Below are 124,610 nucleotides of genomic sequence, written 5' to 3' on the forward strand. Positions count from 1 at the left end.
CACCAGCCTAGCCAGATGGAAACTCCCCAAGGGTAATTCTAAGGACTGTATAAGACTCCTGGGGCGGATCATCCCACACTTTGCTGCAGAAAGGAATAAATGCTATTAAGTCAAAGCCTCACCAGGAAGTGATTGGACTATCAGGCACTTCCAGATGAGGTTTCTGTCCTATATCATTCATGGAATTTTACACCATCTTCCACTTGTAACCATCCCCCCCCCCCCCGATTTCCATTTCAAATCTGTTCTAAAGGAAACTACACCATAATTCCACAATTATGTAAGCATCTCATGGCGAGGGAGTGCAAAATCAGCATTCTTGGGTCACCATCCTTCTGCTGAGAAAGGAAAGTTAAGAGTGTGAGTTTATTATGGTAATTTTCATCGAATATGTTGATTGCCAAGAAAAAGACAGATTATTAATCTTTTCATAAATAACTATGAATACCACAAATGACTGTGAGCTAACCAGTGATGCCTGAGGTTTTGTATGTTAAAAAATTGATGAGACATGGTGTATATGACCTTAAAGCTAAACACTTTTGTGTGGGGTTTTTTTGGTTGTATATTTATTTATTTACTCACTTACTTATTTATCGTGTCAGGCGCAAGCCAAGCAGTTTTATTGTATTTTTAAACAAACAAACAAACAAAAAACAAAACACAAAGTTTGCAAGCTTGGTAGTTGATTAAATGTCCTTTGACCAGTAGCTGGCCACTTGGAGTGCCTCTGGTGTTACTATAAGAAGGTCCTCCATTGTGCATGTAGCAGGGCTCAGGTTGCATTGCAGCAGGTGGTCTGTAGTTTGCTCTTCTCCACACTCGCAATTCGTGGATTCCACTTTGTGGCCCCATTTCTGAAGGTTGGCTCTGCATCTCGTGATACCAGAGCCCAGTCTGTTCAGCACCTTCCAAGTCGCCCAGTTTCAGTGTGCCCAGAAGGGAGTCTCTCATTTGGTATCAGCCACTGATTGAAGTTCTGGGTTTGAGCCTGCCACTTTTGGACTCTCGCTTGCTGAGGTGTTCCAGTTAGTGTCTCTGTAGATCTTAGAAAACTATTTCTTGATTTAAGTCATTGACGTGCTGGCTGATACCCAAATAGGGGATGAGCTGGAGATGTCACTGCCTTGGTCCTTTCACTACTGGCTGCTACTTCCCAGCGGATGTCAGGTGGGGCAATACCGGCTAAACAGTGTAATTTCTCCAGTGGTGTAGGGCGCAGACACCCCGTGATAATGTGGCATGTCTCATTAAGAGCCACATCTACTGTTTTAGTGTGGTGAGATGTGTTCCACATTGGGCATGCATACTCAGCAGCAGAGTAGCAAAGCAAAGTAGTTGCATATGCTGCATGGTAGTGTGCTTGTCTACACCAGGGGTCCTCAAACTAAGGCCCAGGGGCTGGATACGGCCCTCCAAAGTAATTTACCTGGCCCTCACTCAGGGTCAACCTAAGTCTGAAATTACTTGAAAACACACAACAACAACAACAACAACAATCCTATCTCATCAGCCAAAAGCTGGCTCACACTTCCCATTGAAAAACTAAGTTTATATTTGTTAAAATTGTTCTTCATTTTAATTATTGTATTGTTTTTAAGTGTTTTTTGCAGTGTGCATAGAAATTCATTCAAATTATAATTCAGTCCTCCAACAGTTTGAGGGACCGTGACCTGGCCCTCTGTTTAAAAAGTTTGAGGACCCCGGTATACATTTATACATGCTATATACTGATAATTTTGTATATGCATACATACATGCAAAAAGTACCCAACTGTTAATATAGTGTCTCTAGTTTCCAGTTATGTCTAAATGCACATAAATACTTACCTTGTGTTAGGCTCCCTGAATGTCAGTGGGAAGAGAGCCTCTGGCACAGCTGAACAAGAGTGGGAGTGAATTTGGCACGTCTCTATTTCCTATGTCCTAAGCTCAGCCAAATGCACCCAGCGGCTCTGAGATGCTGCTTGACCCACCCTCTGTACCAAGACAGAGGCTTAACTCTTGCTAAACCTTAACTCTACTGGCCGGAGGAGTCAGAACACTGAAATAAATTAGATGTACAATAATGAATATCTGACATTGATGCCAACTTGAGTCCTTATTTATAGCAATTATTGTGTGCCCCAACAGACTACTTATAATGTAGAATAATAATAATAATAATAATAATAATAATAATAATAATACTTTATTGATATACCGCTCTATCTCCCCAGGAGGGCTCAAAACAGTTTCCAGGCGACAACATCAAAACACACAGAGTCACAACATGAACAAAAAATAACAGTAACATCAACATAAGCATGGAATTACCCAACAACACATAAATATTAAACAAAAAAATCCCGCCTGCTCTTCATGTCTATTTGTTAGGGCATGGAAAAGGAATGGGTCAGGACAATTAAACAGGCTGGGTCACGACTGATACAAATTGAAATAAGATGGACCGGCATTTAGGTACAGTACTGTAATAGGTAAGCGAAAAAGCAGGGAAGGGCTATTTCTTCTTGGCAGTGGCCCCCCGTCTGTGGAACTCCCTCCCTAAGGACATCAGGTTGGCCACCTCCCTCCTGTCCTTTAGAAGACAACTGAAGACTTGGCTTTGGGACCAGGCGTTCAACTAGTGGACAGCGGCAATTGGAAAGGAACTTTAGGACATCAGCGACATTGGATTTACCTGACTTGGTCTTGGTTTTAATTGGCATGTTTATTGTTTAATGATCTGTGAATGAATTTGTATTTTTAAATGATTTTTACGGTTTTAACGGTAATCTTTGTTGTTATATGCTGACAGCATCACATGATGCTTATGTGAGGCCGCCCTGAGTCCCCCTGTGGTCTCAGGAAGTGAGTGAAGGTATTGTAAGTCCCATCATCCATGGTCCGTCCTCCTCCAAACAGCACCAGGATGTAGAGTGGATCATGGGGGCTCTGTGTGCCAAGTTTGGTCTTGATCAGTCGTTGGATGAGGGTCACAGCGGTCTCAGAAAGTGAGTGATGGTACTGCAAGTCCCATCATCCATGGTTCATCCACCTCCAAACTACAGTAGGATGTAGAGTGGGTCTTGTGGGCTCTGTGTGCCAAGTTTGGTCTGTACTGGTAATTTTCTGACACAGCCTCAGGCCTTTTCCTTTCCTCTCTTTGTCACCTCAGAATCTTGGAATTTTGAGGCTGGCCAATCAGAGACCATATGCAAATTGTACCACAGTGGTAGCCAATCAGAACACTGCCACATACACCTCCCTCCCGTCCTCCCTCCACATACAAACACTGACTTTTATTATGTACATAGATAGATGAAGCTCAAAAGGCACAAATACCTGAAAGGCACCAGATTCTGTCTGATCTTGGAAATTACACAGGATTAACTCTGGTTGGTACTTGATTGGGAGACCACAAATGAAAATCAGTGTCTGTAGGTTCTATTTCAGAGGAAGGGATTGCCAGAACCACCTCTGAGTATTCCTTGCCTGAGAAAACCTTATAAAATTCATAGGACTGCCATAAGTTAACCAACAACTTCCACATGCACACACTCATAAAGCTCACTTGTCTCTCAAATGACTTCCGCTGCTGTCCAGAACCCTGATATCAGATGAAAAACAATTTGTTCAGCTGATCCTATGGCATGTTTCCAGGGAGGTGCAGAGAGACATGATAATTGCAAAGCAGAGGGACCCATAAAACCAGAGGAATAATCTTCCTAGGAAATGCTTTTCTTTCATCATTCCTTTCCAAGCCAAGTGCTCTGACTGGATCAATGCTCCCAAGGCACAGAGACTTCAGTGTAGCTTGGCCAGGGCAACATAACAAGGATTAGTCACTTCTTACCATTCTTTTAACAGATACTCCGTGCAGTTTTGAAAATGCCAAGCAAGGATGGGATTTTCACAAGCGAGAGTTGAAAACAGATGTGACGCAGAAGATCCATGAGAGGATTTTGGAATGTTTTTTTCCTGTTTGAAAGCAGCTACGCAGAAGCCGGATTGCAAACGAAACAGCAATGCAGAGAGGCGGCAATGTATGTGGTTCTTCTCCATGGTATTGTCTGGACTGAAAAGTGTTTTTGGAAGAGGGGTTTTTTTTAATTGTGCAGCCATCCTGCCTCAAACACAGAATTTTATGGGGGAGACAGCAAGTAAGCATTGTCTTTCATTTGGAAATAGAGGTGTGAAGGCCTAAAACCTACCACCATCACCACCCCACCCAAAAAAAACAAAACCTAGGAGGGAAGGGTTGTTTTTCCTGAAATGTTTTTTCACTACAATCCAAAACTCTTTTTGTAATCCATCCACTTTTCCCCAGAAATTTGGTCTTTTAATTTTTTTATTAATATTTTATCAATAACGGAGAAAACAGAACAAGTTGCACATTTTCTCCTCTCTGGAGCTGTCCATCTACATTTTATGTTGTCTTCTCCAAAGCTGTCATAAGACCCCTAATGAGGGCAAAACCAGGGGCTTTCGTCTATATATATTAAAATGCTCTGTTCGTTTTGAGTGGCATCATAACTCAAAATCCGGTGGACGAATTGCCACCAAATTTGGCCACAAGACACCTACTGACCCAAGGAGTGATCATCACAGGATGTGTTTTCATTCACTGGACCAAATTTGGCACAAATACCCAATATGCCTGACCTTGAATACTGCTGAGATTTGATTTTATCAATGCAATTGAACTGAACTTAGCACACAGCACTCCCATAACCAATAGAAAACACTAGAAGGGTTTGGTGGGCATTGACCTTGAGTTTGGGAGTTTTAGTTCACCTATATCCAAAGAGCACTGTGGACGCAAACAATGAAGGATCTTCACCAAATTGGCACAAATACTCCATATGCCCAAATACAAACACTAGTGGAGTTTGGGGGAAATAGACCTTGACATTTGGGAGTTGTAGTTACTGGGATTTATATTTCACCTACTTATGTTTTGGAGTTGTAGTTCACCTACATCTAGAGAGCACTGTGGACTCAAACAATGATGGATCTGGACCAAACTTGGCACAAGCACTCTATACACCCAAATATGAACACAGATGGAGTTTGGGGGGAAATACACCTTGACATTTGGGAGTTGTAGTCACTGGGATTCACAGTTCACCTACAATCAAAGAGTGTTCTGAACCCCACGAATGACAGAATTGGGGCAAACTTCGCACACAGAACCCCCATGACCAACAGAAAATACTTAAGACCATCCAATCCAACTCCCTTCATCAGGGCAAGAAAACGTAATCAAAGTCCTCCTGACAAAGAGCCATCCAGCCATAGATATAAATGGATAGATGGATGGATGGATAGATAGATAGATATGATTCACGCACACACAGATATAGTATCATAGATTTGAAAGGGACACTTAAAGAAGGACAATGATATCTTGCAGGTTCCAGGGTGGGCAAACCAGACACTCTCTACATCAACACTGACATAGACCTTGAGTTTGGGGGTTGTAGTTCACCTATATCCAGAGAGCATTGTGGACTCAAACAATGAAGGATCTACACCAAATTGGCATGAATACTCCCAAATATGGACACTGGTGGAGTTTGGGGGAAATAGACCTTGACATTTGGGAGTTGTGGTTACTGGGATTTATAGTTCACCTACAATCAAATAGCATTCTGAATCCCACCAACAATAGAATTGGGCCAAACATCCCACACAGAACCCCCCTGGTCAACACAGAAAATACTGTGTTTTCCGGTGGTCTTTTATGACCCCTTTGACCCTTCCGACACCCCCTCACAACCTCCCAGGGGTTCCAACCCCAGATTGAGAAACACTGCCTTAAGGCCATCCAGTCCAACTCCCTTCACCAGAGCAAGAAAACATAATCAAAACCCTCCTGACAAAGAGCCATCCAGCCATAGATATAGATAGATATGATTCACACACTCACATATACATGTATATGACAGATTTGTAGATTTGTATCATAGATTTGTAAGGGACCCCTAAAGAAGGACAATTATATGTTACATCTTCCAGAGTAGGCAAACTAGACTACTCTGGATATAGGTGAACTACAACTCCAAAACTCAAGGTCAATGCCCACTACATTAACACTGACAAAGAAACAAGAAATACTGTCTACCCACAAGCATTAAAGAAATTATATAAATTAGAAATCAATGCTTTTTCATTACTTTATTTTCTAGATCACCAGACTGGGCCACAGCAACGCGTCGCAGGGGACAGCTAGTAGCACTATGATTCCACTTTAACTGGTGTGGCAATATGCTATGGAATTTTGGACTTTGTAGTTTAGTAAAGCACTACAGGTCTCTAGAATAGGCCTCTAAATAGTTTTCTTTAGTGTGATAATTATATACCTCCCAACTGTCCCATTTTAGTAGAGTCATTTTAATCTCGCATTCCACCTTTTCAGCGGCTTTAAAAATGTTTGTTTTTCTCTCCTCCTTCCACTTTATTTCTTTGTCAGCTTATTTCAGTTGCTGCCATTCTGTTTCTAAGTGCAAAAATAGTTTTCACTCAATTACTCAACAGTGGAAAGAGAAGGGACAGAATCTTTCCCTTCCCAGAGATGTTGCTTGGTTTTATTCTATGTGGAGTTTCAAGGCAGGAAAAGTAAATGGAGGAGGCAAAAGAATGGTTTATCCCAAGGCAGTGTTTTTTGCACCAATCTTTAAAAAATATTTTTTACTAACGATCAGCCACAACCAACACTCACAAAGAGCTTTATATATGCTGATGACCTCAACCTAACAACACAAGCAAAAAACTTTGAAACAGCTGAAATCCAACTTACTAATGCCTTTAAAGATCTCTCCAGCTACTACAAAGATAACCAGCTGAAGCCTAACCCTGCCAAAACACAAGTGTGTGCTTTCCACCTATGCAACCGTGAAGCCAACAGGAAATTGAAAGTCACCTGGGAAGTCAAGAGCTTGACCACTGTTTTCATCCTAAATATCTCAGTGTCACCTTAGATCGAACACTAGCATATAGGAAACACTGCTTGAACACCAAGCACAAAGTAGCTGCACGCAATAACATCCTGCGGAAACTTACTGGCAGCACATGGGGTGCAGATCCAAAATTAATAAGAACATCAGCCCTAGCCTTGTCTTATCAACTGCCGGGTATACCTGCCCTGTTTGGAATAGGTCTGCCCATGCAAAGCAGGTGAACATAGCAAGAATAATCACAGGATGTCTTAAACCTACACCTGTTGATAAACTCTACAACAGTGGTTCTCAGCCTGGGGTCCCCAGATGTTTTTGGCCTTCAATTCCCAGTGTCAGCTGGTAAACAGGCTGGGATTTCTGGGAGCTGTAGGCCAAAAACATCTAGGGACCTCAGGTTGAGAACCACTGCTCTACAAGCTAGCTGGCCTTGCCCCGCCCTCCACTGCTCTACAAGCTAGCTGGTCTCCCCCCCCCCCCCCCCGCCTCTTCCCAGTAGACTCAATTCAAGGAAAAACTTCATGAGAACCACCACTCCTCTTGGTGTCCCCCCAGCAACAGCAAGGGTATCCCTCTGGGTAGCTAGACCAGGAAATCCCAACTGGATTGCCCCCCCCCCCCACGAGGGTCTTCCTCCAGGGGCAAACCAAGAATGGCCAACTTGGAAGTCCCTGAACAGACTCAGAAGTGGAGTGGGCAGATCAAAAGACAACCTGGAAAAATGTCACCACCTGAAAGAATCCCACACCTTGTGTGACTGTGGAGCAGAACAGACAACTCTGCATCTGTATGCTTGTCCACTATGCCCTGCCTCATGTACAGAGGAAGAATTGTTGGAGGCTACAGACGATGCCGTTGCTGTTGCCCGTTTCTGGTCAAAAAATATTTAGCCACCTGCGCTCCTTCTATTTTTATCCATTTTATACTAATTTAGGCAATGCTTTTGATACGAAATAATAATAATAATAATAATAATAATAATAATAATAATAATCTGTGAAATGCAGGAAAATGTGTAATAATTAAATGTGAAAAGGTATAGTATTTTGTCTTTTGTGGACTCACAGATTTGGAAAATGGCACCAGGGTGGTGTTGAATAGGGTTAAAGCTCACTGAAGGCCCACTGTTTCGAGAGAAACCAGATCCTCTGAAACTGTTTTAAAGTGAACTAACACAAAAAATAAAAAATAAAATGTAGGAATCTCCCTAGACATTTTAAAATTAGTCTGGAACACAGGACTACACCAAGCAAGTACATTCCATCTGAAAACCACACTCTCCCACTTTCTGTTCTGCTTTAATAACATTCACATGTGGCGCAAAGAGGGAAGCTCTAAATGCTATTTTTGGTAAGTTGCCCCTGCTCTATCTCTCTCCTGCTGCACAGTCCTGCTCTTAAGCTGGTATACATTTGCAGTTCATAGAAGATCCAGTAACTTCAGAAACGGAGGAAATACTGACACTAAATACACTTTGCAGGCAAATATGTGCAAATATTTTCAACAAAATGCTGACCTTTTCAAAAACAGGATGCCAAAGAAATAGGAAAGAGGTGTGGTGAAAGACAGAATCTTCCCCCACATTTTTTTAATTGAGTGGGGCAAAGAAAGACTCGCAGAAATTGGATTCAGTGGTTCCTCCACCAACTCATTCAAATAACTGACAATATATTCCCAAAGGGCTTTACCATCCAGCACTGGCAAACACCATAAGTCATCTCGTACACAAAATACATGCTATTTGGGGGATTCAGAGAGTTGTAATCCAAAAGAGTACTTTTCCCAAGCTTTGCAATTAAGGGGAACAATTAACAAACCAAGCGTGGCCCTTTGGAATGGGCCAAAAGCAAGTAATGTGCATTTTCTATCTCTCTAGATGTTGTCAGTGGCTCACCCACACTACCTCCTCCCTGCAGAGTGTAATTCGGACTTTGAACATGGAGGTTCCACAGAGCTATCATTATGTCTAATAGTGGTTGATACACTTGTCCTCCACACTCCAAATATTGTTCACAGCTTCCCTGGCATCACTGGGAAGGAACTGGCGAGTGGGAGTTTCCACATATGCAAAATAATACAAAAACATACAATATAAAACAAAAACATAGGTATAAACTGTTAACACAACAGATACATTAAAATCTATTTAAAACCACTGTTACTTTTCTAAGGGGTCTGGGGGCTTGTGGAACTGGGCCTCCAGGCGTTATCTCGGGCTAGTCCCGAAGAACGTCTGGACACCCACCCCAGAAAGCTCACGCAGATTCTCCTGGAATAAAGGTGTCTGGATCTGTACTAAGGCATCTGGATCTGGACTTTTTAAAATGCAGATTCTCCTGGAATAAAGGCGTCTGGATCTGGACTAAGTTATCTGAGGGCCCTTCTACACATCCATATAACCCCAGAATATCAAGGCAGAAAATCCCACAATATCTGCTTTGAACTGGGGTATCTGAGTCCACACTGCCATATACCCCAGTTCAAAGCAAACAATGTGGGATTTTATTCATCTGTGTGGAAGGGGACTCGGATGTGGGATTTTCTGCCTTGATATCCTGGGATACAGGGATGTATGGAAGGACCCTGTGTAGTAAAAGTATGATAGCTGGGACAAAGTGGTAGTGCTACACTGATTCCGCAACAGTGGTTGTGAATAAGGAACACGTATGTGACCACGTCGTCGAGAGAGCAGGGGCCGTGAGAGACGCAGGCGGGACAGAGTTGGCAAGATAGTTCGTAGGAACGGAAGACGAGCCCAACGTGGGTCAGAAAGGGGGGGGGCAGAAAGGGGGGGGCAATAAACAGGGAAGCATTACATCACTGTTATCTGTGCCCTACCTGCATTAACTGAGTTCATTGGTATCCTGCCGCCAAATTGTGCTGAGTTCCGTGGTATCCTGCTGCTGGATTGTGCTATCAGTGTTGGCGAAGCAGCATTGCGGAATCAGTGTTGCGCTACCAGCACTCAGTCCCAGCTATCATACTTTTACTCCCTGTGTTATCTGAGAGCCCTTCCACACAATCATATAACCCAAAATATCAAAGACGAAAATCTTTCAGTATCTCCTTTGAATAGGGTGTGGACTCCGTTCACAGCAGATATTGTGGGATTTTCTGCCATGGTATTTTGCGTTATATGGCTACTAGCCGTCCCCTGCCAAGCATTGCTGTGGCCCAGTCTGGTGATCTGGAAAATAAAGTAATGAGAAAGTGTTGGTTTCTAATATATGTAATTTCTTTATGCTTTTGGGTAAACAGTATTTTTTGCTGGTTTTTTGTCAACTCCCAAATGACAAAAAAAATTTTTTTTGAGTGAAGGACATACATTGGGTTGTTAGGTGTCTTGTGTCCAAATTTGGTGTCAATTCATCCAGTGGTTTTTCAGTTATGTTAATCCCACAAATGGACATTACATTTTTATTTATATAGAAGACTAGCCATCCCCTGCCACACGTTGCGGTGGCCCAGTCTGTTGATATGGAAAATAAAGTAATGAGAAAGTGTTGGTTTCTAATATATGTAATGTCTTTATGCTTGTGGATGAACAGTATTTCTTGCTTTTTCTTTGTCAGTGTTGATGTGGAGAGTGTCCGGTTTGCCTACTCTGGAATATGCAACATATCAATGTCCTTCTTTAGGGGTTCCTTTCAAATCTTTGACACTGCATCTGTTATATACATATGTGTGTGTGTGTGAATGGCTGGATGGCCCTTTGTCAGGAGAGCTCTGATTATGTTTTCTTGCCCTGGTGAAGGGAGTTGGACTGGATGGCCTTAAGGCAGCATTTCTGGGAAGTCAAGACCCCGAGGGGGGGCGGTCAGAAGGGGTCACCAAAAACCACCAGAAAACACAGTATTTTCTGTTGGCCATGAGGGTTCTGTGTGGGAAGTTTGCCCCAATTCTGTCATTGGTAGGCTTCAGAATGCTCCTTGATTGTAAGTGAACTATACATCCCAGTGTATAGTTCAAATCCCAAATGTCAAGGTCTATTTCCTCCAAACTCCATCTGTGTTCATATTTGGGCATATGGCATATTCGTGCCAAGTTTGGGCCAGATCCATCATTGTTTGAGTCCACAGTGCTCTCTAGATGTAGGTGAACTACAACTCCAAAACTGAAGTTCAATGCCCACCAAACCCTTCTAGTATTTTCTGTTGGTCATGGGAGTCCTGAATCCCAGTGACTAAAACTCCCAAATGTCAAGGTCCATTTCCTCCAAACGCCATCTGTGTTCATATTTGGGTGTATTGAGTGCTTGTGCCAAGTTTGGTCCAGATCCATCATTGTTTGAGTCCACAGTCAGAGGTGGCCCTAGGTAATTTTCAATGGTAAGCAAACAGTACCCCCCCCCCCCAAATGAATCACTGATATATATTTTCTGTTCGTCGTGGGAGTTCTGTGTGCCATATTTGGTTCAATTCCATCATTGGTGGAGTTCAGAATGCTCTTTGATTTTAGGTGAACTATACATCCCACTAACTACAATTTGCATATGTCAAGGTCTATTTTCCCCCAAGAGCGCCTCAAGAGCACCCCTGGGCAAAACCAACTATACTGCGAATGCTTACTTTGCGTAATGGTTGAGCTGCCCCTGTCCACAGTGCTGTCTGGATGGAGGTGAACTACAACTCCCAAACTCAAAGTCAATGCCCACCAAACCCTTCCAGTGTTTTCTGTTGCTCTTGGGAGTCCTGTGTGCCAAGTTTGGTTAAATTCCATCATTGGTTTAGTTCAGAATGCTCTTTGATTGTAGATGAACTATAAATCCCAGCAACTAGAACTCTTAAATGACAAAATCATATATATATATTTTTGAGGGAAGGACATACATTTGGTTGTTAGGTGTCGTGTGTCCAAATTTGGTGTCAATTCCCCCAGTGGTTTTTGAGTTATGTTAATCCCACAAACGAACATTATATTTTTATTTATATAGACTAGCTGCACTCACCACGCGTTGCTATGGCCAACCTTCCCTCCCTCTTTGTCTCCTTCCTTCCTTCCCTTTTTCTTTCCCTTCTTCTTCCTTCTCTGTTTCTTTTCTCACTTCCTTTGCTCTTTGGATCCATCCTTCCTTGTCTCTTCCTTTCCTTCCCTCTTTCTCTTTTGTTCCTTCTCTCCTTCCTTCCCTCTTTCACTTTTTCATTTCCTTCTCTCTTTCCTTCCTTCCTTCTCTACCTTTCTTTCTTTCCTTCTCTCCTTCTTTCTCATTTCTGTGTGTGTTTTGCGTGTGCATATGTGTCTGTATATATGTGGTTTTGCGCATGCGTTTTCATGTATTTTTTTAGTTTTTTGGCTTTTTAAGTCTCTTCTTTATTTTTCTGAGTGATAGTCACTCATTGGCTTGATGTGTCTTGTCTCCAAATTTCGTGTCAATTCACTCAGTAGTTTTTGAGTTGTTAATCCCACAAACTAACAGAATCATAGTTGGAAGAAACCTCATGGGTCATCCAGTCCAACCCCCTGCCAAGAAGCAGGAATATTGCATTCAAAGCACCCCTGACAGATGGCCATCCAGCCTCTCCTTAAAAGCTTCCAAAAAAGGAGCCTTCACCACACTCCGGGGCAGAGAGTTCCACTGCTGAACGGCTCTCACAGTCACATTACATTTTTATTTCCATAGATGTGGAAAGGCCCTAGGTTAACTAGTCAAACTAAACCACTGTGTCGCGAAATGATGCAGGCCTCCAAGTGTGGAAATGTTTGGGAAGCTCCCCTCCCCTCGCCTTTCAGCGAATCCCAAAGTGCCCATAAGCTTCCAGTTTCCCGCGCGCGCCCCCGCTTTCCTGCTTCCCGCTGAGGGAAGAGGCCTCACGCGGCGCCGTGGTTACAAGGCGCCTTTGCGGCCTGCAGGCCCTTTCGGAGGCGTTTGGGGCAAAGGGCGGGAAGCAGCGCCTTTCCCCGCGTTCCCTCCCTCAGGCCTCGGGGCGCAGGCGACACCGCCCTCCCCCCCCCATCCCCCTTTCGCTCCGGAAAAGGGCGTCTCCTGACTAGGCCGCGCCCTCCCTCCCTCCGCTCCCTGGCGGGGGCGAGGCCAAGCGAGCAGGCGCGGCGGGACTGAGGCGCTTCAGCCGCTCCTGAGGAGAAGAGAGAGAGACACACACACACAGAGACGCAGAGTGGGAGAAGGAGAGAGAAGCTTGCTCGTTGGGCTCCGGATGCCGTTTCCCGGCGGGTTGTGGTGGCTGCTGTGCTGCAGGCAAGGCTTCACGTTGCTGCGGCGGGACTATGGCGAGGCGGGCAAGGAGGACGACGAGGTGGTGGCGGCGGAGGAGTCCTTCGAGCTGCGGAGCCCCGTCGGAGAGGTGAGGGGACAACAAGGCCCTGAAACTATCACCATTGGGCAAAGGTTCTCCACAAGTGATAGGTCCTGAACCATGGCTCCCTCTTGTCACCCACAAAGGAGAATATTTTCTTTCCCCAATTGGCAGAAGTTTCTTTCCGTTTTCTTCTTACATCAGGACGTTTTCCACTGTGAATTAGCAAGAAGTTTTCAGCCAAGTACAAGTTATTGTCGAAGGCTTTCGTGTCAGGAATCACTGGTTTGTTGTAGGTTTTTCGGGCTATATGGCCACGTTCTAGAAGCATTCTCTCCTGACGTTTCGCCTGCATCTATGGCAAGCATCCTCAGAGGTTGTGAGGTCTCACAACCTCTGAGGATGCTTGCCATAGATTCAGGCGAAACGTCAGGAGAGAATGCTTCTAGAACATGGCTCACAACCTCTGTGGATGCTTGCCATAGATTCAGGCGAAATGTCAGGAGAGAATGCTTCTAGAACATGGCTCACAACCTCTGTGGATGCTTGCCATAGATGAAGGCGAAACGTCAGGAGGGAATGTATTGTCGAAGGCTTTCATGGCTGCAATCACTAGGTTCTTTTGGGTCTTTTTCAGGCCATGTTCTAGAGGCATTTTCTCCTGATGTTTCGCCTGCATCTATGGCAAGCATCCTCAGAGGTTGTGAGGTCTGTTGGAATTAGAAAAATGGGTTTATATATCTGTGAAATGACTGGGGTGGGGCAAAGGGCTCTTCTCTGCTGGAGCTAGGTGTGAATGTTTTAACTGACCACCTTCATTAGCATTGAAAGGCCTGGCTGAGCCTGGGGGGATCTTTTGTTGAGGAAACAACCAGGCACATCTTAACACCTCTCAACAAAACGTCAGGAGAAAATGCCTCTAGAACATGGCCATATAGCCCAAAAAAACTCACAAGAACCTCGTCAGGAGATAATACTTCTAGAACATGACTCACAACTTCTGTGGATGCTTGCCATAGATGCAGGCGAAACGTCAGGAGAGAATGCTTCTAGAACATGGCTCACAACCTCTGAGGATGCTTGCCATAGATGCAGGTGAAACGTCAGGAGAGAATGCTTGTAGAACATGGCTCACAACTTCTGAGGATGCTTGCCATAGATGCTGGCAAAACATCAGGAGAGAATGCTTTTAGAATATGGCTCACAACCTCTGAAGATGTTTGCCATAGATGCAGGCGAAACGTCAGGAAGGAATGCTTCTAGAACATGGCTCACAACCTCTGAGGATGCTTGCCATAGATGAAGGCGAAACGTCAGGAGGGAATGCTTCTAGAACATGGCTCACAACCTCTGAGGATGCTTGCCATAGATGCAGGCAAAATGTCAGGATGGAATGCTTCTAGAACATGGCTCACAACCTCTGAGGATGCTTGCCATAGATGAAGGCGAAACGTCAGGAAGGAATGCTTCTAGAACATGGCTCACAACCTCTGAGGATGCTTGCCATAGATGCAGGCAAAATGTCAGGATGGAATGCTTCTAGAACATGGCTCACAACCTCTGAGGATGCTTGTCGTAGATGCAGGCGAAACATCAGGAGGGAATGCTTCTAGAACATGGCTCACAACCTCTGAGGATTGTTGCCGTAGATGCAGGCGAAACGTCAGGAGAGAATGCTTCTAGACCATGGCCATATAGCCCGAAAAACCTACAACAACCCAAGCACAAGTTGTTCTGGTGGTGCTCTGTTTTTTTGGTGTCTGTTGAAGACTTTACTATTTCAGGGATGCTGTGAGTTTTCTGGGCTGTAAGGCCATGTTCCAGAAGCATTCTTTCCTGACGTTTCACCCACATCTATGACAGGCCTCCTCAAAAGTTGCCCTCTCAACCTCAGAGGATGGGCCCTTTCACACAGCCAGAATATCAAGGCAGAAACTCCCACAATATCTTCTTTGAACTGGGTTATCTGAGTCCACACTCAGATAATGTGAGATTTTCTGCGTTGATATTCTAGGATATAGGGCTGTGTGGAAGAGCCCGATGCCTGCCATAGTTGTGGGTGAAACGTCAGGAGAGAATGCTCCTGGAACATTTATTTATTTATTTATAGCATTTATATTCCGCCCTTCTCACCCTGAAGGGGATTCAGGGCGGAGCACAACATATGAATGGCAAACATTCAATGCCGAAACATACTAGACATACATGTACAAAAGCATTCAGATCACTTATCTTGACGTTAAAGTCCTCTAATTAAAACTGTCTCAACAACCATATCGAATTTGGTTGGCATACTAAGGGTTCCTATCACTGCCTCATTGCACAATCCCAAAGGCTCGGTCCCACAGCCACGTTTTTATCATCCTTCTAAAGGACAAGAGGGAGGGGGCTGACCTGATCTCATTAGGAAGGGAGTTCCATAGCCGAGGGGCAATCACTGAGAAGGCCCTGACTCTCATCCCCGCCAAACGTGCCTGTGATGGTGGCGGGACCGAGAGCAGGGCCTCCCCAGAAGATCATAATCTCCATAGTGGTTCATAGGGGAAGATGCGTTCGGACAGGTAAATTGCATCAGGACCATTTAGGGCCATACAGCCTGGAAAACTCACAGCAACCTAGTGATTCCAGCCATTAAAGTTTCTCAACCTGTGGGTTGGGACCCCTGGAGGGGTCGCAGCAGGATTGGTCATGGGCGTTCTGTGTGGGAAGTTTGGTCTTATTCTATCGTTGACAGGGTTCAGAATGCTCTTTGATTGTAGGTGAACTATAAATCCTAGCAACTACAACTCCCAAATGTCTATTTTCCCCAAACTCCACCAGTGTTCACTTTTGGGCATATTGAGTATTCCTGCCTATTTGGTCCAGATCCATCATTGCTTGAGTCCACAGTGCTCTCTGGATGTAAGTGAACTACAACTCCGAAACTCAAGTTCAGTGCCCACCAAACCCTTCCAGTATTTTCTGTTGGTTGTGAGAGTTCTGTCTGACACGTTTGGTTCAATTCCATCGTTGGTGGAGTTCAGAATGCTCTTCAATTGTAGGTTAACTACAAATCTCAGTAACTACAACTTGCAAATGACAAAATCAATCCCTCTCCCCAACCCCACCAGTATTCAAATTTGGGTGTATTGTGTATTTGTTCCAAAATTCCGTCCCTGTGAGTGAAAATACATCCTGTATATCAGATATTTACATTATGATTCATAACAGTAGCAAAATTACAGTTGTGAAGTAGCAACAAAAATAATGTTATGGTTGGGGGTCACCACAACATGAAAACCTGTATTAAGGGGTTGCGGCATTAGGAAGGTTGAGAAACACTGCATTAAAGCTTTTGAAAACTTCTATTACATTTTCTCATTGCACAAATGGTTAAGCAACCAATGCACCAAGCTGCTGATGACCACTTTAACCTCCAACTTCTCTCCAAGTACCACACAGTACTTACAGCAGGCATGGGCAAACTTCAGCCCTCCAAGTGTTTGGACTTCAGCTCCCACAATTCCTCACAGCCTACTGCTTTGAAGTCCAAAACATCTGGAGAGCTGAAGTTTGCCCATGATCCCAGGTTTATTTCTTTGAATTGGATTATATGAGTCTACACTGTCAGATAATCTGGGCTAAAAAGAAAACCTGGGATCAGATCCTGGGATATAGGCCCTGTCTGGAAGAGCCTCAAGATGCCTCTTCTTATCCACAGGAAATACTTATCCTGGCAATGGAGTCTGTGGATTTTGCACTAAATGAGCTTTCATTTGGTCATCAGAAACAGTCTTGTTCCACAAAGTCCAAACTCTAACAATGATACAGGCCCCTTCTACACAGCTGAATAAAATACCATATTTTTGCCTTGAACTGGAATACATGGCAGTGTGGACTCAAATAACACAGTTCAAAGCAGATAATGTGGGATTTTCTGCCTTGATATTCTGGGGTATATGGTTGCGTGGAAGGGCCCACAGTTTCTTCTCTTTGCTCCTATTCCATTGTTTGTTTGGCAGGGCTTGGATTAGATGAACCAGTGGTAGACACCTTCGTTTCCACAGTCCATTTCCCCTCCCTCTTCTGTCCCATCCCTTAGGCTTTGCCTGCCAGCTGCCACATTTTGGCAGCATCCACTTTAGTTACCAGCTATTACTGCTATTGCAATGTAAATTGGTAGAAAGGTATGTAATGATAGTGTGAATAATCAAAATTGTGTTGAGATAGTGCTTGTAGTTCTGGAGGAACTCAAACTTTTGCTTCTCATAGGCTTGGCATGGGAATTAGGTTAACCAGTTAAAAGTCATGAGTAAACCAGGTTTTCTTTTTACCTGAAAAAAATTGGGGGTAGTTGGCTACAGGCTCTGCCCTCAGTGTGGAATTTCGATGTCCAGAAAGGGAGAAGCAGAAGGAGGAAGCAGCAGCAGCAGTGCCTCTTTCCCCTCAGAGTGAGGTAGCTTGGCTTGTTGAAGGAGGAACAACCAGTCTCTCCTTTCGAGGCTTTCCAGTTGGGGTTTGGGCCTCCAAGTTGTACTGGGCCCGACCTGCACTCTTTACCTGCACCTTGAAATAACTTTGTGGCCCTTGCAGAAGGAAGACATAATTGGTACCCATTTTTCTGCCCTCATAGAATCAGAATAATAATAGGCCCTTCCACGCAGTCATATAACCCAGAATATCAAGGCAGAAAATCCCACAATATCTGCTTTGAACTGGGTTATCTGGGCCCCTTCCACACAGCGGAATGAAATCCCACATTATCTGCTTTGAATTGGGTTATATGGCAGTGTGGACTCTGATAACCCAGTTCAAAGCAGATATTGTGGGATTTTCTACCTTGATATTCTGGAATATAGGGCTATCCGGAAGGGCCTTGAGCCCACACTTCCATATATTCCAGCTCAAAGCAGATATTGTGGGATTTTCTGCCTTGATATTCTGGGCTATATGGCTGTGTGAAAGGGCCTATTATTATTCTGATTCTATGAGAGCAGAAAAAAAGGGTGCCAATGATGTAGCAGGAATAAAAAGTAGCAGGCCTAAAAATTAACAAGAAAAAGACGGTGATATTAACAAAAAAAAATAAAGAAAAAAGATGAACTTTCAAAATTAACTGAATTCCAAATAATGGAGAAAATACAATATTTGGGAGAAGAGGCTTCTTAGGGCCCTTCCACAGAGCCCTATATCTCAGAATCGCAAGGCAGAAAATCCCACAATATCTGCTTTGAACTGGTTTGTCTGAGTCCACACTCAGATAATGTGGGATTTTCTGACTTTATATTCTGGAATATAGGGCTGTGTGGTAGGGCTCCAAGTTCAAAACAGATATTGTGAATATCCGTCCTGATATTCTGGGTTATGTGATTGCATGAAAGGGCCCCTAGTTGTAAGAAAGTTCAAATAGGAATGGTGTTTGATTGATTGAACCAAATGGAAGCCTCAAAGGAGGGAGAAAAGTTCAAACAGGACCCAAGAAGTCCAAATGGTATTTGATAGATTGATCTGTCATCAGGAAACTATGGGGAAAATGCTTAAATTATTGTGATAAACTTCCCTCAGTCTAGACACTAGACTAGACTTCTTTTGATGTAGCCCAGAATCCCATTGGCTTTTTATGCTGGTGCATCACACTGTTGGCTCATGTTCAACTTGTTGTCCTCGAAGACTCCCAAGTTCTTTCTCACATTGTTGAGCCAGGTATCACCCATTTTATATCTTCGCATTTCATTTTTTTCTGCCAAAATGTAGTATCTTATATTTGTCCTTGTTGAAATTCATTTTGTTAGTTTTGGCCCATCTCTCTAATCTGTTACAGTAATTTTGAATTCTGATCCTGTCCCCTCATTGAAGTCCTTTTCTTTCTGGCAATATATGTTCCTTCTAGCAAGCATGGGCCAACCACAACCCTCCAGGTGTTTTGGACAAAATATTCCTAAAAGACACATTTCTGGGTTTTTCTTCACGTTATTAGTAATCTGTCCACATTTGTCTTCCATTGTTGTTGTTGTTGTTATTATTATTATTATGTTTATTTGTGTCCCGCTTTTTCTCTCCATATGGAGACTCAAAGCGGCTTACAACTAAAAGCGTTGCAGTACAACTTAAAATATTCTAATATACAAGTATTAAAACAATATAAACATCATTAAAAGCATATAAAATCACAGCAGCCCCTGACGATCTTAAAAATCTTCTTCTTTTAAAAGCCTGCCTGAATAAAAAGGTTTTAATCTGCCGCCAGAAGGACAGCAGGGAGAGGGCCATTCTGGCTTCTCTGGGCAGGGAGTTCCAAAGTTGATCTCGTTCCTACCAACCAAGCTCGAGATGGAAGAGGGACTGAGAGAAGGGCCTCTCCTGAAAATCTCAAGGGCAGGTTCTTACAAGGGGATGTGGTTGGCCAAATAGTCTGGACCTGAACCATCTATTCAAATGCCAGTCTCTATTTTTTTTTTAAAAAAAAAAAAACTTCATTATTTCCTATCATTAGATTACTTGGCTATTTGAATATATTCTAATAACTTTTCTCTCCAGTCCTTTTTTAGATAGTTCTTTTTCACCTTTCCATGATTTTGCTATTGTCCATCTAGTAGCAACAAAACCATCTTGATAAATTTCCTTTGCTAATTCTCCCTAAATATTCCTAAAAGGCACACTTCTGGATTTCTCTTAACTTTCTTAGTAGTCATTTTGTTTATTTCCCTAATCATATTTTTAGAAAAATCTTGCCCTATCCTGAAGGTCCACCAAATGTGGAAGTGTCTTTCTGCATCTTGCACTGCCAGCATTCCCCAGCTGGGTTTTATCCATTTTGGCTATTGTCTCTGGCATTATATAACATCTACAAAACATCTTATACATATTTTCTCTGATGGAGCCAGCTATTGAGAATTTAAATCCACTTTTCCAAAGATGCTCCCAATTCTCCAGATTTATTTATTTAAAATAAATAAATTGACAGTCTCATGATAAAACATTAAACATTATTAAACACATCACATAACATCATATATCACACAAGGACATAGCCGTTGTCCGTAAACAGTCTTGGGTCAGCACTTTTGTCACTGGAGTACACACCTCCTTAATTGGGAAGTTTAGTCTCACAACCTTGTCTCCCTGCAAATAACTTGCTCCTATTCTTATCTCATTCAGGTGTTTTCACATTTTATCCTGCACATGTGGCCTGCCCACTGTCACTGTGATTGTGTTTATCGTAATGTTATTTTGTTACTGTATGTGATATATATATCTATCTATATAATGTAATTTTAATGCTGTTGCTTGTTGCTTATGCTTTGGTTTTATCATGCTGTAATATGTTGTCCGGGCTTGGCCTCATGTAAGCCGCCCCGAGTCCCCGTTGGGGAGATGGTGGCAGGGTATAAATAAAGATGATGATGATGATGATGATGATTATTATTATTATTGCATTTTCAGCTTTCACTTTAACGTTAAATATTCCTATGATGGGATGATCAGTAATTTTCCTTACATCTTTAATCCAGGAGATCATAGTGATTTTATTCAGTGTCTTCTAGATTGTATTCTAGTGTATGTTTATATAATCTAGAAACTAAACCCTTATTCCCCTTCTCAAGAAACTTTCCAACATCGTTTTCTATTAGGAAATTTTAAACTTTAACGTATTTCGTAAATCGATCATGCCACTGATGATAACAGAACCAGTCACTTATCCCTATCTCATCTCTCAGTTTTAATTTCCATTGGTCTTTTCGTTTAGTTAGATATTCCCTGTAAGTTCTCATTTTCTCATTTGATGTTGGCCTAAGTACTACTTCCAACCAATTCCCACAATTCCTAACAGTCGGTATTTGAAGTCCAAAACACCTCGAGGGTGAAAGTTGGCCCATGCCTGCCTTATAGTAACCAGGAAGGTGAAGAGAGTTAAGGGGTTTTGTGTTTCATCTGACTTGGTTACTCTTCTTGAAGATGATGGTTTTAATTTGGAATTGAGGATACAGAAGGAAGACAACAGAGGCATCTCTTCTGCCCTCACCAAAGTCCTTTTCTTTGTGGCAATTTACTTTTCTTCTATTCGGAAGGCGAAGAGAGTTAAGGGGTTTTGTGTTTCATCTGACTTGGTTCCTCTTCCTGAAGAGAAAGGCTATATTTTGGAAGGGGTGGTATATATAAGGAAAAAATAGAGGCATCCCTTCTGCCCTCAGTCCTTTTCTTTCTGGAAGTTTGCCTTCCCTATACAGACCAGCTATGAATTTGTATTTCTCTGACTTGGCTTCTCTTCCCGAAGAAGGATGTACTGTATCTACTGGAGTTTAAGGTACCATAGAATCTAAAGCATACCTGAACACTGGATTAATTGAATTTTTTAAAAATTAAACATATTCGGACCAGAGAAACACAACGGAAAATACTGACCAAATGGTATAGAACCCCACTTAAAATTAGCCCATATAGCTAAATCATTGTCACAACTATGTTGGCACAAATGCAGCGAAATTGGCTCTTTTATCCATGTGTGGTGGGTGTGATAAGATACAAGAATGTTATAATACAATAAAGAAAGAGATGAAAGAACTAATAGGGCAAAAAGTAGAGCTGAATAAAAGGGATTTTTAAATTCAGAAAATCAATGGCAAGAGCAGCACTAACAAATGGACATATATATAAAACATATGATAGAAGTGGCTCAAGCAACCGTAGCTTTGGGCTGGAATGAGCTGGAAAAATTGTAATTAAAAATGGCTTGAATATTTAGCAGATATATGGTCAAGGATTATATTTTTGAAAGGAGGATGATACACAACAGGCTGTTGTAAGAAGAACTTGGACTCGAAATGGGGAACTCTGATAGCTAGAGTAAAAGGGGAAAGGAAATATAAAGAACTGAATCATAGTCTTGTCACAATTGATCAAGTAAAATAATGCTCCAATTGAAGATATAACTGTTTCCAGCAGGTGGGGGGGGGGGCAAAGGAGGAAGGCGGGGAGGGGAGGGGGAAAAACCTGCTGGACACAAGTGATTGACAAGTGTGGAATTGAGATTGGTAAGGTTAAGTAAATAAGACACATTATATTGAGTGAAAATGTAAGTGGATTTTCATCATTGAGATTTGTATTACTCTACTTGTGTTCACAATTAAAAATAAAATAATAATAATTTTTTAAAAGAGAATCTAAGGTACACTTCCATTTTTAAAACCCTGAAACCAAAAAAGTGCTGGCAATTGTGATGCACAGCAGCAGAAAATGCATTCTTTGTAATTCAGCCAAATAAATGTGTGTATTACTATTGCTGCTTGCTTTGTATTCCTTCTTCAAAATCAAAGGAGTTAGAGTACCAAAGCTTCCAACAATTAAAAAGAAAACTTTGGGATGTGTCTATGCTGTAGAACAGTGGTTCTCAACCTGGGGTCCCCAGATGTTTTTGGCCTACAACTCCCAGAAATCCCAGCCAGTTTACTAGCTGTTAGGATTTCTGGGAGTTGAAGGCCAAAAACATCTGGGGACCCCAGGTTGAGAACCACTGCTGTAGAATGAATCCACTTTAATTGCCTTGGTTCAATGCTATGGAGGCATGGGGGCAGTAGTTTTCCAAGATCTTGAGCCTTCTCTGCCAAATAATGCTGCTGCCTCACCAAACTGCAAATCCCATGATTGCATAGCACTAGGGATGGCGTCCTTCAAACAGAAGCTCTTGAAGCAGCTTCTCTTTTTGCTTTGGCTCAGCACTAAGAGTACCATATTACGTGAATCTAATGTGCATTCTAATTTTGGCAAGGTAATGTAGACCAAAAAAGTGAACACTAGACTAGAGTAAATAGGGTGTTTTGGAAGGGGACTATAGAAGAAAGAAGTAGAGGCATCTCTTCTGCCTTCATCTAAGTCACTTCCTTACTGGAAACTTCCCTTCTCTATAGGGACAGGAAGTAAATGAATTTGTAGTTATTTCTCATCCGATTTGGGTCCTCTTCCTGAAGAGAATGATTGCATTTGGGGGACATGCAGGAAGAAGAAAAAAAGCATCCCTTCTGCCTTCACCGAAGTCCTTGTCTTTCTGGAAATTTACCTTTCCTACAGGGACAGGAAGGTGGATGAAGGTGGTTAAGGGGTTTGTATTACAACATTTGGTATTTGTTGGTGGTCTCCCATCCAAATATTAATCAGGGCTGACTCTGCTTAGATGGGATGTTGTGCCTTTGGGATATTGCTTCAGGGACACTTTGATGCTATTTGGCTGTCATGCAACTTGTAGACTGGCCCTGTTAATGGTCCATTGCTTGTGTGTTTTATTCTTTCTATCCTGTACTTCACCCATTGGCACAACCATTCGAAAATCAATCCAGGCTGCCTCATCGTATTTCTGTGAAAAAATGTGTCCAGATAGGTAGAATTAATTAAACCATTGGATTTTTCTGGCAAGATGAATGCAGGGCAGGAGTGTTTCCTCCTAATTATAATACTTATATAATGCCATAGCCATGAATTATGCAGGTTGAGCTGTTGTCTTGGCTGTTTTAACACTCCTCTCTCTAAAACTCATTTCTTTTTAATTGTGGATAGAAGCAAGTAGAAGCCAAGCTTGGAGGGTGAAGGAGAGCCAGGCTATTTCTTTGTTGACGTGAATCCAAGGTTGCACGACCTGCTTGTCAGAGAGCTCACAAAAGCTGCATCAACACTGTAGAATTAATGCAATTGGACACCACTTTAATTCTAATAGCTGAATTCTATGGAATCCTGGGATTTGTAGTTTGGTGAGGCACAAGCATTCTTTGACCAAGAAGACTAAACAGCTTGTAAAACTACAACCTCAATAATTCCATACCATTGAGCTTTGGCAGTTAATGTGGTGTCATATTTCACTAATTCTACAGTATGGATGCACCAAAGATGACATAGAGAAGCCCTTCAAGTATTTCTGTGTCTTAGCTGTCCACTAATGGGGACCACATCAACATAGGGTTTTCTCAAGCATGAAATATTCAGAGATTGTTTCTTCCATCCCTTCCTCTGAAATATAACCTCCAGCACCTGGTATTTGCTGGTCATCTCCCATCCAAGTATTAACCAGACTAAGCTAAGCAGGGGCTTCCAAAATTGGGCATGATCTGGTGACTTTAGGGCGTTTAGTTCTCCTATCCATCCAACTCATCTGCCATTCTGGAAGTCCAAAAAAAGCAGAAGAGAGCCCGTGTTTCTTGCTTCTCCATGCCCCTCTCATTGTGGTCATATTTTTTCAGGAGGAGGAGCCAAGTCAGCTGAGAAATGAAATACAAATTCCTTGACTTCCTTCATTAACTTTCCAGTCCCTATGGGGAAGATAAGTTTCCAGAAAAAAAATGTTGGCCGTCTTGTCTTAATGTGAGGGCTGGGTTCTCAAAGACCTGAGCTGTTGCTCTGATGCTATAAGCAGGTGCCAATTGATTTTTAGGAATCTGGAATTAACGATTCTGGGAGAGAAGAAAAACCCTCAAATTAATAACCTTCCCATGTGTCTGAGTTCTGGATAATTTTTGTGATGGCATTATTTCTTGGCACAGGTGAAAATCCAAGCCACGGGGGAGCTGGGTTAGGCCTGTATGGCCTTATAATCCAAGTGGAAGGAGAGGCCTCACTCCAGAAGGTCAGAATTAGGAGGAAGCACAACCTAATTCGAACCACAAACTCAGTGAATTGGGAGAATTTGGTCAGCCTTAAAACCCCTGACTACTTCAAAAAGCTTGGTTTTTAACCCAGAGCTGGAAGTGCTGAGGGAAAACACTCACTCAGTCATACATTTGTCCTTTTTGCACACACACGCAACACTCCTTTCTGTTGCTGAGTGTTTCTTTCATGCTTCTTTAGTCAGAAAGGCAGGCCCTGTCAAGAGGAACGAGACGGGACATGTTGAGGGAGTGCATCACTGCTGGCTGGCAAGAACTGGTATTGAGGTCTTTCAGTTTTTTGTCTCTTCGAACTCCACAGGAGAGGAAGAGTTACCCCTCGCTTTGGGGGAAGGCAGGGTGGGATCTGAATTTTGACTGCTCAAAACTATTTTAAAAGGGAGAGGGCTAAATATTCTCAAGCAAGGTCATTATTAATTTTGCCATTTTGCAGGGCAGATTGCTTTTTTACCCATTATCATTCAAACATTCTCATATATGTGTGTCTCTCATAAGCAGAAGTACTTAAACATTTATTTATTTATTTACAACATTTATATGCCGCCCTTCTCACCTCGAAGGGGACTCAGAGTGCCTTACAAGATATATATCCATACAATATATTAAATTATTAATATAGTACAATATCAGTATTCTATATAACTATATTGTACTACACGATTATATTGTAATATTATTAGTAATATAAAATATATAATTATAATATTATTAGTAGTATTATATTGTATTACATTATAATATTATAAATATTATATGTTATTACATTATAATATTATAAATATTATATTTATATACAATATATTATATTATATTAATATTATATTATTAGTAAAGCACAAACCTCAATCCATGGGTGATACCAGATGAGAGACTCCCCCCTGGGCACACAGAAGACTGGGTGACTTGGAAGGCGCTGAACAGACTGCGCTCTGGCACCACGAGATGCAGAGCCAATCTTAAGAAATGGGGCTACAGGGTGGAATCCACGGCATGTGAGTGCGGAGAAGAACAAACCACTGACCACCTGCTGCAATGCACCCTGAGCCCTGCCACATGCACAATGGAGGACCTTCTTGCAGCAACACCAGAGGCACTCCAAGTGGCCAGATACTGGTCAAAGGACATTTAACCAACTACCAAGTTTGCAAAATCTGTGGGTTTTTTTAATCTGTTGTTTGTTTTGTTCTGTTAGAAATGTAATACAATGGTATGGTTTCTGATGACACGATAAATATAGTAAAGCACCGGGGGACAATAATAAATAAGAAACTTTATTTATACCCCGCCACCATCTCCCCAGTGGGGACTTGGGGCGGCTAACATGAGTCGAAGCCCTTCTAAAAATACAATACAACACAGTAAAATACAAACTAGCAAACAAAATACATCCAGAAAAAATAAAAAATAAACTACAACAACAAAATGAAATAATTAAACAAATTCACACAATATAAAATTTAATAGGGTGGGCAGGCCAAATGGAAAAGATAAAATGCTAAAACCCGGGTGAGGTAGGAGTAGGAAATATGCAAATGAGGGGTTCCAAACAGTGGGGACAGGCTTTCAGTTTAAAATGGGGGGGGGGGGGAGTGCGTCATAGGGGAACACTATAGATGGGGCAACACAACTGGTGTGAAAGGTCACTCTTCAAAGGCACATCGAAAAAAAACAGGTTTTCAGATTTTTCTTGAAGTCTGCTAAGGAGGGGGCTGCCTAATCTCACCGGGTTGAAGTTCCAAAGACGGGGAGCCACAGGAGACAAGATCAAACTGTCTTCAACTATAGCCCCCTCTCTCTTCACTCTGGCCAGAACAGCAGTTGGTGCCGGGAGAGGGGAGGCCCCCCCAACTGATGATATTGGCAGGAGACAAGACATGCCCTTCATGTTCTCATTGCAGCCTACTCTTACGTAAGTGTGCCTAGGATAGTTTTTAGACAGCCTTTATTATTTCTGGGAAGGCTTGACAACAATTGCTGGCTTCATATTTCTTATCATTTGATCATTTAGTACAATTCTGACTGATCATTCCTGAGGAAACTCAACTATCTAAGAGTCTTGGTGCCCCAATGTTGCAAGATATTTGAGGGGAGGGCTCAATCCCCCAGTTCAAAAACCCTACCCCCTTTCCTGGCTCTATCCTAATAGGTTATAGATTTGAGTAATGAACACATCGTTGCTTCTGGTTGCATAGACACTACATCCTGTCTGATCTCAGAAGATAAGTAGAGTCAGACCTAATTCTTACTTGGAAGGGAGACTGCAATGAATTACAGGATGTATAGTATATAATCAGATGAAGGCAAGGTAATTCTGTGAATAAATCTTCCCAAGGATCGCCATAAGTCAGAGACTACTTGAAGTCACACAATCAACGACAAATTGTGCCCACATTTCCTCCCAGAAGGTGTTGTTATACTTGCTAGCATGAGGTGACACTTGCTTTTGAGTGGAGGTAAGAGAAGTTTCTCACTCATCTGGAGTAAGAAAGGAGTCAGGAGACAGCTGGGTAATTGGCAGGTTGGTTTGGGCAGATTCTTCCTATCTTGCCCACATCTGACAGTGACTGAGAAACACTTCCTCTTTAATCTTCTATAGCATTCATGTTTGAAGTACATATGACCAAGTACAGGCAGCTGGGGAACAATGGACAAATGTGTCAAGCTTTTACAATGGAAAATGTCCAGCACCAAGCATACCATTATGCTATTTCTAATCTGATGGTGCTCATATCAAGTCCCTGTATAAAACAGGAGCCTTGCTGGTGGACAGTATGAGGTTGTTGATCAACCTGCAGGGACCAATTATGGAGTTCCTTATCTGCTTTCTCTCTTCTATCCTTAAGGGGCCGGTATAGTAAGGAATGCCGTATTTAATTTGAAGACATACTGAACTATCTTGACTCATACCTGTTTTATAAGAATACATCTCATTTCAGTTGAAAACCACCTAAAATAATTTCTTCCAACCTTGTGCAATTCTCATTGTCTCAGGCCATGGGCCATGATGGCAGATAATGGAACTTTAGTCAGATGCATCTGGTAAAGCACAAGGTGGAAAAGCCTGCTCAAATCTTATGGCCATTGCATCAGAAAGAAGCAATTGCGACATGTTAATGCTTGAATGCCTGTATTTTGTCTGTCTGAGATTACTGCTAGTCAATTTCGTTGGCTCACTCCATGTTTTAGTACTGAAAAGGGGGTTTTCCACATTGTATTTGCCATATATACTCAAGTATAAGCTGACCCGAATATAAACCGAGACACCTAATTTTACCACAAAAACTGGGAAAACGTATTGACTCAAGTATAAACCGAGGGTGGAAAATGTAGCAGTGACTGGTAAATTTAAAAATAAAAACAGATACCAATAAAATTACATTAACTGAGGCATCAGAAGGTTTAATGTTTTTGAATGTTTACATAGCACTGTAATTTAAGATAAGACTGTCAAACTCTGATTCTAAGCATCTTCAATGTGCTTATGTATCCTTTCAATAATAATAAAGAGAGTAACATAATAAATGTAATAATAATAATAATAATAATATAGTAAAATAATGGAAATGTAATAACAGTAAAAATATAGTAAAATAATGTAATAACATTAATAAAGTAAAATAATAATATAATAGAGTAAAATGATAAATGAACATGAAAGGCACTGCAGACTCCTTCAACCAGAGAAGTCAGCCATAGCAGAGCACCTGATGAACCAGCCTGGACACAGCATATTATTTGAGAACACAGAAATGCTGGACCACACCAACAACCACCATGTCAGACTACACAGAGAAGCCATTGAAATCCACAAGCATGTGGACAATTTCAACAGAAAGGAAGAGACCATGAAAATGAACAAAATCTGGCTACCAGTATTAAAAAACTCTAAAATTATAACAGCTAAACAGCAGAGAGGAAAAAACCAGGCACAGATTAACACCTCCCAGCAGCAGATTTTCCCAGGCGCAGGCAGGCCTTCAAATGCTAATGAAGGTGATCAGCGAAACATTCACACCTAACTGCAGCAGAAAAGAGCTCCTTGCCCCACCCCAGCCATTCCACAGATATATATAAACCCATTGTCCTAATTCCAACAGACCTCTACCTCTGAGGATGCTTGCCATAGATGCAGGTGAAACGTCAGGAGAAATGCCTCTAGAACATGGCTCTATAGCCCGAAAAAACCCACAAGAACCTAATGATAAATGTAATAATAATAGAGTAAAATAATACATGTAACAAAAATAATAATAACAGAGTAAAATAATAAATAATCTTGACTCGAGTATAAGCCGAGAGGAACATTTTCAGCCTATAAAAAGGGCTGAAAAACTAGGTAACAGTAAAATATAATGGTGTAAATGTCATATGCCTCTGGTGCTGTCTTTTCCCTCTGTTATAGAAATCTAAAGCTTTACTCGTTTCTCCAAAGGAAGGAACCCATACCACTCAGCAATTGCTTTCCTAGTGGGAAACTGTGCCAAAGCAGTTCTTGGATAGGAATGCATTTGCCAGTTAAAAAGTTACCTTGTCAAGGTACAGAGACCAGATTCCAATCCGGTCAGCTGGTAATATCTCCCAGATGTGCTGTGGTGTTATCTGAAATGATGCCCCTCTCCTCTAGCTTCTTAGGGAAAGGGATTCAAGAAATGTCTACCTGGATTGGGTAAGGGTGGTCCATAGCAGGCACCACTTAGGCATTTCTCAACTTGTGGGTGCCTAGGTGTTTTGGCTCTCAGAAATCCCAGCCAGTTTATCAGCTGTTAGGATTGAAGGCCAAAACATCTGGGGACGACCCACAGGTTGAGAACCACTGACTTAGGGGGTTTCATGGGTAACAACAGAGTGGCAAAGCTGACACACAGAACAGGTGGCAGTCATAAAACCTAAATGCCCCCTTTGATCAGAGGAGCAGGAGGCTGATTCAAACCCAGTGGCTTTGTCTGAAGGTAGATGTCATCTAAGCAAAAGGGTTCAAAGCCAGCAGTGCTTGGAACAGCAGCTTTTTGTCTCCTGCCATTCTGACAACTGTGCCTTTGAGTGACTTCATCCAGAGACTGTGCTTACAAACAGCAAGGCTCTGTCAGCCTTTGAAAGAGGCACCATCTGACTTTTTAGGCACGAATTTGTCTGTGCAGTGGCTTTGGTTCAGGTCCAGTCTTTTAGCTGTGTGATTTATTCCAGGGATTTCTGAGAGGGAAATTGAGGGTGCCAAATGCAGCTAATAAATAAATAAATCATGAGAACAGTGTGTCTACATTGTAGCAGTAACTGCCATAGCTTGATGCTAAGGAATCGCGGAAGTTGTATTTTGGTGAGGCACCAACACTTTTTGGCAGAAAAGGCTAAAGACCTTGTAAAGCTACAATTTCAATGATTTCATACCACTGAGCCATGGCAGCTACAGTGGTGGCAACCTGTATTGCCAGGTGCCTGCTGGTTATAATTTGGCAGAATAGCTCAGGATTGGTTTCTACTACTCACCTGTGAAATCTCGTCACACTATGTATTCTATGCAATTATAACAAATAACCTAGGCTTTATGCTTTATTAATCTTATTCTTTTCTGAGATGGGACTTCAAATATGGGAAAAGCAGATTGGAGGCTATCTTTTTATTTATTTATTTATTTATTTATTATTTCAAACATTTCTATCCCGTCCTTCTCAACACCTTCCGGGGGGGGGGGGGGAGCAGAACTCAGAGCGGCTTACAAACCAGCAACCATTAGATGCCCACAGTAAACAAACATTAACAGTACAAAACAGATTAACATTAGATAAAACAGCAAAATTATAAATATCCACTAAATGTCTAAAGGGTTTTATTAAATAACAAAAATATAGTCTGGCCACGTTTTTAGGCTTTTTGTCACAATTCTTCATAAACTAGCCAGTAATGGCTAGAATCTGCTTCCCAGATACCTTTTCCTATCAGCTGGATTACTGAAATTCTTCACATGTGGCCAGTGGCAAGTTTCAGGTAGGTAGAGGGGGGCGGGGCAGGCAGGAAGAAGCTGAAATAGAAAGAGCAATGGAAAATGCTAGTTGGAAGTTGTCTATGAGTAATTGGTTGAGACCAGTCATCTGACCTGTGATTCCTCACAGCTTACTCTTAAGGGGGTATGGTCTTCTTGAGAAGCAAAGTTTACCAGACCTTTGATTTAAGGTGCTCAAAATGGTGCATATTGATATTTCCATCTGTCTTGAGTTGGTATAATGAATCCTGATGCAATCATGTTATCTAAAGCAGATAGCACGTTCCTTTTAATAGCTGGTGGGAAGTGTTGCCAAGTTGTATGATATACGTGTCAGCATGGGGTGAGAATCAGGCAATCTTCCAGCATTCCCAGCATTCCCTACCATTAATAATAATAATAATAATAATTATTATTATTATTATTATTTCTTTATTTCTTTATTCTTTATTCTTTATTATTATTTCTTTCTCGCATTTCTATCCCGTCCTTCTCAACCCCCGAAAGGGGACTCAGGGTGGCTTACAACGGGCCCCATTAAGTATGATGATTAGAGTTGCTGGGACTTGCAGTCTAACAACACCTGGAAGACTGCATGATTCATGCCTCAATCAGCCACTTGTGCTAAACATGTGCTAAACATGTCCTGCAAGCAAAGGACTCCAGGCTAACAATTTAGGCAGAGGAGATCATATAGGGTCCTTTGATTTCTCTTTTGGTCGAAATCACAGAGAAGCATACCTTTTCTTTGAACTTCACAATCTCCTAAACTAAATGATGAGGGGCTGAAATACCATAGATATGTTTCTATCCAGGGGTAGGAACTATATTGTGGCTTCTCAGAAAGATGCCATGACATTCCTAGTGCCAGCTACAGCACAAGGTTGTGTTATTGATGTATTCATTTCCCAGGTACAGTAATGAGAACCATGTGTCCCTTCACCTATAGTATCACCTCTATGATGCTGAACGAACACTAATCCCTGACCTACAAAAATGTCCTCGGAAGCACTTTATCTTCCTGCTAGTGTAATCAAACCCTATTTTGTCCCCCGGATTCCCTATCCTGACACATGACATTGCCCTCTCACCCAGTGTTTTTTACATTTTAATTCTTTGCAACTGGCCCAGCCACTGTGATTAGTTTTCTGTGTTCAAAGTTCTGATTTTATATTGTTTTTATTCTTTTTAATGTGTATATTTATATTGGTTCTGTATTTATTTTTATTTTTTGTTTTCTGTTGTGTTCTTGTTGTATATTATTTTCTTGTACTACTGGGCTTGGCCTCATGTAAGCCGCCCTGAGTCCCCTTGCGGAGATGGTGGCGGGGTATAAATAAAGATGATGATGATGATGATGATGATTATTATTATTATTATTATTATTGCCACCCCAGACATTCCTCAAAATTGACTATGTCAGTTCAATAAAGTTGGATGTGCAGCCTTGCAATTTTGAAGAATTGCACGATTCCCATCTCTGCCGTTGTTGATCACCAGTTCTTCAAATATTTCCAATAAGTGGTTTTAAAGCAGAGCTCCTCTTCAACTCTTGCCTCCATAACCTTTAGGGTTCTCTGAATTGAAACAGAGGAGATCTGAGACCTTCATAGACCAGAGTATAGTGTGGGTACAGAGTACCTACTTTGTGAGAATAGTTTGAAAGATTATAGAACAGGGCCAGGGACATTTCTTACCAGTAATCCCAGTTGGCATAGCCAGTGATGACAACAAATGGGGAGCTGCCCATCCTGTGTTTATGTAGCATAGAAATAAAGGAGGGGTCCTCAATCTTGGGGGTGCCTCCTTTGGATGCCTGCACAAATTTGCATGTGTTTCATTTCTTCTCCAATAGCATTTTTAATGATCGAATCCAGAAGCCTCTTTGCTTCTGAATGTGCTAAGTTTGAATTTCCAAAAAAAGTATTGTAGAAGTCTAGAGTTGGACAAGACCATGAGGGTCATCCAGTCCAAGTTCCGCCATGCAGGAACACATATTCAAAGTATTCCCAACAGATTCCAGTTTCTGTAAGCATTTGAGGGTAGAAATTATTGCTTGTCAACTTGAATATACCTCCTCCCTTCCCCAGACCTTTGCTTTATCTCTGAAATAATCCTGCCATGCTGTGCTGATAGCGGCTGCCAGTCTTGCTGCCCCTGCAGCACTGTGACAAATAAAATCCATGCCAACTTCAGCTGAGTTACAACAGGTGTTCTAATGCCAGAGGGCAAGTGGTGCCCTGTCCTTATTCAGTACCTGTTGCAGCAGCTCCCTGCTCCCCCTCGCTTGGATTGGCTTTATATTTAGTTTCTCTCTTCCTCCTCCCCACTTTCTCTAGGAACAAGTCAAATGGACCCTTTGCTGTAAGGGGAACAACTCTGTGCCTCTCTTGTACTTTGTGTCCTGTACTCTCAATGCGTTCTCCTGAATAGCACCTCAAATTTCCTTTACATAATGAGTTAATTAATATTAATTAATACCTTGCCTTCCATTTAAAACATAAAAGCTGGCAGCAACAATATTAAGACATCCAGCAGTAGAAGAAAAATGTGGCAGTTTTTGCCATGCTTAAGGGAGTCCCCTTGAAATAGGTGCACGAGGTGGGGTTTCCTGTGCCATTTGCTGGGACCTGTTTGTCTTTCTAACGTGCCTCCCCCCAACTTGGAAAGGAAGGAAACCTTGGCTACAATAGGACTTTGTTTGCCTGTATCTTATTCAGCCATGTGCTTGTGCAATTCTGCGCAGTCTGGAGCCCAACACCAAGGTCGCCTGAGGATAAAGGAACCCGTTCAGCTGCTGCAGCTTGCTGTGTGGTTGGTGTGTGTGTGTGTGCAAGGGGGGAGGGCGGGAGATTGCTAGTCAGACTATGGCCTGGGAGGGATAGTGCAGCCGCCTGGGCAGCCTGGGAAAGTTGTAGATTAATAATTCATTTCCTTGTGTGGTTGGGAAATGAGGTGGATAGGCAGTCTGCATGTACCAGTGTTATTTTTATGAATTCCCAATCTCTCTTCCAGCTAGCCTCCTGCCTTTGAATATACAAACAATAATATTTGCTGGGAAGAGGATATTGTTAGGAAAATTTCCTTCAAAGACTAGAATTCCTAGCATCCTTCAACAAAAATGAACAATGCTGGCTGGGAGATTCTGAGAGTTGTCATCAGAATGTGATTTTCCATGATCTGCTCTTGAAATTTCCAATTTGGAAAGCAGGGGAGGGCTAATGCAGCACTTCAGAGGTTGCTGGACTACTACTTTCAGCATTCCTCATTCTTGACTGTAGAGCTGGGACTTGTAGTCTTAAGAACTTTTGGAGGACCACATGATTCTTACCCCAGCCTGTCTTCTCAATTCCCCTACGTTTGGGTTTCTCACCCTGTTGTCTGCAGCTCTTGAGTCCTGATGATGTTTCATATTTCTCTTCCTCTTTTTGTGGTTTTACAGGGACCTACCTTGCAGGTGACTCTCACACAGCCAAGCAGTCGTGCCAGCAGTGGTTCTGAAAGGTGAGCAGTAATGGGTTGTGGGTGGGTGTGAGCAGAGAGGAGTTGGTACTCCTGTGGCGAGAATCATATGAATGTGTCATGTTGGAGGTGTTGTGTACTATACACAGTCAGAATTGTATCTTGTTGTCATCACTGCATAGGAACTGTACAGTCTTTTGACTTTAGGGCTTAGAAGGGTCTTTTTTAACACTACAATTCCCAAGATGCTACGAGCTATAGTTTGAAAATCAACATTTTCAAGTTTTGGTCATAGTTTTTTACAGGTACTTCCAGTTTGTTGTTAACTTCTCTTTAATGCTGGCAAGGCGTTTACCTTGAGTCAACGGTTTCTTAAACATGGAAATAAAAGATTGAGAAAATATTTTAAACAGGGGTCCACAAACATTTTAAACAAAGAGCCAGGTCACAGCCCCTCAAACTTGAAGGGCCGGATTATAATTTGAAAAAAAATGAATGAATTCCTATGCACACTGCACATATCTTATTTGGAGTGCAAAAAACACTTAAAATACAATCATTAAAATGAAGAACAATTTTAACAAATATAAACATATTAGTATTTCAGTGGGAAATGTTGGCCTGCTTTTGGATGATGAGATAGGATTGTTGTTATTGTTATTGTTATTATTATTATTATTATTAACTTTATTTGTACCCTGCTAGCATCTCCCGAAGGACTCGATGCGGTTTACAAAGGCCAAGGCCACAATAAAATAACAATATAACAATTACATATAAACCAAAAGCAAATCAAAAACATTAAAGAAAGCAATAACAGTAAACAGTAAAAACAGCACAGGGATTGTTGTTGTTGTTGTGTCAGACTTAGGTTGACCCTGAGTGAGGGCCGGGTGAATGACCAGGGAGGGCCATATTCGGGCCTTAGTTGTGTTTTGTTTTTATTTTTATTGTAATTTGTTGTTCGGGCTTGGCCTCATGTAAGCCGCTCTGAGTCCCCACTGGGGAGATGGTGGCGGGGTATAAATAAAGATTATTATTATTATTTTTATTATTATTATTATTAGTTTGAGGATCCCTGATTTTAAACATATATGTGGCTAAAGCTTTCCTCAGCAACATAACAGGCCATCTGAATTGGATTTTCTTCTACAGTTGCACATACAGAAACTGCCATTAGTATCTTAAGTGTTAAGGGGAAAATTAAGGTATGGTAGATTTGATTTTGAAAGCCGTTGCACACTGAAACCAAGTATTGGTGCTAAAATGAGCTATGGCAGCGGTTAGATCATACTAGCAAGAAATTTAGTTGTCGAAATGTGATGTTAATCTTAAATATTGGGGGCTAGTCCAGTTTTGAAAATATGTTCTCTTTCGTAAAAATGTTTCCACTAACCACATTTGCCCAGGATGGCTATATAGAAATGGAGAGGATAATCTTCATTTGTTCAAAGCATTATTCTCTTCATCATTTTTATACATTCTAGGAACGGATTCTTCTTCTTCTCATTCCTTTCACATATCATGGCTATTCATGGCCCTAAACAACAATACTGTATTATACCCAAACTTAGGGTTAAGCCCAGATGTTGGATGTTATCCCCGTGGCTCAGTCCTAGTCCAAGTGAATGCCTTCCAAGTACAACAGTCCTCTTCACTCCTTAAGATTTTTTTTCCTTTTTCAGCTAGAAAGCAATGGCAGTAGATGAGAATTCATGGGAAGAATTCTGCCTGGTGACCACACACCTCCTGCCCTGCTTCCAAGCTAATAGTTCCCAGCTGGGTTGATGCTTAGCTATGGAGGAAATGACTCTTTCTATCTCATCTCTTGCCAGGCAGGGTCTGGGAAAAAGCAGAGGGGATAGACATTTATTTGTTGGAGCTGAGGGCCCTGGGATTCTTCCTGTTCATCAGATATAGGCAAATGCAGACAGTCAGGGAGTGGGGACCTGTCCCCCAGTCTGTTACAATGTGTATCAGCTGGGAGCTTGTGGGGAATGGAGATAGAATGACCAAGGCCTAGTAATGGAGCTAGGGCCATCTGCTTGGTAGAGGGAGGATTTAGAGCAGAGGATATAAGGCAAGCCTGAGAATGCTGCCTCTTAATTCATTCTGTATTAAACCAAATCATGAAATCATGTAGAGAGTGCCTAGAAGTTTGAACTCATATTCCCAGCCACAATATATCTTGGATGAACTTCCAGGCCAAAAGAATATATATTTTAGATAAACTTGACTTTTAGCAACTCTCATTTTAGCTTTGTTGTTGTTCATTCGTTCAGTCGTTTCCAACTCTTCATGACTTCATGGACTAGTCCACGCCAGAGCTCCCTGTTGGTCGTCACCACCCCAGCTCCTTCAAGGGTCAATCCAGTCACTTCAAGGATGCCATCCATCCATCTTGCCCTTGGTCGGCCCCTCTTCCTTTTTTCCTTTTTCCTTTTCCCCAGCATCATTGTCTTCTCTAAGCTTTCCTTTCTTCTCATGATGTGGCCAGAGTACTTCATCTTGGTCTCTACTATTCTTCCCTCCAATGAGCAGTCAGGCTTTATTTCTTGAAGTATGGACTGGTTGGATCTTCTCGCTGTCCAAGGCACTCTCAGCACTTTCTTCCAGCACCACAGTTCAAAAGGATCTATCTCCCTTTGCTCAGCCTTTCTTATGGTCCAGCTCTCACATCCGTAGGTTACTACGGGGAATATCATTGCTTTGACTATGCGGATCTTCGTTTCCAGTGTGATGTCTCTACTCCTCACTATTTTATCAAGATTGGACATTGCTCTCCTCCCAAGAAGCAAGTGCCTTCTGATTTCCTGGCTGCAGTCTGTGTCTGCAGTAATCTTTGCACCTAGAAATACAAAGGCCGTCACTGCCTCCACGTTTTCTCCCTCTGTTTCCCAGTTGTCAATCATTCTTGTTTCCATAATCTTGGTTTTGTTTTATGTTCAACTGTAACCCAGCTTTTGTGCTTTCTTCTTTCACCTTGATTAGAAGGCTCCTCAGCTCCTCCTCACTTTCGGCCATCAAAGTGGTGTCATCTGCATATCTAAGTGTGTTAATGTTTCTTCCAGCAATTTTCACCCCAGCCTTGCATTCCTCAAGCCCCGCACATCGCATGATGTGTTCTGCATACAAGTTGAATAGGTTGGGTGAGAGTATACAACCCTGCCGTATGCCTTTCCCAATCTTGAACCAGTCTGTTGTTCCATCGTCAGTTCTTACTGTGGCTACTTGGTCCTTATACAGATTCCTCAGGAGAGAGATAAGGTGATTTGGTATGCCCATACCACCAAGAGTAGCTAGAAGTCTTATTTTCCTGGATGTTTTCTGTCTTTTGTGTCCTTAGAAGTGTTCTTGAAAGTAAAGATCCCTGGTTCTCAAAATGTTGAACATAAGGTCATTAAATGGGGAAGAGAGGCACGCCACTTCTGACTCTTACGAAATTCCTTTTTCTTCTTCTTGTTTTCTTTCCCCCCCTCCTCCATTGTTTCTTAAACATACACACACATTTCTCTCAGACAGTCCAGCCAGCATCCTCTACTGAGCTCCTTCATTTCCCAAATTCTTGGCAGCCTTTCTGTATAAACAGCTTATTTTTAGTCTGAGGTTAACAGTGCAAGATCTTGCGTCCCACTTTCCCACAACTATGGAGGGAAGGGGCCTGTGGGGCTGAGTTCTCTTTTCTCTCGAAGGGGAAAGTGCAGTGGTGCTCGAATAAGAGTATGTATTGCCCAAGAACAAGTTTGGAAAGTAGAGCAGCAATCTTCAAACCTTGCAAACCCCGGGCCCATCTTTTTACTAGTCATTAAATCTAAAAGTATTCTTCTTTTAATCATATATTTACACAAGGGCAGTTCTGCTGTTGTGGGTTGCTTTATATCAAACTATCACCCACTACTGGTACCTGATCCCGCAGTGAATACATGTACTCTTCAGTGGAGCAGATCAGGAACCAAGCTACCATTTTCTTTTGTTTTTCACCTTTTGGCAGAAAAGAGGGGTGACAATAAGAAAAAAGGAAGGAGATTGAGAAAGGCAAAGAAAGAAAAATAGACAAAATAGATACCAAGTAGCACCTTGGAATTAAAGATACCCCTAGAGATGTTTAGGTATTAAAGACATCTGCTGCAGGAGAGACAGAAGAAAAGGACATTTTGGTCCAAAACTAGAGGGGATATGAATCTAGACCACTTCTTGCAAATGTGTTGGATTACAACTTTTAATATCCCCAGCCAGCAAATAATCAACAGTGGTGAAGATAGTAGTAACCGGAGAACCATCAGGTTGACAAAAGCAAGTTGAGAATCTTGTAGTAGAGAAAAAAACTGGTTTACATCTCGATGGTGTTTTGTTGATGACTCCATCCCCTTACATTTGATTGTTGCCCTCAGGTCTTTGCCAGTGACTGAAGAAATGCACAGTCTGATCACAGAGAAGAAGTGTGGTCGAGTACAAGGTGAATCTGATGCTATTGTGAAAGGTGAGATATTATGCCATGTAGCCCACAGTTTAGACCTAAGTGTCATTTTCTTACCCACCTCGCCGAAATCTGGTTGAAACTCCAGCACTGCCCAATCTTGTAATGGAGAAGGTCTCCAGTACCTTGTGGAGGGGGGAGAGGTCGGTTTGTGTCTTGGAAGGAAGAATTTTTCTAGACTTGAATCAAGCTTGCTGCCCTAGTTACAGCTTGCAATGAATGCAAGAATATTTAAACTCAGCATTATACTCAGTGGTTGCATAAAATTCCAGATCATTTGATCATCTGTAGCTCATTGTAATCAGGATCGATTGAAAGTACTTTCATCAACCAAGGAAGGAATTGATTTAAATTCAGGGTCCATCATGCCCTTTTTGTCTGCATCCTCCAGGCTGGCTTCAGAGAGAAGTCCGGGGTGGTATTAAAACCCCATGGTTGCGTCCTCGCAAGTACTGGTTCGTTCTGACAGAGGATTCCCTTGACTACTACAGCGGGTGTGAGATGAGCGCCCGGCGCCTTGGCTCTCTTGTTCTCACTAGCCTTTGCTCTGTGCTGTGGCCAGACAAGCAGACCTACAAAGAGACAGGTAAAGAATCTGTGTTTGTTCATAGCTCAAAAGCAGAAGAAAGCCCTGGCTCTCTGCCTTCAGTATTTTGAACTTTAATCATTTTTTTTGTTTTGTGTATATGGCACTAGTGGGCAACCCAAGGCTTGTTCTTTTCCAACCAACTTTCTTTTGCATGCCTTCTGTAGAGATTTGAGGGGTTACATTTTTGGACTTTAGTTCCCAGAATCCCTGTGCAGCATGGACATTGAGATGAAGTCCAGAAAAGGATTTTTTCCCAAGCTTTCACTCTGTGTTATGCACAGGAATATAGGATGGTAGTGAGGATAACCTTGGATCCCAACAGTTATCTTTCAGAACATTTTCCAATAACTGTAGCATTGAAGTTGGATTGGAGGAACTGCACATTTCCTCTATTGTTTCTGTGAATAACATGTTCATTTTCCCTCTTCTCCAGGATACTGGGCTGTTACGGTTTTTGGCAGGAAACATTGCTACCGACTATACACAGAACACTTAAATGAGGCTGTGCATTGGGTCTGTGCTTTGCAGAAGGTCATTGTCAGCAAGGCCCCTGTGCAGACCCCCACCCAGATTCTCATGTGTGACATCGAGGTGAGGAAAACATGAATGGAGTGGCTGGAGATTGAGTCATCACAAGATCATAGTGTTGATGCTAGGAATGATCGTGGGAGGTTGATCAGTATCTTAGCTGGCAGTCAAGAAGCTGGGAAGATAAAAAATTTTTTAGAAATGTGCGAGGATTACACGGTCACAGAATGGTTTACATTCTGAAGGTCAGGAGAGGAGTCTTATATATTTTATATATAAAATATATAGAATTAAGAATTAAGAAAACAATTAAGAATTGTTTTATGAATGCTGAAATAACAATTGTGTGGATTGTTCAAAATGTACTTCTCTGATCAATCCTCTGAATATTGAACTAAATTCCTATTATCAAGATGATGAGAGTTATGGGACCACACATCTGGAGGGCTTTAGGTTGGAGAACACTGAAAGTCATGCATCTAGTCCAGAGTAGTGGGGTGGTTGAATCTGAGGTCCATGCGGTTGGTTAGCCACCACCAGCATTCACATTCACACCAGCTTTGTAAAGTGATTTCTGGTACTGATTGTGTGGAATTGGAATGATTCTCAGACCCTTTTCTTCCTCCCTCCCAGGAAAACCGTAATAATCCAGAAATCTTGGATCAAATTTATCACAATAACCCCGTACTGTGTTATACGGGTGGCCCAATTTATGCACCGTTGTTGCCTTTTCCTTATGCAGGTGAGTGACTCCTTCCTGACACATTACTTTTAAAATTAAAATTGTGGCCTTAATTTTTGGCAGTATGGGACTGGATGCTAGATGGATTGGGTACATGGAAATTTGAGTAACAGCTCATATCACTTCCTGCTTGTATTCTGCAGCTCCAGGTGGCCAAGGGTATGCAGGGCTCCGTGATGAAGCTGTTAAGCTCTTTCACTCCCTGCAGCAACTGGAGGGGGTGCGAGAGCCAGCCCTGCTCATGCAAGGGGTGCTGCAGACTTGCCACGACCTTCCACCTCTAGTGGATGAGATCTACTGCCAACTGGTAAAGCAAACAACAGAACCACCGATGCCAGGTGCACCCTCAGACTTGCGCTACTGGCAACTGCTCACGTGCATGAGCTGCACGTTCCTGCCTTCCCTGCCTGTACTGTGCTACTTGCAGCTGCATCTACAACGGTGAGCTTTTGGGAAGGAAAAAGAAGTTTGGAGGTGGTTGCTCTCATGCTTTGTTCATGTTATAAGGCGGAGAGTTAAGTGGACAGTTGCCCCTCTACTAGTTTGGGGGTGATTTTGTCCCTTTTTTAAATTTGCACAGCTCTTTTTCATGGGGAAAAGTTTTAGAATAATAATAATAATAATAATAATAATAGTACATTTGTATTTATTATCTGCCTCTTCTTTCAGCTCTAGGCGTGGCACAACATAGTTAATTAAATACATTTATAAAATCACATGTTAGAACATAGTTAAAATGCAACCATAAAAGCATATATTAAAACACACACATATTAAAATACATGAGACTAAACTTGAAACACAATAAATATTCAATATGATTTAAAAGTCATAGTTAAAACGGACTGGGTAGGTCTGCCGGAAGAGATAGGTCTTTAATTATGTCTTAAATTTTGACAGCTCATTTAGCTGTTGGATCTCTTCCAGGAGGTTATTCCACAGTCTTGGGGTGGCCGATGAAAAGGTCCTCTGCTTGACGTTTTCCAGTCAGGAAAAGTTTCCTTGTCTTCCCTCCCAGCCTCTGCACTCAGAGACAGGATATTTCCGATTACCGGATGGTGGGTTGACAAGCAGGGAAGAATATTTCCATCGTGCCCTGCATGTGAACTTGTGGTTTGCCTCAGTTGTTGCTGGTAGACAGGAAACTGAGCAGGAAGATCGTTGATCTGATACATGAAACGAACTTGCAGCTTCTGTGCCGGGAATCTCCTTGTGGGTCCAGAAGCATTTGTGGAGAGGAAACATAGCACCACATGCCTTTAGGTTTTTTTGTTTGTTTTTTCCTAACGCCAGCCCTTTCTTGACCCAACAGGACAGAAAATAAGTTCCCCGGCTCAGAGATGGTTATGTATGGACACTTCATCACAGAGGCCCTGTGCAAGACCAAAGGCCGGGAGTGTGTGCCCTCACTGGATGAGATCACACGGTTAATGAGACGCCAAGAAATGGTGTGCACTGTGCATTGCCCTGGCACTGACACGTGCCAGGTGGCCATCACTTCCCATACCACAATCCAAGAGGTGAGCAGAGGACAAGAACCTAGTTAGCAGTGGTGGGAACAGGATAGTTTCAGTTTCAAATAAAATCCATCACTGTGTGTAGAAAGTTGTGACAAATCCAAGAGATACTGATGCTGTTACTTCCATCTACCCAGATAGGGAATAAGTGGGTTTTTTTAAAAATAGATTTTTATTACATTATACATATACAAAGAAATACGAAGATTTGGATAGGATTTACAAGGAAAGTGGGAGAACACCAAATTTATAGAAAACTAGGAAAGTATTAAGAATAAATGGAGATATACAAAAATAAAAATTAAAAATATTTTTAAAATATTTTAAAAACAAGAAAGAAAGGTCCTTGACTTCCATTCTGTATCTTCGCCTAAATCATATATTTTCTTATTTAACTATTTTTGTTACTTCTCATTTCCCTCTAAAAAACTCCTTTATTCATAAAGAAGGAAAAAGACAGAGATAAATGTATAAAAAATAATAAAATCGTAAACTAATAGGCGAAAAAAAAAGAGCCCCACAAAAACACATTGCTAAATTCTGTCTCTCTGTCTCCTCTCTTTCACATATTTCTCAAAGGACGACCAATCTGTTCTTTTTATTGGACTTCCCAAGCTTTTCTTAAAAAAACAAAACAAAAACGTTAGTTTGTCCATGTCTCTAATTTCTTGTATTTTATTTATCCAATCATCTACTTCAGGAGTTTTGTCCATTTTCCAAAGTTTTACATATGATATTCTAACTGCAGTTGAAATATAGGTAAATAAAATATCTTTATTTTGGGCCAAGGTAAGATCTGAGTCAGTAATATTTAATAAGTAGAACTCTGGTTTTCTTGGGAATGAAATTCCCAATATTTTTTGGAATTCTTCGTGTATGTCCTTCCAATATTTTTGAGCTTTTTTACATGTCCATCACATATGAAAAAATAGGGAACAAGTGTTTTAAAAAAAGTGGGAAATGTTGTCAGATGCAATTTCCATCAGTCTTAGTAAGCATAACCAAAGTTGAGGACTGCTGGGAGCTGGTCCATCTACATCTGGAGGGCTGCACTGTGCTCACCCTTGTTCAAAGATCCTGCCTCTGTCTTCATCAGGAGGGCCAAGCATTCAGGAATTCACCTTGCAATCCCCTCTTCCCTCACAGCTTTCTTTCCTCAGCATGCTTGACCCTGTCTGTGTCCCCTTTGCAGCACTGAGTGCCCTCCTGCTGGAAATGGCCAGGCCTCCTGTCACCTCCTTTGTCTCCTCGCCCCAGGTGGCCCGGGAACTGATGTTGCGCCTGGGCCTGGCCTGTAGCCCCAACTCGTTTGTCCTCTATGAGGAAAGCTGGCAGCATGGATGCCCCCTTCCAGAGGATGCCCTGGTGGCAGATGTCCTTGCGAGGTTTGAAAAGTAAGTGTCCTTTACATAGAACTGTAACTTGTGTCTCAGCAGTAAGGGGACAGAGGAATGAGCCCAGGAAGTGACAATATGTTGACAAATCTAACTTTTAAAATACAGCAAGATCCTAACCTTTTGTAGTTGTGCAGATAAATTAGTAAATATGGGGGCATCGAAAGAGGTGTAAGCACATGGCTATAGAGGTGAGGGCCTCCTAAAAACTAGCAGAATGTGCAAAATAAGCATATAGTGCAGATTTAAGAAAAAGGTAAGAAACCTTTAGTTGGGTGGCTAAAAAGACAGGGCAGGGTGAATAGTGCTGAACCATATAGTTCAGGGGTGTCAAACTTATTCAAAGGGTCATTAAATCCAGAGAGAATCCATGGATACTGAGAGCCAACTATCTCTCTCTCTCTCTCTCTCTCTCTATATATATATATATATTAACTGTACCCGCCACACGTTGCTGTGGCCAACCTTCCCTCTCTCTTTCTCTCCTCCCTTCCCTCTTTCCTTCCTTTCCTCTTTTTCTTTCCCTATCTCTCATCTTTCTTCCATCTCTACCTGTTTCTTTCCTCCCTTTCTTTGCTCTTTGGTTACATCCTTCCTCCCTCCCTCCCTTTTTCCTTTCACTTTTTAATTTCCTTCTCTCTTTCCTTGCTTCTCTATCTTTCTTTCTTTCCCTCTTTCCCTCCCTCCTTCTCTCCTTCCTTCCCTCTTTCCCTCCTTCTCTCGTTACTTCTTGACTGTCCCTTCCATTTAATATTGTATTTATATCTTACATAGAAAGAAGGAAAGGAAGAAGGAAGGAAGGCGGGAAATGAAGGAAGGAAAAAGAAAGGGAGGGAGGGAAAGAAGGAAAGAAAAGAAAAGAAAGAAGGAGGGACAGGGAGGGAGGAGAAGGAAGGAAGGAAGGAAGGGAAAGAAAGGAGGGGGGTGAAGAAAGGAGGGAGGGAAGGAAATGAAGAAAGGGAAAGAAGAAGGAAAGGGAGGGAGGAAGGAAAGGAAGGAGGGACAGGAAGGAAGGGAAGGAGGGAAAGAAGGAAAGGAAGGAGAAGGAAAGAAAGGAAGGAAGGAAAGGGAGGAAAGAAGGGAAGGGAGGGAGGGAGAGAAAGAAGGTCCTTCATTCAAGCACCATGGACCTTCCTCGCCTCCTCCCCCTCCCCCCTCCTCCTCCTCCCCTTCTTCCTTGCTCCGTTGCTGCTGCTGGCACTCATCCGCCCTTTCCTCTTCCAACAGGGAAAGGAGGAGGAGACTACCTCCACCTCCTCCACTCCACTCGCTTATGTGTGTGTGTGTGGCCATGCACGTGCGCCTGGCTTTAACGGCAGGCTGTTTCCCCGCGAGGAGGAGGGGTGTGTGGCCATGGGTCTCTGTAGCCATGCAGTTTCTCCTTTTCTGCTTTTGGTTTTTGTTGTTTTTTTGAGTGGAGAACATACATTGGGTTGTTAGGGACATAGTGTCCAAATTTGGTGTCAATTCTCCCAGTGGTTTCTGAGTTCTGTGAATAGCACAAACGAACATTACAATATTTATTTATATAGATTTACAAAGTGGTCAGTGCACTTTCGTTTTTACCCAATGCGAGTCCCCAGATGTTAGTTGGTGGAAAGGTTGGTGCAGCAGAGCTGCTCCGCCATTGTCACCATTTCCTGTTACTGTCCCATGACCTCGCCACTAGCTAGCCATAGCCCGAAGTTACTTCATGTCACTGATACCTTATAGGAGGACAGTACTGGGGAATTTTACAACCAGTCCCCCTTTGACCATCAACTTAATATTGAAACTTTGTTTGGATTGGGGCTGCTGACTTCTTTGCCCATTCTCAACTTTTGAATCTGTTCCTCCTGGGCTTTAGTGTGGGGACTTTTGTTTTTGTTTTCAGATTATTTATTTATTTATTTTGTGGAGACTTCTCTTCTTTTTCTCGCTGGCTCATGTTTTTCACTGATGACTGAGTTTAGCGAAATAAACTTTTTAGATAGTTGTGATTGCTTTTAAATGTTTTTTAATAATCTTTACTGAGAGTTTTCATTAAAAATACATTATAGATAAAATATTAAAAAAAACTCTTAAAAAACTAAGCGCCTAGAAGGCTACCACCAAAGTCCCTATAACCAAAAGACAAGAGAGAGAGGAAAAAGAAAGAGAAGGGAAAAAAGAGAAAAGGAAAAAAAAGATATAAAAATAACATAAGAGTGCTGGTTTTGTTGTCACTCTGGTTTTAAATGTTTTAAATGCTTAATATTTATATCTTATTTCTTATTATGCTTTGTGTGATTTTTGTCTTGTATTTTATGTTTAAATGTGCTTTGATTTGTATTATATTTATACACTGTGTTTTTGCAATGTGGCTCTGAAGTGGCCAAACTGTAAGCCTCTCTGAGTCCCCTTCGGGTTGAGAAGAGTGGGGTAGAAATATAGCAAGTCAATAAATAAATACAGAAATGTTATTGAACGGCAATTCCCATAACTTTTGGGGATGTGGATTGGGGATAGGAACTAAATAACACTGCTGGCTGTGAGGTTTGAAGTCAGACATCATGTCAACAAACCTTGTATCTAAATTATTCACTATCCTAAATAAACAGGACAAAGTGCAGCTTTCCAGATGTTACTGTATCACAACATCCATCATTGCTAGTAATGATGTATAACGATGAGGAATACAGGTGTAGTCCAGCATCTGGAGGGCCATATAAAATGACATGGCAGGCCAGATTTGGCAGTCCACATTGATCTTATCAGCTAGTCCTTTCCATTTGCCCAGTTTCTATGAAAGGTTATCAGTCACATAGGTAGTGTTGGGAGCTTGGTGTCCTAGTGCCCTGAAAGGCCGTTTTTTACTTGTCTCTCATATCTAGCTTGACTGGGGAAGAACAATACTGGAAGCCCCCCGCAAGACTCTGGTTCAGGCACTATGGGCGCCCAACTGTGGACAGTGTCCCATGCGACAGCCAAGAATTTGCACTGCTATTTAAGAAGGTAAGGATCAGTCTTCATGAAAGGTCAAGCCTGGAAGAACAATGTAACACTTCTTTATCCTCTCCTCTATAGCAGGCATGGGCAAACATCGGCCCTCCAGGTGTTTTGTTTTTGTTTTTTAAAAAAAATTATTGATCTTACTAGCCGTCCCCTGCCACGTGTTGCTGTGGCCGTCCGTGTATATGTTTTGTGTGTGTGCATATGTGTATATTTGTATATATGTGGGTTTGTGCATGCATTGTAATGTATTTTTTATATTTTGGCTTTTAAAGTCCCTTCCGCTGTGTTTTTCAGTGTTTTTATGAGTGATGGTCACTTGTCGGCCTGATGGGTGTATTGTGTCCAAAATTTGGTGTCAGTTCACCGAGTGGTTTTTGAGTTATGTTAATCCCACAAACGAACATTACATTTTTATTTATATAGACTAGTTATGCCTGCCACGCATTGCTGTGGCCAACCTTCCCCCTTTCTTTCCTTCTTTCTCTCTCTCTCCTTCCTTCCCTTCCCTTTTTTTCTTTCATTCTCTCCTTCCTTCCTTCTCTTCCTCTTCCTTCCCCCCTTTTCTTTCACTTCCTCTTTCTCCTCCTTCTTCCTTCTCTATCTATTCTTGGACTGCAACTCCCAGCAGTCCTCCTGATCAATCTACCTACCTACTTATCTCTGTCTAATCTATCTTATCTATCTGGAGGATTGCTAGGAGTTGCAATCCAGAAATAGGAAAATGCTAATATGCAGGGATTGGGATGCTCTCAAAGAAATCCAAGGAGAAGAAAGCTTGTAGCTTGGAAGCAGTGCATTTGGTCATCCTCCTCTCCTAAAGGGCCTGGTCTAGGGGATGCTGGGAGCTGTAGTCCGAAAGAGAGTGTATTTATGCTATGGTTTGTTTTGTTTGCTGGGGGAGTTGTTTTTGTGCATGTGCTGCAGCGTCTTTTTGCTTTTAAGTCCCTTCTGTTGTGTTTTTCAGTGTTTTATGAGTGATGGTCACTTGTTGGCCTGACAGGTGTGTTGTGTCCAAATTTGGTGTCAATTCATCCAGTGGTTTTTGAGTTATGTTAATCCCACAAACCAACATTACATTTTTATTTATATAGATTTCCAGAAAAGATGTGGAGAGGGTGGGGGAGAAGGAGGGTGTGAAGGATAAGGATGGGAGTGGGAGAGTAGGGAAAGTGAAGAAAGGAAAGAGAATATATATATATATATATACACACACATATACACACACACTTAAAATTATATATATATACACACACATACATACACACACATTTAAAATTAAATTATAGTTAAAAAGAGGAAAAAAGAAAAAGGGAAAGAGAAGAAAAATTAAAAAAAATTAGAAAAAATATATTAAATATAGCCTAAGTGGCTGCGCGGGGGAGGGGGGGGGAGGAAGGGGCCTGAGGCTGTTAGGAATGGTGGGAGTTGGAGTCCAAAACACCCAGAGAGCCAAAGTTTGCCCATGCCTGCTCTATAGGCTTACAAACTGGCCTTCCATAGCTGTGTGCTTGCCTCTAAGGAAGCACTCCGGTTTGGAGCTGCATTCAACTTGCAGAACCTGGATGGCAACTTTTCAACTCAGGTTTTTTGGCCAGGCTCTTGCCTGTCAGCCTACTGTACCTCCGTCTTACTCTTCTGCCTTCTGACTCCAAGATCTGTGCCACCAGGGGATTTATCACTGCAGTATTATCTGCTGGACTTTGGAATGGCACCTCTCTGGCCAAGCAGAAGGTGGGACAGAAGGAAAGACGACACAGCCATCTTCTGGAAGAGGCCAGCATGGGCAGATGGAAGCCGTTTCAAGTGATGAGACAACCGGGGGCCACACCAACCTATCTCAGCCTGGTGGACAAGTGGTTGGCCTTTGGTTTTGCCCTCTTTGATGCAGAGGCTCATGAGGTAAGTTCTCAGCTCCTTTTTTAAAGCACTAGGCATGATTTTGAGATATAGTTGGTGTTTGACATGCTAAGAATGACAAGGGATAGGAGGCTTACATATATACACAGAAGGGGAGTGGTGCTTTTGGCAAAACAGGATATGCATAGTATTGATTTCAGATGTAGAAGTATAAAAACACATGGTGCTAGTAGAAAAAGAGAGGCGTGTTTATGAAATAGATGTGCTGGACATTTCTATTATATCATTCTTTCCTATTAGGATCAGACAAGGACATTTATTCCTAACTAGCCATCGCCTGCCACTCATTGCTGTGGCCCATTTTGTGTATACGTGTTTTGTGTGTATATATGTGTATGCACACATCTCTGTATATGTGTATATATGTGTGTTTACGCATATATATATGTGGATTTGTGCATGCATTGTAATTTTTTTATATTTTGGCTTTAAAATCTCTTCTGCTGTGTTTTTCAGTGTTTTTATGAGTGATGGTCACTTGTTGGCCTGATAGGTGTATTTTGTCCAAATTTGGTCTCAATTTGCCCAGTAGTTTTTGAGTTATGTTAATCCCACAAACAAACATTACATTTTTATTTATATAGATCTAAGAAAATGCACATGTTTAAAAGGTAGCTAAAAACAGTATACTATTCCTATACTGCATACAGGACCAAGACTGGTAGCCAGTCTATTTTGTCTTCCACCCCAAGGAGATAGTGTTGTAGATTGCAAGCTAAACACTTAGGAGTTTCAGATGTAGCTGTTCCCTTTGATGGGAATTTGTTCTGGGTGTTCTTCACCCAGACACACTGACAAAGAGGACTGGAAAAGGCTATGTGGCATGCTAGCAACATCCACAAAAGCCAGTGTGGTACAGTGGGTTGAGTGCTGATCTACAACTCTGCATATCATGGTTTGAATCCCTGCTCAGCCATGGAAATTCACTTGATAGCCTTGGACAAGTCACACGCTCTCAGCTCCAGAAACTCCCTCTAATGAAAAACGTGAAAAGCACTCTTTTAAAGAATGTATGTAAAATACATTGATAGTACATTTAAAATGACAGGTGCCATAATCTGAAACAAACAAGTAGTAAACAGAATTACAGAAATCTGATTTCTTTATAATTCCCTCTGGTTTGGGTAGCATTACAGAGGGAGCCTCCGGTGGCACAGTAGGTTAAACCACTGAGCTGCTCAGCTTGTTGATCGAAAGGTCGCAGGTTCGATTCCGGGGAGCAGCGTGAGCTTCCGCTGTCAGCCCTAGCTTCTGCCAACCTAGCAGTTCGGAAACATGCAAATGTGAGTAGATCAACAGGTACCGCTCCGGCGGGAAGTAACGGCGCTCCATGTAGTCATGCTGGCCACATGACCTTGGAGGTGTCTACGGACAACGCCGGTTCTTCAGCTTAGAAATGGAGATGAGCACCAACCCCCAGAGTCAGTCACAACTAGACTTAATGTCAGGGGAAAACCTTTACCTATACCAGGGTTCCTCAAACTTTTTAAACAGAGGGCCAGGTCACAGTCCCTCAAACTATTGGAGGACCAGATTATAATTTGAAAAAAACATGAATGAATTCCTATGCACACTGCACATATTTTATTTGTAATGCAAAAACCACTTAAAAACAATACAATAATTGAAATGAAGAACAATTTTAACAAATATAAATGTATTAGTATTTCAATGGGAAGTGTGGGCCTGCTTTTGGCTGATGAGATAGGATTGTTGTTGTGTGTTTTCAAGTCGTTACAGACTTAGGCTGACCCTGAGCAACGGCCAGGTAAATGACCTTGGAGGGCCGCTCTCAGGCCTTAGTTTGAGGACCCCTGACCTATACCTACAGAGGGGCAGAGCTGAAGCTGTAGTGACAATCTTGTCATTATTCAATGGCTCTTAAGATCTCCTCTTGCATTGCCCAGCTTCAGTAATAAATACCTATCCTCTTAATAGTTTGTTTTTGGTGTCAGGAGCGACTTGAGAAACTGCATGTCGCTTCTGGTGTGAAAGAATTTGCCATCTGCAAAGACATTGCCCTGGGGATGTTTGATGTTTGACCATCCTTGTGGGAGGCTTCTCTCATGTCCTTGCATGGGGAGCTGGAACTGACAGAGGGAGTTCAACCCACTCTTCCCTGATTCAAACCGCTGACCTGTCGGTCAGCAATCCTGCCAGCACAAGAGTTTAACCCACTGCGCCACCAGGGGATCCTTTTCAGTAGTTAACATAAGTGTATCTTTCTTTCAGTATAAGATCATTTTTGGAAGCTGAATAGTTTGCAGAATATAAACTGCCATCCTTATCATTAGGGCACATCCTTTCCCACTCATTTGTTGTTCCTGGCCTTGGCCAAAAAGGGAAAGAGGAATTATTTGGGGCAGCCATCTGCAATGGATTAAGACATGCTGAGAGACTTTTTTTTTCAAATCCAAGAAGTCTAATAGCATAACGCCCTCAGTATAACATTTTGGCTGGAATCTGTTTATTAGTGATGGATTGGAAAATCACTTGCGCGTGCAACTTGTTTTGGATACTGTGCCTCTTGCACAGAGTACAAAATCCTCTCACCAACAAAGATTCCCAAGAGGGTGTTGCTAACCAGGGAAGGGTCAGGGACCTTATCCCATTTCCCATCAACTTCAGTTGCATTGAAGATTGGACACTTAGTTGCCCCATCCACAGATAACCACATCAGGAGTGCAAGTAGCACTAGATATTTTAATGTATTGTCGAAGGCTTTCATGGCCGGAATCACTGGGTTGTTGTAGGTTTTTCCAGGCTATATGGCCATGTTCTGGAGGCAATTTTTCTCTTGACGTTTCGCCTGCATCTATGGCAAGCATCCTCAGAGATAGTGAGGATGCTTGCCATAGATGCAGGCGAAACGTCAGGAGAAAAATTGCCTCCAGAACATGGCCATATAGCCCAGAAAAACCTACAACAACCCACTAGATATTTTGTTTGAAGACCAATCACAATCTGAGGCTGTAAGATGTATCTTATTCACTCTTGTGCAAAAATGGTTCCAAGTATCAGGCTTAAGCCATAAATCTGCCAGCGATGGGGTGGAATGACATTTTATCTCACAGTGATTTTCTGCCTTGATTTCAGGCAAAGGAGATTGTGTAGCATCTACAGGCAAGCATATTCAGCACCACCCTGCAACAGGAGACTCTCACTGACTACACTAACCAAGGCTTCACTCAAACTGCAAAATACGCAACTCTGCCTAGGCTGACGGACTCCTATTTGCTCTGACAGCATCCTTGCTGTCCAGGACCAGTGCCTTCTCCAGTCAGATACTTGTAGCAGGGATACTAGTGGTAATTTATGCTCCTAAGGAGCTGGTAACTATGTTTTCTCTCCTGTGCAGAGGGATTCCCCACCCCAACTTGTATTAAAAATATATTTATATCACTATGCTTCCTGTCTTTTGTTTTGGCATCCTGAAAAAACTGGGTTTTTTTTCCTTTCTTAAAAAGAGGTACAAAAATTGGACTCCTACATACATTTTTTTTTTTGCATTTTATTTGCAGTTGACTATTTTCCACTCACGTATCACACCTTGCATAAGAGACACAAAAGGTCAGTAAATGCTATCCCAAAATGGAGTTCCCCTCCAGTGCCTGGCTCTTCTACAATTCCTCTTTTGGAAAACAAATTAGGTTGGAAACCATGGATTATTAGCACTGCTGTGAGTATAACTAGAGGGGAAACCTGCCTTGTGAGACAAACTAAATATAGGGTGTTCTGTAAAGTCGGATCTGCCAGCATACAAAGCAGCAGGTGCACTAAATGTGTTCCCCAGCTCTCATCTAGCAGGTCTTCAATATTAAATGTATACACAAACACACTTCCCATAGGGACAATTTCCATTCTTTGCACACATTCCAGCAGAGGGCTTTTGTTTTCATTGGTACACAATTCAGCAAGAATGTACATGTAACACAAGGGCAATAAAGGTTAGCAACCATCTTTCCATCCCCAAACCAAGGCCACTGTTGGCTTTTCTGAAAGCTGCCCAGTACTACAGCTATGCCTCTGCAAACAAAATGAGTCTTTGTGACTTAATCAGCTTGAAAAGAACAAGGGATTTGCTTCAAAACACTTTTTTTTTCAGGGATGGATGGGTGGAAGACAGAGGCCAATTACAACCCATTTGATAGGAAAAGAGCAGTACTCTGAAAGAAGAAAGTGAGGGACACATTGTTTTTGAAAGAATTTAAAATGCTGTACTGGAAACTAGAGGCATGCAGTAACATGGCAAGATTACTAATATAGTAGAGTTTCACTTATCCAACCTTTACTCATCCAACATTCAGTATTATCTGATGCAGGCTGCCTCCCGCCCGGATCAACAGCTGTTTCAATATATTGTGATGTTTTGGTGCTAAATTTGTAAATACAGTAATTACTACATAACATTACAGTGTATTGAACTGCCTTTTCTGTCGATTTGTTGTCAAACATGATGTTTTGATGCTTAATTGGTAAAATCATAATTTAATTTGACGTTTAATAGGCTTTTCTTTAATCCTTATTATCCAACATTTTTGCTTATCCAACATTCTGCCAGCCTGTTTATGTAGGATAAGCGAGACTCTACTGTAATATAGTAGGCATGTCAGCTGCTAATGGATAATTCTGGACAGTTAAAAACAAGAATAATATAACCATGTTTATTCCACTGAACTTCTGATTACCTGGTTGTTGTGGAAACTATTACAACTACAGGGTGAGGCAGCATAACTTCCTTTTTTAAAATGCACGCCATTCAGTCGGTTGAAGACATAGCGGAGCGCTAGTGGTCTCGTTCGAGAGGCGGGAGTATAAAGTTTTATCCTGACACAGTTCAGTTGCCATCATGCGTTGGAACAGTGAGGAGTGTGCTTTTAACGTTGAGGCCTACTTTTTGAGCGGATTTGGAGTGTCCGGCCCACTCTCCAGATTTGGCCCCTTGTGATTTTTTTTCTATGGGGTTTTTTGAAATCCTGTGTTTATGTGAACCGTCCAAGGACCCTACAAGATTTGAAGACCAACATCCAGAAAGAAATGCCTGCTATGCTGGCAAGAGTAATGACAAACGGCAGAAATCGGTTTCGTTCTCGTGGTATCTGTGGAATGCACACCTTAGGTATTCTGGCGCCAAAAGGCGGCAGCTCCGGAAAACTTTACTAATAATTAACCTGACTACGGCCCTGCCCTTGTGCTACCAACCACGAGTCACGCCCAGTTCCCTTTTTTCCGCCACGGAAGTGGCAGCTCCAAGTTTCTTCTCCTGACCTTTTCTATCCTCTCACCTATGGCGTCCAGCTTTAAAAGATGTTCGGTGTGCGGGGGGAACTTCCCCGACACCGACGCGCATGACCAGTGCCTCCTTTGTCTGGGGGAGGCGCACCCGGTTGCCTCCTGCACTGCTTGCAGGGCGCTCACTCCCCAAGCGTGGAAGCGGAGGGACACCCGGCTGAAGGCGCTCCTGTATGAGCGCGCACTCTTTCCTCCCTCCTCCATGCTCTGCCCTCCATCGGTGGCACCCTTGGCTGAGGGTGCCACCCCTCGCAGCTCGCCGCCTTCTCCCGCCGGCTGGCCAACTGCTTCCGCCGCCAAACGGCCGCCTCCTGACTCCTCGGCCCGCGCCTCCTTCTCTAAGCCGAAAAAGAAGAGGAAGGAAGACGAGGCTTCGGCTGCCCGGCAGTCCCTGGCTCCGCTCCGGACGTCGCCGGACCCACTCATTCCAGTGCAGAGGTCGCGCCGCACGCCGAGCCCGCCGTTGCAGGCCTCAGGCCCAGCCGTGCAGGCCGCGGGTCCAGCGCCGGGCCCAGCCCGCCCCCCCCCCAACACAGGGGCAGCCGCTTGCCCGCAGGGGCCCTCACCATGCCTCCTCCCGCTTCTGGCATCGGCGGAGTTGGAGGCCCAGGCCACGCCTCTGTCCATCGTGGGACCGCGGCTCTCTGAGGTAGGCCTTCCGGCCCCACCTCCCTCGGACCCGGCCTACCGGGCCCAGTCGGCCACACGGGCCTTCTCCCCCTTTCGCTCTCCAAGCCCCTCCCAGTATACCCTCCCAATGTTTTCTCCCAGGGCCAGCCGCCCGTCCAGCAGCCTCATCACCTGGCATAGGGCAGGGGGAGCGCCCTCCTACTCCAGGGACCAGTCCATCCACCGGTCCCCGGGGGGCTGGGCCTACGTCTATGCACCAGTATTGGTGCCTGAGCACAACCCTCCGGCTCCACCAGCCCTTTCGGCTCCACACCATGCTTCACCTTCTCGTCCACCCCTGGAGGCTGATGAAGATAAGGTGCCTCCCCATGACTTTTTGTCCCTCTCTGGGTCCCATGCCTCGGTCCAGCTGGATTCGATGGCCGCGGCACAGCCGCCGGCCCCTGCGGACACCTCCGCCTTGACGTCCCTCCTCGCCCACCTCTCTCGGGCTCTCAAGGTTTCGGTGGCTGCCCCGCGCCAACCTGTGGACAATTTCCTCTTCCCGTCAGATGAGCAGCAACAAGCGCAGTTTCCTGCAGCGGTTCTCCTGGGAATCCCGTACCTCCTCCAACTCACTAAGACCCCTGACCTTCCGCCGCCCTCTATCAACCCGGTGTACCGGCGGAACGAACTGCTCTATAAGGTTGACCTTACCACTGCCCCCTGGATCGCCCGGTCCCCCCAACCGAATACGGTGGTGGCTGACATGATGCTGGGCAAGCGCTTCAAGCCGAAAAGTACCCCCTCTGATAAGGAGGGCCGGAAACTGGATTCCATGGGCAAAAAGGTAAATACGAGTGCCGCCTTTGTCACCCGTTTGGCGCACTATGAGGCTTATTTCACTGCGTACCAGACCTATCTGTGGAAGCTCATGTCCTCCTATCTACCTTACCTACTGGATACCCAGCACCCTCTAGCGGAAGCGATTCTTCAGGAAGCACTCACCTTGTCCAGGGCACAAAAGGATATGGCAAAGCATGCGGCAGACTCTGCAGGCCGCCTTCTAGTAACATCCACAGCCATCCGCCAGCATGCCTGGCTCCGCGCTTCGACTCTCTCGGAGGAAGGCAGAGCGCTGGCCGAAAACCTACCTATCCACAATTCGGGCCTCTTCAACCCGGACACAAATTCCCAACTCAAGGAAACACAGGAGGTTCGCCAGGCAGCCCATAAGTTTGGCTACACCACGCAGCAGCCCTCTCGCACTTCAGGTCGGTGGGCCTCTTCCCCGACTTTTCCTCGCAGGCCTTATCAGTCGGGCAACAGGCCCTTCCCTCAGGTCTCCCCCTCCCAGACACCCCAGCAGCAGCACCCTACTTGGCCGGCCCCGCTGGCCAAACCCCGCTTTCAGGGAAAGGGCGATGTCGCTTTTAGCGCCGTCTCGCCTCCAGCCCCCTCTTCCTTGGAGACCCCCTCCCCTTCTCGGCACAGTGATGCCTTAACGTGTTTGTTTGATTTTACTGCCCTTGAGAGGCACCAGCTTGTGCCCGGGGTTCATTTTCAGTTTGGTTCGCATCTAGCGACCTCCCTTTCGGCCTAGCAGGCCATTACCATGGACCGATGAGTCCTCGGCGTAGTTCACTCCGGCTACACCATTGATTTTCTTTCTTAACCCCTACTGGGTTCGTAAAGTCCACCCGCCCCTCCCAGGGCTTATGGGAGGTGTCCTCCTTGTTGTTGAAGGGAGCGATTGTCCCGTTACACCCCCACTCGTTTGCATCGGCTTTCTTTTCTCGTTATTTTTTGGTCACTAAGAAGGGAGGTGGCCGCCGAGCCATCCTTGACCTTCGCGACCTTAATTCTTATGTTTACTCCCCTACCTTTCGGATGGCGGCTCTCCCAACCATCCTCCCCCTTCTCCCCTCAGGGGCGTGGTTTGCTACGATCGACCCCCGTGATGCCTACTTTCATGTTGCGATCTCTCCCGCCCACCAGATTCCTATTTTTCATGATAGGCGATCAGGCTACCGGGTTCTGCTACCGGGTTCTTCCTTTTGGGATTTTTACGGCCCCCAGGGTGTTCACGAAGTGCATGGCTGCGGTGGCGGCCTTCCTCCGCACTCAGGGCGTCACTGTGTTTCCATATATTGATGACTGGCTGCTCGTGGCCCGCTCCCGCCGCTCACTCTTCCATGACATCCTCTTCACCCTTTCACTTCTACAGGACCTGGGCCTCGTGGTGAATCACACCAAGTAAAGGCTCACCCCCACAAGGAGGATCCAGTTCATCAGAGCCGTCCTCGACTCCACCTCCCGGACCGCCTTCCTCCCCGAGGATCGCTTCCGCACCCTCCGTGCGCTCCTCCTGACCGCCATCCGCCTCCCGTCGGTCCCGGCGACCCACATACAATTCATCCTGGGTCATATGGAATCGACGATGACAGTCACCCCCTTCGCTCGACTCCACATGCGCCCCCTACAGGCTTGGTTCCTCCGTCACTTCGACCTCCTCCGAGACAGTCCGCGGACTTCCCTCTTCCTCCCGCCCTGCATCCACCGCTCCCTAAGCTGGTGGCTCCACCGACCGACGGTTTGTGCAGACATGCCCTTCCATCCCAGAGGCCCTTCCAGGATACTCACCGCAGATGCTTCCCTGCGGGGCTGGGGAGCGCACAGCGGCCGCCACTCAACGCAGGGGGTCTGGTCACCGGCCAAATGTCAATACCACATCAACTATCTGGAAATGCTCGCCCTCTTCAAGGGCCTCAAGACATTCCAGGACCTCCTGGCCTGCCACACGGTGCAGGTGTATACAGACAACACCATCGTCGTGTGGTACGTCAATAAGCAGGGGGGCACACGATCCCGCTCCCTCCTCATGCTCACCCTTTCGCTGTGGCATTGGTGCATCGCCAGGGGCATTTACATCACAGCCGTTCATGTCCCCGGGCAGTCCAACGTCCAAGCCGACCTCCTCAGCAGATCCCTTTCACCGGGTCACAAATGGTCTCTCCACCCGGACGTAGCCGTGGACCTCTTCCATCTCTGGGGAACCCCAGCGATAGACCTGTTTGCTACGCCGGACAACGCAAAGTGCTCTACCTTCTGCGCCTGGGGGGTGACGCCGACACGAGCCGGCTGCCTTGGCGACACCTTCCTCTTTCATTGGACGGGGCCCTGTCTCTACGTCTTCCCTCCGATCTTGCCCCTTGCCAAGGTGATCTCCAAGCTGTACCATGACAGAGCGGAAGCCATCCTGATCGCACCGTGGTGGCCTCGCCAGCCCTGGTTTCCCCTCCTGGCCCACATGGCAGCCGGCCATCACCGCCCGCTGCCTCACTGACCGGACCTCTTGACTGTCACCCACGGCGCCATCCGCCACCCAGACACCCTGTGGCTTCACCTGACCCCCTGGTACATCCGACCGCGGACCTCTCCACCGCGGTTCGGGATATCCTAGCCACAGCCCACCGCCCATCCACCCAACGGTCCTATGCCCGCAAGTGGACGGTGTTCACCTTTGCCCAGGCTGGCCGGGCCAACCCGCTCACAGCGCCAGCGCCCACTCTCTTGGACTTCCTTGCCCCTTTGGCACACAGGGGTCTCGCCCTGTCCTCCCTCAAATGCTACTTGGCAGCTATTGCTGCGTTTAGGAAATGCCACCGCCTCCCGTCTCCCTTCCAGGACCCGTTGGTACAGCTCTTCTTTCAGGGCCACAAGAATGCGTTCCCCTCCCAGATCCTCCCTCCCCCTGTGTGGGATCTCTGCCTTGTTCTTTCCTCCCTTACCAAGCCTCCCTTCGAACCGCTGGCCTCTGTCGACCTCCCCCACCTCTCTTGGAAGACGGCGTTCCTCCTTGCCATCACCACAGCGTGCCAACCAAGCGAACTGGCTGCCCTCCGGGCCGACGACCCATACATCAGGGTCCACAAGGACAAGTTAGTCCTCCGGATGGACATCGCCTTTCTCCCGAAGGTCGCCTCTCCTTTCCATTCAGAACAGGACATAGTCCTCCCCGCGTTCTTCCAAAACTCCACGTCTCCACTTGAATGCGCCCTCCATCTCCTCGATGATTGGAGGGCGGTGCTCTACTACCTTAACCGCACAAAGCCCTTCCGGAAGTCTCCCCGGCTCTTCCTCCAATACAGGCCGGACACTAGGGGGCCCCCGGTGTCGTCACAACGCCTTGCGGCTTGGTTCCTCTCAACGATCCGCCTCGCCTACCACCTGGCGGGCAAGGACCCCCCAGAAGGCCTCAAGGCTCACTCCACCCGAGCTGTGGTGACTTCCACCGCCTTCTTCCGCGGCGTTCCGCTTGCCGACATCTGCAGGGCCGCCACGTGGTCATCCCCGCTGACCTTCGTCCGTTATTACAAGATCGACCTTCTGTCACGACGCCAGGCAGCGTTTGGGAGAGCAGTCCTTTTCTCGACTCTGGCATGACGCCCACCATCCTCGGTAGGTGGCTTTTTAATCTACCTAAGGTGTGCATTCCACAGATACCACGAGAACGAAACTGTGGTTGCTTACCTGTAACCATGGTTCTTCGAGTGATCATCTGTGGAATCCACACAACCCCGCCCGTCCTCCCCACATCGTTCATGCCCTGGTCTCTGCCGCTTCTGTGGCAGGGAACAGCATGACATGTGGTTGGTAGCGCAAGGGCGGGGCCGTAGTCAGGTTAATTATTAGTAAAGTTTTCCAGAGCTGCCGCTTTTAGCGCCAGAATACCTAAGGTGTGGATTCCACAGATGACCACTTGAAGAACCATGGTTACAGGTAAGCAACCACAGTTTACTCAGTGTATGGAGAATGGGGGACGTCACCTACCTAATTTGATCTTCAAAACTACGTAAAACAAAACTTTAGGTATGTGCCTACATTATTAAAAAATTCTGATTCATACAATGGGTTTTATTAAGTTTTGAAAAGAGGAAGTTATGCTCCCTTACCCTGTATTATGGAATGCTTCCCCTTGGAATAAAGAATGAACAGAATTGGAAATAATACCCAATAAATATATGGTACTTGGGAATTGTTTTCTACTCCCTCTTCAGACAGTATTAGAAAGAGATGAAAGGGAGAGAATGAACAAAGACAAGCTCCATGTATCATCAATCCCAGGAAATCAATGAAATCAATCCCAATCATCAATGGCAGGAAAAACGAAATGCAAAGATACAGAATGGGGGACAATGCCTGGCTCGAGAGCAGTACGTGTGAAAAAGATCTTGGAGTCCTCGTGGACAACAAGTTAAACATGAGCCAACAATGTGATGTGGTGGCAAAAAAAGCCAATTGGATTTTGGCTTGCATCAAGAGGAGCATAGTGTCTAGATCTAGGGAAGTCATTCTACCCCTCTATTCTGCTTTGGTTAGACCACACCTGGAATATTGTGTCCAATTCTGGGCACCACAATTCAAGAAAGGTATTGACAAGCTGGAATGTGTCCAGAGGAGAGCAACTAAAATGAGGTTCTCAAGGGTCTGGAGAACAAGCCCTATGAGGAGCGGCTTAAGGAGCTGGGCATGTTTAGCCTGAAGAAGAGAAGGCTGAGAGGAGATATGATAGCCATGTATAAATATGAGAGAGGAAGCCACAGGGAGGAGGGAGCAAGCTTGTTTTCTGCTTCCTTGGAGACTAGGATGCGAAAACAATGGCTTCAAACTACAAGAAAGGAGATTCCATCTGAACATGAGGAAGAACTTCTTGACTGTGAGAGCCGTTCAGCAGTGGAACTCTCTGCCCTGGAGTGTGGTGGAGGCTCCTTCTTTGGAAGCTTTTAAACAGAGGCTGGATGGCCATCTGTTAGGGGTGATTTGAATGCAATATTCCTGCTTCTTGGCAGGTGGTTGGACTAGATGGCCCATGAGGTCTCTTCCAACTCTTTGATTCTATGATCCCTTGAAATATGAAAAGTTTCAGACTCTGAACACCCTTCTTCCTTACATGTCAGTATAGCTGCAGTACAGTTGCTGTCCTATAAAAACAGAACAACATAAAATGCCAGGTGGTATCTTATGCAGAAATACAGGTTTGGGTTATTTTTAATGCCCACAGGCATCCTAGATCATTAATCACCCTGGCACCTATGCCAACAGAAATGTGTTTTAATAAATACGAGTGCACCATGAAAGACAGCTTAGTAGATAAACGTGCTTCTTAAGGAGATTTGAAAAGAACAAGCAGAAGAAGTTACCCTAGAACTGCTTGCTATTAACAAGACCTGGTGACTCCTGGTCTAAGGGAAGGTGCCACATATAAACAACCTCGAGGCCAATGGCCAAGGATCCTAGCATCAGCATCCAAAAGGCATCCAATTCCCTTCCTTTCATGAAGGACCTGTGAGTGCCCCCTCACACACAGACGTGGGAGCTGATGTATCTGGAGAAATCTTGAGGAAAAGATGACAGAAGGCAGAGTGTTCTCCTACAAGCCAACTCATTGCTCTTGTGTGCCCCAGGAGATATAGTCAGGCCGAGTGGCAGCATGATACTCGTCAATCAGCTCCTGGACAATCTTACGGGAATCATCAAGTTCGTCAAAATTCTCCTTGAATATGTCTTCTTTGCGGAACTGTTCCAGGAAAGCTTCGCGTTTGCGTAGTTTGTCATATTGATGGCAGGTACGTTCGAAGAGCTGGACAAAAAATGAAGATGGTTCAGAAAATGCATGAGGAAAGATATACAGGAAATGTGATTTAGTATTAGGAATACTGTAAATAGACAAGACTTCCCTTGCTATGATAGTAACAACAGATACTACAGAACACTCAATCACTCTTTGCCCATCCACAGCTATCCTATGAGACTGAAACACTCAGAAGACTAAAGAATAAATGGATTCTTGGTTTCTGTTGTTTTTAATAAAAAGATAACAAAGCTGACAAAATGCACCAGTTCTACCTGAAAACTGCAGAAATCTTTCTGCATCTAGAACAATATAATAAAAAGGATACAGAAATGACCTCCTTGAGTACATTTCAAATACCAGAACTATATCATTAATTTTGAGAACATCAAACCACTCAGTAGAAAGAACAATGTTCCCAACCATTATTGTTTATTATTATTTATTTCTGGTATTATTATTTCCAGTACAGCTGTGATGGACTGGATGAGGGCTAACAGGTTGAAGTTTAATCCAGACAAGACAGAGGTCCTCCTGGTCAGTCACGGGGCCAACCGGGGTATTGAGTGGCAACCTGTGCTCGACGGGGTTACACTCCCCCTGAAGGCGCTTGGGGGTCCTCCTGGACTCAATGCTGTCGCCTGATGCTCAGGTGTCAGCGGTGGCCGGGAGGGCCTTGGCACAACTCAAACTTGTGTGCCAGCTGCAACCATACCTCGTGAAGTCTGACTTGACCAGGGTGGTTCACGCCTTGGTTACATCCAAACTGGACTATTGGAATGCGCTCTACGTGGGGCTGCCTTTGAAGACAGCCCAGAAGTTTGAACTGGTACAATGGGCAGCAGCCAGGCTCCTTACTGGAGCAAACTATAGGGAGCATACAACATCCCTATTAAAACAGCTTCATTGGCTGCCGATAAGTTGCCGAGCCAAATTCAAGGTGCAGGTCATGACCTATAAAGCCCGAAACGGTTCGGGCCCCACCTATCTCCTCGATCTCATCTCCTTCTATGAACCGGCACGAGCTCTAAGATCTTCCGGGGAGGCCCTCCTCTCGGTCCCACCTCCGTCACAAGCACGGTTGGTGGAGATGAGAGAGAGGGTCTTCTCGGTGGTGGCCCCCCACCTCTGGAAAGCCCTTCCAAGGGAAATAAGACAGGTCCCATCCCTCCCCTCCTTTCGTAAGAGCTTGAAGACCTGGTGGTTTCAACAAGCCTTTGAAAATGACCAGTTCTAACTCAGCCCTACATATTGTCGAATACGGCCTTATTCTTCCTACCAATTACCCAGATTCTTTCCTCTAATCGGCCCCGAAATGAACAGCCACAGACCCGTACCTAATATTATTGTTGCCTGCCATAGCATTGCACTTAATTCCTGGGCCCCCTAGAATTTTTGGGCTTGCACAAATCTTGGCCCGGCCTTTTAATTTTTTAATTGCCTTGAACAGGCAGGATTACTTTTAATATATGTGTGTTATGGCGAAAATGTTTATGCTTATATTTTGTTTTGTTAATCTTACGGTTATGTTGTTTTTTACTTTGTATGTTTTGTGATGTTACCTGGGAACCGTTCAGAGTCCCCTCGGGGAGATGGAACGGTATATAAATAAAGTTTTTTTTAATTTTTATTATTATTATTAATATTATTATTTCTATCCTGTTCTTTCTCAACCCCTGAAGGGGGACTCATAACGGCTTACATTTGGCAGCAATTCGATGCCACTATATATAACAGAGCAATATAATAACAATTAAAACAATAAGTAAAACATTGATAAAAACAGTATTAACAGCCATACCACCATTCCAGTCAATTCTATATCCAATTCCATATCCCACAGTGCTATCTATGACTGTTGTCCAAAAGCCTGGTCCTAGAACCACTACTTAAATTTCTTCCTAAATGACAGGAGGGACGGAGCTGATCTCATACGGACTCACCGATGAGATGTTGGTGTGATTAGCCATCATCAGACCGCTGACCCTGTGCGCTGATGGCAAGTAGGGTGATTTCCTAGAAAGTGCCACTTGAATGCTGGCCGGGCCCCATGGAATGAAGTTTGCGAGTTTTCTCTCCCGGATCCGCTGTAAACTCTTATGGACCTGATGGAATACAGATGGTTTTTGTGTGTGCAAGTATGAACACAGTTATTTTAAGAAAGGTTCGTTCAAAAGAGTACAGGCTTTTACAGCATATATCACGGGCCTGATAACATGAATGTGGAATGGTAAATACACAGCAATCACATAGCCCACATTGCATTAGCAACAAGATAAACTGGGATAGAGACTTCCAGGTTGCCAACCTGGTTTGGTCAATCATTTTCTAAGCACTGACCTGGGTGGGATCCACCTCTCCCTGGATGATGTTCAGGATGGCAATGTAGCAATGATTTGTCTGCCGATCACGCCCCATGGACACCATGACGTTCTTGGGCTGCAGTAGCCGTCGCATCACGTCAAGGACAGTAGTTTTGCGAACACTAGCCACCTGTCAATAATCATGGGCATTTATTTGGTGGAGGAAGTGAAACAGTTATACATCACATGAGAAGAGGGTCAATAACAACATGGAAGAAATTTAAGTTGTTTTACCCGCAACCGTATTCCTTTGAGTGTTGATCTGTGAAATCCGCACAAATAGGTTACCTGCCTTTTTTCCTAACCCAGCCTCTCCACTCTTTAGATGTCAAGAGAGCCCTGTCATTCTACATACATAGGACTGCCCCCCACAGGAAGTCGCCGAGACTGTTCCTCAAGTACAGACAGGATGCCTTGGGCCTCCCAGTAACTTCACGACTCGCCTCTTGGATTGCTGCGACAATCCACATGGCCTATCAACTAGCAGGCAAGGACCAACCACACTCAGTGACTGCCCCCTCCACTCGCTCAGTTTCTGCCTTCCTGAAAGGTGTCCCGGTTGAGTAGAGTAGCAAAGCAGCAACATGGTCGCGCCATCAACGTTTGCTGCTCATTACAAGCTGGACATCATGGCAAAGAAAGACGCTGCTTTTGGCAGAGCTGTGCTGTTCTCCTGTGTGACATGACCCGCCACCAAGGTTAGTAGCTTGTTAATGACACATCTGTGCACATTTCACAGACAACACGAGGAAGAAGTATAAGTTGTTTATCTGTAACCATATTTTTTCGAGTGTTGATCTGTGAAATCCGCACAGCCCTGCCCATCCTCCTCACTGGATCGTGCCTCACAACCTCAATTGCTGTCTGGCTACGAGGAACTGAGGCATAGCCCTGCCCAGGGCCATCACGGAGATTAAGATCCTCCGGGGAGGCCCTGCTTTCCATCCCGCCGTTGTCACAGGCACGATTGGTGGGGACGAGAGACAGGGCCTTCTCGGTGATTGCTCCCCAGCTATAGAACTCCCTTCCTGGTGAGATCAGGTCGGCCCCCTCTCTCCTGTCCTTTAGAAGGATGGTAAAAACTTGGCTGTGGGACCAAGCTTTCGGGACAGAGCAATAAAGCGGCAATAGGAAAGATGACCAGGCCAAATAGATTTTACACGGATGACTAGGACGGCTTTAAATGGTGTATTTTAATATTTTGATAAATGCTTTTAAAGTTTATGTATGTATATAAGAATTTGTGTCCCGGCATTGAATGTTTGCCGTATATATGCTGTGCTCCGCCCCGAGTCCCCTTCAGGGTGAGAAGGGCCGAATATAAATGTTTTAAATAAATATAAATAAATGGGAAGTGTGGGCAGGGCCTCCGCCTAAAATTCAATTAATTGCCGAAACTGCTGCGCATGCGCAGGGGAAACCCGTCTGTACACATTTCACAAACAACACGAGGAAGAAATGACCATTTCAATGGAGTCTCTCCAAGAGGTTGTTCTGCTGCATTACAACCAAGAAGCATCCAAGGATATAGTGATATTCAGAAGGAAAATGTTGCAGCCTTCCAAGGCAGGTAGAAGGAAATATACACACACCACTCACACAACATCTCTTTTTCTAAAACAGGGTTCCAACTTTCTTGGGCCATTCTGGGATCTCTAAAGATGAACTACGACTGATAGAGAGAAATAAAAAAAACACCCAGAAGCAAATATCACTAATACAAAAATTAAGAGGCAGATGATCTGAAAGAAGGTAAGCACACAAAGTTTCACACATGCACACCATGCATCTGATACCCTCTTCTGAATTCTGAGCCTTTGCAACTTCAGCCTGCCCTGCTGCTTGTGGAAAGGGATGAAAAAAGACACAGATAAGGAATATTCCTTGCAGGGGAGGATAAAATACCTCTTTGCACATCAGTGTTCCTCCAGCTGCAGAATGGCCACTGAATAGCCCTGAGCATAGTTGTAATTGCCAGTCACGAATTGCCTTGTGACCCAATTAATGGTGTTGGTCTCTCAAAATTCCTGTAAAACTACACTGGTGGAACTTTACGCTTTGTCATTAAGTAGTATCTTGGCCACTGATCACACATGTTGCTATGAGGTGCCATGGATTCCAATTAAACTAGAGGACAAGAGACCAATTGCTCATTCTCAAATAATCTGCATATATATCTATCTCCAGAAAGGCGTAAACGGCAGAGGGCCAGCAACGATGCCCATAAATGTCCAGAGCATGGCTTAGGGGCAGAGAGAGGGAAAGTACTTACAGCCTGGTCGGTGGTGAGCGGTGTGTAGCCTGTGATAAGGAAGTGCAACCGTGGCGTGGGGATAAGGGAGGCAATCAATCCAATCAAGTCATTATTCATGTAGCCTGGGTAGCGCAATGTCGTGGTACTGGCAGACATGATGGTGGAGACCTAGGAAGGAAATAATGATAAAAATATGCCAAGATTCACACCAAGCTCAGAAATCAGAAACAACAACTATACTTTCCATAACCAACTTGATCTAAAAACAAAACCCCAAGATCCATAGAATGAAAATACCTTTATTTATTATTTATTATTAATTATTTCTGGTATTTATATCCCGTCTTCTCTACCCCGAAAGGGGGACTCAGGACGGCTTACATAGGCAGCAATTCGATGCCGTTACATGAAGAATTAATACAATAACCATTAAACAAATTTATTTATTTTATTTATTTTGAGCTTTTATAACCCAGTCTTCTCGACCTCCGAAGAGGGACTCAGGACGGCTAACAGCATAGGATTAAAATACAATAAGATAAACCACAGTAAACATCATAATACAATAGTACAAAAATACATTAAAATACAATTATACAACTTACAAAAGGTCAGTTTGTCAGAATAAATCATACATTCATCGGCATCCACCCGTGTGGTCAGCAGTTATTGACTCAGTCATCATTCTGCAAATGCAGTATTCGAAAGCCATGGTTTTACCAGCTTTCTAAAAGTGAGGAGGGAGGGGGCAGATCTAATCTCCATCGGGAGGGAGTTCCAGAGCCAAGGGGCCACCACCGAGAAGGCCCTGTCCCTCGTCCCCACCAATCACGATTGCGAAAGAGGAGGGACTGAAAGCAGGGCCCCTCCAGAAGATCTTAATAACCTTGATGGTTCATAGGGGAGAATCCATTCGGACAGGTAAATTGGGCTGGAGTCATTTAGGGCTTTATAGGTCAACACCAGCACTTTGAATTGTGCTCGAAAACTGATTGGCAGACAAACCATCAAACCATTAAAATACATAAATACATAAGCCATTAATTAAACAATATAAAAACATTTGTTACCAAATAGAATTTTATCCTCATGTAAATCGCCTTTGCAATCCATTTCCACTAAAGTGCTAATTTACATCTGCTGACCGAAAGCCTGGTCCCATAGCCACGATTTTACTTTCTTCCTGATTTTACTTTATTAGGACCATTATAAATTCCATGAAATGCACGAGTTTTCAACTTCTCTAGAACTCTTCATTGGGCTATCAGAGGCTAAATATGAATAAGGGGCAGGGGAGACGCAAGAAAGTTTTAAAACCTCCTTATCATTCTATCTAAGAATCCCAAAATATTTTTTTTTAATTTAAGATATATAAATTCCTACGATTTATGCGAAAACTGGATCAAAATGATGTACACATGGTACATCACACCTAGTAAATTGGCGAAATGTTTCAAAAATGTACCCGACAAATGTTAGAAATGCCAAATAAAGGTTGGGACATTCTTCCATCTATGGTGGACATGTGAGAAGACCAAAAATTCTGGAAAGTGGTACACGAAATATCAAAGAAGATACTAGATTTAAAAATGGAAATGAAACCGGAGTACTACCTTTTGGGAAGAATATATTTTGAAATAGAAAAGAACAAGGATATGTTATTTTCCCATATGGTTACGGCTGCGAGACTAGTTTTTGAGAGAAAGTGGAAGTCTAAAGAGACGCCAACACTAGAAAAGTAGATACTCAAGAGACTTGACATCACGAATATGGACAATTTAACACAACTCCTGAAAGCCAAACAGAGCACAGTAATTGAAAAGACAGACTGGTCTCCAATCAAACATTACTTTAATATTAAATAAATCCAGGCTGGAGAGAGGAAGGCATTGAAGAGTACTGGGCATTGAAGCCTAGTGGCCTTCAGAGGAAGAGTGGTGGGGGTGGAGGAGGGCCTTGAAAGTAGAGCGGCGAGGGCAGTGGAGACAGCCGAGCAGACTATCACCTCTGGCAATGCGGCCTGTCGCTCCCCCCCCCCCCTCCTAAGACTGCGCTGTTAAGGGACTTGGATTTTATTATTTTCTTTTATTCTTAATATTTTTATTTTATACCCGGCATATCAGACAACCCCCGACTTTTCATATGATTTTCCAGGGTTAAAAAGTCATCTAATACACCGGAAAATACAGTAGTCTCTCAAGATAATCATGCCTGCATTGGTCAAACTCAGGAAAGCATCTTCTCAGTATCACATTCATACCCATTTACCAGCTGGTTGATTTGAGAAAAGGTTGGATTCTGGATGTGCAGCCTGTCAGTAGCAATGCGGTTCAGAGCTGTGTTGTCTAGAACTACCTGTGAAAAGAGACAGTGTAGGATGAGTGTGCATGGATGGAATCTCTCACTTGTTAAGATATGTACACTAGATACAGGTTGCATTCATTCAAAGCCACTCTCCTATTTATTTTCTACATATTACTCAAGTCTTTTTAATACTAACTGTGTGTGTGTTTGGGGGGACGGGGACGACACAGCACACAACAATGGGACCATGCAAAGTAAACTTCCTACATACCAATCTATAGTTCCATTGAATCAGGTTTTAACACATGGTATATTATGCTCTTTTACTTTAATACTGGTGGGGAAAAAAAATCCTTCCACAATCATGCCTTACCACACAATCAGCATTCTGTGTCAGCCGCTTGAGCGTCAAGAGAGAGTTGTATGGCTGCACTACTACATCACTCATTTCATCCTGGTTGGGGAAGACTGAATATGTCTGTACCAGTTTCTTAGGATACCTGTTGAGGAGTGAGGCTGTCAGTGACTCAGTAGAGAAAAATATGTACCATGCCCAAATACTAGGATGCTGTATGGTAGAGCTTTTTCAACATGCATCATTTTGCGACACAGTAATTCAGTTTTACTAGCAAACCAGAGGTTAAACCACCCTTTTGTAAAAATATATTACAATTTTTAAACTTGTGTAGTGTAGGACTGTTAGTTGCCTTGAGTTCCCACGGGGAGAAAGGTGGGGTATAAAGATAGTAGTAATTAATTAATTAATTAATTAATATATGATCCATTGGCACTTGTGCCACAAATACCATCTGCCTGTGACAAAGAACTGGTGGGTTCACAAGCCTGAAAAGGTTACGGAAAATGAACACATTAAATGACTTTGGAACTTCCAAATTCAGACTGACAAGATTTTTGAAGCACAATACTCCTGACCTCACGATTATGGAAAAAACACTTTCAATGTTATTGGAGCTCAGCCTGTGATTGTGTTTCAGGATCAGGGTGCTTTGGATGTGGGGAGTGATGTCAATGAGTTGCAAGATGAGTTTCAAGAGGGCAATGGTTTGGCCAGTGATGTTGATGCAGAGAATGACCAGGATATCCCTGTTCAAGGTGTAGTTTCCCATGAGAACATCCCTGAGGGTGTGGGGGATGATGGTGTGCTTTCTGAATTGTTACCAGAGTTCCCATGATAGGGAACATGAAAATAGCTCGGCACCTGGCCCAGCTGCAGAAATTAATGAGCAAATAAATAGACAGGAGGAGATCAGTAAAAAACAGGAGAGCTGAACAGTGGCTTCGGGGTTCTGCCAGGCTCTGAGAGAAAAAGATAAGAAATTCTCAGCTAAAGTGAAACAAATTTCTGAGTGCTAGAGACACAGCTAACGAGGAGATAAAAGTCCCAAGTGTAGAATATGTAGTCAGATGGAGCATCGTTTTGAATCAAGTCAAGATCTCGTCCTTGTTCATGGAAGCTTTGCTTGGATAATTCATGTTTAAGTGCCTTTGTTTCATGGTTTTGATTCTTGGAATCTATGCTTTTATATTCATGCCTTGGATTCGTGTTTCCTGATTTCTTGTATTATTTTGGGGAAGTTTTGACTTTGTTTTTATGGACTTTGCTGGACTATTACTCTGGACTACTTTGTTCCTGCTTATCTTTCTACCTAATTGGATTTACCTATTTCTTTAAAGTGCTTTTTTACCTTACTGCTTTTTAATTATCTTCAATAAAAGGATTGTTTTCCATCCAACGGTGTGTTGTTTAAAGTCAGAGGGCTTTTCCTATCCTGGAGTGCAACAGATCTTGCAATCCCAGATGACAGCAGAATTGACAAGAAGCAACTGGAAAAGCTTATGATATGAGGATTTAAAGATAGAATTGCAAAGACTCTGGCACAAGCCAGTAAATGTGGTCCCAGTGGTGACTGGCACAATGGGTGCAGTGCCCAAACACCTTGGCCTGCATTTAAAAACAATCGGCGCTGACAAAATTAACATCTGTCAGCTGCAAAAAGGCCACCCAACTCCGACCTGCACACATTATTTGCTGGTACATCACCAGTCCTAAACACTTGGGAAGTGCCCGACGTGTGGTCGAATACAAAAGCCAGCAAAATGATCTTGTTTGCTGTGTACTAATCTTGCTTGCTGTGTATCAAATAATAATAGATAGGCCTGTTTTGAAATTTTATGATAAACCTAGGAAAAAATGAGATGACTAAAAGAATATCTCCAAGGTTTCAAAAGTAACAAATACAGAGTTCATCAAGAAGATGAAGACACCAGCCAAAGAGGATCTGGATCCCCTCTATAAGTTTAAGGTAAGTTCAGTGTTACATTCTCGTTCAGAAGGGACCATGCAGATCTGAAATGACCAGCTGCAGTAATATGATAGGCCTAGTTCGGGCTAGGCTGAATTTTCTTCATTATATAACACACTGATGTCTCCCATCCGAAATAGGCTTTAGATGAAATTACCATAGCTGTCCTCATGAGATGAGCTACGACATCAAGTCAAAAGGGAGGAGCGTTCCTTCTATATATTGCCCAAGAATTGAAGTTTTGTAAGCAGTTTATAGTAATAATTTAAAACCTTCTGAGGAGGATTGAGACCAACCTGAAATCTAAAACAAACATAAAACAGCTTTGGGATAAACCAGAGTGTTGTTGTTCATTCGTTCAGTCGTCTCCGACTCTTCGTGACCTCATGGACCAGCCTACGCCAGAGCTCCCTGTCGGCCGTTACCACCCCCAGCTCCCTCAAGGTCAGTCCAGTCACTTCAAGGATGCCATCCATCCATCTTGCCCTTGGTCGGCCCCTCTTCCTTTTGCCTTCCACTTTCCCCAGCATAACTGTCTTCTCTAAGCTTTGCTGTCTCCTCATGATGTGGCCAAAGTACTTCAACTTTGTCTCTAGTATCTTTCCCTCCAGTGAGCAGTCGGGCTTTATTTCCTGGAGGATGGACTGGTTGGATCTTCTCGCAGTCCAAGGCACTCTCAGCACTTTCCTCCAACACCACAGCTCAAAAGCATCGATCTTCCTTCGCTCAGCCTTCCCTAAGGTCCAGCTCTCACATCCGTAGGTGACTACAGGGAATACCATGGCTTTGACTAGGCGGATCTTTGTTGCCAGTCTGATGTCTCTACTCTTCACTCTTTTATCGAGACTGGACATTGCTCTCCTCCCAAGAAGTAAGCGTCTTCTGATTTCCTGGCTACAGTCTGCATCTGCAGTAATCTTTGCACCTAGAAATACAAAGTCTGTCACGGCCTCCACGGTTTCTCCCTCTATTTTCCAGTTGTCAATCATTCTTGTTGCCATAATCTTGGTTTTTTTGACGTTTAGCTGCAACCCGGCTTTTGCGCTTTCTTCTTTCACCTTGATTAGAAGGCTCCTCAGCTCCTCCTCGCTTTCGGCCATCAGGGTGGTGTCATCTGCATATCTGAGGTTGTTAATGTTTCTTCCAGCAATTTTCACCCCAGCTTTGCATTCATCCAGCCCCGCACATCGCATGATGTGTTCTGCATACAAGTTAAAAAGGTTGGGTGAGAGGATGCAGCCTTGCCGTACGCCTTTCCCAATCTTGAACCAGTCTGTTGTTCCGTGGTCAGTTCTGACTGTTGCTACTTGGTCCTTGTACAGATTCCTCAGGAGAGAGACAAGGTGACTTGATATCCCCATACCACCAAGAACTTGCCACAATTTATTATGATCCACACAGTCAAAGGCTTTAGAATAGTCAATGAAGCAGAAGTAGATGTTTTTCTGAAACTCCCTGCCTTTCTCCATTATCCAGCGGATATTGGCAATCTGGTCTCTCGTTCCTCTGCCTTTTCTAAACCCAGCTTGAACATCTGGCAACCAGAGTAGTCAGTCTTTAATCCCACTGTTTAGATTAAAATGATAAAAATATCTATATTAAAAATAAGGCTCCAATAGTCTATACACCAAAGTTTTGTAAGACGTATTAGACAAGCATGCCTCTAGGAGTGTTGGTTTTGTTTAAAACATTGAAGTGAGATGGATTAGGGTAAGATGAAAAATGTGCACAACTGCATTGTTGGTTCTAAAATTAATTGATAATTACAAAGAATAACTAATTAAAAATGTCTGAGCTAAAAAAAAAAAAGATTTAGACTTTCCATGAGTTTACCCTGGCCTTTTGATTTCATTCAACAACTCATTTCTCTCTCTCTCTCTCTCTCTCTCTATAAGAGTCCATGAAGCTGGGAGGTGAACGTCGAAAGCAAGGCAGACCCCACTTGAGGATGCCACCAGGGGAGGAGGAGGAGGAAAGAAGAGGAGGAGGCAGTGGCAGAAGCTGCTCGGCGGCAGGTCCCTAAAGTAGCAGTTCCTCTCTGTTTCCTTCCTTCTCCTCTTCGCTCTAGCGGCAGAATGTTGTGCTAGGTACACTCGGTCATAGGGGGGCCTGGTAGCTCGGGGAGCCCCTCCAGCCAAGAGGTAGCCTTGGCCTTGCCTCCACCCCCAGTTCCAGCTCTGTTGCTGCTGCATCCTCTGTGGGAGACTTCTATGACACAGGCATAAAAAACTCATCCCATGGATATTTATTTATCGTGTCAGGAGCAGACCAAACAGTTGTATTGCATTTTTTAACAAATCCCATGGATGACAACATGTATTGAACTGAATGCTGAATATGTCGGAAAGTAATGTAAAGCCTATCCTATGAACCATGTAAGATTTATTACAATATATTCATTCTTCATATTTTTTAAAAAATCTTGTAACCTTACTTTCCGGATATCCCTCGTATATCGGTGTTGGGAAACACTTCAACTCAGTTGTTAGCACAACTGTCACTACTACGCATAATAATAATAATAATAATAATAATAATAATAATAACAACACTTTATTTATACCCCGCTACCATCTCCCCAGGGGACTCAGTGCGGCTTACATGAGGCCGAGCCCAAAATACAAGTAATAACAACAATACAAGCAACTTAAAAACAACAAAACAATAAAACAATAACATAAGCATTATCAATAGGACCACACACTTTAAAATCGATGGGTAGGCCAAATGTAGTTAAAATTAAAAATAATGCTGGACATGGGCGAAAAAGTGATGGGCGGTTTGTGGAAACATACAAGCAGACCTAAAACAATATAAATTGTTTTGGAGGACAAAGTGCTATAGGATCATTATTCTGGGAAGGCACACTGGAACAACCACGTCTTCAAGCTCCTCCTAAAGACTGCCAAAGTTGGGGCATGCCTGATGTCCTTAGGGAGTGAGTTCCAGAGTCGAGGGACCACCACTGAAAAGGCCCTCTCTCTCGTCCCCACCAAACGCGCTTGCGATGCAGGTGGGAGTATGAGCAGGGCCTCTCCAGATGATCGAAGAGATCGTGTGGGTTTGTATAAAGAGATGCGGTCACGCAGGTAGGCGGGTCCCAAACCGTTCAGGGCTTTGTAGGTGAGAACCTGCACCTTGAATTGGGTCCGGAAAATGAATGGCAGCCAGTGGAGCTCCTTAAACAGGAGGGTTGACCGCTCCCTGTAAGGAGCCCCGGTTAACAACCTGGCTGCCACCCGTTGGACCATCTGGAATTTCCGAGCTGTTTTCAAGGGCAGCCCCACGTAGAATGCATTACAGTAATCCAGTCTAGAGGTGACTAAGGCGTGGGCCACCCTGGCCAGATCCGCCTTCACGAGGTATGGTCGCAGTTGGTGCATGAGTCTCTATTGTGCAAAGGCCCTCCCGGCCACCGCCGACGGCTGAGCCTCAAGCGTAAGTGATGAATCCAGGAGGACCCCAAACTGCGGACCTGTGACTTCAGGGGGAGTGCAACCCTGTCCAACACAGGTTGCCACCCTATACCCCGATCCGGTTTACGACCTACCAGGAGGACCTCTGTCTTGTCAGGATTAATCTTCAGCTTGTTTGTCCTCATCCAGACAGCCACAGCAGTCACGCACTCGTCCAGCACCCGATGGGCATCTTTGGAATTAGGTGGAAAAGAGTAGTAGAGTTGTGTATCATCTGCGTAGAGATGGCACCCAACTCCAAAGCTCTGGATGATCTCTCCCAGCGATTCATGTAGATGTAAAAAAGCATGGGAGACAGAATGGAAACTTTCGGGACCCCACAGGTCAAAGGCCAGGGGTCCGAGCAGGTGTCACCCAGCTGCACCATCTGGGATCAACCCTCCAGGAACGACCAGAGCCACGACAAAGCCGTGCTTCCAAGGCCCACCCCGGAGAGTCGTCCTAGAAGGATACCATGATCGATGGTATTGAAAGCCGCTGAAATGTCCAAGAGAACCAACAGGATCACACTCCCCCTGTCCAGCTCCCTACAGAGGTCATCTACTAAGGCGACCAAAGCCGTCTCGGTGCCATGGCCAAATCTGAAGCCAGACTGTGACTGATCCAGATAGTTGATGTCATCCAGGAAGCCATGGAGCTGAGAGGCGACCACCTGCTCCAACACTTTGCCCAAAAACTGGAGGTTTGAGATTGGTCTATAGTTGTTCAAGACCGTGGAGTCAAGGGAGGTCTTTTTCAGGAGTGGTCTGACCACCGCCTGTTTTAGTCCAGATGGAAAAATTCCTTGCTCCAGCGATACATTAATGATCAGCAAAAACCAATCAATCAAACCATCCTTGGCCGATTTAATTAGCCAGGACGGGCAGGGGTCCAGAGTCGACGTGGTCGCCCTCACTGCCCCAAAGGCCACCTCCACGTCCTAAGGACGAACAAGCCGAAAGGAATCCCACACAACTGGACAAGCAGATGCTTCGGTCACCTCTCTTGGAACTGTGATTAAACTGGAGTCCAACTCAAGACGTTTCCGAGCAACTTTGTCTGCAAAGTGCTGCGCAAATTCGCAGCACCGAGTTTTCTGGCCACAGTGGCCCATGCCTTAGTTACATCTCGTTTGGATTACTGCAACACACTCTACATGGGGCTGCCTCTGAAGATGGCTTGGAAGCTTCAACAAGTACAAAGATCGCCAGCCAGGCTGCTGATGGGGGCAGGTTATAGAGAACATACGACCCCCCCTCCTGAAGCAGCTTCATTGGCTGCCTATTTGTTTCCGGCCCAATTCAAAGTGCAGGTTATTACCTATAAAGTTCTGCATGGTTCAGGTCCTGCGTATTTATGCAACCACATCCCCCACTTATGAACCTACCTGAGATTTAGTATCAGCTGGGGAGGCCTTCCTTTCAGTCCAGCCCACATTGCAAGTGAGGCTGGTGGGGACGAGAGAGAGGGCCTTCTTAGTAGTGCCACCCCCTCGCTCTGGAATGCCCCTGCAAGACAGATTAGACAAGCAACTACCCTCACAACATTCAGGAGGGATCTGAAGACCTGGCTGTTCAAACAGTCTTTTAACAATGATTAGTCAACACCTATTAATGTGGACAAGGACCCTGTTTATATGGATATACTTAGATTTGGGTAATAGAGCTCTTATTTAACTTATAGGAATGACTGCGATTTTAACTAATGTTTTATGATATTATTGTTTAATTTTTGTTTACTCGTGCTTTGGCTTATTTTGTTTTGTCTTCTATTGTCTTATATTGATCTGATGTGTTATTATTTTGTTTATTCTTTATTTTATATGTAATTTTATTGTATTTATCCATGTTGTCAGCCACCGCAGGGCAGGGTATAGATGAAGATTATTTATTTATTTATTTATTTATTTATTTGAAACAGCACAAGATTAGTACACAGCAAACAAGATCACCATGCTGCTTGTATTGGATCACACATCGAACACTTCCCAAGTGTCTAGGATTGTGTGATGTATCAGCGAAAAATTGATGCAGATCCAAGTAGGGTGGCCTTTTGCAGCTGACAGATGGTAATTTTGTCAGCGTCAATTGTGTTAAAGTGCAGGCCAAAGTCTTTAGGCCCTGCACCCATTGTGCCAGTCACCACTGTGATCACCTTTACTGATTTGTGCCAGAGTCTTTGCAGTTTGATCTTTAAATCCTCATATCATGTCAGCTTTTCCAGTTGTTTCTCTGCAATCCTGCTGTCACCTGGGATTGCAACATCGACAATCCTCACTTTGTTTTTTAACACGATCGTGAGGTAAGTAGTGCTCCAAAACTGTCTGAATCAGAAGTCCCAGAGTAGCTTGACGTGTTCATTCTCTAACTTTTTCCGTCTTGTGAGCCCACCAGTTCTTTGTCGCAGGCAGATGGTATTTGTGGCACAAGTTCCAATGAATCATCTGAGCAATGGTGTTATGCCTCTGCTTGTAGTCTGTTTGTGCGATCTTCTTGCAGCAGCTGAGGATGTGATCTATTGTTTCACCTACTTCCTTGCAGAGTCTACACTTGGGATCTGTCGTCAACTTTTCAATTCTGGCTTTGATGGCATTGGTTCTAATGGCTTGTTCTTGGCCTGCCAGAATCAGGCCCTCCTTTGTCTCCATTTTCAAAGTTCCATCTGTGAGTCACAGCCATATTTCTTCTTTGTCCATTTGGCTCTCAATTTTTTCTCAGGAACTGTCCATGGAGAGCCTTCTTTCCCGTTTTCTCTTCTGCTCTGGATTGTGTTTTTACGGTATTCACTCTTTGTCTTTTGCACTTGAAGCAGTTTACTACTATTGGTTCTTAAATGCCTTTCAATAATCTGCCAGTGCATGTTTCTCTTCTTTTACTGTTTGTTTCACCCTGCCTCCTGATTTTCTGGGCAGGTAAAGTCTGTCGACATCACAACGCGGGTGTAATGCGTAGTGGATTGTCATCAGTTTTCTTGTTTTTCTGTCCAGATCATCCAGCTCTGCTTGTGTCCAGTTCACAATTCCAGCAGTGTATCCAATGATGGGGATGGCCCAGGTGTTGATAGCCTTGATCATATTTTCGTCAGTTAATTTGCTCTTCAAAACCTTTCTGACTCTGGATATATTCTTTGCTGACCACATTTTTCACATGCCCATGCTTGATATTGTCCAACTGTAGTATGCCCAGATATTTATAGGCATTTATTTATTTATTTATTTATTATTACTCCTACTACTACTACTACAACTAAACATACTGAAATTAAATCATATCTGGGTTGTGGAAAAAAGCAACCAACTATGCGAAGCCTGAATTAACTGGACAAACATACTTTTAAAACAACATAAGCACACAATGCTAATTATATAATCTGAGAATAAAAAAACCAATTCAAATGGGTTATACCTTACACATAGGTGTATAGGGAATCTAATGAGATTTACATATTAAAAGTGCCTAAGAGCATGCTAAGACAGAGGGCTTGACTATAGTGGACATTTTAAGGCTTCACAAATCCTAGCTTCTCTGCCACTGGAAGTCTGTATTTGTCAAACGGCAGGAACCTTCCTGTTAAGCACAGTGCACTGTTCAAAGTCAATAAAATGGAAAACAAACATTTCTAATACTTAAGAGCAAAATGAGATATTTTATTTGGGAATATTTCAAGATGTAGAGAAGATTTGAGGAAAATCAGAGGTCAACCACAGACTGCACAACAAAAACAAATTACATTGTGTGGACCTTGTAATGGGGGATATAATGTGGCTCTCAAATATATTTATAATTTGATTGGCTAGATCCCAGGAGTTTTTATCTAGTGCATTACAGTATTTCTAAGCCCAGAGGATGACAGCCGTATCAACAGGGGGTTAGTCAAGTCAATGTTTCAACTAACTGAATTGTCTCCAAATGTCTCTTTCATCCCTCCTTAGAATTTTTGGAAATTATGCATGGAAATGATGATCAAACCACCAGTTCCCATCCAAAATAAATGTGATTTGCTTTGACTGGAACCAGAGAACATTCATTGCCTAAGGGTTGAGAGCTGATTATTTCTCCTTCCTATTTCAAGTCACAACTCCAGCATGTATAAGGCTTGCCTAAGCTGGTGTTTGGGTGGGGTAGCCTTTGCTCTGAGTCAGCTCTGTGTCTTACACAGTCTGCTACCATTCTAGACCGATTGGCTTTTTCACCTATATATGCTCCCCAAGAGTGTGAAAAGTACATGTATTTACAAGTCTTTCATGCCATCACTTACCTGTCATTTAATCTCTCCAGAAGGTAAGAACCCAAACCAGAGCCAGTCCCCCCTGCAATGGAATGGCACAGCACAAAACCCTAAAGGAAAGAGTAGTAGAAAGCATTTGTGTGCGTATATGTAGGGAAACACACACATAGAGGCCATCCTTGTTATTGGAAGTACTCTCAATGGAAATATAACCACCAGAACAACAGTGAGGTTGTGGACATCAAAGCCACGCAGTTCTTTCTGCAATCCTTGCTACACCTAGAATCCAAATCCCAGCCATGTTCTTCAGTGTTGCCTTAAACACAAAATAAATCTGTAAAGGTAAAACCACTGAAGAGTCAAGGGCAGCAAAAACCCTCAAAACCTGTCAGAACTTGCAAGTTATTGTAGTTGAGTGAAGACTCCTAACCAAATGTTGCAGTTTATTCCGTCTTGATTTGAGAACATTTTTTTGTGCAGAGCTCCAAAGACATGTTTATGATATCCATGGATTAAATTTCCCATTGTCCTTTCTTGTTTTATGTCATATAAAGCCAAATGGCTCATTCTTGAGATTGGTTGTTGGTGTCTCTTTTCTCCCTCCTTCCAAAAAAACAGGAAGGGCAAGTGGTTAAACACATGATTCAAATTCACCTATTATGTATATACTGCATTTAAATACTTTCCCCCCCACCCCGTGAGAAACCCCAAACAGCTCACACATAAAAAAACTTGCTTAAAGAATAATAAAATTAGAACATAGATATCACCATTTTAAAAATCATACATTAAACAACATAAATTGATTTTTTTAAAAAAAACCCAAATTAGAAAGATGCTACAAAGAGGCTTCCTGCAAATTAGTTATTAAACTCCCGCTTAAATAAGACAGGTTTTACTTGCCAGTGAAAGGAGAGCAGTGATAGGATCGGCCTAGCCCCCAATGGAAGATAATTCAACAACAGGGCAGTCACTGAGGTCCCTTCTACACTGCCATATAAAATCCAGATTATCCGCTTTGAACTGGATTATATGGCAGTGTAGATTCATATAATCCAGTTCAAAGCAGATAATGTGGATTATCTGCTTTGATAACCTGCATTATATGGCAGTGTAGTAGGGGCCAGAGAAAGCTCTCTCTTGTGTCCTCACCAAACAGATCCCTGATTGTGGAGAGACCTAGAGAAAGCACTCTCTTGAGGATCTTAACATCATGGTATATCCATATAGGAAAATATCTATATACATAAAAATATAACGTTCGTTTGTGGGATTAACGGAACTCAAAAACCACTGGATGAATTGACACCAAATTTGGACACAAGACCCCTCTCAGGCCAACGAATGACAATCACTCATAAAAACACTGGAAAACACAGTGGAAGGGACTTAAAACAGCAAAAAAACCCACCCCAAAATTACATTACAACGCATGCGCAAAACCACACATATATACACACATACACGAATATATACACACACATATATGCATATATACATACACAAAACACATATACACAGAAAGGGGGAAGGAAGGAAGGAAGGAAGGAAGGAAGGAAGGAAGGAAGGAAGGAAGGAGAGAAGGAAATAAAAAAGTGAAAGAAAGAAGGAAAGAGAGGGGGAAGGAAAGAAAGAGAGAAGGAACGAAAGAGAGAAAGGGGGGAGGGAAGGAAGGAAAAAGAGAAGGAAGGATGGAATCAAAGAACAAAGGAAGGGAGGGAAGAAATGGATAGAGAAGGAAGAAAGAAGAAGGGAAAGAGAAAGGAAAAGAAACAGAGGGAAGGAAGGAAGGAGAGAAAGAGGGAGGGAAGGTTTGCCACAGCAACGCGTGGTGGGTACAGCTAATAATTATATAATAATAAAACTTTATGTATACTCCACCACCATCTCTTCAAGGGAACTCAGGGCGGCTTTCATGAGGCCAAGCCCAGTAATACAACAATGTAAATAAAACATGCAACAACAGTAAAAAATAAAATTAGTAATCTGACTCTGAATCGAAGTAATCTGAATCCAAGCCACATACGCTTTATAGATTATGACTAGCATCCTGAATTGTGCCCAAAAACAAAGTGATAGTCAGTGAAGCTGTTTCAACAAGAGTTCTCACTGGCCCTTCTCCAGTGCTGCAATATTTTGAACCTGCTGAGGTTTCCAAATAGTTTCAAAAGGCAACCCCATATGGAGCACGTTGCAATAGTTCAAACAGGATGTAATTAAGATAAGGGTGTGATATCATGGGTTTGTATATTAAAATGTTGCTTGATTTATTGTGTAATGCTGTAAAATGGAGTGTTGACATTGATGCTGATTGGCGGAATGTTTGCGATTTGGGAGGAGCTTGAGTTAGTCAAAGGAATTTGAATCAAGTGATTGGAAAAGGTTTGATTTCTCTGCTTGAAAAGAGATGTTTAATATATAATCTCCTATGTTATGTTTTAATTCCATCAAGAAATTTGTGTTTTCATGCAAGTTTAGCTTCCAGAATGGCTATCATTCTGAAAAATTGGTTTCAGACATGGTGTCTGTGGTGGCAGCATGGAAGTGGAGTGTCCTGTTGTTATAAAAGTAGTATAAATCCTCATTTGAATCTTGAAGACATTTAGACTGACCCCACAATAGGAATCATAGAAGAGGAGCAGGAGGCAGTCCTTACATTTAGTGGAGGTGGGATGAGAAAAAGCCCTCTCATTCAGTGTTGCAGAGAACACCGTGAAGTCTTCAATGTGTTACCATGGCAGATCTGACTTCTCAAAGAACAGGCACAACTGATGCACTAGTACAAATTGTGCAAATGCACTCCTGGTCATTGCTGAAACCTGGGCACCCAAGGTCAGGACTGAGTTCATGAAAACACCCTCGTTGTGAACCAGGCATAGAATAATAATAATAATAATAATAATAATAATAATAATAATACTTTTTTTGTACTCCGCTACCATCTCCCCAAGGGACTCAGTGCGGCTTACATGAGGCCGAGCCCGAATACAACAATACAAGCAAAACAACAACAGTACAAGCAATTAAAATAAAACATAAATAATAAAATATACAACATTATCAATAAGACAACACGCAATTAAAAACAGTGGGAAGGCCAAATGTAAAGTTAAAATGGAAATAACTTTCCCATAAAGCACAAGATTAATCCCTATTCTGTGATCTGACTTTTTATAGACAAGGAAGACCCCTGTCTTGTCTGGATTAGATTTCAATTTGCTTACTCTCATTCAGTTCATTATGGACACTGGTTCAGAACTGAGACAGCTTCCTTGGATCCAGTGGAAAGAAACCATACAGTTGGGTGTCATCAGCATACTGATGACCCCCCAACTTTTCAACACAAAATACAGAGTTAGGGATATACTCGCTGTTTAAGATGACGCCGCATTCCATGGAGACCGGCTGGAGGTGATGGTCTGCTGGGCTGTCCCCATGGCCCCCGCCGCTCTACCCACACTACTTTCAAGGCCCTCCTCCAAAGGCCACTGGGCTCATCTTAGGCCCAAGGAAGAGCCTCCGGAAGACAACTCCCAGCAACGCTGGTCGGCGGTGTGCCTGGGATGTGCTCCCAGAGGCATTCTGGGAGCAGTAGTTCCCTGACTCCTACTGCTCCCAGAATGCCTCTGGGAGCACATCCCAGGCACGCCGCCGCCCAGCGCTGCTGAGTCATTCGGAGGCATTTCCTTGGGCCTAGGCAAGCCCAGTGGCCTTCGGAGGAGGTAAGCAGCAAGGGCGGAGGAGGTCCTTGAACAGAGAGCAGTGAGGGCCGCAGGGAAAGCCCAGCGGGCCATCACCCCCAGCCAGTCTCCGTGGCAACGCGGCCGTGCCACTATGGGAGATTTTATTTTTCTTCTTTTACTTATTATTTTAATTTATACCCGGCGTACTAGATGACCTCGGACTTTTCATAAGATTTTCCACGCTTAAAAAGTTATCTAACACACCGGAAAATACGGTACTGTATTTTCCAGCATAATAAACAACTAGTGTATAAGAAGACCAACTTTTCAAGTTAAAATATAGAGTCTGGGATATACTTGCCGTATAAGACTACCCCTCTTCCAATCCAATTCTATTCTATGGCCATCTAGACACAAGAAATCCCAAGTGCAAACCTTGTCAGTGCGGGTCAAGATGGCGGTGATTCAGGAACTACGACTCCCAGAATGCCTCAGCGGGGAAGTCCAATTTATTTATTTACTAGCTTGGGGACCCGGCGCTGTCCGGGTTATTAGAGAAAGGCATTGTATATCAAGGTTGGTCTTGATCAGTTATTTATATGGCTCGCAGTGGTCTCAGGGAGTTAGTGAAGGTACTGTGAGTCCCATCGTCTGTGGTCCATCGTCCTCCAAACTGCACCAGGATGGAGAGAGGGTCATGGGGGCTCTGTGTGCTAAGTTTGGTCTTGATCAGTCATTGGATGAGGGTCACAGCAGTCTCAGAAAGTGAGTTAAGGTACTGCAAGTCCCATCATCCATAGTCTCACTCTACATCACCAGAATGTTGAGTTGGCCATGGGGGCTCTCTGTGCCAAGTTTGGTCTTTACTGGTATTTGGATGAATGTCACTGTGGTTTCAGGAAGTGAGTGAAGGTACTGCAAGTCCCATCATCCATTGTCCGTCCTCCTCCAAACAGCACCAGGATGTAGAGTCTCTCATGGGGGCTCTGTGTGCCAAGTTTGGTCTTGATTGGTCATTATATGAGGGTTGCAGCAGTCTTGGGAAGTGAGTGGAGGTACTTGAAATCCCATCATCCATAGTCTGTTCTCCCCCAAACCTCACCAGAATGTTGAATTGGCCATGGGGGTTCTGTGTGCCAAGTTTGGTCTTCATCAGTCATTGGATGAGGGTCTCAGTAGTTTCACTAAGTGAGTGAAGGAACTGTAAGTCCCATCGTCCAGGGTGCATCATCCTCCAAACCACACCAGGATGTAGAGTGCATCATGGAGACCCGGTGTGCCAAGTTTGGTCCTTATCGGAAATTGGCTGATGGTTGCAGTGGTCTCAGGAATTGAGCGAAGAGACTGCAAGTCCCATAATCCATGCTCGATCCACAGTCAAACCACACCATGGTGTAAAGTGGGTCATGAGAGGTCTATGTGCCAAATTTGGTGTTGTTCAGTCATTGTTGAGGGTCGCAGCAGTCTCGGAAAGCGAGTAGAGGTACTTCAAGTCCCATCATCCATGGTATGCCCTACTCTAAACCGCAGTAGGATGTAGAGTGGGTCATGGGGGCTCTGCCAAGTTTGGTTTTGTTTGGACATTAGATGAGGGTTGCAGCAGTTTTGGGAAGAGAGTGGAGGTACTTGAAGTCCTATCATCCATGGTCTGTCCTCCTCGAAAGTACACCAGGATGTAGAGTGGGTTATGCAGGCTCTCTGTGTAAACTGTGGTCGTGATCCATCATTGTTGGCAGTTATAATGGTTTTAGGAAGGGAGTGCAGGTATTGCAAGTCCCATCGTCCATGGTGCATCTTCCTCCAAGCCGCACCAGGATGTAGAGTGGGTCATGGAGACTCAGTGTTCCAAGTTTGGTCTTTATCGGTAATTGGATGAGGGTTGCAGTGGTCTCAAGAATTGAGCAAAGGTACTGCAAGTCCCATAATCCATGGTCCATCCCGGCCAAACCACACCAGGACGTAAAGTGGGTCATGAGAGGTCTATGTGCCAAGTTTGGTCCTGATCAGTCATTGGATGAGGTTAACAGCGGTCTCAGAATGTGAGTGATGGTACTGCAAGTCCCATCATCCATGGTTCATCCTCCTCCAAACTGCAATAGGATGTCGAGTGGGTCATGGGGGCTTTGTGTGCCAAGTGTGGTCTGTATTGGTAATGTTCTGACCCAGCCCCCTCTGGCCTTTTCCTTTCCTCTCTTAGTTATCTCGGAATCTTGGAATTGAGGCTGGCCAATCAGAGACCATATGCAAATGTCCTTCTCATGTCCCCGTTTCTGCCATGAACTCTTTTCTCCACCAGGGGCTCCTATTGAAGCTGGCCAATCAGAGACCATATGCAAATAGCACCACTGCGGCAGCCAATCCGAATGTTGGAACTTTCAGGCTGGCCAATCAGAACGCTGCCACATACCCCTTCCGCCCTTCCTCTGTCCGATACAAACACTCTTCTTTATTATATACTAGCTTGGGGACCCGGCGTTGCCCGGGTTATTAGAGAAAGTGGGTAATGGCGGCTCTGTATGCCAAGTTTGGTCTTTATTGGTCTTTGGATAACGGCTGCATTATTTTCAGGAAGTGAGTGAAGGTACTTGAAGTCCCATCATCCATGGGCCATCCTCCTACAAACAGCAGCAGGATATAGAGTGGGTCATGGGGGCTCTGTGTGCCAAGTTTGGTCTTTATCAGTCATTAGATGAGGGTGGCAGTGGTGTCAGTAAGTGAGTGAAGGTACTGCAAGTCCCATCATCCAAAGTCCATCCCCTTTCAAACTGCAGCAGGATGTAGAGTGGATCATGGGGGCTCTGTGTGCCAAGTGTGGTCTTGATTGGTCATTAGAAGAGGGTTGCAGCAATCTTTGGAAGGGAGTGGAGGTACTTGAAGTCCCATCATCCATGGTCTGTCCTCCTCCAAACTGCACCAGGATGTAGAGTGGGTCATTGGAGCTCCATGTGCCAAGTTTAGTCTTGATTAGTCATTGGCGAGGGTCTCAGTGGTCTCAGGAAGTGAGCAAAGGTACTGCAAGTCCCATCATCCATCTCCAAAATTTTCCAAATAACACCAGGACGTAAAGTGGGTCATGAGAGGTCTATGTGCCAAGTTTGGTCTTGATCCGTCATTGGATGAGGTTTGCAGAGGTCTCAGAATGTGAGTGAAGGTACTGGAAGTTCCATCATCCATGGTCCACCCTTCTCCAAAACTGCAGCAGGATGTAGAGTGGGTCATGGGGGCTCTGTGTGCCAACTTTGGTCTTGATTGGTCATTAGATGAGTTTTGCAGCAGTCTTGGGGAGTGGAGGTACTTGAAGTCCCATCATCCATGGTCTGTCGTCCTCCAAACTGCTCCAGGATGTAGAGTGGGTCATTGAAGCTCCATGTGCCAAGTTTAGTCTTGATGAGTCATTGGCGAGGGTCTCAGTGGTCTCAGGAAGTGAGTGAAGTGACTGCAAGTCCCATCATCCACTGTCAAATTCTTCCAAACCGCACCAGGATGTAGAGTGAGTTATGCAGGCTCTCTGTGTAAATTGTGGTCCTGATCCATCATCGTTGGCAGTTGTAATGGTCTTAGGAAGGGAGTGCAGTTATTGGAAGTCCCATCGTCCACGGTGCATCCTCCTTCAAACTGCACCTGGATGTAGAGTGCGTCATGGAGACTCAGTGTGCCAAGTTTGGTATTTATTGGTTATTTGGATGAGGGTTGCAGTGGTCTGAAGAATTGAGCAATGGTACTGCAAGTCCCATAATCCACGGTCCATCCCAGGCCAAACCACACCAGGACGTAAAGTGGGTCATGAGAGGTCTCTGTGCGAAGTGTGGTCCTGATCAGTCATTGGATAAGGTTAACAGCGGTCTCAGAATGTGAGTGGTAGTACTGCAAGTCCCATCATCCATGGTTCATAGTCCTCCAAACTGCAGTAGGCTGTAGAGTGGGTGATGGGGGCTCTGTGTGCCAATTTCAGTCTGTATTGGGAGTGTTCTGACCCAGCCCCCGGCCTTTCTTTTCCTCTCTTTGTCATCTTGGAATGTTGGATTTGAGGCTGGCCAATCAGAGACCATATGTAAATTTCCTTCTGTCATGCCCCGTTTCTGCCATGAACCCTCTTCTCCACCAGGGGCTCCTCTTGAAGCTGGCCAATCAGAGACCATATGCAAATAGCACCACTGCGGCAGCCAATCCGAATGTTGGAACTTTCAGGCTGGCCAATCAGAACGCTGCCACATACCCCTTCCGCCCTATGTCCTTCCTCTGTCCGATACAAACAAACACTCTTCTTTATTATAGATATAGATATAGATTATTTATTTATTTATTTATTATTTATTTGATGCACTTATTAACCGCCATTCTCAGCCCATAAGGGCGACTCATGGCGGTGTACAGTACACATAAAAGACAATTACAAAAGGCACGGTGTCCAAGGCACACCGCTGCTCGGGGCTGCTGGGAGTCGTAATCTGGAGGCACTTCCTTGTGTCTAGGTGAGTCCGGTGGCCTTTGGAAGTTTCTGCCAGCCAATCGGATGGCTTCGCTTCCTTCCTCTCTCTCCCAGCTGCCCAGAAATGGCGACGTTGGAGGAGTTGCTTCAAAGTAGAGCAGGGAGAGTGGTGGGGGCGGAGAAGGGCCTTGAAAGTAGAGCGGGAAAAGCAGCAGGGCCACCATGGCAATGCGGCCTATCACTCCTCCTCCCCACACCCTCCTCCTCCTCAGGCTGCACCATTAAGGGACTTGGATTTTATTTATTTTCTCTTTTATACCCGGCATATAAGACAACTCCCGACTTTTCATAAGATTTTCCACGGTTTAAAAGTCGTCTTATATGCCAGAAAATAGGGTAATTCCCAGAGTTTGCACCTCCAGGAAGGAAGAAGAAAAGAGAAATCAAGCAGAACCATGGGGACACACTTTATGCCTAATTCCCTGTGAAGGTCATCCACCAAGTCGACCACAGCTGTCTCCGTCACTTAATCAGGCCTGAAGCCAGATTAAAATGAATCGAGATAATCCATTTCATCCAGAAATCCCTGGATCTGGGAGGTCACCAGTCAATCTAGACTCTTACTGAGGAAAGTAGCATTGGGAAATGGCCTGAAATTCTCTAGCATGGCAGGTAAGGTTTTCTCCGCTGTTAATTGCCTCATTACAGTGTCTTTCAGGCAAGATGGAAAGGTGCCCAAGCATTCATCATCTCTCTACCCACTCTGCCAGCTCCACTTCTGCTGATTTCAAGAGCCAGGAACGGCAAGGGTCTAATACACATGTGGTGGTAGTTACCACTGTAAAGACCCAGTCCATATCCTCAGACTACATAAGCTGAGACATAATTAATGCTACAGAATCAGCAGACTACTCAGGAAGTCAACAAAGGAGATGTATACCATCTTTCTCCTGGTTTTTAACTACTGTTCTGGTACAGCTGTACCAGGAGCTCCAATTTTGTTTGCTTTGCATTGAATGTTTGTTTGTAGTCCTAAGTTTCAGGGACTCTGCAGATAGGTGGCTTCTTTTGGCTGCAGTCATAGGGCAGGCCACCTGTCCATCATTGTTTGGTTTTTGGTCCTGCCCCTTGCTCAGGGTAATTGGGAAGGGAAGTGAGCCATTTTGTTAGTTAGTCTCAGCCAAGTTAGTTTATGTATAGGATGTGTGTAACTTCCCCTGTACAAAAGCTTCAACCTTTAAGAACTCCAGGGAAGCATTCCCACAGCTTTAAGAATTTCCAGGAAAACAGCCTTAAAGACTAAAGAACTCCAGCTGGAGAACATCCACTGCCTTGCTGGTAGGTCCACTCGGCGTTCGAGAAGTAGTTCAGCCCGGTAGTGGAGCCCACATCAGTGAGGGTTGGATTTCAGTCACCCTGGGAGAAGTTAAAAAGGGGGACTTTCCTTTAAAGAAAACGTTATTGAAGTCAGTTGGCTGTCCTTCGTGGGCAAGATTAGGAATTCACCAGTTCCCTAAAAGTTTGGAATCATTTGCTTAACTTTACTGAAGATAAGAGAAGTTCCTGTTTGGTTGTTCATTAATAAAAGACTTTGTTGCACTTCTCAAGCCATCTGAAGACTCTTTGTGGTGGAAACCTCCGAGAACTTCTCCTTAGGCCCCTGGCTTCCCGCTGGGCAAAGGTTCCACATCCTGTCTTTAAAGTCAATTAATTACAGGCCCAGTGGTGACAGAACAACTACTTATCTGCTGTTTTTTGTTCCCCCCCCCCTCTTATTTCTCTCTTCTTTTTTCTTTCTTTGTCTGTTTTTGGGGTTTTTTTTTTTTCTATGCTATTACTATCTTCAGTATTTTGTATCTTAAAAGAAAAACTTTCAATAAAGATTATATTTAAAAAAAGAATCAGCAGACTACACATCCACACTAAACCTATATCAACTATTCCAATTAACTGAAATCAAATTCCATTTTTATTTTATAAACTATCTAAACAAATATTCCAAAATTTGTAGAAGTTACTGATGGTAATTCCAGGTTTGAAAAAAAAAGCTTTACTTTTAATTACTTTTGTGCACCTCAGGACTCCCTAGACACACAAATTATTTGGAGTGACCTATTTCTCAGCTTTACTAGGGAATCTGGGAACATGTCTATTATTAGAAGGCATGAATGAGAACCTACAATCATCTGCTGAAGTGTAACTTCCATCTGTATTAGAAATGCTGCATTCAGAGTAAGAGACATGCTGGAAAAGGAACCCTGTAGTTTTTAAGGTCAAGGGTCAGAAGAGGACATAGGATTCCATTTCCTCCTACACATTCCCTGCACATCATAGGAAGTTTTTAATCCCATGGCACATGTTCTCCAATCTTAATCTGCCTAGTATTTTAGGGAGATTATTTTGCTTTACCCATACCTGTCACCCTAAACCAGTGGTTCTCAACCTTCCTAATGCCCCCTTAATACAATTCCTCATGTTGTGGTGACCCCCAACCATAAAATTATTTTCGTTGCTACTTCATAACTGCAGTTTTGCTACCGTTATGAATCATAATGTAAATATCTGATATGTGGGATGGATTTTCATTCGCTGGATCGCATTTGGCACAAATACCTGATACGCCCAGATTTGAATACTGATGGGGTTGTGGCGGGGGGTTGATTTAGTCATTTGAGAGTTGTAGTTCGTGGGATTTCTAATTAACCTACAATCAAAGAGCAGTCTGAATTCCACGAACAATGGAATCAAACCAAACTTGGCACACAGAACTCCCATGACAAACAGAAAATATTGGAAGGGTTTTGTGGGCATTGACCTTGAGTTTTGGAGCTATAGTTTACCTACACCCAGAGAGCACTGTGGACTCAAACAATGATGGATCTGGACCAAACTTGGCATGAATACTCCATATGCCCAAATGTAAACACAGATGGAGTTTGGGGAAAATAGACCTTGACATCTGGGAGTTGTAGTTGCTGGGATTTATAATTCACCTACAATCAAAGAGCATTCTGAACCCCACCAACAACAGAATTGGGCAAACTTCCCACACAGAACCCCCATGACCAATAGAAAATATTGTTTTTTCTGCTGCTCTTTGGTGAACCCTCTGGCACCCCCTCATGACCCCCCAAGGGGTCCCGACTCCCAGATTGAGAAACACTGCCCTAAACTATAACAGAGTTCTGAGAAAAAAGAGGCAGTAGTGGGGGCCCAACAATCTTGTATACTACCCCCAGGCATCTGAAAGAAAGCAGGGCTATAGAATATCTACTGATTATTGTGTCTTATGGAGCGTTAACATTTAAGTACTAGCCATCCCCTGCCACGCATTGCTGTGGCCCAGTCCGTGTATATGTGTTTTGTGTGTATATATATGTTTATATGTGTGGGTATATATTTGTGTATATGTGTAGCTATGTGTGCTTGTGTATATATGTGGTTTTGCGCATGCGTTGTAATGCATTTTGGGGTGGTTTTTTTTTTGGCTTTTTAAGTCTCTTCTGCTGTGTTTTTCAGTGTTTTTATGAGTGATGGTCACTTGTTGGCCTGATAGATGTATTATGTCCAAATCTGGTGTTAATTCGTCCAGTGGTTTTTGAGTTATGTTAATTCCCACAAACAAACATTACATTTTTATTTATATAGAAGATTTGATTGCCTGTTCTAATAAGCATTGACGAGAAAACCTTCAAGATTTTTATAAGCAAGATAGCTTTGGATATGCAATAAGGACATTATCAAATTCCACCAATAAAGCAAGGATTTCTTCCTGCACCTAGTCCAGGAAGACTCTGGCATTAAAGACAGAAATAACAGAGTTGAAACATATTGTTGAGCCTCCATGTCCACTTGGTCTTTATCATTTCCCTTACCTCTAAGCTGTCACTGCCATCAGCTTCTCTGTCTATAATGTCAAAAATATCTTCATGAATCTTTTCCCCCTGCAAGCCAAAGCAGAAAAAATAATCAAAAATTAGTTTTATTTTCAGTTGTAAAATCTCAGTATAGTGATGCTCTAGAACAGAGCTTTCCAAACTGTGTGACATGACACATTTGTGTTTCGGCTGTAGAGCATAGATGTGTTGCACGAACTAAACGAGAAACTTGCAAGTCTGTGTGAAGTAAAGAATAAATCATGTATTTTTTTTAAGTATAAATGGAAGGTTTTCATAAGATATGTTGTGTCTCCACATGGACAACAAGCTAAACATGAGCCAACAATGTGATGTGGTGGCAAAAAAAAAAGCCAATGGGATTTTGGCCTGCATCAAGAAGAGCAGTGTCTAGATCTAGGGAAGTAATGCTACCCATGCTCTGTTCTGCCTTGGTTAGACCACACCTGGAATATTGTGTCCAATTCTGGGCACCACAATTCAAGAGAGATATTGACAAGCTGGAATGTGTCCAGAGGAGGGCGACTAAAATGATCAAGGGTCTGGAGAACAAGCCCTATGAGGAGCGGCTTAAGGAACTGGGCATGTTTAGCCTGAAGAAAAGAAGGCTGAGAGGAGATATGATAGCCATGTATAAATATGCGAGAGGAAGTCACAGGGAGGAGGGAGGAAGCTTGTTTTCTGCTTCCCTGGAGACTAGGACGCGGAACAATGGCTTCAAATTACAAGAAAGGAGATTCCATCCGAACATGAGGAAGAACTTCCTGACTGTGAGAGCCGTTCAGCAGTGGAACTCTCTGCCCTGGAGTGTGGTGGAGGCTCCCTCTTTGGAAGCTTTTAAACAGAGGCTGGATGGCCATCTGTCAGGGGTGCTTTGAATGCAATATTCCTGCTTCTTGGCAGGGGGTTGGACTGGACGGCCCATGAGGTCTCTTCCAACTCTATGATTCTATGTCGTTATTCCAATTTATATATATGTCTGTGTCTCTTATAAGTGGTGGATTAACCTCCGGTTTCCTAGTAAAACTGAATTACTGTGTCGTGAAATAATGCAATGTCTAAAGGTGTCACACCAACATGAAATGTTTGGAAAGCTCTGCTCTGAAAGTAGATATGCTTATTTTAGTCACTTCAGCCAATAGAGAGCATGAAATAAAATTGTTGAGTATAAAGTATTTACATCTAGCTACAAGAAAACAGCACACATTTCGTATTGGTTCTTGAGTCTCTTACCTGTGAAAATCCACTGGCCCAGTTATTCCCAGCCCCACCGCCATGCTCAGACAGGTATATATTTTCTGGATTGTATAGGTTCGCATATGGGGAGTTCAGAATGGAATGTATCACCCGTGGTTCTAAGTCCAAGAGAACAGCTCGCGGGATATAGTGCTCATCGTCTGCCTGTAAACAAGGAATGCAAACATTCTGATCAATCTTCAGGACAGTAGTTCCGACATTGTTCTGTCTTTCCAAACTATTTGACTACATAGCTCCAGAAAGAAATACACTCCACATGGATCAGTGGTTTCCAATCTTTGGTTCTCCTTAGTAGCAACTGCCACAAGGGGGCACTGTATGCGCTCTTTTCTCAGTTCCTATTGACGCTAGACTTCTATTACATCACACAGATTTTTAAATATAGCATTGAAGATTGTCAGTGGGTATTTCAGAACACCAGAAGAACTAAAAAGGATCAGGTTTAGAGTTCTACTCGGTTTCTCATCTCTCAGGCTGGATCGACACTGCCCTAAATTCCAGGATCGGATCCCAGATTATCTGGCAGTGGCGACTCAAGCCCCTTCCACACATTGAAATGGATTATATGGCAGTATGGACTCAGATAACCCAGTTCAAAGCAGATATTGTTGATTATCTGCCTTGATATTCTAGGTTATGGGGCTTTGTGGAAGAGCCCTCATATAATCCAGCTCAAAGCAGATAACCTGGGATCAGATTCTGGGATATAAGGACAGTGTAGAAGAGGGTTCTCTCAGTAGTATAATTGTGCATAGCTAAGAGGTAATGCCGTCAGCTCTGTTTCTATGGTTTCAACTATCCATGGCCTCAAAAACATTAAAAGCAAAAATCCTGAAAGATGTTGTTGCCACTTTATAAAAGGACACCATTTTACTATGTCACTGAATATAATAGGAAATGAGCACCCACTAATTGTATAGAAATACATTTTAATATGTGTATTTGTGGAATTTTTAAAATAATGTTTATGTTTTAATTATTCTGTAATAATAATAATAATAATAATAATAATAATAAACTTTATAACCCGCCACCATCCCACCAATGGGGACTCGGAGTGACTTACATGGGGCCAAGCCCGAACAAGAATTACAATATAACAATACAAATTGCAATAAAATAAACAACATAACATTAAAATAAAGCATCAAAGCATATAAAACAGTATACACAAAACATCGGAACTAAACATAACAACAACAATTTTATTGATTAGCCAATTGGCCTTATCAAAAACAAACAATGCAGACATAACATACAACATACAACATACATCTAGTCCTCTTAAAATAAAATACAAATATACAGGTAGCCATAGATATATGCATCAACTATCCTCGTCTCCCCTACACTGCACCCCAATCTGATCTATGTACTCTGATCTCCTTTTAGCAGCTTTAAACAGGTAAAGGGCAACTTGTGTTGTCAGAATGGAATTATAACCAACCAACAGAAAAACATAATAACAGAATGACAGAGGGCGGGCCGCATGTAAATAAAATGATTTAAAAATCTGCCTTGAGCCACAAGGAAAGACACTTCCCAAGAGTGTAGACTATGAAATGTATTGGCAAATAATCTGTGCAGTTCCAAGTAGGATGGCCTTTTGCAGCTGACAGATGGTAATTTTGTCAGTGCCAATTGTTTTTAAATGCAGACCAAGGTCTTTAGGCACTGAACTCAGTGTGCCGATCACCACTGGGGCCACCTTTACTGGATTGTGCCAGTCTTTGCAGTTCAATCTTTAAATTCTCATATCATGTTAGTTGCTTCTCGTCAATTCCGCTGTTGCCTGAGATTGCAACTTCGACGATCCATACTTTTGTTTTTTCCACAATCGTGAGGCCAGGAGTGTTATGCTCCAAAATTCTGTCAGTCTGAATTCGGAAGTCCCAGAATAGTTTAAAGTGTTTATTTTACATAACTTTTTCAGGTTTGTGATCCCACCAGTTCTTTGTCACAGGCAGATGGTATTTGTGGCACAAGTTCCAATGGAACATCTGAGCAACTGTATTACACCTTTGCTTGTAATCCGTCTGCGCGATCTTCTTGCAATAGTTGAGTAGGTGATTCATCGTTTCGTCTGCTTCCTTACACTTGGAATCTGTCGTCAACTTTTCAGTTCTGACTTTGATTGTATTTGTTCTAATTTCTTGTTCTTGGGTTGCCAGAATCAGGCTCTCCGTCTCCTTTTTCAAAGTTTTATTTGAGCCACATCCATGTTTTTTCCTTATCAATTTTGCTCTCAATTTTTCCCAAGAACTGTCCAGAGGTTGTGAGGTCTGTTGGAATCTAGGAAAATTGGATTTATATATCTGTGAAAAGTCCAGGGTGGGAGAAAGAACTCTTGTCTGATGGAGGTAGGTATGAATGTTTCAATTCACCACCTTGATTAGCATTTGATGGCCTGACAGTTTTTATGCGTGCCTTTTTCCTGCCTGGGGGAATCTTTTGTTAAGAAGTGATTAGGTGTTCCTGATTGTTTCTTGTCTGGAGTTCCCCTGTGTTTGAGTTTTGTTCTTTATTTACTGTTATAATATTTTTAATACTGGTAGCCAGATTTGTTCATTTTCATGGTTTCTTCCTTTCTGCTGAAATTGTCCACATGCATATGGATTTCAATGGCTTCTCTGTGTAGCCTGACATGGTAGTTGTCCATGTCCAGCATTTTTGTGTTCTCAATAAAGTTTTTTAAAATTATTATTATTCCCAGGATTCCATAGCATTGAGCCATGGCAGTTAAAGTGGCACCAAGCTGCATTAATTCCACAGTGTAAATGCACCCCAGATCTCAAAACTTTTAAAATGAAGAAGACAGAATTACTCGATTATTTTCACAAAAGGACAAGTGATACAGCTTTTAAGAAATCATCACTTAAGAGCAAACCCAAACAGGGAAGTAAATAAAGTGCACAACTGAATGAGAAGAATGAGTGTGCTCACAAGCCACAGGCATTGAGTATTCTGCATCCTCAGAAGAAAACTGCCCAGAGAAAACTATCTTACCTGATAGAAAAACACATCTTTGCGATCAGTACCCTCTGTGGCAAATTCCTCCACAATGCCCTCAGGACTGATGCCATGCTCTGCACAAAGCTGCTTCCAGAATTCAAACCCAACTGCAAGAGGGAAAGGGAGAAGACAATTTGATGTAATGCAAAATGAGAGAAAGAACTATGAAAAAAAATCACATAAATACTAACCATCTAATAATGTAAAGGAAAACTGTAGAATTTTCTTCGTGGATAACAATAACAATAATAAATAATTTAATAAAAGATTTAATGTGAAACAATCGGTGATGAAAAGTTACGATCTATTTTCACCGGAGAACTGGAAATGAATATAGGAAGACCAGGAGACAAAGGCCCCTTCCACACAGCGGAATAAAATCTGCTTTGAACTGTGTTATCTGAGGCCCCTTCCACACAGCCATATAACCCAGAATATCAAGGCAGATAATCCACAGTATCTGCTTTGAACTGCATTATCTGAGTCCACACTGCCATATATTTATGTATTTATTTGCGACAGTTATATGCTGCCCTTCTCACACCGATCAACTTGTATGCAGAACACATCATGCGATGTGCAGAGCTTGATGAATGCAAGGCTGGGGTGAAAATTGCTGGAAGAAACATTAACAACCTCAGATATGCAGATGACACCTCTTTGATGGCCAAAAGCGAGGAGGAGCTGAGGAGCCTTCTAATCAAGGTGAAAGAAGAAAGCGCAAAAGTTGGGTTGCAGCAAAACATCAAAAAACCAAGATTATGGCAACAAGAATGATTGACAACTGGGAAATAGAGGGAGAAACTGTGGAGACTTTGTATTTCTAGGTGCAAAGATTACTGCAGATGCAGACTGCAGTCAGGAAATCAGGAGACGCTTACTTCTTGGGAGGAGAGCAATGGCCAATCTCGATAAAATGGTGAAGAGTAGAGACATCACACTTGCAACCAAGATCCGCATAGTTAAAGCAATGGTATTCCCCGTAGTCACTTATGGATGTGAGAACTGAACCATAAGGAAGGCTGAGCAAAGAAAGATGCTTTTGAACTGTGGTGTTGGAGGAAAGATCAAAGAGTGCCTTGGACCGCCAGAAGATCCAAACAGTCCATACTTCAGAAAATAAAGCCTGACTGCTCATTGGAGGGAAGGATAGTCGAGACCAAGATGAAGTACTTTGGCCACATCATGAGAAGAAAGGAAAGTTTAGAGAGTAATAATAATAATAATAATAATAATAATAATAATAAATTATTATTAAGCTTGTAATTGAATTTCTTTTTTTCTTCCATTTTTTTTGCTATTAACAATTTAGCTGCTGTTATCAAATTAGAGAGCAATTCTTTCTCCTCTTGTAAGGGAATTATATTATCATGTATAAGTAATAATGCTAATTTTGGTGTAATCCCAATCCCTATTTTTATTATTGCTCTTATTTCTTTGAATATGCTTTATAAGCATTATTATTAATGCTTATAAAGTATATTGAATATGCTTAATAAGCATTATTATTAAGCATATTATTAGCATTATTATTAAGCATATTATTGAATACGCTTAATAAGCATTATGATTAAGCTTAGAGAATACAATGATGCTGGGGAAAATAGAAGGAAAAAGGAAGAGGGGCCAACCAAGGGCAAGATGGATGGATGGCATCCTTAAGTGACTGGATTGATCTTGAAGGAACTGGGGGTGGTGACGGCCGACAGGGAGCTCTGGTGTGGGCTGGTCCATGAGGTCATGAAGTGTCGGAAACGACTGAACGAATGAACAACTCACTCCGGAAGGGACTCAGAGCGGTTTACAAGATATATATATACATACAATATATATTCCTAGTATAGCACAGTTTCAGTATTATATATTACTATATTGTACTATGCCATTGTACTGTAATATTATTAGTAATATTACATATAACATAAAATATATAATTATATATAATTATATAGATGTTCAACATCTTTATTAATGACTTAGATGAAGGGTTAGAAGGCAGGATCATCAAGTTTGCAGACGACACCAAATTGGGAGGGATAGCCAATACTCCAGAGGACAGGAGCAGGATTCAAAACGATCTTGACAGATTACAGAGATGGGCCAAAACTAACAAAATGAAGTTCAACAGTGACAAATGCAAGATACTCCACTTAGGCAGAAAAAACGAAATGCAAAGATACAAAATGGGGGACGATGCCTGGCTTGAAAGAAGTTCGTGTGAAAAAGATCTTGTGAGTCCTCGTGGACAACAAGTTAAACATGAGCCAACAATGTGATGTGGCGGCAAAAAAGGCCAATGGGATTTTGGCCTGCATCAATAGGAATAATAATAATAACAACAACAACAACAATCCTTTATTTATATCCCACCACCATCTCCCCAAGTGGAACTCTCTGCCCCCGAGTGTGGTGGAGGCTCCTTCTTTGGAAGTTTTTAAACAGAGGCTGGATGGCCATCTGCCAGGGGTGCTTTGAATGCAATATTCCTGTTTCTTGGCAGAATGGGGTTGGACTGGATGGCCCATGAGGTCTCTTCCAACTCTTTGATTCTATGATTATTATGATATTGTATTACATTATAATATTATAAACATATTTGTTGTTCATTCGTTCAGTCGTCCCCGACTCTTCGTGTTTTATATATATATATATATATATATATATAATTATTATTATTAGCAAAACAGGAAACAAGATGGAACTGTCTTCCTGGGGCCCCCTCTTTTTATATATATGTGTGTGTATGTGTGTGTGTATATATTCCAGCTCAAAGAGGAAAACGTGGGGATGTATACAGCTGTGTGGAAGGGGCTTTAGGTTGTCTGGCAGTGTGGACTCATATAATCCAGAAAACCTGGGATCCGGTCCTGGGATATGGGGCCTGTCTGGAAAGGCCCTAAGACCCTTTGCCCAAAGCCTAGGCCCAGCCCCATTCGTTTCCACTGAGGAAGAAAGACCCACAGGCCCCTCTGATTGCCCTCACCGCCCTCTTTGGAGCCTTACTTTGGTTGCCACACTGGCCCAGCTGCAGCGTGATGATCTCCCTCGGCATGGCGGCTCCTTCTCCGCCCGCTTCCCGCCTAGAAATAAAACGCCGCCGTTAGCCGCGCGCTTTCTGTGTTTTCTCCCTCTTGCTAGCCGCTCTCTCTCCCTGGCAACGCGCATGCGCGGCAGAAAACATTTCCCCCTCAATTCATTGGATGAAAGACGCGAGCGCAAGTCTCCTGCCGTACGCCAAGATGGCGCGCAAGCAACATAGTAGAGGGGGCGGCCATGACAGTGTTGTGCGCACGCGCGCACCGGCTTCTTGTGTTGAGACAGAGCCTGCCCCCCCTCCTCTCTCTCTCGGCCGTTGGTGACGGGGAAACGAAATGTTCCTGCCGCCAGTTCCACCGGTCTCCCGGTGACGCTGGGCTTTTTGTGAGGGGAAGAAGAAGAATGGAAGCGGCGGGGGAAGAAGGGAGCAGCAATGGCGGCGGTAGTGGTTCCCTCAGAGGCGTCCAGGCCCCGGCGGCGGAGCAGCGGGAGCAACGAGTGCGCGCCCTGAGCTCCTCTCTGAGGGGCCGCCTCGGGCCTTACGAGCCGGCGTTGAGCAGCCTGCAGGCCACGCTCGTGTGGGAAAGGCCGGCCAGGAGCGCCTTGGCATGGGCAGGAGCCCACGCGGCCTTCGGGTGAGAGGCCTGGGCGAGGCGGGGGCGCTGTCTAGGCCAGGCATGGGCAAACTTCGGCCCTCCAGGTGTTTTGGACTTCAACTCCCACAATTCCTAACAGCCGATAGGCTGTTAGGAATTGTGGGAGTTGAAGTCCAAAACACCTGGAGGGCCGAGGTTTGCCCATGCCTGGTGTAGGGTCTCCACCTGCTATCCCTTCCTTTTATATTGTCCTCTGAGGTGTTCAGGTGGAGCATCCCTTGTCTGAAATCCTCCCAAGTGGGTGTCTTGTTGACAGCTTTGCTTTTTGGGTAGTCTCAACAGACACAAATGTTTTGTTTCATCCCTAATAATATAATTTCTATGAAACTAGCTGTCCCCTGCCACGCGTTGCTGTGGCCCAGTCTGTTGATCTGGAAAACAAAGAAATTAGAAAGTGTTGGTTTCTAATATATGTAATTCCTTTATGCTTGTGGCTAAACAGTATTTCTTGCTGCTTCTATGTCAGTGTTGATGTGGAGGTTGTCTGGTTTGCCTACTCTGGAACATGCAACATATCATTGTCCTTCTTTAGGGGGTCCTTTTCAAATCTATGATACTATGTCTTTGTGTGTGTGAATCATATCTATCTATCCATCCATCCATCTATCTATCTCTATGGCAGGATGGCTCTTTGTCAGGAGGACTTTGATTACGTTTTCTTGCCCTGATGAAGGGAGTTGGATTGGATGGCCTTAAGTATTTTCTGTTGGTCATGGGGGTTCTGTGTGAAAAGTTTGCCCCAGACTCAAGGTCAATGCCCACCAAACCCTTCCAATATTTTCTGTTGGTCATGGGAGTTCTGTGTGCCAAGTTTGGTTCAATTCCATTGTTGATGGAGTTCAGAGTTTGATTGTAGGTGAACTATAAATCCCAGCAACTACAACTCCCAAATGACAAAATCATAATTTTTTGAGTGATGGTCACTCCTTGTGTTGTGAAACGTTTTGTTGACAAATTTGGTGTGATTTCATTCATTGGTTCTTTTGTTTTTAAGGTACTAATTATGCACAGAGCATTTATATATATAGATAGATTACTTTAAGGCTATGTGCGTAAAAAGTGTCTAATATGAACCATAAATGTATCTTGGATTTTGACTCGGGAAACCCATTTCCAAGATATTTCTTTATGTGCATTTAGGTAAATGCAGGTTATGAACAATATGGGTTCTGTGGCTTTGTTCCTAAGTTATTTTTATTAATAATTATAATAAGTTGTTTATTTGACTAGTCATATGACCATTACAAAATTGTTGTTCATTCGTTCAGTCGTTTCCGACTCTTCATGACCTCATGGACCAGCCCACGCCAGAGCTCCCTGTCGATCGTCACCACCCCCAGCTCCTTCAAGGTCAATCCAGTCACTTCAAGGATGCCATCCATCCATCTTGCCCTTGGTCAGTCCCTCTTCCTTTTTCCTTCCATTTTCCCCAGCATCATTGTCTTCTCTAAGCTTTCCTTTCTTCTCATATTTCATCTTGGCCTGTCTTCTCATAATATGGCCAAAGTACTTCATCTTGGCCTCTAGTATCCTTCCCTCCAATGAGCAGTCAGGCTTTATTTCCTGAAGTATGGACTGGTTGGATCTTCTCACAGTCCAAGGCACTCTCAGAACCTTCCTCCAGCACCACAGTCCAAAAGCATCTATCTTCCTTCACTCAGCCTTCCCTATGGTCCAGCTCTCACATCCGTAGGTGACTACGGGGAATAGCATTGCTTTGATTATGTGGATCTTTGTTGCCAGTGTGATGTCTCTACTCTTCACTATTTTATCAAGATTGGTCATTGCTTTCCTCCCAAGAAGTAAGCGTCTCCTGATTTCCTGACTGCAGTCTGCGTCTGCAGTAATCTTTGCACTTAAAAATACGAAGTCTGTCACTGCCTCCACGTTTTCTCCCTCTATTTCCCAGTTGTCAATCATTCTTGTTGACATAATCTTTGTTTTTTTATGTTTAACTGCAACCCAGCTTTTGTGCTTTCTTCTTTCACCTTGATTAGAAGGCTCCTCAGCTCCTCCTCGCTTTCAGCCATCAAAGTTCCTAAGTTACTTTTGTAATAATTATAATAATAATTTGTTTATTTGACTAGTCATATGACCATTTCAAAATACAACACGAATAAAATACAAGGCAAAAAGGAAAAGACAGCAGCTGACCTTCTATTTACAGTCAGAATCTTATTTTCCTGGTTCTTCTTTCAGGAAATCTGCTCTTTTCTTGATAGCTTTCAGAATAAAAAGGCACATTCTGATTATGGTAGATCTTTCTTGTCCTTGCAATAAGAATGTCAGAAAATCATTTCTGCTCGGGGACCTGTAGTTGGATAATATTGGATGTAAATATGTGTTTTGCAGTTCAGCATATGCTGGACAGTCAGTTAAGAAATCTTCAATATCTTCCACTGTTTTTTCTCCCCATACGCAGAATCTCTTTCAAGTTACTTTTGTATGTAACCCAACTCTAAATCAGTGCTTGTCGTCAGTAAGGGACTGGATGAGGGCAAGCAAATTGAAACTAAATCCAGACAAGACAGAGATACTCCTGGTCAGTCGGAAAGCATACCAGGGAATAGGGATCCAGCCTTTGCTGGATCCCTATTGCACACTGTGCTGGATCCCTATTGCAACAAGATATGGATCTATAGTTTGGGGGTCCTCCTCGACTTGGCACTGAACCTGGAGGCCCAGGTGTCCGTTGTAATTAGGAGGGCCTTTGCACAATTAAACTTGTGCACCAACTGTGCCCATTCCTTGAGAAGCCAGATCTGGCCATGGTGGTCCATGCCTTAGTTACATCCCATCTAGATTTCTGTAACATGCTCTGCATAGGGCTACCTCCGAAGAGCGCTTGGAAACTTCAGCTGGTCCAAAGAGCTGCAGCCAGGTTGTTCAATGGTTACAGGGAACAGACACTCCCCTGTTGAAGCAGCTCCACTGGCTGCCAGTCTGTTTCCAGGCACAATTCAAAGTGCTGGTTATGACCTTTAAAGCCCTAGACCAGTAGTTCTCAGTATGTGGATCCCAGATGTTTTGGCCTTCGACTCCCAGAAATCCCAACAGCTGGTAATCTGGCTGGGATTTCTGGGAGTTGTTGGCCAAAACACCTGGGGACCCACAAGTTGAGAACAATTGCTCTATATGGTTCAGATCCAGGCTGTTTGGCCGACCACATCCCCTTGTACAAAACTGCCTGGGCTCTGAGATCTTCAGGAGAGGCCTATCTCTTGGTCCCACCTCCATCTCAGTTTGTTGGAGGGAATGGGAGAGAGGGCATTCTTGGTGGCTAACCCTCAACTCTGGAACCCCTGCCCAGAGAGAAGCCACAATGCCCCCCCCCCTCCCACCAACTCTCCTTCAAGCACCAGGTTAAAACCTTATTCTCAGGCAGGCTTTTTAAAAATAAGGTTTTTAAGATCTTCAGCGGCTTCTGTGATTTTATATGCTTTTAATCTTGTTTCACACTGTTTTAATACTTGAATATTTGTATATTTTAAGTTGTACTGAAATGCTTTGAGTTGTTAGCAGCCTTGAGTCTCCGTATGGAGAGAAAAAGCGGGATATAAATAAACATAATAAGTAAGAACAGGTACTTCTTTCAAAAAAGTGTAACTCCAGCCACTTATTATTACTATTACTATTGGGGTGTTGTGTGATTTCCAGGCTTTATGGGTGTGTTCTAGCAGCATTTTCTCATGACATTTTGCCTGCATCTGATCTTCTGAAAATGCCAGCCACAGATGCAGGTGAAACATGAAGAGAAAATGCTGTTAGAACATGACCATCAACACCCTATCGATTCCGGCCGTTGAGGCCTACGACAATTTATTATTATCATCATCATCAGAAGAAGAAGACGCTTCTAATATTTCTGTTCAAAAATAGTCCATTTTAAGTGTATTTATTGTATTTTAATTCTGTTTTTACTACACTGTTACTGTTTAATTTGATTGTTGTGTGGTTTCCAAACTGTATGGCCATGTTCTAGCAGCATTTTCTCCTGTCATTTCACCTGTATCTGTGGCTGGCATCTTCAGAAGATCTGGTGGTAGTAAAGCAAGTGTAGGATTTATACGTCAGGAGAAAATGCTGCTAGAACACAGCCATACATCCTGGAAACCATACAACACCCCAGTGATTCCAGTGAAAGCCTACAAGCTATTATTATTATTATTATTATTATTATTATTATTATTATTATTAGTGTTTGACAGCTTAAGGAAGGATTTGCAATCCTGTTGTCGGTGCCCCTGTTCGGAAGATTTTGCCTCACTTTCTGTCCCTGTAACAGTGGGATTTTGAAAAAATTGGTTTGCTGTGGAAATCGATTTGAGCTTCAGTGGAGATACCGTTTCTCCCATGATAACTCTTACAGGAGTGAATTTCCCTTCCTAGAAGTAGATTTCACTTCCTGTTTTCTCACCCCCTTTTGTAACTAGAAATCGGGTGTAATTTGTGGTTTGTAACTTGGGGATTGCCTGTACATGTCTTCCTCGCTAAAATCCAAAATACATACTTCAGATCCTAAGCATTTTTGATAAATTCAACATGTACCAGGTTCCAAAAATCAGTGTAGAAGGAGGTAAGGCAAGATAGCCCTTGTGGTCTCTTCCACCTCTGTGATTCTACAGGATGTTTCAAAAAAGATGGACCTGATTTGAAGTTGCACTATCTCTGCAACCATAAGCCACCTCAATATATCAAAGCTTTACTACTTGAAAGGATAGAGCACAGAGTTTCAAAAGATTACTGCTAGATGTTTCTGCCAGCATGCAAACAGCCCCTAGCCTCAGTCATTCACCAGATGGCAACCCTGCACCACAAGGCCTAAGAAGATATTTTCCATTTCGGTGTTACTTTTTAAGATATAGTTCCAGCTCAGAATTGTTAGTAAAACTTGGCAACTTGAAAATTCATTAAACCTCTGAAGATGCCAGCCACAGATGCAGGCAAAACATCAGGCTAGAACATGAGCATACAGCCTGGAAACCACACAACGCTCCATTCATTAGACCATTTGTAACTTTTTGTATAATTGTAACATGTTGCCATTGTGAAGTATACAGCTTTGAAACTGGGTCCCTTATTTTTTGAATACCCTGTATAATTCTAATTCTGGTTCAAAGGAAAAAAACAAGCAGGCATCTCACATGAAGTGGGATTTTTATTTTATTTTATTTTTTGGTTTCTGGTGTCCTTTCCTAGGAGAGTTTTCGATTCTATGACCCATTTCCCAGTCCAGAGATTCGCAGCCCCATGAGGATTGTGAGCAGATCAGAGCTGGTCCTCTCTGCTCACATACCTGTGTTTCAGATTGAAAATGGGAACCAGGTGAACTTTCCTCACTGTGTAGAAAACTACTCTTTTTGTGTTCATGTCTACTATTTGGAGGTCAAGGCTGTGTGTCTCTTCAAAGTGAGAAAAAACTATTTGTAGTAGGTTAGATTTCCAGTGTCTGTAAATGAGATTTTATCTTGGTCACTATTTTGTTGGTTAGAACATTCATGTACACTTTGAACAAAGAGAAGAGGGGCCAGTCACAGCCATTGCCCAGTTCTGTTGTGTAAGAGGGATTGTTGTGGGGCAGGCTGGAGCAAGCTGAGTTTATGGAGTTCAGTTGTTCAGTGTGGTGACTAATGAGGGCTGGTGATGAGCCTGCTGACCAAGCCTGCACTTGCCATGTAGGCTCTTGTGAGCTTGATAGTGCTGCTTGGGTGCTGTAAATCCAACACTAAGAAGCAAAAGTTAGTTTAAGTTAGCTCCAGTTAGCAATCTGGCTGCCAAACTTTGCGCCAGTTTCCAGGTCGTCTTCAAAGGCAGCCTCACATAGAGTGCATTGCAGTAATCCAACCTGGATGTAACTAAGGCGTGGACCACCATGACCAAGTCAGGCATCTCTAAAATAACCAGGATAATCTCCAACAAGGATTTGTCTCTGTTCTGTCAATTGCTTGTGCTTTGAAACAAGTATGAATAGCTCCCTGGCTTCTTGTCCCCCCACTGCACAGAGTGGTAGATCCCACTTTAGGAATCTTTGTGTCATAGTAAAATACTTTGTCAGACCACTAAATTTTATGCAAAGGTGGGAAGTGTGCTCTTCAGTCCCAATACAGGCATTTTAAAAGTGTAATTCCAGGCAACTGTGTGTGCGTGTGTTTGTATAGCTTTGGATAGCATGGAGGTTTACACTCCTGTGATGTTTGTTTTGCTGTCTGTGTCCCTGTTCAAAAGAATTCACATCACTTTCTGTCCCTGTGATAATTAGATTTTGAAAAAAAAATGACTTGCTTTGGAAACAAGGATTATCGATAAAGCTTCAGATGAGACACCTTTTCTCCATGATAACTTTTTCAGGACTGAATTTTCCTTCCCAGGGGTAGATTTCTCTCACTTCCTGTTGTCTCACCTCCATTCTTAACTACGAGTTGTTTATGTTGGATGTTTGTAACTCAAGAACTCCTGTACTTTCAAATCAATTCCAGACTTCAAGGCACACAACAACAAATCTCCCTGCCATGTTGCTTATCTTGCTCTGGAATGAACAATTTTGCCCCAATAGAGTAGAGAATTGGGGCAGAAAATCATAGAATCAAAGAGTTGGAAGAGACCTCATGGGCCATCCAGTCCAACCCCCTGCCAAGAAGCAGGAATATTGCATTCAAATCACCCCTGACAGATGGCCACACTACAAGAACACACTACAAGTACCAGCATTCATGTCATGTCATGTCATGTCATGTCATGGAAGCTGGAGAGCTCTGGTTGCCTGGCATGGTAGTTTTATGCTCTGTGCTATGAAGTTAACTGGTTTCCCCCAACGTGTGATTTTTATGCAATGAATGAGTATCACTATCTCTCGCCAATTGTTGTGGATCCAACTAGTCCCTAACAATATATGATTGTATGTGGCTAATCAGTGAGGAGAAAGCACACAGGTCCTATTCAGTTAGGGAACAAGAAAGTCTTCAGATCTTCTCACAAAAGCAAAAAAGATCCTCTGAGCTCATGTGTCATTTGGAAGCCTACTGTTGAATGGTTCTGCCTCTCACTGGCATAACCAGTTTCTTGGCATGGATTGAGTGGCTGAGTATGTCTCTTGATAAATTGAATAGAGTGCCAGCCCTTTGGTAGTGCTGAACTTGTCAGAGTTATTCATGCTTCAGAATCTCTACTCATTGATGCTATGACAAAACATTGAGTGTTTGATAGCTGTGTGTTTCAATGTAAAAAGGTATAATTCTTTGAATGCATGGCCACAAGGTGTTTCAACCTGTTAGCATTTTTGGCAGAAAAAACTGATTATAGAAAACCATAACTTTGTTGTTAGTCGCACACCATTATAAATTGTAGTTAAACTAACATTATAGCACTATAGAACTCTATAATTTAGTGGAAAGCAACTACTGGCTTGAATAACATATGGACACTTGATTGGAGTGAAAAGATAACCACTGGTTTATAATGAGTCTTAGAATCTATGTAACAAAAGTGAAAAATGTGATAATTGAGGTCATCCTAGACTCATGCTGTATTTACATTGACTGTAATTGCTGTTCCTTCTATTTTTCTGTGGGCCCTTTGCTCTGAAATACTAAATTATTCAAAACTTTTAGCTGTTGACAGCATTTGTGTTCCAATTAATATAGGGAACTACAATATAGTTTCTATAGTGCTATAATGTTAGTTTAACATAGGATTCTAGGTTTCAGGAGAGATGGTGAAATTATCAGGTTAACCTATTTCTGGTTTCTTGTTTTTCTCAAGTATTTGCAATTATGTGCACAATTTTACTTAATATATTCATTTTATAAGCAGTTTTCTTAAATATAATGTGTTTTAATGTTATTTCTCTTAATACAAATATGTCCGTGGTCTTTTCACCAGATCTATCTATATGCATTTTGTATGAATTTTTGAAAAACTGAACTGCAAAACTCAGAAGTATAAATACCAAAGCATGTGAATCACATCTTGGCTCAAAAAGTGTGAATTCGGTCCATTAGATCTAATTTCTCCCCTTGTCTCAGTTCATTATAAAATCATAGAGTTGGAAGGGATTAATAGGATCCCTAATCCAGAGCTACTTAAAGTGGTGGTTCCAGGACCACTGATGGTCCTGAAGCCAATGGTTACTGGTCCCTGGTGAATTTCCAATTTAAAAAAACCCATTTATGGCCAATGAGCACACATACAGTGTGGCACCAGGCACTGACCCTGGGAAAAAGTATTTGCTGGTCCTCCCACATTAGATACCTTAAGAAGCACTGACCTAAGCTAAGGTAATACTCATGTTGCTACAGAGATGTTGAGTGGCCCTATCGATTAAGAAATGTAGTTTATTTGGTTAGGCAAATGCTGTAAATGGCCATGCTGTTCTCTAAGACTGACTCCAAAATAATAACATGGTATCATTTTTAGAACAAAGTAAAAGGCCACCAACATGTGAATGCGCTTCAAGTCTTTCATATTAAATGCCAAGCCCTTAAAAATCTTGTAATATACAGTGCAGCCTCCTTAAACATGGACTAGATATTCATGATTTCAGTTATCCACACTCCAAAATATCTCCACCTAACCGCAAGAAGTGTTTGTGGGCCTCTCTAGGTGCTATTCTGTTGTATGATTCTTGCCCAGGTATAATGAAAATACATTTTGCTATTGGCCACTGTTTCAGGTATCCACAGGGGGTCTTGAAACATATCCCCTGCAGACACAGGTGATAGTGTAGGTTTCATTAGGCAAGATTTTAAAAGAGATGCTACAGGGAGGCAAGGTGCAAACTGACCATGCCCCATTTTTTCTGTAAATATATGGCTTTAAATAGTAAGAGAATTTAGTAATAGATAGCTAGCAATAACAAGGGGTCCCTGTTAAAATGCCAAGAATTTTAAAAACTGAATTGGGTAAACAGTCGTCAGGGTAATTTGATTTGGTGTGTGTTTTGAAAGAGAAAGAAAAGAGATAATTCAAAGATCCTTGGGACATAATCACTAGCCTTCTCATGCTGATCATAAGACAATTATTAAGTATCCTGGGTTTCTGCTGCACCCAGATGAACTGTTTTTTTTATGTATTACAGTCCTGGAATAAATAACCCTGTACTGATAAGATTTATTTTCCCTTTAGGTTTTTTGCTCTGACATCGCTACACCTGATATTTTTGGTTGCATTTACCCTGATACTTATAGTATGCTTAGATCAGTGGAAAAATAAAATCTGGCCTGAAATAAAAGGTAAGTTCTGCCTTTTCCATGTTCTTTGAATTTTAGCTATGGCTCTCTTTCTATAACAATTGGGTCAAAGAATATTAGGTTCCCTTTGTCGAAACAGTTGACGAAAATAAACAGGAATCTATTAAGTTTGGTTTGTTCTCGGTTGATAAAGACTTGGAAGATAGAAATATGACTGGTCAGATTTTATTTTTGTCTTAGGCTCTAAATTACATTCTGCGTCAATGTTGACCACTAAATGTTGCAAAAACGACATTTGGAGTAAAAGTTTGTCAGCATTTAATACATTAGTGGATTGAAGATTTGGGACATGAATATTTCTGTATATATAGAATCATCATTTTTTATTAGTCATGTGAGCAAACCATTTTAAAGTTGCTTACAGAGGTGATTGCTGGTGAAAATCATTTAGGATATAGGGCTTATCTACACTAACCATATAATGCTGTTTGAATCTAGCTTCAAACTGCAATGGCTAGAAAAGACATACCACCAAAGTTTGCTACAGCACAGGTTAAAGCCTTTAAAGCACATCAAGGAAAAGTGGGAAAAAGTCCCTGAATGCGGATCATGAAGCAAATGTAAACCACATCACTTTGTGAAATTGGCTCAGCAGAATGCAAAGCACACTGTATACAACGAACTGCTCTGAGTGCTTTGTAAAATTTGAATGCTGTAATAGGAGCTACTGAAGAGTGTCCCAAGGGCATAACTGAGCAGCAGAGGGCCAGTTGACCCCCTGGGATGGGTAATTGCTTGCCTCCACTACTGCCACTTCCCTTCTTATTTCCTTCTCTGGAAAACCCTGTGTTCACTGGTGGCTGTCAAGTTGAAGATACTGCAGATTGGATCCTGGAACCAGTTTGAGGCCACCTTCCATAGTTAATGTTTTCATGGCATTAAACCTGTCCCAGGAATGTCAGTCTAATCCAGTGGGTCTCACCCTGTGGGTCCCCAGGTGTTTTGGCCTACAACTCCCAGAAATCTCAGCCAGTTTCCCAGCTGTTAGGATTTATGGGAGTTGAAGGCCAAAACATCTGGGGACCCACACGTTGAGAACCACTGGTCTAATCATTCATACAGCCAAAGAGTTTTCTACCAAACCGGTTCTGAACTGCGCTAAGTGATCAGTGTAGAAAAATCCATAGTACTGATTTGTGAGCAAGAAAGACAGATGGAGAAAGCTGGAAAGCTGGACAGTTGGATTATCATGGTAGCATACAAACATAAGAAAAGATAATTTGCCATAGTTTAAGAAAATCTGAAGTCTGCTCATTATAGACTCTGATATTTTCTACTCTTGAATTTGAATGAATTGTTTATTGTACTAGCCATAGGCCATGACATAAAATATACAACCTTTAAAAGTACACTAAGTACTTTCCAATACAAGTATTAAAACAAGTTCCATATACTAGCTCTTTAAAATTATAGTAGTGACATAATAACAATTTCAAATGTCTGGTTTGTATCATCCCCAAAATATCTTAATTTCCATTTCTAGCTTCTGCTGTAGACTTTACTAGTTTGGCTCGAAATTTTTTGGGCTGCGACTGCAAATGTGGCAACCTTCAATGTTATATCTTTGGAATAATCCGCTAACAAGTCACAGATAATTGCTGACTCTTGCCATGCTGCCCTTTCTTCCAAAAGGGCTCCCAAAATATTGTTTCGGGGGTCATTATACAGTGGGCAATGTAACAGATAGACGTTGGGCATGAGGGATCCCTCTATGTCTTCCCTCTAACCAGCCTGATAGCATTGTTTGAAACGCAGGGCTGTAAATGCTTTCCTAAGGGCTACAGACGTTAAATCTTGAAGATATTGTTGGCAATATTGGTCACTTTTTAATAGAGGATACCAAGTGAAGAAACCCTGCTGTTTACTAGTCCGCAAGTTGTCAATTACGTCCATCTCAAAGATTTTGTCTCTAATTGCCTTCTTGTTCAACTGCGTTAGGGTTGTTGTTGACCCATCAAAATACTGGTGGAGCAGAGCTGACCAGTGTTGAGCCCAACCTCCTTGCTTATATTGCTCCAAAAAGCATTGTTTTGTTATACTCTCTTGAATTTATTGGTATAATCTTTTTCTCCAGTTAATTGACAGTTTAAGATTCAAATGTTCCCATGGGCACAACTGGGCAGTATGATAAGCCACCCAGTTGTTCCCATGGAAGTTCTGGACGTTGTTGCCTTGTTACGGCCTCTGGACTTTGCACTCTAGCTTGAATTTTCCTGACAATCCGGGGATATAAGAACACACTGTAACTTTTTATTCTTCCATTATTGAAGAGAGGCAGAGGACTAGATAAGACATCAAAGTGAACAAACCTTGGATGGGAAATCCCTGATTTATTTAATCACATGGGCATGCAAGGAGAACAGTCAGTACATTAGTACTCTGGCTTACGGCATTTAAATGCAACTATTGCCTGCCAACCTAATCTCCCACACAGGATTATTGTAAGAATCAGATAATTCTGTCAGTTCTTCACAAGTGAAATAAATCACAAAGTACAGTAGTCATTTTTGAAAGGAAATACTTAAATATGTCCTGAAAGAGCAATGTTTTTTCTCTAATTATAGAGCAGAGGGGGTATACGCACTTATTTGGCAGTAAGCAGGTTTATCTCTCAGTAGATATGTATGGAAGTACACAGTTAGTTGGTCTCCTTAACTTTATTGGCTGCTTTCATATAAGCACTGACGAATATCAAACATGTTCTTGGTGCTTATTCAGGATATTGTGCATTTTGCACTATTTATATGCATATTCTTCCAAAAGTAGAGATAAAAAATGAAAAATGACTTGTCTGATTCTTCCTGTCTGAACTTTATATACAGAAAATAGTCCTTCATTTTGGATGGAAAGCCAGTGTGGTGTAGTCGTTTAAGCATTGGTCAAGGATTCTGGAGTCCAGTATTTGAATCCCTGCTCACAAATTGAAATCTTCTGTTTGATTTTGAGCAGGTCATACTCTCTCAGCCTCAGAGGAAGCCAAAGACAACCCCCCTCTGAACATTTTTTGTCTAGAAAAGTATAACTTCATATTGTGATCACTATAAATTAGCAACATCTTGAAGACACCCAATAATAACAATGTTGGATGGGATGGAGTGAACTTTCATATTCACATGAACTAGCCATTTAACCCTGCTACTAATGAGAGAGGAATTAATATGTTGAAGACAATCTAAAATGTACAATCTAAAATGTACAAAGTTAGTTTGCTTGTGTGGCATCTCAACTCCAATCTGGGTAAATAGGATGGAGCAGAGTATAACCTTGTTGCAGGTTTAAGATGTGCTTCAAAAGTGAGTTGGAAAGTTGTTTCCAGATTTAACTTACGCTGTTTCTTGGCTAATGCTGGCACTTATTAAGGTTAAACCTTACCATTCCATTGATTAAAAGGTGTGGTCTTGGCTGGGGATGCCTTTAAAATTTTGAGGGGAGAAGTGCTTATTTTTTACATGGTAACTATCCCCACCCCTAAGCACCAACGTTCTTTGTGCTCTTATCATTTAAATGTACTGATACGCAGTATCAGAACTGGCTGTATGGTATAATATTACTTAAATGCCTGCTGATGACAGAGAATATGTACACCTTCAAAATAAGTTAAACTAAAAAGTTAAGCCTGAAGTTGAATTTGTAAAACCGTTTGGGACAATGCTCACTTTTTTTTCACTTGTTGGTATATGATTTATAAGTCATCTGTATGTTTAAATTATGCTGCTAAATGTTTGCCAGCATTTTTCTGACACCTTTTTTTTATATGTTTCCCACGTTCTAGTAGCAAGACCTGATGAAGTAGATAATGAAAGGTATGAAAAAACATTTCCATATTATCTGTACCTGTGTGCCTTCGCTGTGATAGTTGTTACTTCAAACATAAGGAGCTGCAATGGTGCAATGAGTTAAACCCTTGTGCCGGCTGAACTGCTGACCTGAAGGTCAGCTGTTCGAATTTGTGAAGTGGGGTCAGCTCCTGTCTTTCATTTCTAGTTTCCCATGCAGGGACATGAGAGAAGCTCTCACAGGATGGTAAAACATCTGGGCGTCCCCTGGGCAATGTCCATGCAGACAGCAAATTCTCTCACACCAGAAACGACTTGCAGTTTCTCAGGTCACTTCTGACACAATTAAAAAAAACCCTTCAAACATGGCAATTACTCCTTTGCAAAACCAGGATTGAATTAATTATATCTTGTTTCTTAATCACTGTTGTTCCTCTGCTCTTTCTGCACTTGTAACCAAGTCTGCCTTTCTCCTTTGCAAGTAAGGCTACTACATAGAAAGTCCTAAAGTAAAATTGTTAGGCGTGAGCTTAATGTTATGTGAACTTGGGCCATTTCAGCTCTTTTGAGTGCAGAGTCATTTAATGCAGATCAAATCCTCCTCGCCTTTAAAAAAAATTCTCATTGTCTCGTTATTTTTTAATTATTTTTATTCAATATGTAAAATGTGTAGTCAGTAAAAATCATTAGTAAAAACTTCTCATTGTCGATGCACAATGATGGTTTATCTATTTTTAGACTGGCCACAACCAATGAAAGCTTCTTCAGCTCATTTCTATTGAAAATAATTGAGAAGGATCTCATTTACTCGTGGGGGAAGTACTGTCAGCCCTGTACATCCATAAATTCAACCATTTGCATCTGAATATTCAAATACATAAACATTCCACTGTGATTAAACAAGTGACAGAGAGACTAGAGCAGACATGGGCATTCTTTGTGGAAATGAAATAAAAATGAAATGCAAGAATACCCATTTTAAACATTTAATATTGTCTTTGTTTTTTTAATAATGTAGTATCAAATTTTTAAAAAACTTCATTTGTTGTCCTTCCAGCTGGGGCTATGTCCACCCCCGACTGCTGAGCGTGCCTGAACTATGTCACTATTTGGCAGAAGGATGGGTCACAGGAGACAGCTTTATGAGAAACCTTTTGGATTTCAAAAGGCAAAACCCGGGCAAGGTGAATAGCAGCAGAATGGAAACTCAATATTTTTTTTTGTGTACACAAAGCTATACTTTCTCTGCTGTATGGAGTGGAACTGGAGGATTGAGAGACAGATACAAAGGGAGAACAGGGAATAGAATAGAAAGATATATAGAAAATGCTGCAACCTTTTTATTTGATGGAGCTTTTGTCAAACTGTTTCTCCCCATACTTACCTTCTAGATGTTTTGCTCTGATTCTGTCAGTGTTATCTAGGGCAGACTGAGGCATTGAGCTGCTGTTGAACTGAAACTGCCAGCATTTCTTCCCCCTGGAAGCTGTAGGGCCATACAGTTCCCATCCCCTGATCTAGGAATTAAAGAACTGCTGGCCATGGCTCCCCCCCCCCCCCGCCCCCCAACACTTATGCAAGGTGTCTCAGTCAGAATCTGTTTCATTCCATCTCTTCCCAAATAGTTTGCTAGCAGCTTTGAATTATAGAGACCAGTTATTCATCTCCTAATTCAGTAGAAATTGACTTTCCTATATTTTGTTTCTCCAGTTCTGTCTTCTAGCTTGTGGTGTCCTCACATTCCTGGCTGTTTTGGGCCAATACATTCCTGGTGTCTGTCTTGCCTATATAACAAGTAAGTATCTCTGTGTCTGGAGGAGCAGTAGGCACTGGAAAGGCCAAGTCATTTGTAATGAGCATTCCTGAGTTTTAAGATCCCCAAGCAGGGAGGTTTTCTCTCAGTCCCTCTACTATCGCCAGCATGTTTGATGAAGACTTGGAGTCAGGCCTTCTTGGTGGCTGCTTCCAAGTTGTGAAATTGTCTGCCACTTTCTCCGTTCTTCTTCTGCCAGGAAGCAAGGACCTTTATATTTAGACAAGTTATAGAAATTAATCATTGCTGCATTAATTAGCATTATGCCCTACAACAGCAGTCCTCAAATTAAGGCCCAAGGGCCAGATATGGCCCTCCAAGGTCATTTACCAGGCCCTTACTCAGGGTCAATCTAAGCCTGAAACGACTTGAAAGCGCACCACAACAAGAATTCTATCTCATCAGCCAAAATTATTATTATTATTATTATTATTATTATTATTATTATTAACTTTATTTGTACCCCGCTAGCATCTCCCGCAGGACTCGATGCGGCTTACACAGGCCGAAGCCTCAAACACAATACAATAAAACATAACACAATAATAAGCAAAACAAATCAAACAATTAAGCAAAATAACAACAATAACTACATCAAGACACTGATTAAAACTGGTTCGGCCGGCGCAATGGGGTACAGGGGTTAAAGTGCTGAAATGGCAGGAGGAACATAGGATTAGAGGTATGGTGTGCAGTACATCGGTTGTACTAAAGTGCTTCTAGGACTTGGGATGGCCCACACTTCCCATTGAAAAACTAATAAGTTTATATTGGTTAAAATTGTTCTTCATTTTAATTATTGTATTGTTTTAAAGTGTTTTTGCACTACAAAGAAGATATGTGCAGTGTGCATAAGAATTCATTCATGTTTTTTTCAAATTATAATCCGGCCCTCCAACAGTTTGAGGGACTGTGACCTGGCCCTCTGTTTAGAACGTTTGAGGACCCCTTCCCTACACTTTAATCACATTGTTATATTTTAAATATTTTCATAGAATCATGGAATCATTGAGTTGGAAGAGACCTCATAGACCATTTCCCTGCCAAGAAGCAGGAAAATCGCATTCAAAGCACCCCCTTCAAATTCTTTTAAATCTATGCTTTTTAATAAAAGTTTTTTTATTTTATTTTTAGCTTTTTAAAATACTGTTTGTAGCTGTACTCTGTGTGAGCTGTGTTGAGTCCCACTTAGGGAGAAGAGCAGCTATTATTCTGAGCTAGATCTGATAGGTTGAACAAGAACATATCCAACTTGTAATCTTTTTAAATGTTTTAAATGCTTAATATGTATTAATTTTAATTTAATTTTAATGTTACTGGAATTGTATGTGTTTTAAGGCATTGAATAATTGTCTATATGTAAGCTGCCTTGAGTCTCCTTCGGGGTAAAGAAAGGCGGAGTATAAATACGGTAAATAAATAAACTTGCTTTGGTTGCATAATAAAGTGTGACAGTTTTCTTTTTGAGGATTAAACATATGATTATCCCTCTCTACTAGTGCTTTTGTTCCTGCTATGGCCACTTGCTATGTACCATCACTTGGGACAGCGCCTCTACACTAAACTGGAGCCAGCCCTGCAGCGGTTGGACTTCAGTGTTCGTGGTTACATGATGTCCAGGCATAAGGAAAGACAATGTGAGTTGTTTGCAGTGCTGGTATTGCCCCCAGTTCTTGATGGAAGGACTGTTTTTTCCTCCATATTATATTCTTGTTCATCCCTATAAAACCCTAAACAGTTTGGGACCCGCCTACCTTTGTGACCATATCTCCCTCCATGAACCAGCTTGGGCCCTCCGATCTTCTGGGGAGGCCCTTCTCTCACCCCTGCCAGTTTCACAAGTTCGTCTTAAAAACTCTCACCCGAGTTTTTAATCAGTTTTTAATTAGTTTTTCTTTTAATCATTACATGTAGCCTGCCCATTGTCACTGTGATTGTGTTTACTGTAATTTTATATCGTTATGCATTCATATGTTTATGTAATTATGATGTTGTTTATTGTTTTCGTTTTCGGTTTTATTCTGCTGTAATTTGTTGTTTGGGCTTGGCCTCATGTAAGCCGTCCCAAGACCCCATTGGGGAGATGGTGGCAGGGTATAAATAAAGATTATTATTATTATTATTATTATTATTATTATTATTATTGTTAGCCTGGGTAACTGGGCACTGTAATTGTTTGAGCAAGATTGCTGAGTGCACTGGTGGCTAGTTCAGAATGCTCCTTTCAGTTGAACAGTACTTCATTCAAAATAAACTCTTACGGCAGTTAAGGAATATAACTAGTAGCATAGAATCATGATTTTTCTATTCCTAATTAGGGCACATTGATTTGTTGTTGATAGTCTGCTTTCAAAAACATTTAGTATTAAATCTTAATAATTTATCTGCTCTGTGAACATGCCATGCCCCCCTCCCCCATCTATAACTGGTACTCTGGGCTCTATTTCACTGCAGCACGACATCAGGTGTTGAGCCATCATCTTACGAGTGCTGATGGGAGTGATAGTGAAGAAGAGCTTGCTGCTTTCTGTCCCAAGGTAAATATAGCACACTGTTGCTAAGAGGAAAGAGTACTGCTGAGGAGGAGGATGGGCAGCCTGATTTTCTATTTGCATCTTTCTGATTTAGAGGATGTATTACCTCCAAGTGGCTATGTTATTGATTTGAATAAGATTGTTTATGTTGTGTAATTCGATTTGGTTTGTAAGACTTGCATCTCAAAGTCTGGACATTATAACTTTTAAGTCCCACATGGCACATTTTGAGGGGAGTAGACCATTTCAGATAAATTGTTATTGCTTTTGTTTATTGTATGTGTTGTGGGCTTGGCCTCATGTAAGCCGCACCGAGTCCCTTGGGGAGATGGTAGCAGGGTACAAATAAAGGTATTATTATTATTATTATTATTATTATACGTTGCAATAAAAGGTGTAATTTTTCATTCTGAGCAAAATGTCTTTGTCAACATATGTAACCAACATTGGGTAAGGCAATCACAATTGGCTTTTATCTCATGAACTTAGAAATCATTACATAATTTGACTCTGGTTGGTCTAATTCATTTGATGTCAAATTAAACTTGGCTAAATACATCTTAACTATGTCTTTTATTTGGCAACCTTCAAAGGAATTGTGTGTTACAGCAAAACAAAATATTCCAGTATAGTATATTACAGCCAAAACAATGTGTACAGATGAAGATAAAGGTTGGATTTCAATTTGATGAGACATAATCTATTCCACAAAAGGTTATGCTTTCCTTAAAGTGCTACAGATCTCAGCAGCCATGATAGCTGGAGGAGTCTAGATACTGTAGTCCAAGTTTTAATGAATACATGACATGTTTTTGATATGGGCATAGCCTCATAGTACTGTCCTTAAAATGCATGAAAGAATATCAAGAATAGTTTTAATTTTTTAAAATGTTAGAGAAAATCATTGTATGACTTTTCTTAGTATTTTGGTGTGTTTAAGATAGTAAACGGCACTCCATGCAGTCATGCTGGCCACATGAACTTGGAGGTGTCTACGGACAACGCCGACTCTTCGGCTTAGAAATGGAGATGAGCACCACACGCCAGAGTCTGACACAACTGGCCTAAACGTCAGGGGAAAACCTTTACCAAACCTAAGATAGTATAGATTCTGTTTAAGATAGTATAGATTCAATATGGCTGGAGAAGAAAACATAGTAATGGTGGAATTTATATATACTGTCAAATGAAGATAACAATTAATTCAATTGATGGATTGGATTCAAATCTCTGGAAAGTTAGAACACAATTCATTGTTCTTTTTGGTGCCACAGGGACACTTTTTTACTTTTGCTACAAAACAGTTGACTCCTCTGCTTATGGACCTTATCAAATTAGATACAAGTACAGTCAACAGGGTTTCATCATCTTTATATTGACATAAGTAATACTAAGGTGAAATTACCGTATCCTTAGTTTTCTTTCATACTTTCATGAAAGGAAAAACACAAAATGAGAAAAGAATTTCCCCCTAAATTTTGATGTTATGGAATTGGCCATGATTTTCTTGCTTAATTATACATAGTGGCTAAGTATACTTCCCATCACTATTTTAACTTTTTTTAAAAGCATCATATCTTTTTGTAGCAGTATATGCCACCATGTTCCTTGGAGCTGAACCAGAATGCCCAGAACCAGCAGATTTTGTGAATTTTAGCAGTGTAAAAATAACCAATTGCATAGTTCACCTGGAAAAAATCAGCAAAATCTATTATGCCTCCTGAAAGCAATAGAAAATGTTTTTTTATGTTTTTGTGTGGGATGGGATCAAATCCTCTTTAGAAAGCAGGAGGAAAATACGACCTACCATTGGTTTTCTGTGTAAATGCCTGCATAATGATAATAGACATGTTAAGAGCTTTTTAACTATTTTCCCCTAAGCTGGATGACGCCGTCGTTGCCAAAGAGTTAGCGATAACTGACTCTGAGCACTCTGATGCAGAAGTGTCCTATACTGAGAATGGGACTTTTAATCTGTCACGAGGACAAACCCCATTGACAGAGGGTTCTGAAGGTAAGGACATTTATTTATTTATTTATTTATTTACTGCATTTGTAGACCGCCGTTCTCAGCCCTAGGGCGACTCACGGCGGTGTACAACATATAAAAACAAATTACAATATAAGCAATATCACAAACAACAATAACAACATCACTGTCAATAATACAATTACACTAAATCATTCGCGACGTCTCATCATAGAATCACAATCCAATCTCGTTATCCATGTTCCGTTCCAATCGTCATTGCCAATTGTTGTAGCACTTAGTCAAACGCCTTCTCAAACAACCACGTCTTTAGTCTCTTGCGGAATGTCATAAGGGAGGGCGCCTGTCTGATGTCTACAGGGAGGGTGTTCCACAGCCAGGGGGCCACCACCGGGAAGGCCCTATCCCTCGTCCCCACCAGGCGTGCCTGTGAGGCAGGCGGGATCGAGAGAAGGGCCTCCCCAGACGATCTCAAAGTCCTCGTGGGCTCATAGGCCGAGATGCGGTCAGACAGGTATTTTGGGCCGGAACCGTTTAGGGCTTTGTAGGCCAACACCAGCACCTTGAATTGGGCCCGGTAGCAGATCGGCAGCCAGTGGAGCTGGAACAACAAGGGCGTTGTATGCTCCCTGCGTCCTGCTCCCGTTAGTAACATGGCTGCCGCGCGCTGGACTAGCTGGAGCTTCCGGGCCGTCTTCAAGGGCAGCCCCACGTAGAGAGCGTTGCAGTAGTCAGTTACTGCAATTGGAAAGGAACAGGCAGAATGCCGTTGCTATTAAATAACAAAAACATTTAAACGGATCTGTTGTTTGCCACATCAATATCTATTAGAATAAATATGCAGGATATAAATAAACATTTGCAAGCAAACAAAACCAATGTAGGTTTGGGGAGGGGTGTCAGAAGCAACTTGAGAAACTGCAAGTCATTTCTGGTGTGAAAGAATTGGCCGTCTGCAAGGGAATTGCCCAGGGGATGCCCAGATGTTTTACCATGCTGTGGGAGGCTTCTATCATGTCCCCACATGGGAAGCAGGAGTGTAAAACATGAAAATGACATAATCTTGCCCTTAAAAGTATGCAGATTACATTGAATGAAGTAGATAGCAACTGTGATGAGAAAAAAATGGGTATTAAGGTCAGCTGAATGACAGGTGGTCCTCAAACTAAAGCCGGGGGGGGGGGGCAGATACAGCCCTCCAAGGTAATTTACCCGGCCCTAACTCAGGGCTAACCTAAGTCTGAAATGACTTGAAAGCACACAAAAACAACAACAATCCTATCTCATCAGCCAAAAGCAGGCCCACACTTCCCACTGAAATACTGATAAGTTTATATTTGTTAAAATTGTTCTTCATTTAAATTTATTGTTTTAAATGTTTTTGCACTACAAATAAAACATGTGCAGTGTGGATAGGAATTCATTCATGCTTTTTTCAAATTATAATCCGGACCTCCAACAGTTTGAGGAACTGTGACCTGGCCTTCTGTTTAAAAAAGTTTGAGGACCCCTGCCCTAAGGGATCCCATTCTATACTAAATCCTGTTAAGGACGTCTTGAAGACTGAACAGTCCAAGGCACCTGCCTCAGATATGGCTTTTCAATTCATTTTCACTACAAGAATTCAGGGAAATGTACTGGTTAGTTCTTGTCTGCTATGGTAGAGAATCCTTGTTTTTTTCTTGTGTAAAGGGAGTAATTTATGCCAGATATTTGCAGATAGATTTCAGATACTTTGGCTGCTAGTAAATATACCTGGATTATGGCAAGAAAAAGTATAACTTAAATGAAAATGTTGCATATTCTTTAAATTAACTGAAACCAGTTTGATGGCTAATGCAGAGGCCACGTCATGGTTTTAATTGCTACATTACCTTTCTGTCTTTAGACTTTGATGGCCATAGTGACCCTGAGGAATCCTTTGCCAGAGATCTTCCTGATTTCCCTTCCATCAATCCTGAGGTGACTGGCATTGATGATGAAGATGACACCAGTATTGGCATTCCAAGCCTTGCCCCCCGTACACGGGGCCAGGAAGAACTTGGTCTTACCCGTGAGCAGCAGGAAGTGGCCTCACAGCTCCTTTTGGGTGATGTACCATTGATGCAAAACCTTAAAGGTGACTTAGCTGGTTTTGTAACCAGGGGGATGATCCAACTGGCTTTGTCAGGAGCCTCCCAGTCAGGTTCAACTCATGGAAGCAGACGGCGACAAAGTGCCAAGGCTTTCCTCCGGACATCCAGCTCAGAGCTGGACACAGATGCGGAAGGTGATGACTTTGAACTATTGGATCAGTCAGAGCTGAATCAGATGGATTCTTCCAGTTCCCGTGGCAAATAAACAGTAATCTTCCCTTGACTTTTGCACTTGTTCTGTATCATGAGGCATAAAGGGAAGAATCTTGTGCATGAATAGGGTAGCATCCCACTCCTTGCTGTATAGCCTGGCTGGGAAAATTTGGAAGATCGTGAATTTGAAAACAAATTCTTCCTGGGAAGAAGCGGAAGAGATTGGTTACTGAGCCTGCCATGTTCGGTACCTCTTTGGTTTGCTGTATGTTTTACCCCAAAGCCACATGTCTTCTCCCATGGTAAACGGATTTTGAAGACTAGACTGACCACTTGCTTAGTGCAATGAAAACCAGCCATCGGGAATCCATTTTAATTTAAAGGCGAGGCAGAGGATACATTACAAAGTCTCTTGAGCCATGGATGTAACTTATACTCTGCTGTTGATAGAGGTTTTGTATCCTTAGATCTCCTCTAATGTACTTTCGTGTAGTAGACCCTGACATCCCTGAGATATTGGAAACTGCCGCTATCTCCAATAAATATTTGCACGTAATGACCCCAACTTAATTCCTCTTAAAATGCGGAGCTGTAATGAGGCTCTTGTTGTGCAGCATAATGGCAATAATATTTTGATGGGTTAGAATCCCACTCACACATATATTTCACTATTTGCTGTTTGATAGAAGATTTCAGTACTGAAATAATCCAAGATCTGTGAAACTTCAGGTAGGAGCAACATGAAAGAATTGATCCCTTGTTATCCTCCAGCAAACGTATTTCCTCAATAATATTTCCTTGGTCTCTGAACTGGTGTGTGTGACCTTATTAGCATTCCTCATAGCAAGGGACCTGACAGCCAGACTTGTTCAGCTCTTGGTGTCTTGGTTTTTTTGATCTATGAATTGAGTGCTCTCAGATGGCTGGGTTTTTCCCCCCAAGAAAGCCTGCAATATTGTCCCAGAAGAAAAACCTTGGAAATAGGAAGTGAGAACAGTGCTGCATAATGGGAGTTGTGGGATTTGTAGCCTTTGCACCACCATTTTGATTATTTGAAGACTGAAATAATGACCTGATGAACAATAGGTTACTAATGATTATATCTTGGTAGCACTGTCTTCAATGGTTTGAAGTTGGTGCTGTGTTCCCTAAAGAATGACATCTGCACAAATAATATGGATGTGAAAGTGTTTTGGTGCTGGGCCTGCACACAATACATTTGACATTTGGATTTATTAAGTAAAACTAGTGTGATGTTTTAATTGTGTTGCAATGATCTTAAGCAACAAATCAGAACTAATGAAAAGGGCTTCATAGGCCAACTATACCTGTACAGGACAAGTAAAAACTGAGGAGTTTCCATGCTACCATTAGTGAGTTTCTGATCTTGGTGCTTCATATCTTCCTATACAGAACTATATATCAATATGATTTAGGTTTGTATGCAAAACTGTAGGAAGATGTTAACCTGAATGAAATTCTATTCAGTACAAGGTCATCCTGGTGATCCTCTACAAAAAGATTTGAACAAATGCTAGGCTTTTACATTTTTAAGTTTTCTTTAGTTGCAAGCCTTCTATAACAACTTTTGCAGAGTTGAATCTTTTGAACACCTGCATATACAGCTAGTGATTCTTACTTTAGGTTCCTGTACTTCCTACTCAGCAAATGCCACCTTTTAGACTTAGTAAGTAGAGAAGATTTTGCAATTTAGTATTTAAAATATATTTCTGTTGTTTCTTTACTAAGCAGCAATTTGATGTGGATGCTTTATGCCTAGTAGCACATTTTTTTGCAGAGAGGACTGAAGAGGGTGGCGTGTTACACATTTGAAACAGCTTGGATTTGGTAGCATTTGTGTGGCAATATCATGGTGTCCAACTGCCTTTTTTAGTGTTTACAAAATCAGCCAATATTGTGGAAGTTTATACTGTAATTTGTCACCTTGCAGAAGTTTTTAAAATAAGATGCTGATAATGTTTGAGGTGAAAACTGATTTTATTTTGTTAGATTTTGTGTTATGTGGATTAGAACAAGAATTTAGTGCAATAAGACAATGAACTACAGTTTCTCCATTGTATCAGTAGTGAGACATTTATTATTATTTTCTTAAGTGTTTCTTCCTTGACTGGTGCAAAATAAAGAATTTGAGACAAGCTCAATTTTTCTGTTTAGTCTCTGTTATAGACATGTGTACAGTGTGCGATCACATCCAGTTATGTATGGATATCATCCATCCAGAGAACCAGCATGGTATAGTGATTTGTGAGACTAGGAATTTGGGACTCAAATCTGTTCACTCATAGAAACTCACTCGGTGACCTTAGGCAATTCCAACTTAGCCTCAAAAGAAGGCAATGGCAACTTGCCATCAAAAATCTTGCCAAGTGATAAGATTGTCCTAAGCAGGTCATAACTTAGAAATAAACTGAAGGCTCATAACAATACTACATTTTTTCTAATAATAACTAACATATAACCCATTTTATAGCCAGAAAGACACATAGGAAAGGAAAGGCTTTTCTCATCCTTTTAAACAGTTGAAGCGTTTAAACAGAGGCTGGATCGCCATCTGTCAGGGGTGATTTGAATGCAATATTTCTGCTTCTTGGCAGGGGGTTGGACTGGATGGCCCATGAGGTCTCTTCCAACTCTTTGATTCTAAGATCCTTTGTTTTAAATCTATATAAATAAAAATGTAATGTTCATTTGTGGGATTAACAGAACTCAAAAACCACTGGATGAATTGACACCAAATTTGGACACAAGACACCGAACAACCCAATGTATGTCCTTCACTCAAAAAATTGATTTTGTCATTTGGGAGTTGTAGTTGCTGGGATTTATAGTTCACCTACAATCAAAGAGCATTCTGAATACCACCGGTGATGGAATTGAACCAATCTTGGGACATAGAACTCCCATGACCAACAGAAAATACTACAAGGGTTTGGTGGGCAGAGACCTTGAGTTTGGGAGTTGTAGTTCACCTACATCCAGAGAGCACTTTGGACTCAAACAATGATGGATCTGGACCAAACTTGGCACGAATCCTCAATTTGCCCAAATGTGAATACTGGTGGAGTTTGGGGGAAATAGACCCTGACATTTGGGAGTTGTAGTTTCTGGGATTTATAGTTCACCTACAATCAAAGAGCTTGCTGAACTCCACCAACAACAGAATTGGGGCAAACTTCCCACACACAACCACCATACTTAAGGCTATCTAGTCCAACTCCCTTCACCAGGGCAAGAAAATGTAATCAAACGAAGTGCCATCCAACCATACATATAGGTAGATATGATTCACACACAGAGAGATAATAGTATCATAGATTTGAAAGGGACCCCTAAAGAAGGAGAATTATATGTCACATGTTCCAGAGGAGGCAAACTAGACAATCTCCACATCAACACTGACATAGAAACAACAAGGAATACTGTTTACCCATAAGCATAAAGGAATTACATATATTAGAAACCATTACTTTATTTTCCAGATCACCAGACTGGGCCACAGCAATGCGTGGCAGGGAACAGCTAGTACTGTAAATAAATAAATAAATGTACAAATGTAAGGGTGAAGCAGGGGAATCTTTTCATTATCCTCCTCCTGAAATTCTTCTCTCACTATGTTAAAAATCTTGTTGCACTCCATCACATGGAAAAAGTGATCTATCTCAAAAGGGGAAAAAATGCAACACAACACTCATTTTTTAAAAGTTTTTGGTGATAGAGCCAGAAATGAATTGAATTGAAAATGTGTTCAGTCAGAATTCATATGGGCAAATTACAATGTGTCCTAGTTGTGCAGCTAATCGGAGATTCACAGTCTGTTCCTTCCTTTATTTATTTATGTATTTATTTATCGTGTCAGGAGCAACCAGACAGTTGTATTACATTTTTAACAAAACAAACAAACAAACAAATCACAAAGTTTGCAAGCTTGGTAGTTGATTAAATGTCCTTTGACCAGTTTCTGGCCACTTGGAGTGCCTCTGGTGTTGCCGCATGGAGGTCCTCCATTGTGCATGTAGCAGGGCTCAGGTTGCATTGCAGCAGGTGGTCAGTGGTTTGCTCTTCTCCACACTCATATGTCGTGGATTCCACTTCGTAGCCCCATTTTTTAAAGTTGGCTCTGCATCTCGTGGTGCCAGAGCGCAGTCTGTTCAGCGCCTTCCAAGTCACCCAGTTTTCTGTGTGCCCGGGGGGAGTCTCTCACTTGGTATCAGCCATTGATTCTCACCCCAGAAGCAAGCAGAAGCAGATGGCGGAAACAGAAGAACGGCCTGCCTCAGGGGAGCGTGCTTGCTCCATCCATGTTCAACATCTACACAAATGACCAGCCACTGCCAGAAGGGACAGAGAGTTTCATCTATGCTGATGATCGTGCCATTACCGCTCAAGCAGGGAGCTTTGAGATGGTTGAACAGAAGCTCTCCGAAGCTCTAGGTGCTCTTACTGCCTATTACAGGGAAAACCAGCTGATCCCTAATCCATCTAAAACACAGACATGTGCTTTTCACCTTAAGAACAGACAAGCATCCCGAGCTCTGAGGACAACCCAGGAAGGAATCCCACTGGAGCATTGCAACACACCCAAATACCCGGGAGTCACCCTGGACCGTGCTCTGACCTACAAGAAGCACAGCCTGAATATCAAGCAAAAAGTGGGTGCTAGAAACAATATCATACGCAAGCTGACTGGCACAACCTGGGGATCACAACCGGACACAGTGAAGACATCTGCCCTTGCGCTATGCTACCCTGCTGCTGAGTACGCATGCCCAGTGTGGAACACATCTCACCACACTAAAAGAGTGGATGTGGCTCTTAATGAGACATGCCGCATTATCATAGGGTGTCTACGCCCTACACCACTGGAAAAAGGACACTGCTTAGCTGGTATTGCACCACCTGACATCCGCCGGGAAGTAGCAGCCAATAGTAAAAGGACCAAGGCAATGACAGCTCCAGCTCATCCCCTGTTTGGGTATCAGCCAACACGTCAATTACTTAAATCAAGAAATAGTTTTCTTAGATCTACAGAGACACTCGCTGGAACACCCCAGCAAGCGAGAGTTCAAAAGTGGCAGGCTCAAACCCAACACCTCAATCCGTGGGTGATACCAGATGAG

The 124,610-nt window shown here is 42.7% G+C and overlaps 3 protein-coding genes across 4 annotated transcripts; 2 read left to right on the forward strand and 1 right to left on the reverse strand.

Annotated features, from left to right (window-relative positions):
- Positions 1–12,943: 12,943 nt before the first annotated feature.
- On the forward strand, positions 12,944–51,797 carry PLEKHH3 (pleckstrin homology, MyTH4 and FERM domain containing H3). Its single transcript, XM_060781285.2, has 12 exons — positions 12,944–13,240; positions 34,239–34,300; positions 38,650–38,738; positions 39,127–39,321; positions 39,758–39,915; positions 40,486–40,594; positions 40,738–41,035; positions 41,907–42,114; positions 43,369–43,505; positions 46,358–46,478; positions 48,146–48,377; positions 51,492–51,797. Exons 1-11 carry the CDS (start codon positions 13,094–13,096, stop codon positions 48,359–48,361), a joined length of 1,740 nt encoding a protein of 579 aa, XP_060637268.2. The 5' UTR covers positions 12,944–13,093; the 3' UTR covers positions 48,362–48,377; positions 51,492–51,797.
- An 8,593-nt stretch (positions 51,798–60,390) lies between these two features.
- TUBG1 (tubulin gamma 1) lies at positions 60,391–97,306 on the reverse strand. The gene is made up of 11 exons (XM_060781289.2): positions 97,138–97,306; positions 94,129–94,241; positions 91,099–91,266; positions 89,845–89,913; positions 77,888–77,967; positions 68,225–68,351; positions 67,816–67,902; positions 65,566–65,715; positions 63,271–63,423; positions 62,874–63,035; positions 60,391–60,939 (listed from the first exon to the last, which is right to left on the reverse strand). The coding sequence occupies exons 1-11, from the start codon at positions 97,184–97,186 to the stop codon at positions 60,742–60,744; spliced, it is 1,356 nt and encodes a 451-aa protein (XP_060637272.1). The 5' UTR covers positions 97,187–97,306; the 3' UTR covers positions 60,391–60,741.
- An 86-nt stretch (positions 97,307–97,392) lies between these two features.
- Positions 97,393–121,628, forward strand: RETREG3 (reticulophagy regulator family member 3). Of its 2 annotated transcripts, none has more exons than XM_060781287.2 (9): positions 97,393–97,805; positions 106,947–107,053; positions 110,844–110,874; positions 111,905–112,031; positions 112,558–112,642; positions 114,160–114,297; positions 115,115–115,197; positions 117,076–117,208; positions 119,073–121,628. In XM_060781287.2, exons 1-9 carry the CDS (start codon positions 97,408–97,410, stop codon positions 119,522–119,524), a joined length of 1,554 nt encoding a protein of 517 aa, XP_060637270.2. In that variant the 5' UTR covers positions 97,393–97,407; the 3' UTR covers positions 119,525–121,628. The 2 variants fall into 2 exon arrangements, with proteins under 2 accessions (XP_060637270.2, XP_060637271.2); XM_060781288.2 differs by having other exon boundaries at positions 110,847–110,874.
- The last annotated feature ends 2,982 nt before the right edge of the window (positions 121,629–124,610 follow it).

The sequence above is a fragment of the Anolis sagrei genome, chromosome 6 (genome assembly GCF_037176765.1).
Source record: "Anolis sagrei isolate rAnoSag1 chromosome 6, rAnoSag1.mat, whole genome shotgun sequence".
NCBI classification, from domain to species: domain Eukaryota; kingdom Metazoa; phylum Chordata; class Lepidosauria; order Squamata; family Dactyloidae; genus Anolis; species Anolis sagrei.

Excerpts from the sequence above, each read along its gene's own strand:
- PLEKHH3 (XM_060781285.2), top strand. The coding sequence starts at position 13,094 with ATGCCGTTTCCCGGCGGGTTGTGGTGGCTGCTGTGCTGCAGGCAAGGC. Across the intron at positions 39,322-39,757 it reads GCAGACCTACAAAGAGACAG|GATACTGGGCTGTTACGGTT; the intron begins GTAAAGAATCTG and ends CCTCTTCTCCAG. Across the intron at positions 43,506-46,357 it reads GTCCTTGCGAGGTTTGAAAA|CTTGACTGGGGAAGAACAAT; the intron begins GTAAGTGTCCTT and ends TCTCATATCTAG.
- TUBG1 (XM_060781289.2), bottom strand. The coding sequence starts at position 97,186 with ATGCCGAGGGAGATCATCACGCTGCAGCTGGGCCAGTGTGGCAACCAA. Across the intron at positions 77,968-89,844 it reads ATGGCAGTGACAGCTTAGAG|GGTTTTGTGCTGTGCCATTC; the intron begins GTAAGGGAAATG and ends TCTTTCCTTTAG. Across the intron at positions 63,424-65,565 it reads CGCTCACCACCGACCAGGCT|GTGGCTAGTGTTCGCAAAAC; the intron begins GTAAGTACTTTC and ends GATTATTGACAG.
- RETREG3 (XM_060781287.2), top strand. The coding sequence starts at position 97,408 with ATGACAGTGTTGTGCGCACGCGCGCACCGGCTTCTTGTGTTGAGACAG. Across the intron at positions 97,806-106,946 it reads GGAGCCCACGCGGCCTTCGG|GTTTTTTGCTCTGACATCGC; the intron begins GTGAGAGGCCTG and ends TTTTCCCTTTAG. Across the intron at positions 107,054-110,843 it reads AATCTGGCCTGAAATAAAAG|TAGCAAGACCTGATGAAGTA; the intron begins GTAAGTTCTGCC and ends CCCACGTTCTAG.